General features: G+C 30.4%; 7 protein-coding genes and 1 long non-coding RNA gene across 11 annotated transcripts in view; 3 read left to right on the top strand and 5 right to left on the bottom strand.

Moving 5' to 3' along the window:
- The first annotated feature begins 8,899 nt into the window (after window positions 1-8,899).
- On the top strand, window positions 8,900-36,481 carry LOC129908258 (uncharacterized). The gene is made up of 3 exons (XM_055984634.1): window positions 8,900-9,188; window positions 9,246-9,445; window positions 35,375-36,481. Exons 1-3 carry the CDS (start codon window positions 8,900-8,902, stop codon window positions 36,479-36,481), a joined length of 1,596 nt encoding a protein of 531 aa, XP_055840609.1.
- LOC129911706 (uncharacterized) lies at window positions 25,956-26,502 on the top strand. Its single transcript, XR_008771688.1, has 3 exons — window positions 25,956-26,016; window positions 26,099-26,206; window positions 26,293-26,502. It is a non-coding gene; the product is annotated as an uncharacterized LOC129911706 (long non-coding RNA).
- Window positions 36,482-74,975: 38,494 nt separating the features above from the next.
- Window positions 74,976-87,800, top strand: LOC129911778 (uncharacterized). The gene is made up of 3 exons (XM_055989691.1): window positions 74,976-75,406; window positions 78,795-82,220; window positions 86,945-87,800. Exons 1-3 carry the CDS (start codon window positions 75,401-75,403, stop codon window positions 87,182-87,184), a joined length of 3,672 nt encoding a protein of 1,223 aa, XP_055845666.1. The 5' UTR covers window positions 74,976-75,400; the 3' UTR covers window positions 87,185-87,800.
- A 446-nt stretch (window positions 87,801-88,246) lies between these two features.
- LOC129910637 (uncharacterized) lies at window positions 88,247-89,167 on the bottom strand. The gene has a single exon (XM_055988082.1). The coding sequence runs from the start codon at window positions 89,064-89,066 to the stop codon at window positions 88,332-88,334; it is 735 nt and encodes a 244-aa protein (XP_055844057.1). The 5' UTR covers window positions 89,067-89,167; the 3' UTR covers window positions 88,247-88,331.
- A 2,791-nt stretch (window positions 89,168-91,958) lies between these two features.
- On the bottom strand, window positions 91,959-97,986 carry LOC129908441 (40S ribosomal protein S4). Its single transcript, XM_055984906.1, has 5 exons — window positions 97,859-97,986; window positions 97,318-97,576; window positions 97,158-97,255; window positions 93,280-93,451; window positions 91,959-92,228 (listed from the first exon to the last, which is right to left on the bottom strand). The coding sequence occupies exons 1-5, from the start codon at window positions 97,859-97,861 to the stop codon at window positions 91,975-91,977; spliced, it is 786 nt and encodes a 261-aa protein (XP_055840881.1). The 5' UTR covers window positions 97,862-97,986; the 3' UTR covers window positions 91,959-91,974.
- A 6,684-nt stretch (window positions 97,987-104,670) lies between these two features.
- LOC129908440 (serine/arginine repetitive matrix protein 1) lies at window positions 104,671-116,891 on the bottom strand. The gene is made up of 4 exons (XM_055984905.1): window positions 116,399-116,891; window positions 107,799-109,015; window positions 107,289-107,738; window positions 104,671-107,225 (listed from the first exon to the last, which is right to left on the bottom strand). The coding sequence occupies exons 1-4, from the start codon at window positions 116,408-116,410 to the stop codon at window positions 105,302-105,304; spliced, it is 3,603 nt and encodes a 1,200-aa protein (XP_055840880.1). The 5' UTR covers window positions 116,411-116,891; the 3' UTR covers window positions 104,671-105,301.
- Window positions 116,892-120,766: 3,875 nt separating this feature from the next.
- On the bottom strand, window positions 120,767-127,592 carry LOC129908442 (uncharacterized). Of its 3 annotated transcripts, none has more exons than XM_055984907.1 (5): window positions 127,367-127,592; window positions 126,965-127,140; window positions 126,571-126,726; window positions 122,479-122,656; window positions 120,767-121,246 (listed from the first exon to the last, which is right to left on the bottom strand). In XM_055984907.1, exons 2-5 carry the CDS (start codon window positions 126,978-126,980, stop codon window positions 121,063-121,065), a joined length of 534 nt encoding a protein of 177 aa, XP_055840882.1. In that variant the 5' UTR covers window positions 126,981-127,140; window positions 127,367-127,592; the 3' UTR covers window positions 120,767-121,062. The 3 variants fall into 3 exon arrangements, with proteins under 3 accessions (XP_055840882.1, XP_055840883.1, XP_055840884.1); XM_055984908.1 differs by having other exon boundaries at window positions 127,371-127,592; XM_055984909.1 differs by having other exon boundaries at window positions 120,769-121,246; window positions 126,571-126,731.
- Window positions 127,593-140,897: 13,305 nt separating this feature from the next.
- The window catches only part of LOC129909145 (nucleolar protein dao-5), a 12,653-nt gene continuing 9,371 nt past the window's right edge, over window positions 140,898-144,179 (bottom strand). Inside the window, exons 4-5 of one of the 2 annotated variants that reach the window (XM_055986127.1) lie at window positions 142,161-142,310; window positions 140,898-141,201 (exon numbers count right to left, since the gene is read on the bottom strand). In XM_055986127.1, the coding sequence (XP_055842102.1) occupies window positions 141,049-141,201; window positions 142,161-142,310 (303 nt within the window). In that variant the 3' untranslated portion in view covers window positions 140,898-141,048. Of the gene's footprint in view, window positions 141,202-141,296; window positions 141,845-142,160; window positions 142,311-144,179 lie in introns of those variants that run through there. The other variant, XM_055986125.1, reaches the window with a different exon arrangement.

Below are 144,179 nucleotides of genomic sequence, written 5' to 3'. Positions count from 1 at the left end.
TCGGGACATGCTCGGGACATCTTCGGGACATGCTCGGGACATCTTCGGGACATATTCGGGACATCTTCGGGACATCTTCGGGACATCTTCGGGACATCTTCGGGACATCTTCGGGACATGCTCGGGACATCTTCGGGTCATCTTCGGGACATCTTCGGGACATCTTCGGGACATCTTCGGGACATCTTCGGGACATGCTCGGGACATCTTCGGGACATCTTCGGGACATCTTCGGGACATCTTCGGGACATCTTCGGGACATGCTCGGGACATCATCGGGACATCTTCGGGACATCTTCGGGACATGCTCGGGACATCTTCGGGACATCTTCGGGTCATCTTCGGGACATGCTCGGGACATCTTCGGGACATCTACCCAATAGTGGTATAATCGGGTTTTTGGATTTTTTCAAAATTCCGAGAAAATCCAGTTTGAAAGTTCGGGTAAATTGTTTTTTTCGAAAAATCCCCGAACTTTTGAACGCTCCTGGAAGCTAAACCGCTTGAGAGAAATTTTTGGCAGTCATGCCAAATGGTAGCTTATGTCATGGGCTTACGCATTGCACATTGTCAGATTTTTAAAAAGCTCATCTTCCATGTTAAACCATCAAATCATGCCCATTTTTTCGGCATCGGGCTTAACTTTTTTTTTTAACCTTTAAGTTCTCCCAGTTTGAGAACCCGTGGGACATCTTCGGGACATCTTCGGGACATCTTCGGGACATCTTCGGGACATCTTCGGGACATCTTCGGGACATCTTCGGGACATGCTCGGGACATCTTCGGGACATCTTCGGGACATCTTAGGGACATCTTCGGGACATGCTCGGGACATCTTCGGGACATCTTCGGGACATCTTCGGGACATCTTCGGGACATCTTCGGGACATCTTCGGGACATCTTCGGGACATCTTCGAGACATCTTCGGGACATCTTCGGGACATCTTCGGGACATGCTCGGGACATCTTCGGGACATCTTCGGGACATGCTCGGGACATGCTCGGGACATCTTCGGGACATCTTCGGGACATCTTCGGGACATCTTCGGGACATCTTCGGGACATCTTCGGGACATCTTCGGGACATCTTCGGGACATCTTCGGGACATCTTCGGGACATCTTCGGGACATCTTCGGGACATCTTCGGGACATCTTCGGTACATGCTCGGGACATCTTCGGTACATCTTAGGGACATCTTCGGGACATCTTCGGGACATCTTCGGGACATCTTCGGGACATCTTCGAGACATCTTCGGCACATCTTCGGGACATCTTCGGGACATGCTTGGGACATGCTCGGGACATCTTCGGGACATCTTCGGGACATCTTCGGGATATGCCTGGGACATCTTCGGGACATGCTCGGGACATCTTCGGGACATCTTCGGGACATCTTCGGGACATCTTTGGGACATTTTCGGGACATCTTCAGGACATCTTCCGGACATGCTCGGGACATCCTCGGGACATGCTCGGGACATCTTCGGGACATCTTCGGGACATGCTCGGGACATCTTCGGGACATCTTCGGGACATGCTTGGGACATGCTCGGGACATCTTCGGGACATCTTCGGGACATTTTCGGGATATGCCTGGGACATCTTCGGGACATGCTCGGGACATCTTCGGGACATCTTCGGGACATCTTCGGGACATGCTCGGGACATCTTCGGGACATGCTCGGGACATCTTCGGGACATCTTCGGGACATGCTCGGGACATCTTCGGGACATGCTGGGGACATCTTCGGGACATGCTCGGGACATCTTCGGGACATGCTCGGGACATGCTCGGGACATGCTTGGGACATCTTCGGGACATCTTCGGGACATCTTCGGGACATCTTCGGGACATGCTCGGGACATCTTCGGGACATTCTCGGGACATCTTCGGGACATCTTCGGGACATGCTCGGGACATCTTCGGTACATCTTCGGGACATCTTCGGGACATCTTCGGGACATCTTCGGGACATGCTCGGGACATCTTCTGGACATCTTCGGGACATCTTCGGGACATGCTCGGGACATCTTCGGGACATGCTCGGGACATCTTCGGGACATGCTCGGGACATCTTCGGGACATGCTCGGGACATCTTCGGGACATCTTCGGGACATGCTGGGGACATCTTCGGGACATGCTCGGGACATCTTCGGGACATGCTCGGGACATGCTCGGGACATGCTTGGGACATCTTCGGGACATCTTCGGGACATCTTCGGGACATCTTCGGGACATCTTCGGGACATGCTCGGGACATCTTCGGGACATGCTCGGGACATCTTCGGGACATCTTCGGGACATGCTCGGGACATCTTCGGTACATCTTCGGGACATCTTCGGGACATCTTCGGGACATCTTCGGGACATGCTCGGGACATCTTCGGGACATCTTCGGGACATGCTCGGGACATCTTCGGTACATCTTCGGGACATCTTCGGGACATCTTCGGGACATCTTCGGGACATCTTCGGGACATGCTCGGGACATCTTCTGGACATCTTCGGGACATCTTCGGGACATGCTCGGGACATCTTCGGTACATCTTCGGGACATCTTCGGGACATCTTCGGGACATCTTCGGGACATGCACGGGACATCTTCTGGACATCTTCGGGACATCTTCGGGACATGCTTGGGACATCTTCGGGACATCTTCGGGACATCTTCGGGACATCTTCGGGACATGCTCGGGACATCTTCGGGACATGCTCGGGACATCTTCGGGACATCTTCGGGACATGTTGGGGCATCTTCGGTACATCTTCGGGACATCTTCGAGACATCTTCGGGACATCTTCGGGACATGCTCGGGACATCTTCTGGACATCTTCGGGACATGCTCGGGACATCTTCGGGACATCTTCGGGACATGCTCGGGACATCTTCAATCATCGGTTTCTAGTTTTTTATACTTTCTAATAAGACAATGTTAATTGATTCATAATAAAACTTATATTACATAACTGTTGACGCTTTTTACCGTATTAAAAATGATAAGAAGGCTCAGCACTAGACAAAAAAGGGGGATATCAAAAAAATATTGGGTATTGGGCCTAGCTACGACACTGCTTAAAACTAGAAAGTTTCTAAGAGACCTGAATGCTGAGTTATTTGCATCCAAACATATGTTTTTTTTTCATTAGGAGGCAAATATCAGCGGCAATGTACAAAATTTGGTTGATTATCAATGATTTAGTGCTTTTTCTTCTGGATCTTACTTTATAACCCTTCTACTTTTGAAGGATTTTATTGTTTGTCTCTTAACTTTGAAACGTTATTAAAACTGTAAGCCATTGCTTTAAAATTGATTTTAAATTATTTTGCTTAATAAAATCAATTTTTCCAGAACTGAAAAAGAAAATTTGAGATAATCAAAACGCTATACACAATGTTCAATTACATGATATCCTACCAATGAAAATTACAAAACAAAAATTAAACCACAACAAATTTAAATATAAACCTAACCTAATTACTAAATCAGTGACAACATACCCACAAAAACAAAGTGTGACCTTTTTAATCGATCCTTAGTACAGGGTATTCAAATTAATTCTTAATTCAAAAACACACCCAGAACACAACAGTTTCAGTTAATCATTAATGAACGTTAATAAAGAAATTTAAGGGTTTGGAGTCAAAATCCACATGACTGAAATGCCGGAAACCCGAAATGACAAATTTGCTCAAATTTTTCGGGATCCCATTTGGGATTTTGGGTTTTCAGGAATTTGGATTTTCTGTATTTTCTAGATTTCGTGTTTTCTGGAACCCGACAAATTTGCTCAAATTTGCTCAAATTATAAAAGATTTGAGCAAATTTGTCATTTCGGGATTCTACATTTTCGGTAATCTGTGTTTTCTAGATTTATAATTTTACAATTGTGCCCGTCTCCCGAAATTTTATTTAGAAAATTTTCCAGACATTGAGAAAAAGTCAAGATAAAAAGTTTTTGCCGGGTTAGGGTCGAAATCCCAAAAACCCAATCCAAAATCTGGTTTTCTGGATTTGGAAATTTAAGGATTTGGAGTCAAAATCCAGATAACTGAAATCCCGGAAACCGTAAAGTCTAAAATCCAGAAAACGCGAATTCCAGAAAATCCAAAATCCCAGAAGCCCATAATACAGAAAATCCAAATTTCTGAAAATCCAAAACCCAAATGGGATCCCGAAAAATTATAAAAAATTAAAAATTTCGGGATCCTGCATTTTCGTTATTCTGTGTTTTCTAGATTTATAATTTTGAATTTTCCACGTCTCCCGAAATTTAAATAAGAAAATTTTCGAGACACTAAGAATAAGATAAGATAAGAAGTTTTTGTCGGGTTGGAGTCAAAATTCCGAAACCCGAAAACCCAAAATCCCGAAAATCCAAAATCCAGAAAAACCGAAATCCAGAAATTCGGGATTATGAGTTTTCTGGATTAAAAATGTTTGGATTGTGTGAGTACGGTTTTGTCGAAGTAACGTTTGTCTCCCAAGAGTAACTACGGTAAATTTGTTTGATCTACAAATCTCTTAAGGGTATTTAGTTGCCGTATATTTAATTAAGTCACCCTGTATAATTTGTAATCAAAATAATTACAAAACAAAAAGAACAATCCCACATTACAAAGGAAAAAAAAGCCTCCCCTACAAGCGATTTTCATCACTCACTTAATTTGCACAGAGGCGAGGACTCTTTCACAGGGTTGAAACCACAAAATGTCTGCCGGATATGGGTTTAGTACTTAACACTTTAACACGAAATTGTTGCTACTGTTGCTGCTGTTGTTGACCCTTTAATTACATACATATTGAACATTTGACAGTCCATTTAATGACACAACTCGATGAAATGAGGAAAATGTATATCTTTTGATACGTATAAACCGGGACCACATTAAAAAAAAGAGAAGGGATGATAGGGAATGACGCTTAATTATTTTGTAATTGCTTATCTCTGGATAGCAATCAATCAGCAGCTTTTACACAAACTATCATCAAGTGGTGCAAGGAAATGCTTTCGTCGTTTTATATATATTTTTTTTTTTATTTTCTTCCTTTTTTCCATTTTGTTGGTTTCAAGTCCTTCATCGTCGTCGTCGTAGCTCGTAGTTCTCGTCGTCGTCAATCACTTTCTGTAATCGATAATTTTTCTTTGCGGTTGAGAGGTAAGTATCTTTGAAGAGAGTTTTAAATGGGGTTCTTTTTTGTGTGATGAATTGCAGAGTGAATTTTAATTCATCTTATATTTAATCTCATATTATATTGAATGGGTATTATGCAGAAAGATTAAAATGATTAAATTGAGAAAAAATCTATATAAATTTTTATTTATCGTTTTTTCCTTGCATCTTATAAGATGTCCATAAAAAGTAGGTCATGCCTTTTTTTGTATTTGAATTATGATGCAATTGAGTGCGGAGAGAAGGTTTTTACTTCAGCGACTCAAATCTGCGACTGAAACATGCGAATCAACTCTAAAACTAATTTCACTCAAATTTGTGACTCAAAATTTGTCACTCAAATCTAGTAATCATGCAAAATCTGCGATTTGAGCCACAGACTTATGTCATTTTCAATTGGTTTGGTTTGACATTTAAGTATATTTAGTGATTTTAGATTCAGTCGTTGATTTGAGACAAAGATTTGAATCGCAGATTTGATTGGAGTCTAAGATTTAATTCGTGGATTTGAGTGACAGATTTGAGTAACAGATTTGCGATTCATAGGTCTCAAGCTCATTTTTTTTACTACGTGAACGCCTGATTCGGCATGAGTACTTTTATCTTTCATAATTTTGCATCCTTAATGAGATTTTGGGGTCATACTTTCTCCTACTTGAAGTTCCAATTCGTCAAGAAACCTTTTTTATTTCATGAATTCGCATCTTTAAAGGCGTATTAAGGTCATATTATCTGCTTTATAAAATTCTAATTCGTCATGAAGCCTTTCTACTTTCATAAATGCGCATAAATTCGCATCATTTAAGAGGTCTTAAAGTCATACTTTGTGCTCCGTAAAGATCTTATTCGTCATGAAGGCTTTTTCTTATACAAATTCGCATCTTAAATTAGGTCTTAGGCTCATATTTTCTCCTTCGTGAAGGTCTGATTCGTCAAGGTCTGACTATTTCATAAAGTCGAATTTTAAAAGAGGTCTTAAACTCATATTTTTTACTACGAAAATATCTGATTCGTTATGAAGACATTTTTATTTCATAAATTAACATCTTTACACAGCTTTTAAAGTCATAATTTTTGCTACTTGAAAGCCTGATTCATAATGAAGACTTTTTTTCTTCTTTCTTTCATAAATTCGGATCTTAAAAGAGGTCTTACGTTTATACTTTTTGCTACGTGAATTTCTTGTGGGATCGGGTCAAAATTCTGCTTTTCAAAATACTGCCAGCATTATACTTGAACAAAAAAATTCTGCCAATTCTTTTTTTTATATATATAAGAAAGATACACCTCATCAATGTAATTCAACATTTGTACTTTCCTAAATTTTTTTGTTTAAGTGTCGCAAATATTTTTTCAAATGCATAGACTGACTTTCTTTCAAATAAAATCTATAACTTATTGGAACCGATGTTGTTTGATACAAGATATTCCTTTTCTTATTAAAATTTTTGAATAGCTATTCATCTTTATTTGACAAATTAAAAAATTTTAAATTATTTTCGGAAATGTTTAGTATTAAAAACCTTTTCTTAATATTTTCAAATTTATTCATTAATGAAACAAAAATTAATATGCATTCAAAGAATGACAAATTATTTAGGTAAGTAATCAAACAAGCAGATTATTTTTTCAAGAAGATAATTTTACAGAATTTTGTAAAAAATTAAAAAAGGATTTGGAAAACGACCCCACCATTTTCTTATTCATTATGAAGACTTTCTACTTTCATAAATTCGCATCATTTAGAAGGTCTTAAAGTCATACTTTCTGCTCCGTGAAGTCCTTATTCGTCATGAAGACTTTTTTCTTCCATAAAGTTGAATCTTAAAAGAGGTCTAAAGCTCATATTTTTTTCTACAAGAAGGCCTAATTCGTCATGAAGACTTTTTCCTTTTATATAATCACATCTTAAAAGTCTTAAGAACATGAATGCCTGATTGATCGAAACTTTTTTAAAAATTGTCTTTTTGATAGAAAAATAGTTTCCTAATAGTTTATTTATTTCTGTTCAAGTCCTGTTTTTTTACAATTCAGTAGCTACTATTTTTTTGATTGTGTTTGAAAAATACTTTTTGTAATTTGTTTTTATTTTGCGAATAAATTAAAAAATGAATAACTACTGAGTATTAGAATAAAACGCCTTCAGTTTCTTATTTTTCAAACTAGATTAGACCATTTTTACTTGCATTCGTAAAAAAAAAGTTGGGATAACATTTTTCCATGACTTTACGAAGATAGAGAATGTCAAAAAAGTGGGTCCCGGAAGTCCGTCTGTTTGTCTTTAAAAGAAGCTACAGCCTAAACGGATTATTGTCAAATTTTGGTATGTAGCGTTGTTTGGCGATTTTGGAGATTTTTGAAATCAATTTTTTTGGACCAAAACTAACTGTAAAGTTGAAATTTTTCGAAAACAGCTAAAACGATTTTGTAAAAAAAATTCAAATGTAAGTTTCAATACAAGGACCATCTATGAATGAACATTAGCATTAATATAATTTTAATATTAAACAAAAATAAAATTCTGAAAAAATTAATTTTTGGATTTAAGAAAAAAAAAATGGAAAATTTAATTTTGAAATATCAAATTTTCGAAATTTTGGTTTTAGATGTTGATTAGTGATTTCTACAAAATGGCATACCAATTTTATTTTACAACTTTTTTTTGCAAAAAAATCATTTATAAAAAATTATTTTTTTTTTAAACGGCTCTAACGATTTAAAATTTTTTTTTTTTTCTAAAAATACATCTTAATGTTTTATTAAGAAATGAATGAATTTGCATACTTAATTTGGAGGGCAATTTGATTTCAGATGTTGTTTTATTATTTTGAAAAAAGATAATTTACTAAATCTCTATATAAAAAGTATTAAAAATTCAAGCAACTTGAACCCTAAGAGCAAGGATTTTATTTGTTTTTGAGTTGCCGGTTTGAATCATTTTTTATTTGTTGCTTTCATTAGGTATTAACTAACAAAATAGTTTTTTATTTGTGGAAAGTCGCAGATTTTATTCCTGAATTTGAACCAAGAAAATAGTCTTTAATTTTGCAGAGCTTGCAAATAGCGTCTATAACAAAATTCAAGTCTTTTTTGACTTTAATGTATCTATTTGTTTAAATTTATTTTAAACACTTTTCAACACTAACTGCTTACACAAACTCAACACAATTTTACAATTCGAGTAGTAAACAATGTACGAAATTTAATCAATTAATCAAAAAACATAACAAAGATTAGTCAAATATTTTTTTAACTACCCATAAATCTTACACGCTACTAAAAGGCAAGACATTGAATGCAACACATCACATAACTTTGAAACTCCTCATTTAAATAAAATCACTGATGCATTTCTGATATTCAAACAAAGTTTGCATTAAAAATGTTACCAAATCTATCTTATAATTGTTTCTTCATAAGAAGAACCCAAAAAAAAGGTGGTATCTTGTCATGCTTCAGTTGTTTAATGAATTCTAAACTAAACAAAAAAAATAAATAGACTTTTGATTCTTTTGATAGACTTTGTATAAAGTCAATGATTGATTATCGAGGTAAGCTAATTTAGCCATTCAAATATTGGCTAATAGCTTTAACCATGCCTGAATAGCTAACAAAAGTTCAGTGTCTTGAGAATTTCTTAACATTTTTGGTATAAAACTTTGAGGAAAACACAAAGTTAGTATCAGTTGATTACATTTATTCAAACAAGTTAGCCAAAAAAATGACTTCCTCACTTAGTATTATCATTCTTTGTTTGGTTGGAGCTGTTAGAGCAGGATATCATCATGGAGGCACTAGTTATTCAGTTTTGACCAAACATGAAATTCCTCATCATCATCCAGTGCATCATTTACCACCTGTTTTGGCATTAGGACATGGACCAATCATCAAGCACGAACATCATGAACCATCACATTATCCAAAATATAGTTTTGATTATGGTGTAAAGGATGCTCATACCGGAGATCAAAAGAGTCAATGGGAACATCGTGATGGAGATCATGTTAAGGGTAGGTCTTTTAATTGAATAATAATGAGGTTTTACTTAAATTTGTATCGATTTTTAGGTGGATATACTCTTAAAGAAGCAGATGGTACTACTCGAGTTGTTGAATATACAGCTGATGATCATTCAGGATTTAATGCGATTGTTAAGAATATTGGGCATGCTCATCATCCTGTTGTGCATCATGATGTTAGTGGACATCATAGTGGAGGTTATGATCATGGACATGCTAGTAGTTATGTTAATGTTAAACAACACTCATAAGCTCATAAAGTTGGCAGTAATCATGGATCAATGGCTTTCTATTTAACCAAATATTTTAATTTTTAAGTTAAGTTTAAAAATAATATTTTTTATATGCATGATCAAATAAATGAGAAAATGATAAATTGTTGTGTTTTTTTTAATGGAAATTTACAAAGAGATGAGAACCATAGAGTTTGTGTTTCAGAAATGTGTTTAAATTCAAAATCAGAATTATTCAAAATTATAAAAAAAAAAAACATTTATATATTTTCAAAAACAAAGTTGAGAAAAAATAATTTTTGGATTTTTAAAAAAAATTTGAAAGTTTTTTTTTTTGAAAAATCAAATTTTCGAAAACGGGACATTGAATTTTTTTGAAACTTTGGTTTAAAATTTTGATTAGTTATTTCTACAATATGGCATACCAATTTTATTTTAAAACTTTTTTTCCAAAAAATCATTTATAAAAAAATTAATTTTTTAAAAAAACGGCTCTAACGATTTTGAAATTTTTTTTTCCGAAAATACATCTTAATAAAACTAATGAAATTGCATACTTGTTTTGAAGGGCAATTTGATTTCAGATGCTGTTTTATTATTTTGAAAAACGATTTTTATGTTTTTTTTTATTTGTGTTTTTATAAACCTACAATAATTACATTTACTAAATTTCTATATATAAAGTCCTAAAAATTCTATCAACTTCAACCCTAAGAGCAAGTTCGTGCGACCCAGTCGTGTATTTTATTTCTAAAGCTTCATATAATGTATGTATCAAAAATCAAACCTTTTTCGTCAAAATTATGTCATTTATTTCAAATAAAAATTGAAAAAAATGATAAAAAGTATTTAATATTTAATTTAAAAATAATAACAGAAAAATGTATTATGTGTATTTTCACCATGAAAATCGAACAATTTAAAAAAAACATAAAATTGGTTTTCAACATTTTCTTAATACAGTAGTCCCTCGATAATGTGAACTAATTAAAACAAGGCGTTTTCAGATTTTAGAGGGATTCACATTACTGGAACTTTTTCCAATTCTCATTAAACTGATTAAAACAATATTTATAAGCAATGAATGTAGCACAAAATATTTTTTTGAACCTAAGTTTAAGCATTTATTGAAAAAAATGTCAAAGATAAATGAAAAAAATGAAAAAAAAAATTAATTACGAAAGCACTCCATTTCAAAACTTCAAAAAAAAATCATCGCATTCAATATTTCTAAGGATTCATCTAGAATTCTAGACCAATAACAGTTGTCCATTATCCAGGATTATAAAAAATATTGCGAGCACGAACAAGAAAAAAACACACAAACTTTTACAAAAGAAATTCACATTACAGAGTCTAAAAATATTCATAGTTCACATTATAGAGATGACAATGAAAATTTTTGGCGATTCACATTTTAGAGAAATTCGCATTATCGGTAATTCACATTATCGAGGGACTACTGTATTTTGAAAAATTTCAGTTCAAAAACTGTTAAAATCATAAACAAAACATTTCCAATAGAGCAATCGCCACGACAAACCGAATATAAGTTGAACTAGAATTTTGCTCATATTTGAATACTCTCATTTCGCATTCAAATGGACTATACTGAATGGGACAATGTCTGGAGCCCATTACTACGAACTGTTATATCTTTAAATATTACCTTAACCTCTTAAAGAACACAAGAAGTCTGGCACTACTTAGGTTAAATTTCGATGGAACACTACAAAATGTTAAAAATAAAATTACCCATCCGCCACAGTGACCGTTTAAAAAATTCGTTACCACTGTAACAAAAAACTGAAACTGAATTGTTGAAATGTTTCCATTCATTATTTTACTGACACTTAGAAATATTTTTTTAATTGATAAGAGAAATTAAGTTTATCACATGACATGATGTGTCAAAATTTTCTTCTAAACCAGATTCAGAGTGCGAAGTTATTTTGTTCATAAAACAAGTAAAGACAATTAATAGTTACATTCCTTATTTCTTAACACTCTAAAGACTCTTTTAAACTTGATTTTTTTTTTTTAACAAAACAAAAAGTAAAATCTGTATCAGTAGGTTCCATTTCAATAACCAATGCCTTAATTAAAACTTTATGATGCTACAAACTTAAATTACTACGCCAACTTTACAACCTGAATATTGTAAAACTTTTCTTTTTTTTCCTTTCTTTTGTTACAGATAGGGTATGTTAACCACTCAATATTCACTTAAAATGCCACTAAATGATTGATTATTACTAAAACATGTCTCATATATCCAGTAATTATAAATCAAATTTGCTTTTTTAGCAAAAAAAAATCCAATTATAAATGTTTTGCGAATAATTTCCTTTTCTTTTCAATTAAACACCAAACCGCCAACATTACACAGGTATTTTGTGAAGAAGTTATAACTATGAAACACGAACAACACTTAAAGATGTCAATTTGTTAAAGAAAAAATAAAAAAATAGTATATTTATACAATGTTACATCCCCCCAATATCGTAAATCTCTCATCAAGGTAACTATCTACTTTCAATTTTTTGTAACATGCTCACTTTCAATGTCAAAGTTATTTAATGTTTTTTTTTTTATTTTGCTTTTCTTTGACTTGGTTTTAGTATAAGGTACCTCTTTAGTGTTATTGGCAAAGATACTCTTCCATTTGTATATTTTAAAAGTCTTGGTCGTCAATCTCCAGTATAGTTATAGAGTATTAAGAAACACGCAATGCAACCGCAATTATGCAGTTGGCAGTTGTTTGCAGTGACCAGTGGCGAATCATCCAAATGGGAAAATAGTTGAAAAACTTAAGGCGGCTTTTTGCGATCTAGTTTAGTAATTTTCCAAGTTAACAAAAGTTATAAATTTACCAAAACTTCAATTATGACAATCTATCGAAATTTCTTAAATCAGGATTGACCCTTTTTAAATCAAGATGATTTCGTACTAAATTATAAAACATTTGTATAAAAAAGCTATGAAGTTAAAGTTATTTTAAATTGCTAATCCGACCCTGGTAGTTCCCGTTGAAAATCTTCTTTCGAGTGCACTGATGTGATCGGTGTTGCGGAAAAACTTGTCTTTAAGCTTTTCATTTCACGCTGTTTTATCAGTTTAGTATCTATTCAACTTGGATACATGGGTGGAACTTCTATAGTACGGAAAAAGGCGCTAAGTTTTTTATTAAAAAATTTGTGTGTCAGTGATAAATAAAATGAAAGGTATGTACTTGACCAATTTACCAAATTAAGTGTATCAAAAAATAAAATTTGCAATTAGGTGACTTTGGTAAAAAGATTTTAAAATCTCGATTTAGAAAAATGCATTTGATATTAAAAATTACAAAAAAAAATTAATGCAAATTTAAAAATATGTATATTTAAAAAAACATCAATGCATTAAATTTCTGCATTAAAAAAATGCAAATAAAAAAATGTAGCAAAAATATTGCAAGGAAAAATACATACCTATTTAACAAAAAAAAAGTAATGTATCGTAATCGTTATTTTTATTAAATATCTACAAAAATTTCTGAAGTAAAAAAAATCAATGCAAGAAATTTGCCATTAAATATTTAAATCTTTAAATTACTTAAAATAAACAAAATTTTAAGAAATTCGACGAGTATTAGAAAATAAATTGCACGACTGGGGTCGCACGTACTTGCTCTTATGCTTAAAGTAACTATATAGTTAAAGCTTTTCATTCAAGAAATTTAAAATTTGATATTTTGAAGAAATTTCATAAGTAGTATAAAAAAATTAAATCTGTTTTTATAATTAATTAAACTCCGTTTTAAATTATCTTTAAAAAAAAATAAAAAATATGCCATTTTATTTCTTGTATAAAAAGGTATTTTTAGAAAAAAATTTTCGAAAATTGTAGGAGCCGTTTTTTAAAAAAATAATTTTTTATATATAAAAATTTTTTAACATTTTTCAAAAAAAAAAGTTGGTATGCCATTTTGAAGAAATAATTAATTTACACATAAAAACTAAATTTCAAAATTTTTCATTGATTCGTTTTCAAAAAATTGATTTTTCAAAAAAAAATTTTGAAATATTTTTAAAAAACCAAAAATGCGTTTTTTGAAAATTTTCTAAAATTTTAATATTATCTTTACTTACACTTTTTTGTATAAAAATTTTCATTTAAATCGGGTTAATGTTGTACGAGATATTCAGAAACGAAAAAAACCGTTCTATGACAGGTACCGTTAATAACGGTACAAAAAATATTTTTTTTATTTAAAAAGTTGGCTATTATGTGTAGTACTACACACAAAAATTTTAATCAAAATCGTTAGAGCCGTTTTTGAAAAAAAATTAACTTTTCTATTTCCGTTATATGGCAGGTACCGTTAGTTTTGGTCATAAAAAAAAAAATTTCAATTTTCCCTCTAGGGAATCACCAAAAACTGCTAACCACCAAGTTTGAAGAAAATCACTTCACTCGTTTAGGCTGCAGCTCCAGATAGAGACAGACAGACAGACAGACAGACAGACAGAATGGCCGGACCCACTTTTTTGGCATTCTCCATCATCGTAATGTCATGTAAAATTGTTATCTCGAGATCGATTTTTTTTTTACGAATCCTAAACTTGCCCTATAGTACCTATATCGCAAGTAAAAATATATTACATATACATTTGGCATTTTTTTTAACAGAATTGTTTTTATTTGCAATAACATTTTTTATGAATGCATACAAATGTTTATTTTATTTGCAACAAATATTTTTTTAAATTTGTAATGTAAAGTAAAAGCATTTAAGAAAAATAATTGTAAATGTTTTAAAAAAAGTTTATAAAAAAAATTAAAGTTAAAAAGAAATTATATTTAATTTTGTAAAATTCTTAACAAATTTTTAAAAATAAATTCTCTAACCTATTTTTTAACAAAATGCAGGATTGAATAACCTAAAGTGTTTCAAATTATAGGTTTTTTTATATTTAATAAAAAAAAAACACTCTTTAGAACTTGGCACCCTTTTCTTAATTTTTTTTTTTAATGATCAATTTCAACGTGTGCAAACTAAATTTTTTATAATCTTTTTTTTTCTAAAATCTTAAATGATTTTTTTTAAGCTTTGTTTTTTTTTTTGGTATTGGTTTATGATTTCTTAAGAAATTTTTACTTTTGAAAAATATTGGAAAATTTGTATTTGCTCAGAAACTGTAATAGCTATAATGTTAAAGTATTTGGTGATTTGAATTTATACTGTCACTTCTATATTTGTAAATGATATTCCGAGCGTTTGAGAACACCGATGATGTTAACAAAATTTAAGACTATTTCTAATAATATAATCTTAACTGATAAACTTCAAATTAAACTAAAATTTGCTCTCAGAAATTTAGGCTGACAGGACCATTTGAATGGACCTTCTTAGAAGTTTGTATTAGAAATTATTTTAATAGAAGATTTAAAATGCATTTAGCTGATTTATTTTTTGGCACCCAGTTTTTTTGCAAACTTTTCTCAAGTCGTTTTTGAAATATAATGAGTTTTACTGATAATTCAAATTCTAGCATTTATATCTTTCATAGAAATTGCTTGCTAGTTGTAACATTTTACTCTACAGAAAAAAAACAGATACAAAAAGCTTAAAAATTCTAGACAACTTTATATAATAAATATATAATAATTTATTTTATTGCTAACGTTTCATTTATTTTAGCGCCCTTAAACTCTTTTTTATAGTAAAACCGACTCTGGAACTATGTACAATGTACATGTTTGGTTGTTAAAAGTAAAAAGTGCAAGTTACACATTTTATCGTTTGAAAGAAATGCATCGTTGTTATGTTGTTGGTTCGCTTGAATCTCCGCAACACACACTCCTACCATCATCACCAAAAAAAAACAAAAAATAACCACCCAATGCCAGATTAACCGGATAAATAGAAAATATAGAAAACCGGCATTGCTGCTGCGGTGACCGCTCAATGGAAACTATATGATCATCTTAAATCCAAACCGACAGCACAGGAAAATCGTCTTTTAATATAAAGGAGCATCGGAATAAGACAATCCATTTACTATAAATAGAGGCGCTTTGGTCAGCGTCAAATCTAATTGCTAAGTTGTCCTTGAAATGTGAACATAGACCATAAGATATAGTGAATATTTGATAAACAACAAAGAGACAGTGACTTAAACGAAATTAAAAAAGATATCTTTTTGATATCGTTTTAAGACATACGACAGTGAAATTACATACGGAACCGAGAGAGAAAAAAATACATAAAGGACTACCTTTGCTTTGTTTTTATAAAATAGAGCAATCACAAAAGGACTACCTTTTCCAACAGAGATAATGTTATTTTTTGTAAGTTTCGTGTGCTTTCATTTGTGTTACTTGATGTTTATTAATAGTGAAAGAGAAAGCAACCAATATGAAAACTTTCTTTTCACTTTCCCAAGGATACTCTCACTTTTTTTTATACCACAAAAATGTTTACAAATATTGTAATGATTTTTTAAGTGACCATAAACTAAATTGTGTGCGTGAGGTTAAAGACATTAATAAGTATTAGGACAAATTGAGAAGAAAAAGTGAAGCTAAGAACCTATCTTACAAGCACAGTGCATATGGCTTATGTGATACTAATATTTTTAAGAATTGTGAAGACTATACAATAAAATTATTTTCTTAAGTTATTATTTGAAGGCTACAATTACGACCAATAAAAACGATTTTTTACATCTATCAAGAATCTGGAAATTTTCAAAAACTCTTAAAGTCTTTCTAAATCACAATATTAAAAAATTTCAAGTGAAACTTTTGAAATTGATTGGATCCCATAAAACAAGGGACGATAGGACAGAAACAGAAAGCCCATTTGTTTGATACCCTTTTGAAATTTTGAAAATTGGATGCTAATTTGCTCAAAAATAAAGACCAAGAAAGTTTACGAAAAAAAACAAATTCACAGAAAATTTTCCAAGCACTTTTATGTTTTTTGCCACAAAAATTATTAAAAAAAGCTGGGCCTTTTTGAGTTTTTTTTTTTTTGTTATTGGAAGAAGAGTTTCCAACATAAATTTATTCGTAAATTATTCGTATTCACAAAAAACAAAAATAGAATTATCAAAGCTAGGAAAAAAATCCTTCTTCAAGTAAATTTGGGACAAAAACACACTTCTAATACATTTTGGAACAATCCAAACCACACACGAGAAGCACATACGCTATAACGAAGGCAATTTTTACAATATGACAATACTTGTCATATTGAGCAAGTAAAAATTCAATAATTTAAAAATTTTTGACTGATGAATAAAACTCAATGAAGTTCCTGCTAGGGTATCATTTATTAAGACCTTTGACCTTTGATTTTTTTATAATATACCGATTAACATGAAACGCGTTTTTTGGAGATTCTCCAGAGCGATTTTTGCAATATATTTCTTGTGACAAAAAATAATTGTATAACAATTTTGGAAAAGATAAAGTTTCTCAAAAACGGCTCTAGCAGTTTTAATGATAAAATGACGGCGTCATTCTTGATAATTGCAAACTTTTTTTTATCGGAAAACCAACATACTCCTAAATTTTTTATCCGATCGGGATGAAATTTGGTGTGTAACTAAACAATGCTACTTTGCATTGCAGAAAGTAGGATTTTTTCGTTAAAACAGAATTTAATGAATAAATGCCCCTTTTTTTATACGAATTTTTTTTCGAAAACTTTCAAACGAATGCCATTTCTATAAAAATCAACAAATCAAAAAAGTCCTACGTTCTTCACTGGTTTTGGGTGTCTACCTAAAGCAAAATGTTGGTTTTTTGTTCTAATTAAGAATTGCGATCTGCTGATCGCTAGTGGGAAAAAGGAGTTTGATATGATCTAGATACGGGTAATTTTGTCATCAAACAATTTTAAATTAGTCTCTTCTGTAACCTGTTCACTAGGCTGGGTCACAAATGTATGGAGACATTTTTTTTCTGATTTTTTTACGGGCACAGTGATGAAAAGGTGCCAAACTGTGAATAGAACAATAATATAAAGTTTGGTTATAATCAGACTTTATCTTCTGCCTCCGGTTGCCCAGCCAAGTTCTCTATGAACTTTGGTCCTAAACCCTTAGGAAAAAACTCAGGCCTTTTTCGAATCATTCTAACTTTTGTTTCAATAATGTCAAACATTTCAAACTCGTTTTATTTGTTAACATAGTCCAAATCAAGCTCCTCAAAAACTTTCAGCTAAGTAGGATTAGTAGTTTCTAAGAAAAAGGCCTTCAAAAATCGCAAAAAGAGTAGCTGATTTACTCACTAACACACTAACTAACAGCCCTATTCTGGCAAACCTCACAAGTCACAAAAACCTCACAAGGCGATCATAACTCGATTTTGTGAGGATTTATTTCTCACAAACTTCTTACTAGCAAAAATCCAACTTGTGAGTTGTGACCTCCTTCAGAGCAGATCACAAATTCGAAAGTTTTTGTGACGCGAAAACCTCACAAAATCAAATTCAGCTCACCTTGTGAGGTTCTCATAACTTGTGAGGTTTGCCAGAATAGGGCTATAACATATGATAAAAATTATGGCAAACTTCTAGTTTTCATAGAAACTTGTTATGGTCATGGATGTTGAAGTACATACAAAGAAAAAAATCGAAAAATTGAGATTTTACATTCAGGGGGCGTGGTAACCGCCCATTTTATTTGATTTAATATCAATTTATTATTAAAAAGTATACTTCTGAATACCCTAGAATCTTGAAACTTGGTAGAATTGTAGTTAATGCAAAGAAAACATATTCAAACTAACGATTTTCTACCTTGGAGGCGTGGTATCCCCTTAAAAATAATAAAAGAAAGATATAATGTTTCATAAATTAATTGACAAGTCTTAGAAAAATGTAGTTTTGGTTTTTTTTTTAATTTCTCAAAATCGACAAAACATTTTTGCATCCGGTTTTCTGTTTTTGCTTACAAACAAATAAGAGCATTGAATTTTGAAAACTTAAATAGTACTTAATCACATAAAATTTTGAAAAAAAAATTAGTTCGCAAATTAAAAAAAAAAATTTTAAAATTTTGATTTTGAAAATTAATTTTTCAAAAACTATTTTATAAAACAGCTTTATTTGAAAGCAAAATAAAAAAGAGATTTTGGGCTTGACAAAAAGGTATAACATGTTGTTGTAGGTATAACCGTTGATTTTTAATAATATTTTTTCTTAATTAAATCATTTTTTTTAGAAAATTGCCCCTCCTGACTAAACGGGGGCGAATATTAACCCCCTCCAATACGATTTTTTTCTTGTTCCGACCCATCCTACACGTTTAACCTTTTTGGCACATCCTCCTGAATTAGCTTGTATAAGAAATGAGACAATAATAAATTAAGCAAAGCATGTGTGGTTTTTAGGCAAAAATCTGCTTTTTCAAAAATGAAACCACAATCCGGAGACACTTACACAGAGAAAAATAGACCACATAAAATAGAACAAAAACAATAAGATTTCTCTATGGTTTTCATCCAAGAAGGAAACCTTATTAAAACAATCGGGTTTTCCTTATTGTTTTAAAATCTGCAAAAAAATAAAAAAAAACATGACCAGGCTGGGAATCGAACTGGAGACTTCAAATCATTAGTCGCCACCCTTACCACCTGAACCAACTTGCCATGAAAATATTGATCGCGATTTTTGTTCTAGTGCTAAGTTGCAAAAAAAATCAACTTTTCAGTCAAATTTTAATAAGATTTTCTCTATAAAAATAATAAGAAATCTCCTTAAAAAAACCTTATTAATCGTTGATTTTAATAAGATTTCCTTATGAAATGTATGGACGGCAAAACAATATGGCAATCTGTTAGTTTTTAGCGGGTCATATTTTTTTCTGTGTAGGCTTAAAATAATGAAATGCAATTTTACTTATAAGCTAACCGAACCATTTAGCACCTTTTGATCGCTGAGCCTTTTTGAAAATCAAAAAAATTGTATTTTGACCCACCCACATAAAGCTTGAAAAGCCTCATAATACAGTCAAATAAGGAGAAAAAAGGGGTAAATCTCGGAATGAATGTTAGTAGAAATTTTTTTTGCTCAATATCTTCCTTTTGCCATTCTATAACATATCTCAAAAGTCTAGAAAAATCTCATGTCCGCTTGTCGCGATTTCAAGGTCAAATCGCGAAATGGAGATTTTCAAAAGTAGCAAAAATAGGCTATGGTATTATATACACATATGATACATGATTTCAAGGTATTTTTTAATGCTGATTCCAAAAAATCTAAAATCAAGACAATCTGACGTCTCTGGAAAAAGTTAAACCTATTTTTCATCTGTCAACTCATATTATTATAACAGTTGCAAACTTACTGCCGAAAAACCCTTAAAAGTTATGGTAGATGAACCAAATTTTGCATGAAGATTTTAGAATCCATCATTATTAAAAATCAAAACAATCCCTTACAAAAAATATATATACCTACGAAATAATGGTACTTTTTGAAGGAAGGGCAAATTTTAGGATATGCACCAATTTTTTAAAATCTGCACCTTATTTTCAAACCAAGAAAATTAGGACTTGTGGACATGAGATTTTTTAGATTTTTGAGGGTAGTTAAAGAATTTCCAAACAAAGATTAAAATGAAAAAATTAGCCTATTTGCACTTATTCCTAAGATGAACAAGAATCTTCTTTAGTGCATATCCTAAAATTTGCCCCTCCATCAAAAAATACCATTATTTCGTAGGTATTATATTTTTTGTAATGAATTGTTTTGATTTTTAATAATGATGGATTCTTAAATCTTCATGCAAAATTTGGTTCATCTACCATAACTTTTAAAAGTTTTTCGGCAGTAAGTTTGCAACTGTTATAATAATATGAGTTGACAGATGAAAAACAGGTATAACTTTTTCCAGAGACGTCAGATTGTCTTGATTTTAGTTTTTTTGCAATCAGCATTAAAAAATACCTTGAAATCATGTATCATATGTGTATATAATATTATAGCCTATTTTTGCTAATTTTGAAAATCTCCATTTCGCGATTTGACCTTATAATCGCGACAAGCGGACATGAGATTTTTCTAGACTTTTGAGATATGTTATAGAATGGCAAAAGGAAGATATTGAGAAAAAAAAATTTCTACTAACATTCATTCCGAGATTTACCCCTTTTTTCTCCTTATTTTACTGTATTATTATGTTTTTTTTTTTTTAATCAAAGATGAATTACCTACTAGTATTTCCACGTAAAGAGCATAAAGAAAATTTTAGAAAATCATAAAAGCCTTTTTTGAAAAAAATAAAAACAAAAATTTCATATGAGAATTAATTTTTCTATATACTCGTACCTAGCATGCAAGATGCAACTCACAACCCAAGGATGTTATGACGAAGGCCACTTTGTTGCTCTTCTCCGCCAATGTTATGACAATTAACCTAAAACCAAATTAATTTAAATATGGAAAACAGCTTTTTTTTTATTATGATTTAATCTTTTTTCAGAGTTGATACTCTTTGCATTCTATAACTCCAAGAAAAATCTATATATCTGAGTCATAATTAAAATTAATTAAACTAAGAAAAATAATCTTAATATAGTTTGCTTTAGGCACACGATCATGCACCTAAATTAATGATAAACATACACCACTACTACTACTTGTTGATAGACATATTTTTGTAAAAATATTAACTTCAATTAACTTCTAGTCACCTTTAAAGAATTTTGCATTAAAAAAAAAAAACCAAAAAAAAAACAAAATTCAAAACACTTAGCACTTTTAAACTTTTGTGCTATTATGTAAATTTTGTGCAACTCGCAGTCTACCTTTTCTGTCACAAGACATTTATTATACAGCTCTGCTCCTTTTTACTGCGAACTCAACTTAAAAATATGTGAAAGGTATTGACTAAAGGATAAGTCATTGGTACTTCAGCACGAAAGATTTACGATCGACTTCAACACAAGTAGTATATTCAAACTTATATATCGTTTTGGGTTGTCTCCAAATGAAAAAAAAAAGTAGTTAAATTGAAATAAAAATTCACGCAAATCACACATTCTAGCGTTGTACAATTTAATTAATATAAACATGCTGTACTACAAATCTCAGCTGCTCCAGAGACCGCACTCGGCTGCGTAAACGCATTTAGCACTATAGATAGATCAAGAGCTGAGCTGGAGAGCTTGAAAATCACCCATATGCAATACTCAATAAGCTCGTTCTGTCCTAGTACCCTGAGATGTATCGTCCACCAACCAAAACCAAACCAAACCAACATCTGGGCGCAAAGACCAAACTGGAAACAAATTACACGTCGGATCTTTGATCATTTACGAGTATCACTTAGGAGTCCCCAGCCGCGGCTTCTGGTTTTACTCTTTCAGCTTTTAAACCAATTTAACGACACAATTTCTTTGATTTTTTTTGCAAACTTTTTTTTTGTTATTATTTTTGTATAAGATTGATATATTTGTATGCTTTGGTAGCAAAATGCAAGGTAACCGATATATTGACAGCGAGTGGTTATGAAATAAATTGTCATCTGATTTTGAATGTCCAATTGAAAAAAACGTTCGCATTTGGGCTTGGACATGCCTATAAAGTATTTAGAGTTTATAAGTGCTTTGAGCCAGGCTTTACAGTCTTGGCAACTGTGTAACTAGTTTTTTTTTTGCATGTTTTAGAGTTGTAGGAGAGAATTAAACAAGGTAAAGCCTAGCTCCTGGCAAAAGACACACACAATCTACATAGCGAGTTGTGTTAAAATAATGTTCAAAAAGCAAGGAAGTGAACGCAATCCACTTTTTTATTACGATCATTTATCAAAAAAGGAATCATGAAATAATAACATATGAATGAATATAACATGCGTATGCGTATGAAATTATTATTTGCCATAATAATTCGTTATCCTTATAAGCATTTTAAGTTCATTTTGAATTCGAGTTAAAGAAAATACAAGGTAGAGTAGTTTATTGCTTTTGTTTTTTAATATTTTATGCATGCTTTTTAGGACTCAAAGAAAAGATTATTTTATAAGACAATTCATAAATTTAGTGATATTGTTTTCCTATAAACGCCTGCAAATAAATGATCACGAACTGAAAAAAAATTTTACGTCTTTAACGTATAAAATTGACAAAACCTTTAAATCGTTCTATGAAACCTAAATTTTTTTAATAGTAGTTAAAGTGTAGATTTTTTTTGTTTTTAATTTTTTTTTTGTCTTCAATTAAAAATTGGTTTAGTACAATAGTAATCACATAAACACAACCACATTAACAAGAAAAAAAAATGCAACATGTCTTTGACCGTTTAAGGTAAGGCAATGCGAGGTGTGAATAATTGCTAATCGTTAATTTATAATTTAAATTTCAAGCATTTCGAAATTTTATAGGTTTTAAGCGTTTCAAGGAATTTCCAATATAATTGATCACTGAAAAAAAAAAGAATTTCTTTTCACTCGGCCCATACACTGAGGAAAAAAACTACTTATAACAAACGAAAACGAAGTTTATTTTACTTTTTTCGAGATGATTTTGGGTCAAAGACCATAATTTTAAAATCCAAAAGCATAGTTAAATGAACGTTATTTTAACTCTGTTATTTTCAACGTTGATCATATTACAATGTACGTTTCAATTTTCCTTCCTCAGTGCTCAGTGTATTAAAGGTCACTTCTCTTATTATTTTAACCGAAGAACATAGTTTGAATTTTTCTGTTCGTTTTCGTATTTTAGAACAATTTTACAGAATATAGAAATTTGACAAAAACTAATTTCGGCAGGTCAAAATCCTAAGTTCAAAATCATGTTTTTCAAAGTTCTGCCTTTTAATTAGGTTTTTACTTTTACTTTCTATTGGAAAAGTTTATGATTCGTAAATAAAATGGAACTCTAGATAGTAATCAGACAAAGCATAACGATGATAGAGAATGCGAAAAAAGTGGCTCCCGCAATCTGTCTGTCTGCCTTTCCGTCTGTCTGTCCATTTGTCTTTATCATAGCCGTAGCTAGGATTTCATTTCGGGGGGGGTTACCTCAGACCAAACAAATTTTATTTTTAGGAATCACAAAACTTTTTTATTATCTATATGTAACTGCAGTTGATTCTTGATTCCGCTGAAGCAAATGGTCATTAGAACTGTGTCAGAGCGAAAAACTTGCAAATATCCTTTTTAATTATTTTTTAGGACAGCAATTCATAGAAGAATTTAAGAATGTACCGAATATAAAATGGCCGAATATTCGGCGGCATCTCTAGTTAAAATTGGTACAAGGAGTGATAAGTTGTTTGATAGAAAATTTTTTTGAAGAAATAAATTTGAATCATTATTAGGGTTTATATATAAAAGCATTGAAAAATGAAATTTTTCTCCCACTGAAATTTTGTAGCAAAAAATAGATATATTCTATTATATCTATTTTTTTCTAAATTAAATCGGGAATACTTAAAAATAAAAATTTTAAATAATCCAAGTTGTTTGGCATGAGCTAATTTTCTAATTTGAAACAATTTGATAAATAGAAAGCTAAAAATATAACGAAAAATTTTACATAGGTACTCTCTGAAATAAAAGGATAAGATTTCGGAAAGACTTAAATAGATTTAACGGTAATATTTCAAAAACTAGATGTGATCGAATATTTTTGTCTTCGGATTCGAGTTCAGCAACCCTTTGAAAAAGTATAGTTTAGCCTCGACACCAAAAACCATGTAGATTAGACTGGGCCAAAAAAATAAAATATTTTTTTTTTTTAAGTTACTTCGAAAATCTTGTTCAGGATGATGAAAAATTTAATTCTCTACAAAAAAGGTCTCTTAAAAAATCAATTTTTAAATCTTCAGAACTCAATTTAGGGAAAACTACTATGAGACCTTTTTTGTAGAGAATTAAATTTCCTATAAGAATCTGTCGTGGTTTTATTTTTCTATTCACTTATTTGCTCATCACAAAATTCCAAAGTGAAACAGTCAAATTGAAAAAACACTTCGATTTAAAAAGCTTAATTACTCGAATACGGCTCTTTTGACGAAAATTTTCAATCAGATCTTTTTTGTAGGAAATTTAATTTTATATAAGAAAAAATGAACAGAAAATTTTTTTACTTTGATCGTCTAGCAGTTCTGTTGTAACACATCATATCATGTATAAAAATAAAAAACACCGATGATAGACCTCTTAACATTATTTTTAACGGCTCAAATTTTCACCAAATTTTTTTTTCATCATCCTGAACAAGATTTTCGAAGTAACTTTAAAAAAAAAAAATATTTTATTTTTTTGGCCCAGTCTAATGTAGATAAATACTTGTGTTATTTAAAGGGTTCTTAAAAGAACATTTTAAGGTGTTTACATAGTGCTTTAGGAAATGATAAAAGAGGTAAAAACTAGTTTTTTGAAAAATCCCTTACCAAACGTTGTAATGGATCACAAAATTGTTGTTTTTCCTTATAAAAACAGCTTTTTTAACGATACGAAATTGGTAGAGACTTTTAAGGAGATTTTCAGATAGGTAATTAAATTACTAAAATACACAAACAAACCATTTAGTACTGCAAATATTAGACTTGTAGGTATTTGTTTATACTATATCTTTTGATTTTCTGAAAAAAAATTTCGGGGGGGGGGGTTAAACCCCTTAAATACTGCTATGGTCTTTATCTATCTTGATGTATACAGCCTAAACTACTAAAGTGATTGACTTCAAACTTGGTAGTTATGAGTTTTAAAAAATTTTCCAACGTCGAAATTGAAATTTCATTTTTAGGACCAAAAATAATGTTACTTGCCATTTTATGATGAAAATAGAAAAGATTTTTTTGTTCAAAAACGGCTCTAACGTTTTTAATTTAAAAAATGACAGTTATTTGGTGTATAAAGTGCTACTTTGTATATAGCTACTTTTTATCATAAAAGTAAGTTTTGGATTTTTTAAATTATTTTATGGCGTTTTCGATTGGCAGTCCGGAAGCGTCCGGAATCATTCTGAAAAAATTTTATTCATACAAAACTGTCAGTTTTGTGCGAATAAAACGCTTTCAGAATGATTCCGGACGCTTCCGGACTGCCAATCGAAAACGCCATTAATTTATTTTTTTTTTTTTTTTTTTGAAAATTAAATTTTTAAATTTTTATCATAAAAGTAAGTTTTGGATTTTTTAAAGTATTTTAATTTATTTTTTTTTTTTTTGAAAATTAACAGATCAATAATTTTACTTGAAATTTTGTTTGAATTTATGAAAAATAATTTCTTCAAAATGGTATACCAAATACATATGTATTTTTTTTTTTTTTAAATTTTTAAAAAATTTTTAGATACCTATAAAAAATTCTAAAAATCTTTTGTTATATAAAAATCAAATCTCATATTGAAAAGGTTTTTTCGTCAACTTTTTTTAACTGACTTCCAAGAAGGAGGAAGCATTCAATTCGACTGTATGTATTTTTTTTATGTTTGTTATCTCATAACATTGAACTGAGTGAAGCAATTTTGATAATTCTTTTCGTATTGGAAAGCTGATGTATGTGTGTAGTATGATAAAATTAATTTACGAAATTTATAAAAAGCTTTAAAATTCTAAGAAACTTTAACCATAAGAGCAAGTACGTGCGACCCAGACGTGCATTATATTTTTTTCTTTATTTAATACCTATTATTTTATTTTTTTTTGTTATTTTTTCTTAGACTCGGCCACATTGCTGCACCCTTAAATTAATCACAGTATTGGTATATATTCTGCACTGCAAATTTTCACAAGCCGAAGAAGAACTACAAGAATATGCTCCCAAATACGTAAGTTGAAATTTATATTATATAATAAAAAAAAAAAAATTTTTTATATTTTTTCAATACTCAAAATAAAATAAATTTCTTCTTAGATATTAATAAGTAATATATCCTAACTACACCTTTTGGATTTTGAGTTTTCACGATTTTGGGTTGTCTGGATTTTGATTTCCGGGATTATGAGCTTTCGGGATTTGGGTATATATGTTTTTTTGAATTTCAGATTTTCGGGACTTCTAACCAAAATTTAATTGAAACAAATTTCCTATTAATCCGATTCGGTAGCTGGTACTACAAAACATTATGCTGTTTATGCTTAAAATAGACATTATAGAGAAGAATCAAGTTTTCAACTCATTTGAATTCAGAACACATGATGGGAACATAAATTTTCGATACATTTCCACCTAAATGACCAATTAAAAAAATGTTAACTTGAATTTTCAAGAACAAGTGAATGCAGTGCGTAAATATAGCTTTTGGGTCTTTTGGTTTTTTTCACGTTTCATTCTTTTGAACTTTTATTCAGGGCAAATATCGATAACAGCTGAATAAAATTTAAATGTTAAATTTTAATCCAAAGGATCATAGCTATAGAATAGAACTTTTTACATCTTAAGTGACTTTTTGTTTTTAAGCTGTCCCACGTCAATTAAAAACAAAAAAAATAAAACTTGCATTTTAATTTGTTGGCGCCTACAATTATGTTCAACAGCAATTCATTGCACGTTTTATTTGAGAGTGCAATATGATTTATATTCCAACTTTGCCATATCGATAGAATTTACATTGATACATTAGCATTTGCCGCCACAACACGCTCTCGCTCAGCCAGTTAGCCCCAAATCCCGGCATTATTATAAATTTCAAAAAAAAAAATCTCTTGATTTATTCTTGTTCTATTGGGAGAGTGGAGTTCTATTATACTCGTATACGCAACAAATTATCATTTTTGCGACTGACTATGTGACTTAGCCAACGAAAAAAAATCACACAAATTACGAATTTGTTCTCGTCAAACAATTGTGGGCCAAAATTAACTTACACACAACCCGCAGGCCTGATAGAATGGACGTAACCCGCCCGGGGCAGTATTCAACTAGATACCTATAAATGGACCTACCCAGAAAAACGCATTTTCAAAATTTTACTCAATCAATAAATCTCTGATTTTGGTTTTGCACGATTAAGGCGGTGGTGTCTGTAGATTGCGAGCTCTTTGATATATGCAACCTTGGCAGATCGAGATTTCGATTACTATTGTTAGTTTAAGTTGCATGTAATGAGTCACTTTTGTTGGCAATGCAACAAGACAAGCTTTTCAACAATGTCGTTGATCAGAGACTAGATCGTAAAGTCGTTAATTAACAGCTCATACAGAAAAGAAAAGAATCATTTATCGAAGTAAACTGATCAACAAACAAATAAAAGTAAAACAAAAAAAAACAAAATTGATCGACACAGATCCGAATCGCGAAATCCAAGCCCTCGCACAATCTATTTTAATTAATCGGCTTATCAATATCGGATAAATCAATTTTCGTCGCTTACAGCGATCGGTCAAGTCTGTGCGGTGCCGAAACGTGCACCTGACAAGCGACAATTATTCAGAGCTAATAGCCATCAAGCACTTTGAATTTTTTCGACTTTTCAATTTCGGTGACTTGAGACTGATACAATTGCTGTCCAGTTGGCGGTGGCGGTATTCTGCAGCCGCGCACAAACAAATGAACGTAAAAATCCGTCGTTTGAACGACATTAGACAGGTCGATAGAATCGTGATGAATATTTTGCTTGCGATTAAAAACGCATTTTAGATTCTTTTAGATGTGTTTTTTTTTTTTGTTCATTAATTAGTTTAGTAGATTGGTTATTTGAGATTTATTGTAGACAGCAACAAAATATTGGTCAGTCAAATTGTTTTATGGTGGCAAAAGTTTTGTTGATTGTAAATAGTTCTCGTAAAATAGATCTTTTGACCTTCTAAAGAATTGATGTAATTTAGTACTTTATGGGCAAAAAAAAAAGATTGAAAATTAATCAATCTCTTTGATCTATAACTAAAATAGAATTTAAGTTTAATTGAAATTTAATTATTTTTAAGAAGGTTTTAGATTAACACAGCAAAAAATAAACTGGATCAAACCTACAATGGTCGGAAAAAGTATTTTGATAAAATGAATATTTTTCTAAATGATGAGAATAATCTGTAACGGTTAAAAATAAAATTAGAAAGTTGACAGTTATTTATTAAGTATATTATGGTAAATCTCATGATGGTCAATGTCAGTCATATAGTTGGTAATATGCTTCTAGGCTGCATTTTTTGTATAAAAAGTACTAATTTTTGAGATAAAAAATTATTTTGACAAACGTTCTTTTTCAACGTTGGTAAGGTAAGGTAATACATTTTACGTGTTTCAAGCACGTATACAACTGACAGACTTGTTAAGGCCCCGATTTGTACAAAATTGGGCAAAACGGCGGAACTTCACATTGAAATTAGTGCATCTTCTGTTGCAAGTCATAATTTCTGTGCGTCTGTTAAAAAATCTGTGGAGAACTGAATTCATCGCGGGAAACTAAAAATTACCAAATATACAAACACAAAAATATAATTATATTATTCAAAATTTAATACAAACGGACAAAAAATGAAAAAAATGCACTTACAAAAATTGAAGCATTTTGAAGAATTCACTTTATCGCGGATTGACTCCAAAAAGTCTGAATTTGGAAATGCCATTCTTTCATCAAAAACTTTGTAAGCAAAAATACCCTTTGCATTGAGCTCAAAGAAGACAATTTTACCATGTTTATGGGAAGATAATACAGTATTTATCTCATAAAAAAAAATTCGAAAAAAAATTGAATTCTCAAAGGGACATATTGGTATGCTTCTTTCATTCAAAAACAAAGTTTTATGGACCACATTCTCACAAATTTCTATCTCAATGATCCGTGAAACGAAAAGGAACTGTTGAAGCTCCGTAAAAATTTGGTCAAGTTTATTCCAGAAGCGAAAAGCACAACAACATGTCCCTTTGAGAATTCAATTTTTTTTCGAATATTTTTAATTATGAGATAAATACTGTATTATCTTCCCATAAACATGGTAAAATTGTCTTCTTTGAGCTCAATGCAAAGGGTACTTTTGCTTACAAAGTTTTTGATGAAAGAATGGCATTTCCAAATTCAGACTTTTTGGAGTCAATCCGCGATAAAGTGAATTCTTCAAAATGCTTCAATTTTTGTAAGTGCATTTTTTTTAAATTTTTGTCCGTTTGTGGTAAATTTTGAATAATATAATTATATTTTTGTGTTTGTATATTTGGTAATTTTTAGTTTCCCGCGATGAATTCAGTTCTCCACAGATTTTTTAACAGACGCACAGAAATTATGACTTGCAACAGAAGATGCACTAATTTCAATGTTAAGTTCCGCCGTTTTGCCCAATTTTGTACAAATCGGGGCCTTAACAAGTCTGTCAGTTGTATACGTGCTTGAAACACGTAAAATGCATTACCTTACCTTACCAACGTTGAAAAAGAACGTTTGTCAAAATAATTTTTTCTCTCAAAAATTAGTACTTTTTATACAAAAAATGCAGCCTAGAACCATATTACCAACTATATGACTGACATTGACCATCATGAGATTTACCATAATATACTTAATAAATAACCGTCAACTTTCTTATTTTATGTTTAACCGTTACAGATTATTCTCATCAGTTAGAAAGCTGTTCATTTTGTCAAAATACTTTTTCCGACTGTTGTATGTGTGTTTTGATGGATTTTTGTGAAAGTTTTTTAAAAACTTGAACAAATTTTTCATAAAATATAACTTTTTGAAATTTCGATATATCGATTTCAGAAAAACAATCATAAGTGTAAAGTCGAAAAAATTATTTCCGGTGAAATGCAAACGATACAAGCTTAGTGAGAAAAAAATTAAAAAATTAACGCTGAACGCAATGAAGTTCGCAAATAAAATTTAAAAAAAAAAAATCATACAAATAGGTAAAAAAATATAAATTTATGTTTTTTTATGATAGATAATACTATAACTGTTATTGCTATTATTCTTGTTAAGTTCTATTTGTTATGACTTTTTGTTCAATTTAGGTTTCTGTGAACAGAGAATTTTGAAGAGTTTTTTTAATTTTTCTCTTTTATTTTTTGGGTTTTTCTGTATTTTCGGAATTCTAGGTTTTTCTGGATTCCAGAAACAAACATCAGTTTGTTTCTAGCAGCTCTAGTTTTTTAAATCATTCATACATGAAAAGGTATAGAAATTCATACAATTTTTTTTTTAATAAGAAAATTTTTTTTAGTTTTTATTTTACTTTCTGAACCGAAATACATTAGTATTCGAAATAAATTTTTCCAGCTAAACTTTAAAAACGCTTGTAATAATAAAATATAAAAAAAAAATAGTTTGAAACTACCCCCAAAATATGAAAAATGAACCCAAATGCATTAGGTTCTGAAAAATGTTAAGAAACATTTAAAATAAGCATTAATAAGCAAAATGTGAAAAACTAAAATATTTCAAAAAATAGAAATAAATGAATGTGATTTTTAGGTTCACTGACCCCAAATACATTAAGTTTAATATAAATTTTTCTGGAAATTTTTAATAAACGCTCAAAATAGAAAATCTTAAAAATTTGTATGAATATTCGCCCAAATATATATATTTCAAAAACTAGAGCTTCTAAAAAAAAACCAATATGATTTTTGAGTTTACTGAAAAAATTTAAATATTAAATTAAAATTATATATAAATCTTTCTGGAAAATTTTAAAAAGTTGAAAATTGTTGGCGAGGATAATTTAACGTGATTCTAGCTGCTTTTGACAAACCAATTTTATACCATTTTTTGTTTTATTTAAGATACTAAAAGAGTGGGGTGTATTATGTATAAAAAAAATTTCATCAAAAAAAGCAAAAAAAAAACATATAATTTTATGTTCTCACGCTATTGAATCATTTTTTTTTTTAGACAACCTTATAACCTTATATTATGTAAAAGCTTATAATTTCACCTTTCATTTGACGTTTCAATCTTATTTCTGCGATGCCTAGAAAAAAAGTTAAAATTTTTTTAAGGCAACCATGTCGAAATTCCAAACTGAGATTACGGTAACATCATCAGGATGCTCAGTAAAGTTAAATCAAATTTGTATTTGCTTTAGATCAAAAGATAGAACCTGTTAAATAATAAAACTTTATTTTACCGTTATCTCAAAATTGTGACTACAAAATTGATTGAAATTTTGCACAGATATAGTCCTGTTTATTATCTATCCACAATATAGATTGGACTTATTTATCTGTTGAAGAAAAAAAATATGAATATAAAAATAAAAACTTGTTTATCGCGTTATTCGGTCAAAAACCATTTTAAAATACCAATTTTTTGCACATGTATGCGCCTAGTCATAGACTACATGTTCTATAAGCTTGAGATTTTTTGAATGCTACAAAAATTTAAAAAAAAAAATAAAAACTCACAAAAAATACCCCAAAATAAGTAGGTGTTTTTCAAAAATTTATATTTCGAAACGCAGAGACTTAAAAAAAAATACGTATCAGACCCCCAACTTTTTTTTGTATTATCTTTTGAATGACGTTTTTCAAATTGTCAAAAAAAAATTCCCCTACCTATAATCACTACTTTGTCAAGGTCTACCTAATGTTTTAGTTCTAGAAAACTATTAATAGCTTGGTTTTGAAATTTTTTAGAATTTTTTCAATACCATTGTCAGTCTTTCAATAAATGTATCTATTGATTGAAAAAAAATTTAACTCTTTACATTTTCGCGTTTAGGAAATAGCCAATTTTTTGAAATTTTGTTTTATCCCTGTTTACCCTATTAAAAGATGAAATTTTTTAAAATCCTTCAAATATATTCAACTTTAGGTTATTATCTTTCAAATAAGCTATAGAAGATGTTTGTATCTCTAATAGATTATTTTTAATTTTTAATTGAAATTTTTGCCGCACTGCGAAAGTGCGAGAGTAGAACGCTAGAAAATGGCGTCATTTTTTTGTGGTGGCTGCCATGGTTCATCGATTTATAAGACGTTATCACGTCAAAAAAATTTTACATTAAATGTTTTGTGTTGTGAACTGCCATTAGAAAATATTATTTAACTGTTTTTGATTTTTAAAAAATGAAGCAAAAAAATTAATAAAATTGTTTGTTTCCCTTTAACGTCAGTAACAAACATCTTTCAATTATAAAAAAAAAAACAAAGTTATTTTAAAACGATAGCTACATAAATCGTTTCTCAGCAATAAAATATTGCTCTCGTTAACATGATTGATGATAATTTGTTCACTAAATTTAAGACAGAAAGCAGCAACTTAATCACAACTATTGAATATAGCTAACTTTCATTTAAAAGTTAAAAACAAAATAACTCTGCAACAAGTTGATTTCCTTGATTTCCTCAATTGAACGATTCCACAAGAAGTGTTTTTGAATGTTTTTTGATGAAAAAGTTTTTTGATCGTCGGCAACTCAAAACCCATAACCATTTCAAACGTTTTTGATTCTGAAAGGATTTTCGAACAAAATCTTAAAATTAAAAAATGAGTACTTCTCGGCATAAAATTGTTCTCAGCAACAAGTTCATTCAAATTTTTGTTTTATTTTTGCGGAAAAATTAGAGAACAAGAAAAGTCTTAAGAATTAACTCTAGTAAATTTAAACTTTATACTTTAGAATTATTTATACATTTTGAATTCCTTGCGATTTGAATCTTTTTTCGACAAAACTACGTCTTTAGTTGAATTTTTGTATTAGATGAACGGTACAACTAGAAAAGATCACAAGTAGCCGACTCATACATAAAGTCGTGATATACCTACAAAACTAAACTTGCTTACAATTTTGCTTTCATGTCGCGGGTCAATCATTGAAAAAAACCGATCAATGGCCATAAAAGCTTAGTTGAAACAAAAAAAAAAACACACAACACGATGATTGTTCCCTAAGCGCTACCAAAAATTAAATTCAGCCTTTCATGTAAAAGCAAAAAAAAAAATACCCAGATTCAAATTACATTTATATAAAAGCCCCATGCTGCTTATCTCCATCTTAATTCAATTTCAGAGTCTTGCATTTATTTGGTATAGGAATATGGAGTTACATTTGGTAACACACACAACATATTATCTTTTATGCATTCTAAATTTTGTGGAAAACAAAAAAAAAAATAAGGCGTTATCGCCAAGTGAGTGAAAGGAACTTCTCAGAGTGCGTACACGCAAATGCACCATACTACTTCGTTTGAATCGACTCCAGCTTTGGGTTAGTGTACGGTAACGACGACGTCAACCTGACTGTATGGTTGCTGAACGACATGGTAACAGCAAAAATCTACGACGACGACGACCCATAATATCATTGAACCGATTTTGGAACAAGTTCCATGCGAATAGAAAAAAAAAAATCTAACAAAAAAATCAAATTTTCCGTCACCTTTGGTTAATAACATGCGAGTAAACTGCACACGACTCCCATCATGACCGTACCATGCCGCCGCCATTCATGTTGCAGGTACGTAGGTGTGGGCACAGTACTGGGCTTGCCAAAATATCAACTGAACTGTGATCTAACTTAGATTTATTAACTTCTTAGAGGCAAAACTCTAAAAAAAAAAAATGAGCCCATTTTTTTCTTGATTTTCTCTTTTTTTTGTCTTTGAAATGTATCTAAACTACCATAGATACATGTGTATAAGTATTTTTTATAAATAGATTCAAAAACTCCCAACTTATTTATGGTCTCTTTTTCGATGGTCGGTTGATCTTTTTTTTTTCTATTTTTTTGGTTATCATTAGAAACAATCTATCAAAAAATCCCGCTGCGAATCGATCTGGAACGATATTGATTCGCTTCAAATGCGTGAAAAATGTATGGCAACATTGCTCTGCAGGATATTGCATAAACGACACACAAAACGATGCTGTGAGCTTGGACATTTTCTTTCAAATTATAAATCAGCCCAATGAAAATGAATATAAACTCAAATAAACTTATATGCGTGTGTTTAAAGAGATTTAACATTTAAGGCTTGTGTTTTCATAAGTCGACATCATGATTGTGGTAGTGTTTTTTTACAAGTAGGTATTTAAGTTTAAGAAGTTCTTAGATTTATTTTTAGATCATACCCCAAGCAACAATTTGCTACCTCAGTAGCCAAATTACCGCGGTAAAAATATTTCTTAAAATCACCGCGGTTATAAAATGACTATAAATTGGTTATTTTGTAACTGTGGGTAATTTTTCGGTAAAAATTAACCCAAAGTTCATTTCTGGTAATTTTGTATGTTTTTTACTCGGTATTTTAAAACCCTAGGTTCTACATGGGTTTTAAATCAGGTCTATTTTTCCCAATAATTAACTTTTTTTCAATTTTGTGGTTAATTTATAACCAATTCTAACCAATTCTGAAGTGCAAAACTAGCTTTAAAATAACTGAATTTATAAGTTAAAAATAAACCAGTTTTGAAATTGATAATCTTACTTTGTTGACTAAAAAATTACAAATTTTATTACTAATGAAAAAATGGTTATAAAAAAGCTTATTTTATTGGTAATAATGCAACCAAATTTGTTGTGTATGTGAAATCGGTCTTATAATAACTTGTTTCATTACTGGTTCCTATGTAACCAATTTAATTTCGGATAAGAAATCGGTTTCGAATTCACTTGTTTTACTGGTTTTTATTATACTTATTTTATTTAAAATGTAAAATTGGTAATAAAAAAGCTCAATTGTATGGTAAAAATGTTTTCTTTTTTATTTAAGTTTAAAAACTACTGTTTTTTAACTCAATGTTTTATTTTTTTCATTATAAATTAAACCGTTTAAAACCAAGTTGTTAGCAATTATTTTATTATATAAAGATTATATCAAAAACTTTTTGATAGAAAAAGGCAAGAGTGATAGAAAAGGCCGAGTGTTTTTTTTTATAAGCTATTTTTTCTTAATTTTTTGTATCGATAGGCATTCAAATGGTTTCACACCTCAATTGTTTCAGAAACAAAAATAACAATTTTCAAACACTTTTTCTTTATATTTTTTAAGATTTTTACCACTACCTTATTTATTAATCAAACAAAGTTCTATAACAACATGCTTCTTTCAATTTCAGGATCATCCAGGATACGCATTTAGCTATGGTGTGAAAGACCTTCACACAGGTGATGTCAAATCCCAATGGGAGTCTCGAGAAGGTGATACGATCAAGGGTCACTACAGTGTCCTGGAGCCTGATGGATCAATAAGAACCGTTGACTATACAGCTGATTCTAAAAATGGATTCAATGCAGTCGTAAAAACAGTTGGAGCGAATTCACATCCCATCACAGATTCACCACATTCAGAAGCTGGAAAAAATGATGACACTTCTCAATCAAAAATCAATCATTACAGCAAGGACCAGGAACATATAGTTCTTAGTTCTGATTTAAGTCCAGTTAAGAAACCTTTAGAAGATCTCACACATTCTCATCCCAAGGTTCCCAGTCTAGTTGAATTACGTCCACAAGCTAGAATAAAGCAAATTCCAATGGAACTTGCAATGCAAGAAATGCATGATAAACTAAAGTCCTCCCGAGATGAATATCATCCAACTGTTGAAAATGAATACGGTTTTCAACCTAAAACAGTGCCATATGATATTGATGAAACTGAATGGAAAGCAATGGCAAGTAGTGGTGATTCATTGACACAGAAAAAATACTATCCAAGTCAACAAAATTTCGATCAAAATTTACAAATTGAAGAACAATTACCACCAAAACCAAAGAAACGTCCTGAATTGCAATTACCTAAAAAACCACAAAATGAAGTTCTTCATACGAATTTTATATCATCAAAACCAACTGTTTTGAGGACTTATCATCATGGAGAACATATTAAAAATAATTACAATAATAATAATGGTGGTATTGTGAAAAAAGGAGTTTATACAACACCAGGTTTGAAACATTATTCAACATATCCGAAACAATACAACAGTAAACATAGACCACAAAATGATTATGCTAATTATTTTCAACGAAAACCGAAAAATTTTAGAAATAAAAAACAACCTGATCCTGAAGGTCCGGTTATGTTTCCATCGGGTGAAGATGAACAGATGGCTGCTTCAGCTAGATTAGTACAGTCGATGATAAAGAAGGATAATAAAAAGCATATGGCGCCGATGTATGCGAGACATAATGCAGATAGTTTTAAGAGGGGTATATTCCTTTAAGATTCTCAACTTTTTTTCGTGTTTTGTGTAGATGTTTCTACTTTTTTTTTACTATCAATTCTTCTTATTTATTATTTTGTTAATTAAGTTTTCTTTTTTATTTAATAAACATAGATCGAATAAAAAATTAGTTATTACAAATTACTACAGTTTCACGGAAGTAATACATACGGACTTCATTTTTCAATTCGCCGTTTAAAGGGGCAAAAAAAGTTAAAAAGAAGAACACATATTTTGTTAGAATGTATGTAGCTCTTTAAATTGTTTTGATTTGATTACTTTAAATTTAAAACTTTAACGGTCACTGTGGTGTATACGTACTATTTTTCAACCTATTAATTTTTTTTCTATCGCTGACCAATAATGAAACAAGAGTTCACTGGTCCTTAAAATTACTGACTTCATCTTTCGTTTTATAGGTATATACTTATCACACCTTGAGACGGATAGTGTAAGAAAATCATACACATTGAAACAGATGAATTTAGAACCGAAACTTCTTCTCTATAGCGGCGAGTTTTGCAGATATGGCCATGCCATTTGATACGAATATGGAATTTCACCTTGCGAACCCGAATATCACTCAAATTCAAAATTGACGCTTTTTGAGTTGTGACACTCTCCGGCTCAAAGTTCGATATATTTATCAGTCCCAATCATAAATTATTTTGTGAAATATTTAAGAATAAAATTAATTTAACCAATAAACAATATGGAATTACAGCCCTCAACCATATGGACTAAGAATTATTACTTTCGAAAAAAAACGAAAGTTGATAAATAGGTAAACGAAAAATTAGTTCACACAATTTTCATTTTTCGAAAAAAAAATATATATGTAATTTTAATGCTCTCAGGAGAAAACTAGGAAAAGATATGCATCTGTGGCGTTTGGTACAAACATGATGATTGCATTAAAAAAAAGCAATTTATGACTACAAAAACATAATTTTTCCATCAAAAACTGAACGCCGATTTCTGTAATAATGCGAGGAACGATATGGAATTATGGAAATACAAACAAGAGATTAACATTTTTCTCATTGTTTAGAACTAAATGAGTAAAGCTAAAATTGTTATTTAATCTTGTAAAATTTTGATTGGATAGGTATAGATATACATATATGGTTTTGTTTTTGTGAGAAGATCGCAAAAACGTTGAAATAGAAAAAAAAAACAAAAGTACACTTATGTAAGTTTGGGGGACATAATTGAAATTAACTTCTTATTTGTCCAACTAATATTGCATCAACGTATCGATATTCTCTTATTTATGTTTCCATAATTCCATATCGTTCCTCGCAATTGTTGCCAACCCAAAAATCACATGTCATAGCTTAACATAACTTTAGAATTCGTAACTCTAGTTTTTCGTAACTTCGGTTTTGCGTAACTTTGACCGCCGTAACTCTGTCGCGCTTATCTCTGTTATTCGTAACTCCGTTATCATTTCTTTCAAAACCTCTTAATCAAGGTTTTAATACATATAATATAAATATTTTAGAGCCTTAAATGAAACAAAAAAACCATTTTGGCATGCTTATACCAAAACAATCCTAGCATCAAGTTCGAAATTGGTGAACAAAAAGATCTATAGGAGGCAGTTTTTCAGAGCAAAGCTAATCAATTTGGATAAACTCAACATTGGTTCTAAAAAAGTTATAAAACTAAAGTAAACTTAATAGCGCTTTTCAGTTCAGGAAAAACGTATCCTCGATTTGTTAAAATCGTTTCATATCTCTGTGAATAAAATTTATGAATTTCAGTGGTGTAACATTCGTTTGGATACGGAATCTATGATATTCACATAATGTCTAATATATTCTATCGTTTAATCTCATGCACCATTAAATAATAACAAAAAAAATAGTAGAAGTGAAAACCGAGAAAACTAACAAATTGCGACATATTATCAAAAATTGATTCAGTTTTACAAAAATCTGCAAAAAAATTAAAAAAGGGTTTGAAAATGTTAAAAATCTCACATTTTTCTAAACCCCTTTTATTATTTTGTAAATTTTGTAAGATCATCCTTTCACTTAGTACATATTTGAGCAAGAATAGTACAGCTTAACAAATTTTTTTGTTAGTCCCTTAATAATTCCTAGTTAAAATTTACTGTCAATTATTTTAATTTTCATTTTTATTTGATAAACTAAAAAATTTAAAATTTAAATTACAAAAAGGTTTTAAATGTTTAATATTTTGGAAAAATAATAAATAATCCAGTCAAATAAGGGTTTAACCTCGGAATGAATGTTAGTAGAAATTTTTTTTGCTCAATATCTTCCTTTTGCCATTCTATAACATATCTCAAAAGTCTAGAAAAATCTCATGTCCGCTTGTCGCGATTTCAAGGTCAAATCGCGAAATGGAGATTTTCAAAATTAGCAAAAATAGGCTATGGTATTATATACACATATGATACATGATTTCAAGGTATTTTTTAATGCTGATACCAAAAAATCAAGGCAATCTGACGTTTCTGAAAAAAGTTATACTTGTTTTTCATCTGTCAACCTATATTATTATAACCCTTGCTAACTTACTACCAAAAAAACCCTTAAAAGTTATGGTAGCGGAACCAAATTTTGCATGAAGGTTTTTATGTCCATTATCATTAAGAATCAAAACAATGCAATGCAAAAAACATTCATGTCTACAAAATGGTAATTTTTGAAAAAAAAGGGGATATTTTGGGATATGCACTAAAAAACATACTGGTACAATCTTGAAATTAGTGCTAATAGGCTAATTTTTTTGTTTCTATGTTTGTTTGGATATTTTATAACTTATGTCAAAAATCTAAAAAAATCTCATGTCCGCAAGTCCTAATTTAAATCAGCATTAAAAAATACCTTGGAATCATGTATCATATGTGTATATGTATAATCCCATGGTCTATTTTTGCTAATTTTGAAAACCCCATTTCGCGCTTTGACCTTGAAAATCGCGATTTGAGGACATGAAATTTTTTTAGACTTTTGAGGTATGTTATAGAATGCCAAAACGAAGGTATTGAGCAAAAAAAAATTTCTATTAGCATTCATTCCGAGATTTACAAATTTTTTCACCTTATTTTTTATTTAAAATAAATTTTATTTATTTTAAATGTTTAATATTTTCAAAAAATAATACAAAATTTACTAATTTTTCAAATAAAAATGAATATTCCAAATCAAAAACAAGTCCTGGGATAGAACTAAAGTCGAATTACATTACTGATTTGTATTTTTGCTTAGTAAGTGCATATCGAGAAAAAAAAAGAAAACAGAATTTCCAGAATTTTTGGGTTCAAATATATGCTGTCAGGATTTTGAAAAGCAGAATTTTGAATGGCAGAATAGAAAAACTGCGCAATCTTGAAAAAAAAAACTGATTTTTCCTTTAAAAGATCAGAATTTTGTCCCGAATTTTGAAAAATGTACCTCAACTTGATTTTATGTGGCATGTTTGAGAACAATGTTTCTGTTAAAGCCAAAATTTGGGAAAAAAAAGAAAAATTATTTTGATAATAATGAAAAATAAATATGAAAATACTCGTAATTTTGGGATTCAGAATTGTGAAAACTAGAAGCCGTTACAAAATTTTGAAATGCAGGATTCTGAAAATTGATTAAAAGTACAAAAGGCTGTCAAATATTATTAATAAATATAAAAATTTAGTAGTATGGATTCAAGAGAAGAAAATTGATTTGGATTTATTTAAAAATTATGAAATCTTTTATTTTATTTGTAAGTATTACTTTTACGACTGTAAAAATGCAGTCAGCTCCTTACAAAATGTAATGTATACTAAATTTAGAAGTTAATTTTTTATGAAACGTGGTTTTTTATGCCTAATGCAATCTGAAAGTTTATGATATGACTAATATAGTGTAAAGCTTACTTTAAAAGATAAATAATGTATCTAAAACAACACATAAACATTTTTCTCTCATATAAAAATAACTTTGAAAAAAAAACTTTCATAGCTTCATATAATCTATTTTTGTAAGTTCTTAAGATTATGTTGTGCGGGCCATGGTAGCTTATTTAATCTCGTTTGTTTTTTAATTAGAGTTAAAAACCACATGACTTGTTATAATTATGCTCAATATTTATAAAATATCAATGCTTAGCAAAGCCCATAAAAACACCATATATATATATAAGTTTTAAAAACACAAGGCTCTCAAAGTAGAACTTAACCATGACATTAAAAAAAATCCATAGTCTATAAAAAGAAAATACATACAAAAACCAACAACAACAAACTCATGAAAGCCCGCCTTTATTTATATCTATTTACAGAAAAAATAATTGAACTTGTCAGCAAGCCTTTTTTATAATTGGTATCTCTTTGGCTAAACCACCATTTGATGAAATACTCAATCAAATTGCTTTTTAACTTGCCATTAACTGTTGGTAATATATTGACACTTAATAAAAAAGAAAAAGAGCAAGCACACAAATCCACATGGCTGGACATGGACAATAATAATCAAATCTCTTTCCAATACCATAAGTTTAAGTATGGATCAGTTGAGTATACACTGTGAATTGCTGGTGTCTGCCCACAACGCCCATTTTCATCAGATCAATGATATTATAGCTAATTTAATGTCTTTATTGATAGAAAAATGCCTTTGGGGGAAAATTCATTCAAGCGGAAAACTTTATAAAGTATATAGGTTTTCTTGTGTGATACTGTATACAAAATATGACAAGACTTAAGGGGTGTTTCTTGGAGTGTGATGATAGATCACACTTAATGTCTGGTCAGGTAATACGATCCTTAACAGTTTGATTTGTTTTCTTAACCATAAGGTAAACTATCGAAATTGGAAAAAAATTAATATTTTGTAGAAATTAAAAACAAAAAAAAAGTAAATAGTGTTAACCAGTAATATTTTTGTAATGCAAATTAAAAAAAAAATATTTATTGCAAATAAAAAAATTGCATAAAAAAAATATTTATTGCAATTGAAAAAAAATTGAGTTAAAAAAAAAGTATTGCAGCTGAAAAAAATTTGCGTTAAAAAAACATATTTATTGCAAAAAAAAATATTCTGGATTAAAAAAAAAATGTTATTGCCAATGAAAAATATCTGCAATAAAATTAAAACTTATATTGCAAATAAAAATATTTTCATTTCAAAAAAAAATTTCATTGCAAATTAAAAAATTCTCTGCATTGCATTAATTTTTTTTTTTTATATATTCGCGGAATTTCTTAAAATGTTGGCTATTTGGCTGTATAGTTAATATTCAATATCATAGTTAAAATAGCTAATTTATGGTCATATAGCCAAAATTTAAAGAAATTCCGTTAATAGCTTTTCAAAAATAAAATGCACGATTGAGTAGAAAAAAATTCAAAATCGTTATAGCCCTTTTTAAAAAAAAACTAATTTTTTTGTTAAACATTTTTTTTGAAAAAAAATTTTTTTTAATAAAGTTGGTATACCATTTTGTACCAATTTAATCCACACATAAAACTTAAATTTCATATCAATGTCCAGCTATCGAATATTCGATTTTTCAAAAAAAAAATTCAAAGTTTTTTTTTTTAATCCAAAATTTTATTTTAAAAATTTTATTTTTGAATTATATAAAAAGTATATAAGGGCTTTTGTTTAAAAATTTCGTTCAAATTAAGCAATTCGTTTGGAATAAAATCAGATGTAAAAAAAAAAAACAGTTCGAAAAAAACTTTGTTTCGAATAAAGAAAAAATTGCATACAAAAAAATATTTATTGCAATTGGAAAAAATTTGCACCATGAAAAAAATTTTTTTTGCAAATAAAAATATTTTGCATTAAAAAAACTGTTATTGCAACTAAAAAATATTTTAAATAAAAATATTTTTTATTAAAAAAAAATTGCATTGTAAATTAAAAAAATGTCTGCATTGCATTAAAAGTGCATTAAATTATTTTATTTAATGTTCGCGCAGTTTCTAAAAATTTTGGCTTTTTGAACGTACACTATGATGTTCAATATTATAGTTAAAATAGCTTATTTATGATCAAGTAGCCAAAATTTTAAGGCATTCGGCGAATATTTAAAAAAAAATATTTAATGAACACATTTTGAGATGAATTTTTTTTCAATGTAGAATTTTTTTGATTTGCAATAAGTTTAAGTTAAAAATTTTGTTTAGTGCAAAATACGTATATTTTTATTTAACTTTTATTTATTAAATGTCAATAATTTATTTCTTATTTTAAAAAATTCCAAAGTTTAAAATTATCTATCAAACATTTAAATGTAACAAAATAATATTTTCATAAGTTTAAAAAAATTTTTTGTCATAGTGTAAAAAGTTTTTAATATCAAATTCAAAAGATTTAATAAATTACCCCTGATGAAGTCGAGAAATTACGACGAAACGTAGGGAAAAAAGTATGAAATAAAGGTTTTGATAGCATATAGAAGAAAGTTACCAAAAAAAGCCCGATTCAACATAAAGAGTAAAATATTTTTCAATTGCAATACATTTTTGTTTAGTTGCAATAAATAATTTTTTTAATGCAATTTTGTTCAGTTTCAATAATTTTTTTTTAATTTCAAATAAATTTATTTTTTAATTGATATTTTTACAACTCTGAGTGTAACCACGAAACAGGAGTTTTTTAGGGAATTCAGAAACGAACACAAAACAAATAAAATGGCTCAAAAAAAGGAAAGTTTTTAAAGTTTTAAATTATTTTCTAAATAAAATTCATTAATTTTAATATTAAATAAATTATAAATTAATTCTACTTGCTCTAACCTTCTGCTATCCTCGTGGGCTCAGTTTTATTTTTATTTATTCCCAGGCCTCACCTTCTCATATTGGTCGTGTATAATATTTCTTATTATGCCTCATATTTTATTGGTCACAAACAATAAAAAAAAAATCTATTTGATCTCACCCACTCTTTTTTGAGAGCAAAATATTTCGTCAAGCCAACAATTAGGAATATTTAAACGGACAGGCCAAAATTTATTACACATTCATCCTGTTTGACAACTTCCCTTAGATGGAAAATTAATGTTAAAAATGAAATATATCAGAGCTTGCAAGCTTATATAGTTCTTATACCGCATAGAAGTGAGCTGACAGAGAGTGAATATTTTAACCGGATCTTCTGGCTTGTTGTATAGAAGTGAAAATGAATAATTGTGAATCACCATGTTGGCAAATTTGATTCCCACATGTTGATAGTTGATGCAATATCGTTTGGCTATATTATAAACAAACAAACAGCACTTGTGGACGGCAATATTTTTTTTTGTAGGTCGCCATGAATAAAAATCGCCCCACCCAACCCCAAAGAATTATTTTGTGTATAGGCTCATAGGCATCATATAGGCACATATTATATTCTATCTGGGGTTTGTCCTCAAAGTCGAAGTCATGCATTGGCAATAGATACGATTTTACGTATTTTTTTTTTTTTTTTTTGTGGACAAGAATGTAAGTGCGTGTCAGTATTTGGGTTTTACCTCTCAATTTTTCAAAACTTAAATATCTTGAGCTGGTTGCGGTGCTGTTTGCTGTGTAGATACTGCTACAAGAACCGTGGGAGAAATATAAATTTTTTTCATCATAAATTATTAAGTGAACGACTTTTTTTAATTGACTGTCGGTCGTAGGTATAAAATTGCGATTTGTGTGCAATTTACGAACGGTGACATTATTACAGTATAAATGGAAAAATATGCAAAGAAAGAAGTGAGTCAATGCCAATAGATAGTTTATATCTTTCAGCACAAAAATAATACAAAAAAACAAGCCGCATAAGTGATTTTTTTTTTATTTTATTTTTTTTTTTTTTTTCAAATTAAGTTATTACGACGATCAAATGTTCTTGAATTCAAATAGACTGAATGTGATAAGAAACGTGTTAAATTAACATGTAATTTTCACCTCTTTAGTAAGAAATTCAGTGTTAAGTGTTCTCATACACAGGTTCCAATTTTTTTAAGTTTTTTTTTTCTACACAAGCAATATTAATTAATTGTCATCTAGATTTGATTAATTGGTTAACGAGAGTCAAACAGGCAATCTATATTAGTCACCTATGCAATTCACCTATGCTCCTAAGTAAGAACTTTACCGGTGTTGGTTTCGGTTACTATTTATACAATGTTCGTATAAAAAGATACATAAATCAAGTTGGTCAGTTTATTAAAAATCGAGCGACTTGAACGTTCGTTCCAAGTATGCTATAAGTAAATAGGGAGACTAAGAAATACAAAAAAAAAATTTTTTAAATTAACACAAATTTTACAAAATTGGTCCGAAAAACCTTCAGAAAATTTGTTAATTCAATGAATGAAATTTTATTGTTATTAATCAAATTTTAAAATCAAGTGCCTTAAAAAAAATTGAACAAGAAAGCTTTTTCCGTAAACAAAAGTTAAATAGCACCTTTAAAAAAATAAACAAAACTTTGTAAGGTCTGATTATATTTTAAAGTACATAAATTAGGCTGGCGTTACTACCCTAGGCTAAAAATGTACTTTAAAATATGTACATTTTTGATAAAATAAACTTAGTAAATAAAGTCATAAATAAATAGACTGCATTTTTAATATTGGTTAAAGCCTTAAAAACAAATACACTAAGAAAAATGTAGGGGTACAAAATATTTCCAACTTCTTAATGACACTATAACACTTTAATGACACTATAAAATGCTTGTTTTTAAAATTTAAAAAAAAAACCATTATTCTAGTTTTCAAAAAGTTAAAAATATTATTAGTAGATTAACTAAAGCAAATTATTAGGGAACCCGGCCGAACAGCTCTAATTTTGACGATTTTTTTTTTTTTTTTCAAACTTACTTTAAAGTCTATAGATTAAAAATTGCCGATCTTGCCGTATTGTTTTTTAAAATTAAAATTAAATTTCTTTTGAACAAAACCTTTTTTTTGCATAAATTTCGTAAAACAAATGATAGCAAAAGATTCTCTAGGTAATTTAAGGACAAAAAATATAAGGGAGTAAGGGAAAATCTTCCATCGTTTAAGCGATAAATGCAATTTTCTCACAATCTGACTTCAAACACAAAAAAAAATATTTTTAAAACAACCTAAAATATTTTAAAATACATTTTTAAAAAGCCAGAAGCTCATTCTTATCTCTTAAATTTAAATCCACTAAATTTAAAAAAAAGTGTTATTAAAAAAATTTAAAATGATTTTTTTCCAAACATTTTCTAATAAAATATGAATTTATTTAAAAAAAAATTTTTGGCCATAAATATTATCAGTTGAATTTCGAAGCAGAAAAGGTAATATATATCACACTTTTGAAAAAAAAAAAATAAAAATTACTTCAATTTCAGAGGGTTTTTTTTTAAACTGAATTTTTGCATTGATTTTCTCAAAGATTTTGGCAAATAAGAACTTTTGCTTTTTAACTTTCAACAATAAGGGCTATTGAATTAATAAAAATAACTTTATATTTAAATGTTGAACTTTAAAAAAAAAAATAAGTTAAATTTTTTTTCAAAACTTCTATTAAAAAAAGTTCTTCAAAAATAAAATACTTTTTAATTTTTTTCATAAACTGTAATACATATTGACATTTCCTTTGATAATTTAAATCATAATAAATGTGGCCTAAAAAATTTGAAAAATAAATGCATTTTATATTACGAGAAAGTTTTAAAAACGACATGTTAAAATTTTGTCAATAATTTTTTTTTTGTTTTTCAAAAATCTGAGTTCAATTACCATTCTTTCAAAAGCCCTTCATTCAATTAACTTAATTTTAATTTTACAAATGTGACTTAGCTTCTAGCTTTTTAAAAATGTATATTTAGATATTTTAGGTGTTGCCGTTGTGTTCAAATATTTTTTATTGTGTTTTAAGTCAATTAATAAGAAAATTGCATCTATCGCTTGGACGATAGAAGATTGTCCCTCACTCCAATATATTTTTTTTCCTTGAATTTCCTAGACAATCTTTAGGCATCAATTAATTTATGAAAGGACCATGGGCATTTTGGGCCCACTTACAACATTGCTCAACAGTGATGAAACGCATATCAAATGAAAGGTCTTGAAGAGTACTTTAATTTATTATATGAGGGTAAAGTCGAAATCGAGCGCAAAAGTGGTGTTTTTGAACATTTTATAAAATAGTACTTAAAATGAAAAAAAAATATATTAAAAAAAAAGTGGCAACACTAACTATAAAGTGTTTCACCTTTTTCAAAAGCTAGACATCCCACCTTTAATCTAGTATTCAAATAAAGTTATTTCTATTATTAGTTTTCGAAAAAAATGATTTATTAATAAAAAATTGTAAAAAATAAGGTAAAATCAAAATATTTAGTACTACTTTTTTTTCACTTTTTGTGAAATAAAGCTCTAAAATGACTTTTTTGATTCACTGCAATATCAATTAATCAAACACTGAAAACCGAATAGTTTTATCTCTTCTAGTTTTTGAGAAAATCGAAAATTACTAAAACTTCATATTTTTCCATACGATTTTTTATGCTGAGTATTTACGCTTACTTATCTAGAAGTTAACGAAAGAAGAATCACAACAAAAACATTACTGTTAAAAAAGGAGCCAAGTTCTCCCATGTTAAAATTATGCTGGCACAAAAAGTACTGAGATGTAAAAGTGTACCAAGTTCTAAAGTTTGGGTTCAAATTCGTATCAATAAAATTTTGATTGTTCTCTTGACAATTTTTCTTTTAATTACCGATTTTTAAAGTTATTTCAAAAATTGCCAAGTAAACAATCAAAATTTTATTGATACGAATTTGAACCCAAACTTTAGAACTTGGTACACTTTTACATCTCAGTACTTTTTGTGCCAGCATAATTTTAACATAGGAGAACTTGGCTCCTTTTTTAACAGTAATGTTTTTGTTGTGATTTCACTACTTTTTGCAAGGTATGGCTGTAGAATTAAAAATCTCTATATTTGATGAAAATTCAGTGAAAATGGGCGGTTGCCACGCCCCCTGGCTGAAAGTCTCAAACTTTAAATTTTTTTGTTTGTATAAACTACCATCCCAACCATTCTACCAAATTTCAAGATTCTACGATAATCAGAAATGCTCTATTATATTTGATGAAAATTCAGCGGAAATGGGCGGTTTCCACGCCCCCTGGCTGAAATTCTCAAATTTTAAATTTTTTCCTTTGTATAAACTACCATTTCTACCATTCTACCAAATTTCAAGATTCTACGATAATCAGAAGTGCTTTATTATATTTAATGAAAATTCAGCGGAAATGGGCGACTGCCACGCCCCCTGGCTGAAATTCTCAAATTTTAAATTTTTTCCTTTGTACAAACTACCACCTCTACCATTCTACCAAATTTCAAGATTCTACGATAATCAGAAGTGCTCTATAATATTTGATGATAATTCAGCGGAAATGGGCGGATGCCACGCCCCCTGAATTGAAAATCTCAAATTTTCGATTTTTCCCTTTGTATACACCACAAGCCCTATCACCGTGCAAAATTTCAAGTTTCTACGTTAACGGGAAGTTCTCCATAATTTTGATGATCTGTCAGTGAGTGAGTGAGTGAGTGAGTGAGTGAGTGAGTGAGTGAGTGAGTGAGTGAGTGAGTGAGTGAGTGAGTGAGTGAGTGAGTGAGTGAGTGAGTGAGTGAGTGAGTGAGTGAGTGAGTGAGTGAGTGAGTGAGTGAGTGAGTGAGTGAGTGAGTGAGTGAGTGAGTGAGTGAGTGAGTGAGTGAGTGAGTGAGTGAGTGAGTGAGTGAGTGAGTGAGTGAGTGAGTGAGTGAGTGAGTGAGTGAGTGAGTGAGTGAGTGAGTGAGTGAGTGAGTGAGTGAGTGAGTGAGTGAGTGAGTGAGTGAGTGAGTGAGTGAGTGAGTGAGTGAGTGAGTGAGTGAGTGAGTGAGTGAGTGAGTGAGTGAGTGAGTGAGTGAGTGAGTGAGTGAGTGAGTGAGTGAGTGAGTGAGTGAGTCAGTCAGTCAGTCAGTCAGTCAGTCAGTCAGTCAGTTACGGTTTTTGCGATTTTTGAAGCCCTATATCTCAGAAACTACTCATCGTAAAAGGCTTAAATTTTGTGAGGAGTTTGGTTTTGACAAGTTCAATAAATGTAGCGAGTTTTAAATTTCTAGCATCTTTGGTGTGGAAGTTAGAGGTGGGTCGAAAATGGCCTGAGTTGTTTCCTGTAAATAAGGGTGTAGTGCCAAAGTTGCTAGAGAACTTGGCTGGGCACTACCGTGCCCCTTGATATATTAAGTTTGAATAAGTGACACCGAAGTCTTCTATTTTGTTCAATTATTCAATCTGTGAAAATAGACCCAATCCAAATACTTACGGTGATAAAATCAATGGCATATGGTTTGTTCTAGTGCCAGTATCAATAATATCGTTTCTCGTTACTTTCGTATGTTTCGTATTTTTAGTATATTTGGAGCTTTTAGTTTTGTTATGGTACAATGTACGTTTGGTAGGTACTTAAAATATTTTATTTTATTTTATTTTATTTAGTTATTTTTGCATAGTTTAGACTAGAATTATAATGGAATGAAAACAGTAAAACACAGCCCATATTTCTTAAATATCTTGAGGACAACGAATAGGACAGGTATATTGTAAATCATTGATCAATATACTATACATACATTGAAAAAAAGAACAAAAACATCCATAGCCCAGGGAAATTAGTAATTTAAATCGCATTTTTCGCGGGACAAAATTTCTTTCATGGAATGTGTTCGGGTGGTTATCCTTATCATAAAAGTCAATTTGTTGGGAAAATTGGAGATTGGGAACAGCCGCCATCTTGGAAAAGAGATTGGTATCGTTTTTATTGAATAGCTCCATTGTTATTCATTTTAACAGAAAATGACAAAGGTAGGACTTATTAACAATAAAATTATCTAAACAATGATGTACAAAACAATTCCGTGAGTTGATTAAATAAAATTTTATAGTTGGTCAAAGTGCGGGTTTGTATCGCAAGGTTGGGACAAAATGACATTTTTTCATATATCTGACGAACTTTTGATTTGTTTGGATAATTCTTCAAGAATGAATTGTAGTACTTATAATTACCTATAAAATGAGCCCACAATCGTTATTGTAACCATCGTATTGTTCAAGTAATCTAACTCCGAAACTCTCCATGTACTAGTCAAAAGTGAGAAAAAAGCTAGTTTTTTGCTAGTAGGCCGAGAAAATTTTGGGAGTAGAGGTATAACCAAAATATAAGTACGCAGTTTTGCTGCCATACTCGTGTTAATGTCGATTTCAAAGGTCTGACAACTGTAATTTTGGGCTTTATACGGTTTTTGGGGGGTTAAATAACCTAAGTTTTCCAGTTAACGTGAATGGGCTAAATTTATACTATTTGAAATTATAAATATACAAGCTGATGCTCTATTATTTTTCCTAAATCTGGACACCTCAATCTTGGCTATGGGGTTAATAGAACTCACGATATAAGCTTTTTTAACTAACCATATCAGGCTTTTCAATTCAAATAAACAAACAAAAATCTAAACAAAAAAAGCTTCTAAAACATAATCGTATAAACGGCTTATATATAGTTCTATTGGCCACATCCTCAAGATTGGGGTGTTCAGATTTAGGAAAAATAATAGAGCATCAGCTTGTATATTTATAATTTCAAATAGTATAAATTTAGCCCATTCACATTAACTGGAAAACTTACGTTATTTAACCCCCCAAAAACCGTATAAAGCACAAAATTAGAGTTGTCAGACTTTTGAAATCGACATTAACACGCGTATGGCTGCAAAACTGCGTACTTATATTTTGGTTATACCTCTACTCCCAAAATTTTCTCGACCTACTAGCAAAAAAACAGCTTTTTTCTTACTTTTGACTAGTACATGGAGAGATTTGGAGTTAGATTACTTCTACAATACGATGGTGACAATAACGATTGTGGGCTCATTTTATAGGTAATTATAAGTACTACAATTCATTCATGAAGAATTATCCAAACAAATCAAAAGTTCGTCAGATATATGAAAAAATGTCATTTTATCCCAACCTTGCGATACAAACCCGCACTTTGACTAACTATAAAATTTTATTTAATCAACTCACGGAATTGTTTTGTACATCATTGTTTAGATAATTTTATTGTTAATAAGTCCTACCTTTGTCATTTTCTGTTAAAATGAATAACAATGGAGCTATTCAATAAAAACGATACCAATCTCTTTTCCAAGATGGCGGCTGTTCCCAACCTCCAATTTTCCCAACAAATTGACTTTTATGATAAGGACAACCACCCGAACACATTCCATGAAAAAAATTTTGTCCCGCGAAAAATGCGATTTCATGCCCATATTTTGACTAATTTCCCTGAGCTACCAATATAATATTTAAAACATATTTTTTTAAACATTTATGTAGGTAAATAAAAATCAAAAACACTTACTTTAAGAATTTGGTAATTCGTTTTGTTAAACTTTTTTTTTTAATGTTGTTTATGTTCTAAAAAGTGTAGGATATTTTTTTATTCGATTAACGACATTGTTTTGAAAATAACATTTCGTTACTCTTTACTGATGTGAATATCCGCATCTTAGTAACGAATACATACAATTTGTTACAGCTCTAGTCTGGATAACTGTAATTTTATTTGCTATAAACAAAACGTTGATATCGGTTACGAGTTGGTCCATGATCTTTCAATTGTGTTCTTTTTTTAAATTCTTTTAATTGTAATTAAAGTAAGACGAATTAGTAGGTGTACTTAATATAAAAAATAATTAGTATATATGAAAAAAATATTAGAAAAAATCAGCAATGGCAGAAAATCGTTGCATTATGTGTTTGCGTTCACGTGCTTTGCGGAGTAGGCGCCATGTTTTAGCAAATGATCTTCCTGCAAGTCGACCAGAGTTTGTTCAATATGCTAATGAGAATGCGTTAACCGAGGTACGTACGTTCATTTGTTTATTATTGGCATTTATATGTCTGAATAATAGAAAAGAAGTAAAAACAAAAGAGTTTTAAAAGAAATATTAAGCATAGCTTTATTAATAAAATAATCGTTAGTTATGCTACGATTCGATAGGTGGTGCTTTAGTCAAGGAAACTAACAGATATTTAGCAACTATTAAACAATAAATATATAAATATTTGTATAGTTATGAGCTATACATATCTAGATGCTGTTATGTTTAAATAAAAAGACTCATTTCATAGGTGTACATAACTGATTGTTTTCAAATTGATAAATCTTGTTTTATTTGCTGCACTTGATTTGAACTTGCCATAAAATGCAACAAGAGATTTTATCACCGTAAGTATTTGGATCGGGTCTATTTTCACAGATTGAATAATTGAACAAAATAGAAGACTTCGGTGTCACTTATTCAAACTTAATATATTCTTCTTTCGTTAACTTCTAGATAAGTAAGCGTAAATACTCAGCATAAAAAATCGTATGGAAAAATATGAAGTTTTAGTAATTTTCGATTTTCTCAAAAACTAGAAGAGATAAAACTATTCGGTTTTCAGTGTTTGATTAATTGATATTGCAGTGAATTAAAAAAGTCATTTTAGAGCTTTATTTCACAAAAAGTGAAAAAAAAGTAGTACTAAATATTTTGATTTTACCTTATTTTTTACAATTTTTTATTAATAAATCATTTTTTTCGAAAACTAATAATAGAAATAACTTTATTTTAATACTAGATTAAAGGTGGGATGTCTAGCTTTTGAAAAAGGTGAAACACTTTATAGTTAGTGTTGCCACTTTTTTTTAATATATTTTTTTTTTCATTTTAAGTACTATTTTATAAAATGGTCAAAAACACCACTTTTGCGCTCGATTTCGACTTTACCCCCATATAATAAATTAAAGTACTCTTCAAGACCTTTCATTTGATATGCGTTTCATCACTGTTGAGCAATGTTGAAAATGGGCCCAAAGTCCATACAAAAGTGCCCATGGTCCTTTAAGAAAAAATTTTTGTTCACAAAAATCTTCAATTAAATTTAAAAAATCAAAACGGCAACACCGGCAATTTTTCATCTATAGACCTTAAAGTATTTTTAATTACCGACGTTTGGAAAAAAAGATCATCAAAATCTAAGCTGTTAGGCCGGATTCCCTAATATTGCCAATTTTTGAGCTTTAGTTACTCCACTATATGTTTTTAGTTTTTATGGTGCACCGACAGGGAATTTTTTTTTTGAGGTAAGCTATTATTTAGATTCAAAATTTGTATGTATAGCCTTAATAACTAGTTTCTAAAATTTTTACATGAATTTTTTTTAACTTTTAACGAGGTTTTAGTAAAAAAGCACTACTGTATTCAAACATGAAAAAATATATAAAAACAAAATGCACGACTGGGTCGCACGTATTTAATCTTAGGTTCAAGTTACTTAGAATGTTGAAACTTTTTATAAACTTCGGTAAAGAATAATTTCAATTTAATTTTATTATTATTTATTATTTTATAAAAAAAAATGTAAAAAAAAAGTTGATTTTTAATTTAAGAAAACACCTTTTTAAAGTTTCTTAATCTCCAAATTAAGTATTCTATTTAATTTCAAACAAAGAATTTTTTTAAATTTTAAAAGTTTTTGAAATATTTCAAAAAATATTGATAATGCTTTTTATAGGGGGAAACCGACGAAGTTACGAATACCAGAGTAACGGGCGACAGAGTTACGAGCGTCAAAGTTACGCGAAACCGAAGTTACGAAAAACTAGAGTTACGAATTCTAAAGTTATGTTAAGCTATGACATGTGATTTTTGGGTTGGCAACAATTGCTAGGAACGATATGGAATTATGGAAATACAAACAAGAGATTAACATTTTTCTCATTGGTCAGAACTAAATGAGTAAAGCGAAAATGGATGTTATTTAATCTTGTAAAATTTTGATTGGATAGGTCATCCTTATTGCAATTGTCAGGTATTAATTGATGATAAATACTGAAATTCGTTGTCTTTTTAAACTTAATTATTAAATTTTAATATACATCAACTATAGTTGACAGTAGCAATTGGGGTGACAATCTTCTAACGAACCAAAAAAAAAAAAAAAAAAACATAAAATTCTGATAGTTGGGCATTATATTGGGTATATTAGAATTCTGTTTATTAGGTGGGGTTTTTGTTTGATTTTTAACTTATCCTGTGTCAAGTAAATAAACACGGAATGGGGTTGTTTTTTGCATAAAAAGATTAAACCACACCCATTTTCGTTAAAATCTATTAAAATAACCAATGAGAATCGATATTCTCTTATTTATGTTTCCATAATTCCATATCGTTCCTCGCAATTGTTGCCAACCCAAAAATCACATGTCATAGCTTAACATAACTTTAGAATTCGTAACTCTAGTTTTTCGTAACTTCGGTTTCGCGTAACTTTGACGGCCGTAACTCTGTCGCGCGTAACTCTGTTATTCGTAACTCCGTTACCATTTCTTTTATAGGAATTATTTTGATTGACTTTAAATTTTCTATGATCGTCTTCTCGTTAAAAGTCTTAATTTAAAATATACTTTCATATTTGTTTAAATAATACGTTAATCTTAGGTATTATCCAAGTTATTTAAGTTATCTCGACTTGTTTATCGCCTTCAATTAAAAAAAAAAAAAAGATCAGAAGAAAAAAAATCCTGTTACCAAAACACCTAATACTCACATAAAAGGAACTGCACACTATTTTTTAAAGTCTAAAAAAGTAACCGAATCAATTACTGTGATCAATTATTATGAACAAATCAAATTTGTTTCAAGCTATTCGAGTTAAAAGGCAAGACATGGATAGGACAGCTTCATTATATTATATTTCTTGGCTCCAACACCTCAAGTGATTTAACATTTAGCCGCCTCGAGTTTATTTTTAATCTAGGTGACTGGGGCACAAAACATCAATTTTCCTTTTATATCTAACTGACTCCGATTCGAGCTTATGTCTTCCGTGATTTATAGATTTTAATTACGTTTTGGGAATTAAACCCATAATCACAAACAAAAATACCTTTTTACAGGCTTGTGGCTCTATTCAATTATTTGATAGATACTTTCACTTACAGAGTTTGATTGCACTACATTTTTTGAAATCCCCTAGAGTAAATTGTTTAACAGGGACCATCTCAAATTGAGACTCCTAGTTAAATTGGTATACGATGTTTAAAATTCAACGTAAATACGATTACGTGCAAATGTTATGCTCTTTTTTGTTGGAGTTGAAATGTTATGATATTGTTTTGACATGTTCGATATAAAATATTAGTAGGAAATAACTTAGATATAATGATTCACCGTCACTTTTATGGTGAGATCACTTCATTCACAGGAAATGACAGAGATTTTAATTGATGTAAAAGATTTTTTAAGAGATTTTAATAGTTTTTTATTTTCTGGTTGAATTTCACTTTGGTGAGTGTGCAGATGTTATTTGGTCAAAACCAAAATGTAAATACTAACTCTATAAATTTTGTTCATTGTTCATTCATAAAGTGCGTACCTAAGCTGGATGTTGTTTTGTGAGTTATAACATTTTTTTGGCTTAAAAATCTTTAGCAAGTTGAATATTCCTTGTTTGAAGTAAAAAAATAACAGCAACACTTCAGATAGTGAGCTAGCTATTCGTGCACTTTACATCTTTGGAAGTACAGAACATATACAAACAATTTTAATATATTTAGCCACTTTGAACTTGCTCTGAAGGATAGCTAAAAGAATTTTTCTGAATTGCGCATGTTTTCTTGCATTTCAAGGTACAAGTATTGAAATATCCTAATGTGATACATGGTATTAAGTTATTTTTTTGAATTTATTTTAAGAAATTTTTTTCGCCATAAATATTATCAGTTGAATTCCGAAAAGGAAAAAGTAATATATACCTATATTGCAGTTTTTTGATAAAAACTGAATTTTTGCATTGAAATAATTGATTTTCTCAAAGACTTTAGGAAATAAGAACTTTAAACTTTTGCTATTTAACTTTCAACAATAAGTGCTATTGAATGAAGAACAAATAACTTTATATTTACTTTTAGATTTTTTACTTTTTAATTTTTTTTCATAAACTGTAATACACATTGACATTTCCTTTTATAATTTCAAATCATAGAAATTTGTGGCCAAATATTTTTAAAAATAAATGCATTTTATATTACGAAAAAGATTTAAAAAGGACATATTAAAATTTTTTCAATAATTTTTTTTTTTTCAAATATGAGTTTAATTAGGTAACATTTTTTCAAAAACCCTTTACTCAGTTTACTTAATTTTAATTTTACAAAATGAATAAGTTTCTAGCTTTTTAAAAATGTATATTTAAATATTGTAGGTGTTGCCGTTGTGTTCAAATTTTTTTTTTGTGTTTGAAGTAAATTACATTTTACATTACGATGGAAGATTGTCCTTCACTCCTATATAGTTGTTTCTTTTAATTGCCTAGACAATCTTTTGGGATTAGTAAATTTATGAAATTTAAGCAAAATTTTTGAAAAAAAAAAATTTTGTTCACAAAAATCTTCAATTAAATTTAAAAAATTAAAACGGCAACAGCGGCAATTTTAAATCTATAGACTTTAAGTACAAATTTTTAATTACCAACGTTTGAAAAAAAAGATCATCAAAATCAGAGTTTTTCGGCCGGGTTCCCTTATATTGCCATATTTTGAGCTTTAGTTGCTACACTAATAGTATATAATTTATTATTGATTTTGATTCTCACATTATTTATTAATAACATTTTATAAAATCTTTAAAATGTATACATTTTCTATTTTCAAGGAGTTAACTGGAATATTTAGACTATTCTTCTTTAAGGAAAAGTCTGTACATAAAAGTGCTAGTAAATTTTTACTTGATATTCAAATTATTGAATTCGTGAAGTGAATTCATACAATTTTGTTTGTTTTCAATTTTCAAATGATTTTTTTTTCGAAAAATATATGAGGAGAGTATATTCACGAGTGAAAGAGATTCCTGTACATTTAGCACGTAAACTACTTCACGTCGTCGCACAGTGGGACGACCCATAGCAATAAATAAAAAAATCGAATATTATTGCGGTACTTTTGAGTGATTGGTATGTCATCCCAAATATATTTAGGTTCTAACTGCATCAAAATTATTTGCGTTGTCTAATTAGTGCAAAAGTTATAGAGTGCTAAACATTGTCTAGTTTAATTTTTTTTTTGGTGGTGAAAAATCAGGTTGTAATTTGTCTTACTCCCAATATTTTTTGTGCGCTAAAAAATTAATTTAATAATGTATAATAAAACTCATCAAGGTACATGAATTAATATTTAACTATAAAATTTTTTTTTGTTTTGTTGAGTTTTGTTTTTATTAGTGTATTTCCAAGTGTTGGTAGAAAAAAATTTTTTTTGACTTTGAGTAAGATTTTCTTTTTTACACCTAAAAGGCTCTCTGGGGTTTTTATGGTTTTATACTCAGGAAAGTGTCCTCTAAAGGAATCAAGAAAAAAATCTTGCCCCAATTTGCCCCAAGTACTTATAATCGCGTTTTTTAGGTTCGACCCCCTATATCAAAAATGGCCAAAATTTAAAAACTTCATGGTATAAAAAGAGAAGGTATGATCATTAGAAAAAACTCAGTATTGAGAACTGTCAAAACTTATGGCTACTTAAGGTTTTGACAGCCCAGCCCATTGAAATTGTTGTTGTAAACAAATTTGTCTTGGAAATTGTTGTTGCCAAATGCCAAACGTCAAAACCTTATTACCCCATTTTGTAAGATGGCGGCTCTAATGATCATACCTTGTCTTTTTATACCATGTAAAAACTTGGCTGGATAGTGCGAAAACAGACGATTTGATGGGTTCTGTTTGAAAATTCAACAACTTCTTGGCTTAGAGGAGTCAACAGGAGATGTAGAAGCTCAAATACAGGAAGTAACTAAATGTTATTGCCTCAAAGTAAAGTTCAAGATGGAGCAGTCTTCTAGAAGACTCAATCGGTTCATGAGCGCTAACGAATAATGGCTGAATTCTAATCTGAATATAACTAAAGCTATACATGATTGTGTAAGTGATAACATCAATCTAAAACAGAAAAATGCTCTTTAAACCAACATTATTTATAACATTTTACCATTTTAATCAAAAATGATGGGATCAAATTCTATAAAAATGCAAAAATTCTTAGCAGTTGTCAAATTTCCGGTCAAAAAGTTCACATATATCAAATTATGATCGAGATATATACCAATATTCATCAAAAAATTATATCGATCTTAGTTTTCCACTAGAATTTAACCCGGACGACTTAAGTTATACCTCCGAAATCGACAATGAATAAAAAGTTTTGTTTCTTTATTTTGTTATTTTCTTATTTGTTTGAATATTCAAATTATAGTGTTTTATTATCTATACTATTATTAGTTCTATTTTACATAAATTAAAATTATTTAAAAGAAAAGAAAAAATAATAATAATAAGAAAATCCTAAAAAAAAAGTTCGCTGCTCAACTCTTTTAATTAATTAAAAATGAATTTCCTGGCTAAAACGTTTCCATTTATCTGGTTTTCATGTTTTATTCATAGATTTAGGTGTAAATAGACGTCTTAATGCAACTTTGCATAGTTTCAGTCACTAAAACACAAGATATTAGATATGCCTATTTTTCCATACATTCGTCCCACTGTGCGTCGTGAAGCAAAAGTCTCCAATTTTTTTTTTTCAATCACGAAAGTTCACAAGAACGTTCACAGGTGACCAACAAAAAATGTATTGATTCACTTCAGGACTTGCTTCACCAAGTATGTACTATAGGCTTTAAATTCTCTACAACTTCTGCTTAACAACTTTTCTGTTTTGTTATAAACACAAAACTTATTTATCAATATTTTTTCTTAAAAAATACCTCTTTTGTACTAAATGTAGCAACTGAAAACAAAATTTTTTTTAAATTTTATTTCTTCAAATCTTTTCAACAAAATCTTGAATTTTAAATGCTTAGTGAGTATGTTATAGCCTTGTGGTTCAAGAGAGAGTTTGTACCTTTAAGCCGTGCATTTATTATTTTACAGTTGCGAAAGGAGTATTTTTTAACAAAAAAGTATTAATAACTTTTGTATTTTTTTAATTTTTTGAACTGTTACTTTTTTTAATATTCAGAATATCAAAAAAGTGTTCTTAACATAAAAGTCGGAATTTACATAAAAGTAGGATTAATGTCGAAATATTTAATAAAAACTAAAATCCAAAATTGCGGCTAAAAGGTGAATTTCACAAGTGTAAAACAAAGAGCCATGATTTTCAGCCAATTCTCTATGCTCTTTGGAATTAGAAAAAAAATAGGGGTGCTACTGACTGCTGGTTCCAATTATAAATGCACAGGAATAATTTGTATACATATATACGTACTGCTGTCAAGGCAAATGATGGAAGTACTATTTTAAATGAATTGTCGAATTGATTTTATTGTATTAGGTATGTATATCAAAATTTCTTGCAAATCACCCTGTTCTTACAGTTAAGAGATTTCAAATAAAAAAAAATAACCTAAAAATTCTAAGGAACTTTAACTAGTCCAACTTGTGTACATGCGATCTAGTTCACTAATTTTTCTTGAAATCATAAAAAAAATATGTATGGTCACCGTTTTTAAGAATTTCATCTTATCCCAAATAAGGCAAAGAGTATGTCAAATTATCACGCAATATGGCTTCCGTACATTCGAATAAGACCAGTTAGTATAAAGTGACAAATTTGTGTGTGTCTCAAAGCGAAAGGAACAACAATTACCTTTTAAAAAGCAATGTAATAACTCGGCCTTAAATTCTGCACATTAAATGCAATTAAAAATCCGAAGAGAGATAAAAAGAATAAAACAATTTGACAAGCCTGAAAGATATTCCAATGTACTACAGTACACAAGTTACATCAGTTTGAAATCGAAATGGTAACAGAAAACCTTATGACCTCGTCAATAAAGTGCAGATTGTGATGGTCAGTGATCGCTCTGGTGATTTTAGTATACAAACATACGATAAATTTATTCGAAGACGAGGCGGGACGAAACGGACATTTCAAGTAGGTATATATTTATATTGGAAGCCATGCCAGAAGTACGAGATATCTTTTAAATTTTGACACCGATATAGTTGGTACCTTCGAAATGCGTGTCCACAATACTACAACCATACAAAGTTAAACCCAGCGAGGTATGTTATTAACCTAACCACAAGAAGAACAACTCTTGGCTTGGTCAGTGCAGGCAGGCAGAGCCAGAGAATTCGGTTAGTTTTTCTTGATTTAATTTTGTTGTTGTTGTTGTTGTTATTTGTTTTATACTTACTGGCTTTTTGAGGACACCTCACTGCAGCACACTGGGCCAGGTTTGTGCGAATAAAGTTGTCGCCACAAGATCGGGTTTATGAGATATATACTACTCTCGTGCGAGTTAAAGTGATTTTGCAACGAAAGTGAAAGGTGAGAGAAGGAATATCCACCCCGAAGGTTTTGAGATTGTTATAATTTGTTGTTGTTATTGTTGGTATCTTTAGATACGTTTTTATTGGTTACTTGAAGCCAAAATCGACCTACATTTTGCTCGTGTTCACGGCTTTATACGCACACGTCGCACCCCTCTTGTCTGCCATCGAAACTATACACACTATTGAAATGGAAAAAAGGAATCGAATCTGGGAGTGCGAATATATGGCGAGTTAAATGAACTCACCATGGAGATACCTGAATTATCTTTTATATTGAGCTAAATTATACCGAACGTTAATTGAACGAGAAGTAGGTATGCCTGCTTGATTTTATTGATACTGGTAAGCAAGTCACATGGACTTAAATGCCTAATTTACTAACATGCGTAGGCATGGTGTTTGTTGCTGCGCGTATAGCTGCGTTAAAGTTAGTATGAAAAAAAAAAAAAAAGATGTAAGTCACATACGCATATGCATTCAGTAGATGCGAGCGATTGTGTAATAAGTTATTGTGTTTTTTTTTTTCAGTTTTATGCAATTTTAAATGGACCAAATTGGAAATAGTTGCACAATATTTTGTTAGATTATTTCTTAGATACTTATTTGAATTAATATAAAACAGGTAAGCACTTTGAATCTATTCTTTTAAACTACATAATAAACTGCATTATAACAAATTCGACTGAATTTTGTGATCATTTTTTCTAAGAGAATAACTGATCATTTTTCAATATTTTCAATATGGCTCAAAAACTAAGTAAGTTTTATTCAGGGGAAAAGTAACTACTTAAAACAAGGATACATTCTTTACTTCTGGTATTTTTAATATTATTTCTGGTATATTAAACTATAATATTTTTAAATTTACCAGGTAAGTAAAAAGTTATACCTGCGGTTAATTTCTTTCTGTGCACTGTTGAAGGAACAATTTAAAAACAAATTTTTTTAAACTACATAATTTTTAATGAGCACTAATTGTTTCATGATACCTACATTAGAATTTTTTAATTTTAGTTTTTTTTCTTTTTGATTGCTTCTTAGAAACATTCTTTACAGTAAAAGTACTTTATTGGACCTCCTCTTGCTTTTATTACAGCTGCACATCATCGAGAAAATGATCTAGAGAGGTTCTTGCACGTGTTGTGTTCCAGATGTCGGATATGTAAATTTTGTATGTCTTCATTTGACACTGGGGCACTTCTTCGCTACCTTAAATTTCATAACTGAGATATTCTCAATTAAATCACACCTTCAGTTTTCAGGGGCAATTTGCATTCAGAGCTCAATAATTCCATTGGTTATCCTTGCACAAGAATCATCTCATTTCGAATATGCAGTTCAAACTTCGATTAATCTGAAAAAATTACTCTCATATTACTTTTCAACTCACTTTTTTTAGAAATTTCACGTGTTTTCAAATTGTTACAGACACGAAATATTGGTTTATATATGTATATATATAGTTTTTTTAATACATTTTTGCGGTTCGTTTTTGATACGAGCTAAAACCACTTCTATTTTATAAATATATTGAGTTTTATAAAGTATTTGAAACAATTTTTACTTCCCAGTCTAATAAAAAACCATAGCTCTCATGAATTCCAAGAACTATGCCCGAAAACAGTAATAAAATGTGTGAGCAGAGAATTTCGAATGGGACTGTATCTATATTTTGAATATTGTTACGCATACACCCCAGTGACCCAAACTTATAAATTTTAGTGGTGCATTTCTTTTACTTTATATTTATATAAATCAAATGTCAAAACAATTAAATTATTATTTTTTTCCCATTGCAATTTTTGAAATAAAAACCCGAAATCAGTTGCCCAATCTCGCAAGAGGGAATTTCTCTGTGTACACGAAAAAACGTGTAAATTGCCTTACCCGACAAACAATTTTGGTTCTATAAAGCTTTACAGATGCAATTGTTGCTTCTGTAAAGCATTATAGAAGCAAAATTGTTAGTAGGGTAAGAACAAGGCAGAGAAAAACTCACACAGAAAAACTCACTCTTGCGGAATTGGGCCCCAGATTTTTAAGAAAGACGTACATATGTATAAATTTTCAAAAATCTCCAAAAAATATTTATATTTGTCTTTTATATCAAAAAATTAATGAAAAAAAAAATAGTGAAATAGTAGTCAGATTCGCTTCAAATCTCAAGTGTGACGAAAAAAGTTTTTCAAATAAAATGAAAAATAACTAAGCTAAGCTCCACAAAAATATAATAATCTCATGAAATAGGGTAATAAGGAACTAAGATGTTCACGGGTTTTTATTGCAGGAATCGTTCAATGGGTTATAAAAGAAGATAAAACCGTGGAGTGCTATTAAATGAGAAAGTGACAACTGAAGATAGGGGTGCAAAAGCCCCCTTTTTGGTTTTTTTAATATATCTCGTAAACAAAGCAAAATTTTGAGATATTGCAATTAACACATTTTGTAGAGAATTAAATTTCCTATAACAATAATGTTTTTTTAAAATCGATAAAAAAAATTTCCCAAAACAGTCGAAACAAACATTAAAAAAAAAAATTTTTTAGTTTTTTTTACTTTTTTGGTTGTGTCTCTTATTTGGGCTCAGATAGGCTCTAATAAAAGATAGAAGATTAAATTTTCTTTAAAATGCTGGTCTTATTAAATTTTTTCATTGAAAATTAACCGAAGTATGGCCATTTGAAACTATCTTATTTTCGCAGATTCAGTTATTCTCAAGTAAAAAAGAAACATTTGAGGGGAAATTACGATAACCCAGCAACCAAGAATAAATAGCGGTTTTCTGTAGAAGGGTTAAATACAATCATTTTTTACTATGGGAGAGGGTGTCTACCTCTCCCCGTTTAGGCGGGAGGGGCAATTTTCTAAAAAAAAATACTTAAAATCAAAAAAAAATTATTAAAAAACAACGGCAACACTTACAGTTATGAACAATACTTTTTTCGAAAGCTAAAATTATACACTTAATTTAAATTTTAAAATTAATTTATTTAAACCGACTATTTCGAAATAAATGATTTCAAAGTCAAAATTTTAGAAAAAAAAGTTTAAAAAACACGTTACTATTTTAGTAAAGACTGTGAATTTCAATACGAAGTTTTTTCGGTAAAGTAAACAGCCTCAATTGATTTCTTATCAAACACTGAAAATAATTATGTTCCTATGCCTTCTTGTTTTCCTAGAAAATTGAGAAATAGAAAAACTACTTTCTTTACCAGACTCACTCAGTTATTTTGAAAATAAAATTGATTGAAATAACCTTACTTAAAAATTTAAATTAAGAGTGTACCTATAATTTTAGCTTTTAGGGCCAATTTATTGAGCCTCCATTAAATTTTGAAATTTATCGCTTTAGTTAACGGCCTCGTTAAACTATTGTCGCCTTTAAGTATACATCATTAAAAATTCTTTTAATTCACTCTTCTTTAGTTAAAGTTCTTACTTTTAAGGGAAACTTTAAATTTAAAACTCTGTTAAAAATATCCAAGGGATTTTTTTATTTTGTTTGAAAAATAATCTGTCAAAAGCTACAATTTTGTCAAATCAAATAGATTTGAATTGGAAGAAAAAACAAAAAACTATGACCCGTAAGTATTTTGCAGCTGAAAACGCCAGAAAATGCAAGAGATTAATGATATACCAGTGGTAACCAAAGAATGCTACAACCTACAATTGAAACCATGAGAAGAAGAAGGAGTTAAGTGAAATTTTTAATTTTTTCCATCGGTGTCAATATAACAACTTAAATTTAAGTGTTATCGGCATTCATCTCGTGTCATTGGTTTAGAAGTAAGCTTTATATCTCTTCTTCTCATGGCTTCAATTGCAATGTTATGTATGTATTATGCAGCATCTCAAAAATGATTAGTTTTGAAGTGGAGAATATAATCTAGTAGATCTAGTATTATCTGTGCGAAGTAGACAAGAAATGCATTAATTTCTTTGAATTTTGTTCTTTTTTATGGTACAAATGCATGTGTGTATACCTACAAAAAATTCTAGTCTGGACTTTTTTCATAATTGTGATGTTTTTTTAATAATTCTTTAGCTCATTTGACATTTTTCAAATAAAATAATAATTCAAATAAAAAAAATAAATGAAATGACATTTGACACTAATGGAGAGTGAATAAATAGAAATTCTGTTTAAAACCTCCATTAGCTCTAAAAATCCCTCTTAAAAGGTCGAATTTGGTGTTTTAACTAAAACTACTTTTAAGTTTAATGCTCAATGTTTTAATGTTTGTGCCACATGAAATTCTTAACATTTTATGTCTTAGGTTCGACTCTTTCAAATACCAAAAAATATTGAAGGCAATTAAATTTTAAAAGTTTATCTTTCATTTTTGGCCTTATTGTATATATATGTACATTATGTCATTTTTCTTAAAATAGCCAACAATAACGAAAGACTCAAATTTATAATTAAATGTACTCAAACAATGTAGGGCTAATCAAAAGTTTAAAACAAAACTGCAATCGAATAATGCAATAAGTAACATTTTCAATCTGTTTCCCTCCCATCAATTTTATTTCCCTGGTCAAACGAAGATCCAACTTTGCTTACAATCAAATAAATTGAGAACGAAAAATTCGTATCATTATGATGAACATCATTATTCTACTAAATACTAAATAATAAAGGTCATTGCATTAGACTTTTGGTAAAATCATCTCATCACCTTATTCACCAAAGTCCAAACCCAGAATAGGTGCAATCATTTGTACCGAAACTTGTTAAACAATGCCTAATCAATTTTTAAATGGGCGGCAAATCAAACAAACAAAAAATTAGATAGTAAATATTTTGAACAATATGCTATTTGGTTGTTCTAAAAATGGCCATTCAATAAGTTCACATCATTTGAAAGACGATTTTATCGCAATTTAAGTTTGAGTTAACACGAATAAGTTTATTTGTTAATAAAATAAATAAAAAAAAAAAAAATATTACAACAGGAGTGCCACCTCTCCGATTGGCAAAACTAAAATAAAGTTGTATCTCCACAAAAGGAACACATCACGTTGCTGTTGTGATTCCCACATGAGTCAGGCATATTGGCTGGCAGTGCCAAGCCAATGTAAGACCTTGATTTAACCAGGGATATGCATCAGAAGTCTCGCTTCGGATCGGACACTCTATGGCGAATCGAAACAACCTCTACAATGCGTGTAATATGTCAATTTCTTTAATTTTCGAGAGTTATGATGCATATTTTTGTGCATGGAGGTCAAATGAACGAAAAAAAAAAAAACATCTTGATAAAATGCGTGCGAGTGTATCATTTTGCCATCACTATATTCCTTGTGGTTTCAATAATACCTTGCTTTACTTTTTGGAAGCATATGCATGTTGCATGCCCTTCAATGCGTCCATCCGTCACCATCAATGGATACCATTCTCCACGCTATACGGCCCAGGATCAATTACACGCAATGGAATTCTCTTTTGAGTTCCCAAGATTGAGGGGATATTTTTTCCCAACCGTTACAGTCTGATTCCTGACTTTGTTTTTGTTGTTTTGTTTGGTTGTAGGTGGTATACTCGTGATGGAGTATGGCAAAAAGGTAAATGCGATTATCGTGAGTTGATTAATTGCACCCAGGCGATATGGTGATTGTATGTCGTTAATCTAAACTTATGTATTAACCATTATGACTAAGAAGTCTATAAAATGGGCGTAGGTATCAATGAATATTATGCTTTATTATTGAATTTGGCATTTTAATCAATGGGAGTTAAGAAATTCTGAAAGAGAAAGTTAATTTCGAGGGGAAAATAAGAGGAAGGATATTTTTAAAGGTATTTATCGTTAAAATATTGAAATATTGGTATTTGATTTCAAATTCTTTTCATCATCAAGGGAATAAGGTTAAAGCCAAACATCTTACAAAATACATAAATCTAAGAAAATTCTGAATAAAAGGACGAACCTGAAGTTTTTCCATCGTGTTAACATTCATTTTCGAGACAAACGAATTCATAATTCATGTCTAAAAATATAACATAAAGCATGCAAAAATAACTATGATTCGCATTCCATAAATCAAAATAAAAAGAGAAAATAATATATTTTAATGTAGATGTGAGTATATCATAATCAAAATGTAGGTATCCTTGAATTTATTGCAGCATTTTCTTTTGAGTATATTTCATGAATTTAACTCATCTTCAAAACAAACAAATGATCAGATGAGGTATACTTTTTGTTGTTGTTTCGGAAAATTTATATGGAATGAAAAGAGAATGAATTAAACGAAACTTATATATTTATCCTCGAAATTCCATTCCAAATCATTTATTAAGGTTGTTCGATTCCAAAGAGCAATGACATGACGAGGTAGGTACATATTTAATGGTAAATTTTGTTGTTTATAGTTGTAGTAATTATATGTATGTAGTAAATGTGGTGACCATCTGGAATATTTTCTAAAAAAACGTTTATTTTTGCCTTCCTTTTAATTTCTGTTTTTTTTTCTTTTAATTACTGATGTACAAAAAAATAAAATGCACGACTGGGGTCGCACGTACTTGCTCTTGCAGTTCAAAGCAATTTTATGTTAGTCTACTTGTAGATTTTAAAAGCTGGCACTAAAATAAAACAAAATTGATATTTGGGGAAGAGCCGACATTTAGGGCAAAATTTTTTTTTGTTATTTGACTTTTTTGAGAAAAAATAAAAATGCAGTTTTATTGCCACATTACGTATACAAAGTTTAATCAAAATCGTTAGAGCCGTTTTCGAGAAATTCGCAATATCGTATTTTTTTGTATGGGTGGTATACGTTCTAAACGATATATAAAAAATCAAAAAAAAATCAACTTTCAGAATTCTATAAAAATCATCTGTACCAAATTTGAAGAAAATCCGTCCACCCGTTTAGGCTGTGGAAATGTGTACAAATGGACGCACAACCGCACAGACGCACGGACGGAATTGCGAGACCCACTTTTTCGGAATTCTCCATCATCGTAATGTTGGTTTTGATTAAAACCTCAACCTGGAACTTTCCCATTTTACAACAGGCCAATAAAGCAAACCTGCAAGAACTTTTTTTTGTTTTAATTTCTTTGCCTTCCAAATTTTGGGTAGGTAGTTACTTTAAAAAAACAGGCCTAAGAATTTGTTAAGAATTGTTAGCTGATTACAAAAAAAAAAAAAAACAAAAAAAGTCGGTAGCAAGAACTCTGTAAGGTGATTTTAATAAACTTGAGTGTGCTGAATTCAAAACAGCTTACAGATATTTTCCATCACGTATAAAGTCCCAAAAACTAATTTTAAATGAAATGTTTTTTGACATTTGATCTTAAAATATTATTTTTCCGTAATAATTTGCTATTTTTTCAACCGAATCAGGAGTTGAAAACTGAAATTTACTTCAAAATCTGCTTCAAAAACTATATTATGTTACCTTAACCACCAAGATTTTGAGATATTATACCTTTCTATACCAAATATCTTTTTGAAAAAAATAATTTTGAAAATAAAAATAAACGTATATTTAAGACGATAAAATATGGCTTTTGAATATTGCATATGTAGTTTTGCGAAAAAAAATTTAACGGTGATGAAATTCAACGCCAAAAGTACCACAAAAACGCGTTTTTGACCTGTTAATATTTAAATATTTCGAAAACTTGACGTGCCAGTGAAATTTTGACTTCAGATTCGGAATCAGCACACAAAGTTCCTTTGGAAAAGTATGGTTTGGTTCAAGCTCCATTTTCGTTGCCGACCAGTGTTATTTGTTGCCGTACCTATATCTTTAATACAAAAACTTTTGTTCTACTAACAAACTATCCTATAATAGGGAGAAATTTAAATAAGCTGATATAAAAAATTGAGATGGAGAAATGGGATGACCAGCGAAAGTGTCGAGGGGGTGGGTCCAATACGGTATTATTATTCCTTGGACTACAAGGAACAGCAAAATGGAAAAAAATTCCTTTTTTTTTAATCTTTGAAACAACAGCAACAACTTGACGATTAAGATACTACCACCTGGGTTTTCGACTAGCAGTTCATGGTTGGCAATCCGATCATCAGACTCTTTATTTTTTTATTTTAGTTGAAAAACTTTTTCCGTCACACTTGAGATTTCAACCAGACCTAGCGAGTGTTCATGAAATTCCTGTCAAAAATGGTGAAGATTTCTTCAGATTTCACAAAAATCTGACTTTGTGATTTCAGAAATAGCAAAAATGTTGCGAAAGAAAATAAATATTACTTTGTTTTGCTATTAATTAAGATATTTAACTGATGTAAAAGAAATAAACCTTAAAAAATAAAAAAAGTTTTGCGTCAATGCGGTGTATGCGTAACATTATTAAATATTTTTATATCTTCTTCCACAGATTCTGTATGCATGCAAAATCTAATACCAATAAAATTCATTACAGGAAGGCACTTCATATTTGGAAAAATAAAAAAGCACAGTTCAATTTAAAAACTTTGTATTAAAGAATCACTGCTGAATAGATTGATCAGTGCTTCCATGAGCAAAAGAGAAGGTAAGAGGGTAAGTTAAATTAATTGTGAAAAGTAATAATTTATTGCACCCAATAACATACACTAATTTTACAATGTACCTTAGGCTGGGTCACAAATGTATGGAGAAATTTATTTTTGCTGATTTTTTTACGGGCACAGTAATGAAAAGGTGCCAAACTGTAAATAGAACAATAATATAAAGTTTGGTTACAATCAGACTTTATCTTCTGCCTCTGGTTGCCCAGCCAAGTTCTCTATGAACTTTGGTCCTACACCCTTAGGAAACAACTCAGGCCGTTTTCGAACCATTCTAACTTTTGTTTCAATAATGTCAAACATTTCAAACTCGTTTTAGTCCAAATCAAGATCCTCAAAAACTTTCAGCTACGTAGGATTAGTAGTTTCTGAGAAAAAGGCTTTCAAAAATCGCAAAAAGAGTAGCTGATTACTCACTAACATACTAACTAACAAATGATAAAAATTATGGCTAACTTCTAGTTTTCATAGAAACTTGTTATGGTCATGGAACTTGAAGTACCTACATACAAAGAAAAAAAATCGAAAAATTAAGATTTTACATTCAGGGGGCGTGGTAACCGCCCATTTTGGTAGAATTAATATCAATTATTAAAAAGTATACTTCTGAATACCCTAAAATCTTGAAACTTGGTAGAATTGTAGTTAATGCAAAGGAAACATATTCAAACTTCAGATTTTCTGCCTTGGAGGCGTGGTATCCCCTTAAAAATAATAAAAGAAGTATATAATGTTTCATAAATTAATTAACAAGTCTTAGAAAAATGTAGTTTTGGTTTTTTTTTTTAATTTCTCAAAAACGACAAAACATTTTTGCATCCGGTTTTCTGTTTTTGCTTACAAGCAAATAAGAGCATTGAATTTTGAAAACCTAAAAAGTACTTAATCACATAAAATTTTGAAAAAAAAATTAGTTCGCAAAATAAAAAAAATTTTTTTCAAAATTTTGATTTTGAAAATTAATTTTTCAAAAATTGTTTTATAAAACAGCTTTATTTGAAAGCAAAATAAAAAAGAAAAATAACGGTTGATTTTTAATAATATTTCTTCCTAATTAAATCATTTTTTTAGAAAATTGCCCCTCTTGGCTAAACGGCCCCTCCTAAACGATTTTTCTTGTCCCGACGCAACCTACACGGTTAAGCTTTTTGGCACATCCTCTTGAATTAGATTGTATGTATAAGAAATGAGATAATAATAAATTAAGCAAAGCGTATGTGGTTTTAAGGCAAAAATCAGCTTTTTTCAAAAATGAAACCACAATCCGGAGGCACTTAGGCTTAAAATAATGAAATGAAATTTTGCTTATAAGCTAACCGAACCATTTAGCACCTTTTAATCGCTGAGCCTTTTTAAAAATCCAAAAAATTGTATTTTGACCCACCCTTATGTACATGTACCTACATACATGTACAAATATATCATCTTCAAGAATTAACCTTTAGTCTTAAGCAACAAGAGCAAGTTCGTTTAACCAAATTATGTTTTTTTTTTTTCTCTCTTAACAATAAAAATATAGGAACAAAGTCTGTATTATTAAAAATCAATTAAATGTGATTATGTGCATTGATTTGATAAATTACTTAATTGTCAATAAATTAAAAATTGTACAAGCACCCGTAATTATAAAATCCTTCTCTGCTATTTTAATTAGATTTGGTATTTAAATAGTATTGTTAAATAAGTTTTTATTACAAATTGTTTTACTTATCTTCATTTTGTGGCTTAGTTTCAAAAGAGTTGTTCTTTAAAGTCACAAAAATCAATTAATTAAAAATGGCAGGAAAAATGACGCACTTATTAAGGACACTTTCAAATTTTCCACAAACAAAAAAAGAACAAAACAACATAAAAACAACTGCAAACTGACATAACCAACAAAGTAATAACTTATTTGTTTTTTTTTTTTTTTCGAAATTTATTGTGTAATCCATAAGCCCGTAAGCCTACCGCATTTTTACTTGTTTATATTTTTTGTTTCTATTTTTATTTATTTTTACATGGATAACCAATACAATTTATCAAATGCAACTTATTCACATGAAATGTGACTTTAGTCACATATGACTTGTTGTTACCAATAATTTTTTTTTCCTTCCCATAACGCATATACTATACACATATTTAAAAATTATCATAAGAAAAAAATCAAAAAAAAAAAAAAAAAAAAAATCCGATGGTATATGGAAACCAACAAGATCACCAATAATAATAAAATCCAATTTTAATTTTCCAGTCTTCTAACAAATTTTATTTAATTGCTTTGGATATATCATAAATACACGCAATGCGTCTTAAATTCCACGATAGATAGCCGCAAGCTAAAAGACAAGTGATCAACCTCCTCCAAGCCCCACATTATAATATCCTGCTATAGTATAGTAGAGGTACTTTACCTCTACCTCTACCTATACTGTCATATAGCCATGCGAAAAATATTTTTTAAGCCGTAATTTTTGCTCTACTTGCATATATGCGCTAATCTTGCGACAATAAATGACAGGCTTGTTATAGGAATTTTACAAGAAGTATAAATAAAATAAGTTTCGCAACTTTGTATGAGTCTAAGAAAAACCATCAAAATTTTGAATATTTCCAATTCAAATATGACTGTTCGTTGAAAGGAATCATTTTCATATACAGAATTGTATCCACATTTGTATTCAATTCATAAACGTTCCCCAAGCATTATGAACAATAATGCTTAAGTGTAGAAAGTTTTCCACTCTAACACAGAGGGGTAGCACAGTGAAGAAAACTGTAACGCTTGCAGCGCTCGTAAGTTTAAGTCTAAACAACTGATTTCCCTTGCAATAGAGCTAGCTTTAGAAGTTTTTAGTTAAATCCAAAATAAATAAAATATAAATTTTTAAAACTTTTTTTTTAACATTATTATTATGTTAAATTAAAAAAAAAAATAATATTTTTTTTAGAAAAAGATTGCATTAAAAAAATCATAGCAATCCGAACTGTTTCTGCGTTTCAAAAAAAATGTATTGCAAATAAAAGCAAACTGAATTGAAAATAAAACTCTTAATACAAATAAAAATATTTTCAAATAAAGACAAATTCTATTGCAAATAAAAATTTTTACATTAGCTTCAATATTATACTTAAAATAGAAAATGTATCATAATAATTAAAATTATAAGAAATTCGATGAATATTAGAAAAAAAAATATTTAATCCACACATTTTCCATTAATTTTAATTCATTGCAACAATTTTTCATTTATAAACAATTTTGTTCCAACTAAAAATATTTTTATTTGCAGGAAAAATTTCATTTTTAATGCAAAATATTTCTGTCGGCAATAAATACTATTATTTATTTTTTACAACCAAAATGAAGGTTTGTCATACTGAATCGCGTCAATAAAATTGGTTTTAATGTTTAAACCTTTCCCTGCGTATCTACTACATATGATTTTCTTATCGGTATTCCTTTTAATAAATAATTCAAAGCCATTAAAGGATTTTTTGAAGTGAAAACTTCTTTAGTATCGTAGTGATTTGAAACAAGATGAAACGAAAAAGCGAAACGAAAAATCAATTGATCATAACTTTTTTGTTTTAATAGATATATGAATGAAATTTATACAGTAGATAGGTAATTAATAATAAATTATGATTGTGCAAAATTTAAATTAATTTCAAATTCAAAATTCTGAGATAACGTGTGTTTTCTAAACACGTTATATCTTTTGATCTAGAGCACATAACAAATTTATTTAACTTTAATATGCATACTGATAATATTACCTTTCATTTAATATATCACACATAACGGTACGTGCTCTACAATTTATATAATCTTTAATTGAAAAACTTGAAAAATACCTCAGAACATTTGTTGCCGATGACCAGCCAGCAGTAGAGGATGTACCTTTCTTTCTTTTTTTTGTAGGCATGGTAGAAATATGATTGAAACGTCATATAAAAGGTGAAATAATAATGATATAAAATTTTGTATAGCTTGTCTTTTAAAAAATTGATTTAATGGCGTTAGAAGAGAAAAAAGATTGATTGTTTTGCTTTTTTTATGAAAACTAATTGGGTTAAAAAAATTCTAGCTCTTTTTGTAGATGTTGTATAGACATGGTCGATATAAATATTTTGTAGAGTTTCACTTCAACCACGTGTGAATTGCACACATGATTTTTTTAAATATCAATCTTATAGAGTAAATAACGGTCACTGTGGCGTATACGTACTGTTTTTTTTTTATTTATTGAATAGCATATACGACAGTTTTAATACTTTAGCAATGAGCTAGATATTTAAAAGAGCATCTGTAGGCCTATTTGGTGCCAAAGTTAGGACACATTCATAGGATTTGCTGAAACGAATCTCATAGGGAGATTGGTTAAAATTTTAATTAATGCCTCCAAGAAAGCTAGAATGTATTAATTCAAAAAAAAAGTAAAGGAATTTTTAAATTTAACTTATCATGGTTTTCCCTTTTCGTATACATACTTACCTACTTTTGTAATATACATTTTGTACTTTTTTAGTTTCGGGCAGTTTTAAATCAAGTTCCGTATATTCCTTCGAAATATGTAGGTTATGAAATGAAAAAAACACCTTTCAGTTCTTAATCTAAAATCTTTTAATTCTTGGTAAGACATTGTTGGGGCTATCGGCCGTATTCTGCTATTCGATTCACGTGAAAGTCTAAAATAAGAACCGTTTAAATGGGCGTTTAAATTAAACTTAAACAATTTTTTTTCTTTAAAATTTCTAAAACAGACGGAAACAACGTTTTGCTCTAGAAATTAAGCGTTTTTTCAAAGCCATGTTGACGTGGTAAAGGAAGGAAATCTTTCAATTCACGTTAATCGAATAGCAGAATACGGGTGTATATATTTGGCGCCGGGTACAAAGGGGTTAAGTCAAAAAAGGTAATTTGGATTAAAATTGAATTGAAGTTTCAATTATTTTGAAAAAGTAATGATGCAGAGAAATCATCTATAAGATCTTTTTTAATATCCATATGCTGTTGACCAGAAAATGAACTTTCTACAAAATTGGGTTGATTTAACACTTTAGAACCATTTAATCTTCAAAAATAAACTTGTTCCAAAAAAATATTTGTTTACATTGATAGAAAAGTTTAATTAATAAAAGAAAGTTGGAAATATCAATTTGATTAATAACCAAATGTGAGAATTCTTTTTGAGCTAATATAATACTGTAGAAAAATGGCTTTTCGTTTTCTGTCTTTCTCTTATAACGCCTTGGGATCAATTTTAGTATGTATTTAAAAAGGAGTTAAGTCAACTTATGCCCTTAGTACCACACAATTTCAAACATTTTTGACTTAAATACTTTGTACCGAATCATTTCTAACGGAAGGAGATACGCTAGAAATATGGCGATAGGACCAAACGAAAGAGAAAAAAAACTGACTAAAGTCCAACCCCTTTGGCAGCAGAGATATACCCACTCATGAAAAATGCACCTCGGAAAAAAATTGTAGAGTCTCTTCCATTAATTTAAACTAATTACACGCTCACAGGAATGGTTGGGTTATACCAGTTAAAAAAGAAATTGTTAAAAGTCCTTTTCAATTCTACAATAAAAAATTTACTCAAGGTCAAATGTATAGATGATATTAGTTTCTTGCATAATATTAAATATATTAATTTTAAGTCGAAAAAAAGGTTTATTTCAATAACAAATACATAATTGAATTACATACTAGAATTTGGTGAATTTCACCTTCGTCCTTATAGCCACAGCCTAAGCCAAATCAGCCTGCAGCAATGTATACATAATATTGCTCCCAGTATACATCACGACATTCATATGTGCACGCACAAACCAACGATATACTAACTAATTTCAATATGGTAATAATTTAATTTTTTTTTTTGTAGGCCTTTTAGATACGAGATCTGTGCAACATCAACAACAGCAACGGCAACAAACTACTTAGAAGCCAAAAGAGAACACAAGAAAAAGGAACGCACAGCAGATTTTTGAACACCTTTTTTAACTTTATAGATACAATTTTTCGGCTGCGGCTACGCGTGAAGTGCAAATGCGATACTTTTTTTTCTGATATGCTAAGTAAAAGCATTTAACGCATGCATGCAGTTTGCACCAAATAATGGAGCCAATGGATCACCTGGGCACAAGTAATACAATTTTTCGTCCGTCGTCGGTCGTCGTTTCGTTGAGTATATCTGAGAGCGTTTTTTTTTTTTTATTTCGCATTTACTCATTTTGCGTTTAAGATGTTTGGCTTTGGCATGATGAAGGTGGGGCTGCTGGGTGCACTGCAGTTTGATGCATTAAGACACTGCTGCAACCTGAGAAAAATAAAACCCCAACGACAAGTCTTAAAGTCAAAAATCCATCTATATAGGCCGTACGATCTCACAGTGGTTCTTCGCTGCAACAGCAGCGGCGGCAGCGATAATATGCTGCTGCTGATGCTGATGCTGTAGTCAACAGTGGTAGATCATTTATAGTTTTTTATTTTTTTTTTTATTTTTTTAGGTCGTTTTATGATTTGCCAGAGCAGCAGTGGCTGCACCGCCGCCGCCGAAAACGGGGCAACATTTCATACATTTACTCGATATTGGTTTCGATTGACCGTATATAAACGACTATAGGGCTAGGCCGGCCATCAGTATCTCGTGGTGCTCTACTTTTGGTGGAGCTCGATTTTTGAATTATAAACTCTGCCTACCTGTTTTTTTATTAGTGCAGTTGCGTGGCTTGATAGCCAAACGATATTATAAAACGACGACAGCGATTTAAAAATAAAAATAAAACATCATTGACGCACGATAAAGGATTACTATTTACTCTCGGTTTCGTTTCGCAATTATTACGTAATCTATAAGTGTATTTCTGGAAAAGTGTGATCATAGTAAAATAAAAAATATAAAAAAGGATAAACGAGGATAAGAGTTTATTGCCTTTCGTAGACTTACCGTTTGTGTGTGTGCGTGTGTGTTAAACGTAGAGTGTGAAAATGAAGGTGAGTCAATAAGGACAATTATATCAAACGGGAATAATGTTTTGAACAAAAAATGACAATACCAGCAAATGTTACTTCATAATTTGTTGATTTCTGTTTTTGTGAAATTAAAAATTTTCAATGGAATATGGACACATTTCAAATACAATGGACTATATTATTAATGCAGTGCAATATTCAATGCAAAACAGGATAACGTTCTACGATCTATTTTATGAAAAAGCTTACAAATTGCTTGAAACTCGTGCTTTTTGAAACTCAAATACAATAAATTAGTAAAATTAAACAATGAGTTACAAAAAAAAAATGTGATGAGAAACAATTTGAAACATTTAAACCGAACATTTATTGACTGTAATTATGCGTTAATGGTATTTTCAATAATATTAATTTTCAAAAACAAACAAACGGATGTCCCGTTAATTGGATTCCGAAAAAAAAAAACACTTTAAATTAGAAAAAAAAAATTAGCCTGCGTTATTACGTTATTTGGTCGTAGGAACTTTCAGAAAGAAATTTAAAATAAACCCTGACAAATTTGAATTTTGATTTAATGCAAAGAAACAGAAAAATGCATTACTGATATTCCGTTCTTAAAGTAGGCACTTGGAATGTATTTATTTGTATCCTTTTGGAAAATAATATATTTTTTTCTTGCCTAAACTAAAAGAGTAACTAATGATAGTTAGATTTTTTTTTGAGGAATTTCATACAAATATGTAAAAAAAAATACAAAATTATATCCTTCTAAACAAGATCTGCCATTTAGTTTCTTGTAATAACAAAGACTTTTATAAAAACAATTCAAAATCGTTGGAGTGGTTTTTCAAAAAAATATTTTTATACATATTCCTACCTATACAAATTTTATAAATTTTTTAACAAAAAAGATACTTTAACAAAATACTTAATTGACGCAGTTTCAAACCATTAACATGGGTCCGTTTTCAAAAGATTTGATTTTTCGAAAAAAAATTAAACTTTTTTTTAAAAAATCCAAAAATGTGTTTTTCAAAAAACGCTTTCAAATAAAAATTCTCTTTGAAATCGGTTAAATCGTTTACGCATAAGTCAAAAGTAAAGAAAACGGTTCTCTGACAGGTACCATTAATAAAGGTTTAATATATTTTTTTCACTTTTAAAGCACGACCTTGGTTCTTACAATATACAATGGACTAAAAAGCTAAAAAAGAAACCATTACAAAATTTTTTTTCTTAGTTTTGGCGTGTTTATGATTATTATACACATTATTATACACATAAACAAAAACAAAAAAACGGTTTCTGTTTCGAGAATAAGTATGAGTTTCTTAGCTGGCAAGTAATTTTTTGGCCCTAAAAATATGTATCATTAATTTTGTCTCTCCCAAAATCTCATAACTTCCAAATTTAAAAAAAAATCGCTTCAGTAGTTTAGGCTGTAATTTAGGATAAAAACAGACTGACAGAATTGCGAAACCCAGCTATCGCATTCTCTATCATCGTAATATCATACCACATTGTTATCTCGAGTTCGATTTTTTAACGAACCCAAAACTTGCCTTTTAAAAAAATGTCATTGGTTAAGCTCTCGATAAGACATTCAACGATGGCCAAAAAATATCAAATTTTTCGTAAAACCACTTTCTCGCTTTTTTTCCAAAATATTAATTCTTAATTTAAAAAAAGGATCAAAATCGTTTAAGTAATTTTCGAGAAAAGTATAATCATTCGAAATCGTTGAATGGGAGCTACCCACTCTTTAGAACAGATAAAAGGGCAAACCGTGGAAATTACAAAAAAAAAAGTCTGTTTCAAATTTGAAGCGAATTTAATGACCAACTGACGTTTAGTTCTGGTTTTTTTTTTAGAAAATTTCAAAAAAGAAACAAAAATATTACAAAAACGATAGCTGATCGAAAATTTATGAATTTGAAATCGAGATTAACATATCAAAATAAATGTGGCAAACCTATTAATTTAAATTAAAGATAGAAAAGAAAAATTAAGAATATTGAACTAAACTAAAAAAAAAAAAAAAACCGTACAAAATTATTAAGTTTAAAAAGATTACATTACGCAAAAAAATATTGCTTCAAAAACAGGAAATATATTACGGCAACCAATTGAAATTGCCGAAAGATTCCGAAAAATTTCGAAAAACATGTTTCTTTCTTTATTTTCGAATTATGTGAGAAATAAACCTTTTTTCCAAAAACAAAATTTAAGAAGAATCTGATCTGAATACAAATCTTAAGTTGTCCAACAAAATTTTATATTGCAATAATGAGAATATATTGACAGATTCCAAAAAAAATACTGTTTTTGAATGAGAAATACATAATTTGATTTTTTTTTAATAAAAAAAGGTAAAAAGATGTTAAATTTGTTTTTATAATTACTTAAACACTAAAGATTTTGACCAAAGAACCAAGGAAACCATTTGATTTCTCATAAAAAAAATGAAAATCGCTACAGCCGATTTGTTTGTTAATTTTTATATGTATACAATTCTAAAAGCATTAAAAAATCGGCACTTAAAATGTTATGTTTTCAAAAAATTGATTTTTCAAAAAAAAAATTTTCTAATAATTTTCATAATAAAATAGTCCTCTGGTTTGGAAAAAAATTGTATTTAAGAATATTTTTAACATATATTTTATGAGTACATATTTCAAAGTTGGGTATGACAAAAAAATATAGAATTTTCAAAATCGGTTTTAAACAGTTAACAAAAATCAAAAATTGCTGAAAATTTGACGAAGCTAGATTTTTTTCAATAAATGAAGGTCCAAAACACAGTTTTTTGGCCCTTCCTAAGCATACCGTTTTGTAATAATTGCACTCTACAAAGAAAGATAATTTGTTACCCCTTTTTGCCACACAATGTAAAAGTGGTTAAACTATCCTTTATAAGAGAATTATTTCTTTAATTTTCATTTAAAAAAATAATTTTACACAATTGAACTATTTTTATGAAGATAACTTTAATATAACTTTTTTAATTGACTTCAGAAAATATATTTTTTTCGATTCAGAATAACAGAGAACACAAATAGAAGATTATTTTATCGAATATTTTATCTGATATGCCATTAACGAGAAAATTACAAATCAAAATAAAGAAGTACCATTGATAAAAATTTATTAAAAAAGACATATGTAAATGATACCAAACGATAAATCTATCTTACAAAATTATTTTTAGTTTTTTTTTCATTCAAAACGTAAAAGAAATTTAGTCCTTTAATAAAATAAAAAAAAAACTCCAAATTTGACTCAAACCACTTAAGTTTTTTGTTGATATGAAGCACGAGTTAAAAATAGATAACCAACCATATATTCCAAGAAAATAAAACCAATTTTATATTTTACATTGTTTTTTATTTAAATTTCTTTCTTTGCACAGAAATTCATCACACTTCTATGCGTTCTCAGCTTAAATCTAGCCAGTTCCACAGAACTTCCCCCACAACTACCACCCTGCGTACATGCCGGCTACTCGTATCCAGCTCCAGAAGTAAAATTTTCCGTTGGACCAGCGATTAGTTCACTCAAACTAACGCCTGCAGTTTCAACTTATTCCGAAGGTGGTAGCATTAAATACGCTTCAGTTGGTGAGTCTGGAAGTAGTTATGAATCATCCGAAGGATATTCTGGCTACTCATCTGGTGGAGCTGTCAAAATTGAAGGTCTCTTACCAGGAGTAAAACAATCATCATATCAACCAGCTGTAACCTATGCTAAAGCTGATAGTATAAGTTATGCAGATCAATCGCCAGCTTCAAAATATGCCGGAATTAACCCATCGGGTATAGCTGTTTCGAATTATGTTGCACCAGCTATAAGTAAGCAAATTTACACAGCTCCAGCAATATCGAAAATTTCCACAGGTCCAGCTTATATTGCTCCTGCTTTAACTAAGATAGCTACTGGACCTGCTTATCTTCCACCAGCAGCAGGTATCACATACTCTCAGCCTGCTGTTGCTAAAGTAGCTTATGCAGCTCCAGCGATATCGAAATACTCATCTGCAGGAGATTTATCTTCGTATATCTCGAGCCAGGGATCAGTTCAAAAAATTGCCACCTATTCAACTCCTGGTTACTCATATTCTCAAGCCACTCCAGCAGTTGCCAAAGTAGCAACTTACTCATCCCCAGCTATTTCGTATGGCCCAAGTTTGGCAAAGGTTGCAACTTACACTTCACCCGGTTACTCATTCGGAAGTACCTCTCCAGGGGTCTCAAAAATAGCAACTTATTCCTCACCCGGTTATTCCTATTCCCAAACTGGACCAGCAATTTCAAAGGTTGCTACTTATTCATCACCAGGCTATTCCTATTCTTCACCAGGTGTTGGAAAAATAGCTTATTCATCCGCCGGCGATGTTTCACACCAGTACATTTCAGGAGGATCGAAGTTGGCTGTTTCAGCTTATGCACCAGCAGTCTCGTACTCTGCACCAGCTGTCTTAAAGGCTTCCAGCTATTCAAGCCCAGTTTCATATGCAGCGCAGCCTATTGTTACAAAATATGCTCAACCATCATATTCTTACGCTCCAGCAGTCTCTTCTTCATACTTATCCGGAGGCTCCAAAATTGCCTACGCTGCCCCAGCTGTTGCAAAAATTGCATCCCCCGCCATATCCTACTCCTCAGGTGGAGCAGTATCCAGTCAATACATATCAGCACCAGCTAAAATTGCCACCTATTCTGCCCCAGCTGTAACAAAAATAGCTTCATATGCTTCACCATCCATAGCTTATTCAACAGGTTCAGGACATGCAACTTCAAGCCAATATATATCAGCACCAGCTAAAGTTGCATATGCTGCACCAGCTGTAAGTAAAATTGCCTATGCAGCTCCAGCAATTTCGGCACAATATGTTCCTGCACCTGTGGCAAAAGTGTCTTACGCTGCTCCATCATTAGGTTATTCTTCCGGACATGCAGTTTCTTCACAATATATATCTGCACCTTCTAAAATTGGTTTAACTGCCCCAGGTTCTTATTCAGTATCTGCACCAGTTTTGACAGCTGGACATGCAGCGGCAGCTCAATACATTTCTTCGCCAGCTAAAATAGCTTATGCAGCTCCAGCTGTAGCAAAAATAGCTACTCCAGTCATTTCTACACAATATGTCTCAGCACCAGCTAAAATTGGTTATGCTGCACCTGCTTTAGGAGTCTCTTCCGGACATGCAGTTTCCTCCCAATACATATCGGCCCCTTCAAAAATTGGATATGCTGCACCTGGATTAGCTAAAATAGCAACTTATTCTGCTCCATCAATATCATCATACTCATCCGGTGGACATGCAACATCTTCTCAATATATATCTGCACCAGCTAAAGTAGCCTACGCCCAAGCCCCAGCTGTTGCAAAAATTGCTTCATATGCTGCACCAGCAATTACAACTCAATATTTATCACCTGGACCTAAAATTGGTTATGCTACTGGTCCAGCTTTAGCAAAGGTTGCATACTCTTCTGCACCGGCAGTTTCATCGCAGTACATTTCAGCACCAGCCAAAGTTGCCTATGCTGCACCAGCTGTTGCCAAGGTTGCATCTTATGCAGTTCCAGCAGTCACAAAGTTAGCGCCATATGCTGCACCTTCGGTATCTTATTCATCCGGCCATGCAGTCTCTTCACAATACATATCTGCCCCAGCTAAAGTTGGATATAGTGCGCCAGCAGTTGCTTATGGTGCACCAGCAGTTGCATATGCTGCTGCCCCAGCAGTTGCTAAAATTTCAGCAGCTCCACTAGTCTCAACTCAATATGTGTCATCGGCTGGCCATTCAGCTTCCTATTCAGCTGGAGCGCTTGGAAAGATAGCAACTTATTCATCGGCACCTGCTGTATCATCGCAGTACATTTCTGCACCTTTGAGATCGCAGGCTTATGGAGGACCAGCTTTGGGTAAAATTGCAACTTATTCTTCCCCGGCAATATCGGCTTATTCGACAGGTCCGGCTGTTGCGAAGATAGCTACATATTCATCACCTGGTATAGCTTCGTACTCAACTGGACCAGCTGTGTCTAAAATAGCCACATATTCGTCACCTGGAATTGCATCCTATTCAACAGGCCCTATTGTTTCGAAAGTTGTTACACCAGGTCTGGCTTCATACTCAACTGGAATTTCTAAAGGAGGTGCTGGTATTGGAATAATTCAGTCTGGAGGTGTAATCTCCAAATCAGCTGGATATGCTATTTCAACTGGACATGGTATTGCAGGTTCTATTGGTACTCTTGCTGGACCAGCTATTGCTTATCAATCAGGAATTGGATTAGGAAAAGCAGTCAGTGGCTATAGTGGTTCTGGTTCTGTTTCATATCACGGAAGTGGCGGTATAGGCAAATTAGTATCACCAGGTATTGCAGTTGGTAAAATTGCAACATACTCAACGGGCCCTGGTATTGGTGGTATACATGGTGGTGGTATTGGCCTTGGGCTAGCTGGTGGTGTTGTGGGAAAATATGGTGCAATTAGTTTGGGACATTCTTCTGTTTCACCATCAATAACATATCATGGTGCATTAGCTCAAGCAGCTGGACAAAGTGGTAAAGGACTGGGACATGCTTTAGGAGTAGGTGGACTAGGTGTTGGTGCATTGAAAGTTGGTGCATTAGGTGTTGGTGCTTTAGGAATTGGTGCACATGGAGTTGGCGGTGAACATGGAGCTGATGCTTATGGTCGGCCATTCTTTAGATATGCTTTGGGAGCACCTGCCGTTGCTTCGTATGCTGCTGCACCAGCTGCATATGTGAAAGCAGTTCCAACTGCTGTTGTTAAGCCAGTAACGTCCAAACACTTAGAATATTACGTGAGTACATAACCTTACTTTATTTTGTTTTATATTAAACTCTTAATTGGTAAATATTTAATAAATAGGTAAGCCGTATTTTTGTAGTAACCCATTATTTAGCTGAGTAAGTCATTAATAACACGGTGCGACACTGAAAATACACCCGAGGCACGGGTTAGAATTAAGTTAGAGACTTGAAACATGGGGAATATTTTTTTTAGTTTATTTCCAACCATATAAGATCCTAGGAGCATTTATTATTTTAAAATAACGAACACCCTATTGTGCACCTTGCAATTCACATCATGAAAAGCCACATTTTCTATTTACGAAAAAGTAGCATAGATTCCGCAGTTTTGGTCAAATTCAATCAAAAAAATACGCCAATTTGTGCCTAAATGTACATTCTTTCAGAACATAACCTTACTTTATTTTTTTGTTTGTTTTATTTTGCAAAAAAAAATGGGTAAAGTTGAAAAAATTGGGAAAAAAATCACTTTTTCAAGATTTGTGGGATAAAAACCTACACTTAATTTGTTTAAACAATAGACTTATATACATCATTCAAAAGGTCTGGAAATCTTCTTTCCAAAAACATATAACATATTGAGAGTTGTTAGAAAAATTACTGAAATATTAATAGATTACATCGTAAGGTCTGTAAAAATGGTTTTTTGTAAATAAAAAAAAATGGAGGGTTCCAAAAATATAACAAAAATATTTTTATGCATTATTCGACCATACGAACAGCCTAAACTATGTTATTTCTCGGGTGTATTTTTTTTTTTTTTATTTTGTAGCACAGTGTAATGTTTGTAATCAACATCAAATGACTACATTTATTTATTTTTAAATCCCTTATTGTTAAGGGATCAAAAATGTATAAGTTTAAAAAAAAAACTTTCTCTAAAAACACAAATCGAATATTGTATGAACCTTAGCAATCATTTGTTGTTCTTAACCGTGCAAAATTCAAGTGAGTGAGTACTGCGAGTTACCACAAGAACACGGCTATAATAAAATTTGTATGAGTATTATCAAAAAATTAATTGGGATCGGAATACCAGTCATAATTTTTTGTTAGAATCTTTTTTATGGTTCAAAAGAAGAAATAGAATTTTTTGTATATCACCTAAAATATGAGTTTTTGTAAAATATCGTAAAAATCGTTTTCTATAATATAGTCTAATTAATTTCTTAATTCGTATAATATTTGCCCATTATTTCTATTGAAATTTTCTGAAGATTTTTGTATGGCTTTTTACTTTCTGGTACTGAATATACCTACCCTCAATTCTTACACCTCATATTTCGATATTTTCGAATCTGAAATCTTTTTGCCAAATCCGATATCCGGATTTTTTAATGTTTTGTAAAGAGTTTGATGTTTTGACTCCGATATCATATTCCTGTAAAGAATACCGTGAATGAGAGCGAAACAGGCTTAATTTTCCTAATTTTTGTATAATATTTTTCAAAATGATAACAGTTGAAGTTCTCAAAACAGTTAGGGATTCCAAATTTTAAAGCTGTCACAACCGTTCCTGACCTTGCCTTGAAAATAAAAAAATAATCCTTGTTTTAAGAAACCAAAATGAGCTATTTAAGAGTTTTCGTAAGTTCGTATGTACGAAAAATTTTAAATTGTTCTTTTATGGTAAATCTCCTGAGAACCAATTTATTTATTTAAACTGGTAAACTTTGTGTTGCGTTTGAAAGTTATTGCTCAGTGAATGTCTTAAGTTTTGAACTTTTACTGTCAAATAGCAAAACAAAATATCAATTTTTCAGCTGTTGATAATTTTAGCCTTGACTTGTTTTTGTGATACTTTAAAGATATTAACATTGCAACTTGAACTTAAAACCTATAAGTCTAATGCTTTTCAAAATATTTTTTTTTTTTAATTTCTCAAATTCTTTGAAAAAGAATATTTTTTTTAATATCAAGTTTGATACAAGTCCTCGTATCTCAGTCAGTTTCATATCGTTTCATCTCTGTATTTAAGGTTTTTCCTTTTAATTTTTTTTTTTAATTTATTCATGAAAAGAAGAGATTCTTGTTTGGCCTCATTTGAAAAATGTTTTTATTTTTCAATATGAAATTATTTCAGATGATTTACCAAAAAATCATTTATTTTTATAGAATGATGACCTTGAACTTTTTGGATAGCCTTGAATTTTTAAATTTTAAAAGATGTTTAGCGGAAAAAAACGCTTCAAATGTCTTTTTAGAATGTTAACTTCCTTTTTTACATTATACATTGTTCGATATACTGAAAGAATTTGATTTTATTGAAATAATGTTTTCACGGTTTAAGTTTTTCAATATTTAAATAGACGCCGCAAAAAAATAAATAAGAAGAGGAATCAAATTGACCTTATTGATTTTTTACTTGCGATATAGGTACTATAGGGCAAGTTTATGATTCGTAAAAAAAATCGAACTCGAGATAACAATTTTACATGACATTACGATTATGGAGAATGCCAAAAAAGTGGGTCCGGCAATTCTGTCTGTCTGTCTGTCTGTCTCTATCTGGAGCTGCAGCCTAAACGAGTGAAGTGATTTTCTTCAAACTTGGTAGTTAGCAGTTTTTGGTGATTCCCTAGAGGGGAAATTGAAATTTTTTTTTTTTTACCAAAACTAACGGTACCTGCCATATAACGGAAATAGAAAAGGTAATTTTTTTCAAAAACGGCTCTAACGATTTTGAGTAAAATTTTTGTGTGTAGTACTACACATAAGGGCCAACTTTTTAAATAAAAAAAATATTTTTTGTACCGTTATTAACGGTACCTGTCATAGAACGGTTTTTTTCGTTTCTGAATATCTCGTACAAAATTAACCCGATTTAAATGAAAATTTTTATACAAAAGTGTGTAAGTAAAGATAATATTAAAATTTTAGAAAATTTTCAAAAAACGCATTTTTGGTTTTTTTAAAAATATTTCAAAATTTTTTTTTGAAAAATCAATTTTTTGAAAACGGATCAATGAAAAATTTTGAAATTTAGTTATTATGTGTAAATTAATTATTTCTTCAAAATGGCATACCAACTTTTTTTTTGAAAAATGTTAAAAAAATTTTATATATAAAAAATTATTTTTTTAAAAAACGGCTCCTTCAATTTTCAAAATTTTTTTTCTAAAAATACCTTTTTATACGAGAAATAAAATGGCATATTTGTTTTTTTTTTTTAAGATATTTTAAAACGGAGTTTTATTAATTATAAAAACAGATTTAATTTTTTTATACTACTTTTGAAATTTCTTCAAAATATCAAATTTTAAATTTCTTGAATAAAAAGCTTTAACATTATAGTTACTTTAAGCATAAGAGCAAGTACGTGCGACTCCAGTCGTGCAATTTATTTTTGTATGTTTTCGAGATATTTTAGAGAAAAAAAATAACGTTACACATTTTTTTTTATTTCTGTATTAGGTTAACCATATCTTGTTAAACTATCTTGTAAAACTAATTATGAAATGAAATGTAGCTAAGCTACCCAAAATCCTGACAAGGTGTTAAAAATAGCACAAAAGTGCCTAAATGAAGAGATTTGACAAGTTATAATGGCAACTTTTTTTAACAAATATTTATTTTACATGATAACGTGTTATACATCGATAAACGCTCGATGTATGCATGCAAAATCGATACGAAATACGATTCCTTTGAGATTATTGTCAAAATAAGGTTTGCAAGTCAGGTCTTTTGTTTAAAAATGATCTAATTGATGAATATTATGCACCTTTTGGATCTTGTCGATATTTTGTTTTTTTTTTAGATTTTAGATTTAGATTTATTCAAACAAAAAGTATATGGGAATATATTTTGGTTTGAAATTTAACACTGTTAAAATTAAGGTAAATGATCTGTCCTTGAGATTAATTAAACATTACCATCACTTTGGATTAAAAAGTTGAACGATTTGTATTTTGCAGCAGAAGTCCAGGGTTCGAATCCCAAAACTAAAGCACAATACTTTTTTTACATTTATGTTTTTTTGCTTTCAAAAATAATTTTTAAACCTAACAATCAGTTTTTGATAGCGATAATTGAATCTTGGACAAATACCTTATTTGTAATAATAATATTTCAAATAAAATTAATCCGACCCTGCTAGACAAAAAACACACTTGATTTCTATCTAATATACATACTTATTTAATATACATACGTATGTAACTGCACCTCGTTTTAGTCACACATTTTTGATCCATATACAAATAATCTTACTTCCGTTTGAACAGCATATTGATTTGAATATTTCAAGGAAAGCTTCACGATTGCTTGATAAAATATCAGGGAGAACTGATCTAATTTATAAGGCAATATGCAAACAAGGTGAACATTGCCATTAATTTTATTGATCTGTAAAAAAGTAAAAAAAAAAAAAAACATTCAAATTAGATCACCAAACTCATGTTTTTATTCTTAATGTAGCTTTGATTTTAAGTAAACTATTAGCAGCTACGAGTGTATGCATGTGTTATTACTTATACATAAGTAAACAGAAGGTGTGTAGTTGTTGTAACATATCTTTTAATCAATTTAATTCAGTCTTTTACTCAATAATATGGTGTTTAAAACCCATATTTGGTAAAATTGTTCAAAATTTCTATGAAAATAACAATTTTTTTTTTTTTCTTTAATGAATTAATCAATGATTTATTTAAGGATATCGACCAATAATCTCATTATAGACATCAATTTAATAATTTTTTAATATTTTATTTAGAATGATCATGCAAGATATGCATTTGAATATGGTGTAAACGATCCCACAACCGGAGATATCAAACATCAAAAAGAAGAACGTGATGGTGATGTTGTGAAAGGTGAATACTCTTTAGTGGAACCGGATGGAAATGTTCGCACAGTCAAATATTATGCCGATTGGGAAACTGGATTCCATGCTGAAGTAATAAATAGCCGAGATGCGAAAGTTATTGCCAAACGGAATACGAGAAAATCTTAAATTTTAGCAAAAAAAAAAAATTAAAAAAATGTTTTTATTTTGTTTTTTATTTTCGATGTATTAACTTAAAAAATACAAAATTATTAGTTTTTTCTTTTTTTTTTTAATAAAACATACATACATAATTATTTATGTTTTGAAAAAAAAAAGAAAAGATTTCATATCCAATGGAGAGATATTTTTAAAGAAAAACAAACAAAAAATACTCGTAGAATAATTTTCACAATCTCATGTCCGCTTTTTTGTCACCAGCTTTTTATTTTTTTTATATACAATAATTACATCATCGTGAATGCTCATAAAAATATTTGTAATGAAATGTAAATAATATTTATTTAAACAAAAAAAGAAAAAAAATGCAAACAAAAAAAAAGAACAACTACGAAAAAAAATTTGCAACCTTGTTATTAGTAATTAAAAAAAATAAGAACAAATTAAATGTTAACCCAACGCGATATGGGAGCATTATGTTAGATATTTATCGAATGTGTAAAACTTTTGCAACAAAAACATTTTGAACAAAAAAAAAAAAGATATTTTTTATTTGTTAATATTAATATATTTTTTTTAAATTGTGATAGAAGTGTCTTACGTCATAATTTTGTAAATGAAAAATCGCGACACAATAAATTAAAAAATGTAAAAGAAATTTATTATGATTTTATAGTGTTTTTTATTGCTTTATAACTGGCTCGAAAGACGTTGTCCTTTCAGCATTTTTTTTTTTCAATTTTTTTTTTACGTTTATATTCTACGCAATTAAAACAGGAGCAAGGCAGTGTGCTTGGCCGTCAATTTTTACAAAATATTAAAACAAGAAACCTTAAGGCTCAAAAAACTCTAATTACCATAATGTTGATCAATTAGATCATTTAAACAAAAGAGCTGACCTACGAACCTTATTTTACAATATTCTCAAATTAATATTTACACAGCAAAAAAAGTAATTAAAATTGAGGAAATACAACCATCATACAGAGAAAACGAAAATGTTAAACCAAGATGTCAAACCACAGCCATGGAAACCTATTTTGAAAAATTCCAAAATGAAAACACGAACAATTTCTTATTTTTTATCTTTATTGCAGTTTATTTAGTTCTTTTTTTCTAATAATAAAAAAATTCATCAAGAAATGTTCCAATTAATTTATAGAATAGCCTTTTGTCTCAAGACTGTCCAAACTTCACACATCGAACGAATCTTCATACACTCACACTCGCCCACACGTTTAGGTTTTATTTTGGGATGAGTGCACTCCGAGTAGCTTGGATAAGGACTTCGAACAATCTGGCAGTTGGCTGGCTCTCGAACTAATTTACACCTAATATCCGAACGAACACCACGACATCCTGGAAGTTTGATCTTGACACAGTTCTTATTTTGTTTTAAATCCTTTTGTCTCGAACAGGGTGCCAATTCTAACTTGCTTGTGTCCATGCATTTTGCAGTGTCTGGTCTTTCCTTTCTTGCTCTGCGCTCAAGAGGAGGATACTGATCCTTAGGGAATTCACATGTTATAACTGGCTTGACAAGACGTGCCGGGCACTCAATCCAAGTCTGTTGATATTCACGCTTTGCTTTATCGGAAGGCTTGTAATACAAGGCATCAAAACCAATTTGAGGACATGTAGCAGCAGAAGGTTCACATTTTGGATTTTCCCACATAGATTTGAATTCTTCCTTTTTGGGGGCCTTTCGTGGTGGCATTTCATGTTTATTGTCATCACAGGAAGTATTCATAATTTTTCCTTTTGGACATTTTGTTTTATCTTCAAAACATCCGCTTGCATAACGATTGCTAGCTATAAAATTCTTGACTAGATTTTTTAGCAAAAATACACGATTGCAATTTGGAGTTGAATTTATGATTAATTGATTCATTTTAATTTAGAATTTTGTAGATATTATTTTTTTTTTGCAAAAATATAAAAATTTTAAATTTTTTTTTAAGCCAACCTTTTAGTTGGAAAATTTAAGCCTGAATGAAAATAATTTAACAGGAAACTGAAGTCGAATATGATTTTTTTATTTTTTTTTTTAGATTTAAAATTTTTTTGTCGCAAGGTAAAATATAGTAAAGTAGCTACAAGGACAAAAATAATGTTGGTTTTCTCTTGTTAGGTGTATGGTAAGTAATTTTTAAACAAATTGGTATTACTTTCTTTGCTGTATGAATATTCATTTGAGAATATTGTTAAATAAAGTTTTTAAGTCAGCTCTTTTGTTTAAATGAAGAAATTTACTATTTTGTACACAAAACAATATAATTTAACTCTGTTTATGGTTTATAATCTGTCCTTGAGATTGAGATTAATTCAAGTCATTTTATTACATCGATCGATTTGAACTATACCCCTTGCACAAAAATACACAACAACGGAATTGAACCTTGTATTCCAGTTGTTATAAATAACAATAAAAAGCCATATTTAGAGTTGATTAATTCGATTCATTTGTGTGCATTTAGCTTGCAGTAACCGATAAATATGACTCAATAACCTCATTCAATTCAAAATTGGATCTAGATATCAATCCACTTTTTCTCAAATGCAATGTCATTCTAAATCAAACATAATGACGTACTTGTTTTTATGTGATATGTGCCAGGCTATAAAAATATATAAATGCAATCAATTTTTTGATAAAACATAAAAAAATAAAATATTAATATTACAACCAATAAATCTGATGAAGAACATAATTTGTTTCTATTTTTTTTTTTTTAAGTTGACCGATTTCAACGGAAATATAAAAATTGTTATATACCTACCTACAATTAGTCAAATAATTTTTGAAGTACATAATAACGTCTTGGTATTTCTTAGTTTGCTAATTTACCGTTTGCTTAGATTGAGACACATAGAACCTATTTTGACGAACTTCAACGTTTCAAACGTGTTTACGTTCTTTCTTCGACTCTAAAAATTGGAAAAAGAATCTAAAAAAAATCCCATAAATACAAAAATCTAATTCTTACAGTACGCTATCTATTTAATTTTAAGAAATTTTTTAAAATTTTCGGTTTTGGTTTTGGATGATTTTTTTTATATTTTCAAATTTCGAAGATTTAAAACGTCTTTTTCAAGACTTTGAATCTAGAATTTTGAAATATTTGAATTTAACTTTTACCCTGTAGTGGGTTCCGGGCGAAAAATTAGTCACGTCCCAAAAACCTCTCCTATTTTGAACTATTTTGCAGGTAATTCGTGGTAACACAAGCAGCTCTTTTCTCACTCAAGTTTTGGTGAAGAGCAAGAAACCAACTAAGCGAAAAATGCTAATTCCCTTTGGATGAAACTCGTAATAGCTTTTAAATTCCGAGTGAACAAAAATATTTCGGGTGGAAAAATTTCCATGTGAAACTCCCAATAGCGCTGATTCCTTTTTTTATAAACTTAAACATTGGAAGATGTTTTTATAAAAACCGTTTGAAGAACTGTGAGCAAGTAAGATGCCATTATTTAAGATGACACTGTGCCATGATACATCTTTTTTTCATTTCAGTATAATCGGTTCTATCCGTCGGAGCGGAAATGTGTACGATTTTTTACAAATCCTAGAGTTTTTACTTATTGGAAGCACACTTCGAAGCATGATTCGTATGAAATCGGAATATATTTCGCTCCAACGGATACCTCAATAGGGCCGAAAAAAATTTTAAAACTACATTTAACTGTCTCTGTCCCGTTTTAAAAGAATTTCGAGCTCATTATTTTGGAGTTCAGTCATTGGATTTAGAGGAAACCCTTAAAATCCTAAATGGATCTTGTGGCTGGAATGTACTTTATAATTTCACTGAAATAGCACTGAAAAATGTATACAATATGTTAAGATATTTAAGATATCACTCTGGTAGACGGCTTCGGCCAAACCAAAAGACAAAAATCAGCCCTATTCTATTATTCACAAAGAACAAAGACTTAAATGTAATGCACTTGCAATCATTTTTTAAAATCAAATATGAAATACATCCTGGTTACGTACTTTCGTACACCCACATATTTACAACGAAACGTGAGCTTCTATAACAAATTCCTTTTATAATCTAAGCTAAGAAATACCTGTGATTTTAGACTTCCACTGTATAGAACAGCTGCAACACAAAACAACCCGCTATATAAAGGTATTCAACTTTTTAATAGCCTTTCTATTAACTTAGAAAACTGAACGAAACTTAAATAAATTTACTTGACGTTCACGAGAACGTCGACTGTAAAAATAAAATGCACTACTGGTTCACACTAACTTGCTTTTGCAGTTCAAACTTAAAAGTACCTTTATATAACCCACCACTTAAGAGGTACGGAAAGAGTCGACGTCAGTGATTTAAAAAAAAACGTAAATACCATATTTACGTATTGTTTGAGAAAAACTAAAACCGCAGTTTTTTTTTTTCATTTTTTATGGCAACATTACGCACATATCGAGCCCTTCCCGCCAAATTATCGTATTTATGGCTGAATTCGTATCTTTTCTTTCCATACAAAAAGTTATGGTGCAAAAGCAGTGATGCGTCTATGAATTGCAATACGACATGGAGTTCCCTAAACCGTTTGACTGAGTCGAATGTTTGACTATAATATGGCCCTTCAACAAAAGCAAGCACGTGATAACCTCTTGCTATTGACAATCACATCTTCAGTTCCAAGTTCCAATTGCAAAACTATTCACAAACCAACTTAAAATATAGAATCTTACAAAAGAAATACAGAAGTAAAAGTAATTTTTTTTTTTTTGTTTCTTATATTTTCATGTAAAATACATCATTTCTTAAAAAAAAAGTAGTTCTTTAATGAGTCTTAGCGGCCAATCGCTTGTCACGCTCCTCAGAAATGCTCAATTTCACACCCTTGCCCTTTGGCAGCGAAACGTATGGCTTGTTGCCCTTGCCAATGATGAAAACGTTTGTCAATCTGGTGGCAAACACATGACCCTGTGTATCCTTAACGTGGACAATATCGAAAGAACCTGGATGTCTTTCACGGTTGACGACTGTGCCGACACGTCCCAAATTTCTACCTCCAGTAATCATGCACAAGTTTCCTAAAAAAGAAGAAAAATATAAAAAATTAATAAAAAAAAAAGATTCGAGGGGTAAAAATAATCATGAAAAAATTTAAGAAATCTGTAATGAACGTAAAAAAATGTTACTGATTCTGCCACAAAACTCAAGACATTCAAAGCTGAAACACAATCACGCTTTAGGGCGTCGCTTCGTTGCGTTACGTTGAGAAATCCTCAAAGCGCGCTTCTGTCACTTTGACTTTGAACAGCTGATTGCAACATAAAATCTGCTGTCAAATAAAAAAAAACACAGTCACTCACAAAATTATTGGGCCAAGTCTTTATCTTGATTTAATTGTGGAAAAATGAAAAAGGATATTAATGTGTTTAAAAAATTCATAGAAATTTGTTTATTCTTTAATCCTATAGTTATAAAAACAAAACCAATCAAAATATATTGTTTTTAACAATAAAACTCAGTCTAAAACATCATTAAATTTTTTTTGTTTTTAATACGTAAATTGTTTTCATTTAAAATATCTCGATGTCGTTTTTTTGTGCAAAATCTATATAGAGAAATTAAAAAACACACATAGTTTTGCAATAATTTTTTTTTTTTTATTCACATTTGGCGCAATAATAATGTGGGTGACTGTAACTATGTCTGTTAAATGTCAGAAAGCGAGCAAAAGTTCAGTCTGGTTGAACTTTTGCTCGCTTTCTTACGTTTCCTTACGTTTGTCAAAAAAAGCGTACGTAAGAAAAGCGTCATTGTGTGAGGATACACAGATTTCCTATAGTTGAACTTTTCGCAGTTGTCAAAATCGACGGCAAAGCGTGATTGTGTTTCAGCTTTCAGAGACCGTCGAAACAAAAATTTTAATCTAGCTTGATTTTGGGCCACAAAACGATGGAAGACATTACTGCGGTTTAATTGACAAGCTGAGAATTCAAATAGAATTTAAATTGTAATAAACGTAAAATGTTACTGATTCTGTCACAAAAATTCCTTTTGAACCACATCATAAGAGAATTACATTGAATATGGTCTTCGACGACCCAAATTTAAACACTTTAAAAATCTACTTACCGGAATCAAACTTGATGTAGTCAGTGACTTTGCCGTTGGCAATGTCAACTTGAACGGTGTCGTTGGCCTTGATCAATGGATCAGGGTAACGGATGGTCCTGCCGTCGTGTGTGACCAAGAAAGGAACTCCCTTGGAGCCGAGTTGGGTCTTGCGAACCTTGCACAGCTTGTACTGTAAAAGAAAAAATAAAATCAAATTAAAAAAGATGCCACAAAAAATAGTCACAAAATAGTCGCATCTTGGCGGGGTAGTTTTGTTATTGAACGTAAATGTTACTGGTTTTGCCACAAAAATCAAAACAACCAGTGACCGTCGAAACAAAGTTTAGTCTGGGCTTACTTTTGAACCATGTCATTACTTCGGTTTCATTAATGGTCTTCGAAAAGCCTAAAATCTTGAAATAGGGTGTTTTCATAAACGTCTGTCTAATTTAGGCCTGCGTTAGACGTGTTCATAAATTCAGATCTGCGATCGTACTAACTTACTCTCGAAGAAATTAATTTGGCTCTTGATTGGGAAGAAGAAAACAAAAATATGTTTCTTTTTTATACTTTCCAAAAATTTGGATTTTAATGACAGAAAACTTCTAAATCGTGTTTTTGCATGTGATGAGTTTAAATTGAAATTTTTGGTATAAGAGTGGCTCTAAAAAATGTTATCTTTTACAGTTTCTAGTGGAATTCCAAAAAAAATCAACGTGGATAATATTTAGACCAAATTATCCAGGAAAATAAAAAATTGCCATTAGGGTGGTTAAAATTTTTTTTTTTTAGTTTATTGAAAAGAAAATTGATTTTTACTATACAGAGAAAGTTTTATAAAACATATTTTTTGAAATATAATTTAAAATCGGGTATTTTCGCATAAGAGCACTAAGAAAAATGCTATTTTGCATTTACTCTTGGAATTCAACCAAAATCGATTTAATTAGTTTAATATGAATTTAATATTACTATAATAAAAAACGCACTTAAAAAACTTTCTGTGCAGTAAAACTAATTTTTTTCAACACCCTAACTAAAAATGTTTTTTCCCATCGATAATTTGTTTCAAACGTGAACCACGCGGTTTTTTTTATTCCACTATTAAAAGTGAAGAAAGTATGTATGCATTTTTTTTTTGCGCCACCCTAATGTATCATGGTTTACAAATGTTCTGTTTTAAAAACAATATGTAGGTATTTCTGTGAAATGAAAAAAGAAATATTTTTTGCTCAACCCACTCATTTCGGGACAGTGATATTAAAATCGTATCACATTTTTAAGCATTTTGTCAAGCTTTAATGTGCAATAGTATTAAATTAATATCAATTTTCTATGTAGGTTGAAACCAATGTCCTCAAGAAAAAAAAATGTTTGTGGTATTAATTTAATACCATTGCACATTAAGGCCGTGTGCGAATTGCGTTGATTAAATTTTGACGTTTGTTTAAATAAAGGGATCACATTTACTTTTTTGCTGTGCGAATTGGTTTAAAAAATGTGTTAAATGGGACTTTTTTTTGGCACTACTTTGATTAAAATTCCATCTAGATAAAACAAAATTACCCTCAAAAATGGTTTTTCTTATATTTAATTAATTAATTTTTATAACAAAACCCATCTGAAATTATATAAAGTTAAATATTCTAGTATTAATATGTTAGAAACTCTCAATTTCACATACTTTTTTATTTTTATCGATAATTTTCAACTTCATTAAGATCAAAAAGACATTTTTTATTCAGCCTTCGAACACTTTTCACCAGCTGCCAACAAAATATAAAAAATAAAAAACAAACCAATTCGTACATTTTCAAGATGAATAATAATTTGAGGAAGTACCTACTTTGTATTAATACTTTTACATTTCTTAAAAAATCAACGCATTATAATAAAATTAATTTCAAATCTATCTTGATCTTTCTATATTGAGAAACGTCAAATTTTAACCACTAATGTCAAATTTTACCCTGCTCAAATTTTAACCAACATTTTAACGCAATTCGCACACGGACTAAGGCTTGAAAAAATGCAAAAAAAAAAAAGGTGGTACGGTTTACTTACCACTGCCCAGGGGCCACATTCTCTAAAAAAAACGAAACGAAAACGATCATTCGTTTTTGAAAAACGAAAGAAAATGTGCGACAGATTCAGAACAAATTCTTTCGTTTTTCAGGTTACATGAAGCAAACCGTTCGCACACACGAAAACGTTTGTTCGTTTACGCGATACAGAGTTTCACGTGGAAATTTTTCCGCCCGAAATACATATTTCGTTCGCCACAAAAATTTAAGTGAGAAAAGAGATGTCGACTAACATAATTCAGCCCTATTGTGAGTTTCACGTGAAAAAGATTCCAACCGGAAAAATTGAATTTCACTTTTCCCCTATTGTGAGTTCCGGGCGAAAAGTTGTTCATGTTTGGACATCTCCCTTTATTTTCAACATTTTTTTTCTTTTCTTAAATTTTGGTGCCGAACAAGAAACTAATTTAGCGGAAAAAATGAAAATTCCCTTCGGGCGAAACTCATGATAGCTTTTAAAATTCCGGACAGAAAACATTCAATAGACGATATTTAACTTTAAAGGAAAAGGTAATTATTAAAAAATATATATTTTTAGATGACAGTTTCCTCAAGTCAGTAAAAATTCATTGTGAGTTTGATTGAAAAAAAAGAAAATATTTTGACAAGTCAAGATTTTACTCTACTCAATTGAATGCTTAAGTTGAGAAAAATCTTAACATGAGTAACGACTATGACTTTCGCCCTAAATCGCTTACCGCAATGTGAATACAAAAATTAAAAAAAAAAAAAATCAATAAATATTTGGAGTTTTCTGGCTTATTTGAAGACCTAGGCTAAAATAAATAAATGAGAATAAATAAGAGACAATGCCCTTACTCCAAATATGCAAAAAAAAAACTGTATGTAGTAAATGTAGCTGATGTAGTTGATGTAGCTTGTCGAGAAACAGGCCCCAGGATGATTGAACTCGGGCGACCAACTAACTACTACATTTTTTAACCGATCAGGCTAAAATTTATGTAGCTTAACAATACTATTCCCCAGTGAAGTACGTAGGATTTTTTTTTTTTTGAAATATTAAAATATGATTTTAGGGTGCTTTTTCACCAAATTCTGGGGGTACATTCTATAAAAAACGAAACGAAAACGATCGTTCGTTTTTGAAAAACGAAAGAAAATTTGCGACAGATACAGAACAAATTCTTTCGTTTTTCAAGTTGTATGAATCAAACCTTTCGCACACACGAAAACGTTTGTTCGTTTTCGCCATACAGAATCTCACCCCTGTTTTTGCAATAAATTAATTGTTTCAAACTAATGCCATTTCTTTAAAAATCAATCAATCAAAAAAAATCCTTCTTCACCAGGGAAAAGTATTTCACCCGATCGGTTGAAAAATGAAGAGTAAGTCGCCCGATGAAGTTTTCAATCATCCTGGACTACGCCGTCATTTTATCATTAAAAAATTTCATATTAGCCTATTCTGTTACTTATTGATATACTTAATTAAACTATACAAACTCCAAAAAGAAAATAATGTTTCTCCTTTGTTTTATATTCTAATGAAAATGACACTCGATTTCGTGCCTACAAGGTGTTATTACCCCTTAATGCAACAAAGCAGAAAGACGATTGTACTAACGCAGATTTCCAACGTTTATGAACATTCCCATATTCGCATATTGGCGGGAGTAATTTTGTAATTGAACGTAAATGTTACTGGTTTTGTCACAAAAAATCAAGACAACCAGTGACCGTCGAAACAAAGCTTATTCTTGGCTTACTTTTGAACCATGTCATTACTTCGGTTTCATTAATGGTCTTCGAAAAGCCTAAAATTGTTTTTTGTTTCAGAAAATACACACTCACCTTAGCTTCCTCGGCGGAGATACGGTGAATGGTGAAACGTCCCTTGACATCATAGACCAAACGGAAGTATTCGCCAGTCTTTTCAATGGTGATGACATCTACAAAAACAAAGATCAATTAGATTGGTTGTTCCATAAGACAATTCAAGACAAAAACTTACCCATGAATCCAGCTGGGAAAGTTGGGTCGGTACGAACTTTGCCGTCAACCTTAATCAAACGCTGCATAACAATTTTGGTAACTTCAGAGCCGGTAAGGGCGTACTTTAGACGATTTCTCAAGAAGATCATCAAGGGCAGGGATTCCCTAAGTTTGTGTGGGCCAGTTGATGGACGAGGAGCAAAAACTCCTCCCAATTTGTCCAACATCCATGCCTTTGGTGCTGCTAAACGCTTCAAATGTTTTTTGGGTCCTCGCGCCTATTATAAAATAAATAGTTTAAGTAATTTGCACTTATTTGCACTTTCATTCATAAAACATTTATTCGTTTTCATCTCTTTTTTTATTGAATTGGGGCCCGGCACACACAAAACAAAAATGTCTTTTTTTTGCAGTCAAATAAACACTTTATTAAAGAAATATATCCATTCAACGAAACATTATAATCTTGACTTTGATTTAGTTTATAATTGAATTAAATAAATTAACGATAATAACACGATGAAAACGAATTTTTTACACAAAATTGAGAAACTACTCACCATCTTGCAAGAGAATTAAAAAAGGAAAGGAAGATGGCCGGATGTTGTAGTGTGGAAAGAATTTTGACAGTTCGGGAAAATCAGTTCAGTGGGTGCATTTTCGGAACTCTTTTAATAGAGGCGAGCGCCGTCTAGCGGTGAATTGACACTTGGCATCACGGCACCTAGTGGATAGCGACGGAACCCCGAAAGTTATATAGATTATTTTCGGATTTGCCGCTCAATGTAATTTCCATAAGAAAAAAATAAAAAAGACCTCGAAAAACATTTATTTTACGAATTAATTTTATATGTACGAGTATCAATTTTATGATTGCAAAATGATAATAATATGTGTTTATATCTAAATCAGGTTTAAAATATATCAAAAAGTATAATAATACCTGTGTAATTTGTATTTAAAAAGTGCAAGCGAATCGCCTGAAAACAACAAAAAATACTATAAAAAATATAAAAATTATTAAATTATTCTTTTATTTGTTTCACTTTTTCACAAATAATAGTAGGTAAGCATTTTTTTTTATTTTCAACAATCTTGAAAGAAAATTAAACCAAAATAGTTTCTATATTTTTTGTAGTATTTGTTGTTGTTTTCCTGCGATTTGCTTCTCTTTTTGGAGACAAATTAAATAGGAATTATTATTCTTTTTGATATATTTTAAACCTGATTTAGATATAAACACATATTATTATCATTTTACAATCATAAAATTGATACTCGTTCATATAAAATTAATTCGTAAAATAAATGTCTTTCGAGGTCTTTTTTGTTTTTTTCTTATGGAAACTACATTGAACTGCAAATCGAAAAAAAAATCTATATCATTTTCGGGTTGTCGCTACAAGTGGTAGATGGCGTGGAAAGCTATTTCCCAAGTCACAATTGGCGATTGGAGGATATACTACTAGCGCCGTAGTGGTCAAAAATTGTAACCAAATATACAGGACGGAAGGAACTAGCGCCACCTAGCCTTCACAAATTGGAAACAGTTTTGTTTACGTCAAGCTGTCAGGCCATTTTTTTTTTCTTGTAAACAAACACTCATCCTTCGCATTTCAAAAAAAAATTTCTTTTAGGGTTTATTGTTTTGTAAGAATTCATATGTAATACAATTAAATACATAAAAAGGAATATAAATATAAAATGCTTGAAAAAGTAGTTCATACAATTTAAACAAGTATGTAGTGTGGTGTTTACATAAATGTAATTTTTATTAAGTTTATTCGTTCAGTCGGTCGTTGTCGTCCGGAGTCGTTTGTGTCGGTCGCGTCTCGATTAAATTTTGGTGTGGTGTATAAGTACACGAGTTTTCTCGAAAAACACCATTGCTGTTGGCATAGTTTTTTTTTTACAAATCAGAAATAATGGCTGATGGTAATAAGCCGTAATTCAAACAACGCATCAATATTAGAAACAGACATTGAGAGCTTTTTGAAAATATGCATTCCGATAAGTCTGACAATGATGCAGGAGGCAATGGACCAGCTTCTTGTGGAGGATGAGATGGAGCAGGAGGTGATAATCTGTTAATCACAAGTCAGGAGAACCAAACCAGATTCCACAACCAGATTCCGCTGGAGCAGGTATGAGGTGAGTTTCGCTTTTAACTTTAATCGTTAACATATTCCCTTTAAAATTATTTTTTTCTATCAAGATAGTGCTAAACCACAGTACACATAATAAGGTAATATATTCCGAACGTTGTCAAAATTTGTTTGTCAAAAATGGGCACCAATCTGTCAGGTCGGCCTATAATTTTTATATTTCAATCGCAGTAAACAGGAAATTTGTTTTTGTTTTAATTTATAAAATGTCATTTAAAAATATTATAAATTGAAAAATAACAAATTTTCTTCCTGTTTCATCGCGGAAAATGGTAAATAATTGTTTAAAAATTTGTGGTGTGCGTGGTTTATCGGTTTTTGTGCGTTTTTCGTCGGTATTTTAAACAATTAAGAATTCGGTAGCTGACATTGGTCGCCAAAGTGTCATGTTTTGACAATCTGGCGACCAATGTCAGTTCGGAATATATTACCTTTTTATGTGACTGTGGTGCTAAACAACATCAACAGCAACAAAAAGTTCTTGTGCAAGACATCGAACAGATTCAACAGTTCTTGGGGAGTGTTGGAGTATTGCAGACCAGCGATGGCCTTAGATGGAGCGACACTTCAAATGATTGGAGACAACAATCAAATGGTGACTGTAAAACAAAGACGGAGATCATGTTCTTGGTGACCTCGGTGTTCAAATTACCATGTCCGTTTCATATACCTACTACTGATGAACAGCCCGTTGATTCAATGGAATGGATATTGAAGGTACCGTCTTTGCAACGACAGCTGTTGGTGAAACAGCGTTAGAAGTCATCTGATTTGACAAATTCATACTGTTTTGATATCTAAAATTTAAAAAGTAGCGATTTTTTTTCATTGGAATTCGTTGTAGATCGAACTTTTGGTTCTTTTTAATTCTACATAGATTAGAGGAAAACTTTCAAATTGTATAGTTTAAGTTCTTTATTGTTACGGTGATTCAGTTTTTAATTATTTAAATATACATAAAATTCATTGTGAATACATTTAATTTGATTTTTATTTGAACTGATTTTTGAGTAAATTTATTGAATAATTATAAGAATTTAAATTGTGTTTTTTTTGCATACAAAATGTCTATAAATTATGTAGGCGATAAAAATATTCGAGCTCTGAATATCAGCTCGGGTAACCTTATGCTGGTGTTTCTTGAATTTGGACTCGATATGTTGTTGAATAAGTTTCTAGAGAAAAATAATTGAAACTGATTAGAAGAATTTTCATTAAATAACAAAAACTACAATAAAAACCTGATCATATTCCAACTGAGACATGCGAGAAAACTTCACTGGCGTCAGTTATATTAGTCGTTATATTTGAAAGTGGTATAAGTCACATTTTGCTTCCTTTAGCCTGGTACGCTGCTCGCGCTAAATTTTAGCTCCCATACAAATTATCGAAAATTTTTAGTCGAGATAAAATGGATCCCATACAAGTTATCGATAACTTGTATGGGAATTTTACCTCGGCTAAAATTTAGCGCGAGCAGCGTACCAGGCTTTTCCAAAAAAATTTCAATTTATTGAATCAAAAACAACTATTTAGCGGAATTTAATGTTCAAATATAAAAACGAATAATTAGCCCATCTACGGGATACAGTGGCAGATTTGATGCAACACTGATTTGATGCAACACCATTGGGTTTAAATGGCTATCTACCTGAGAAGATGTTTCACAGAGAACAACTTTTAAATTTATTTGATTGTCATTTGCGTTTCCAGTTGCTTGCGGAGCCAGCTTCAGGAACTTTTTTTTCAAAAATGTGTAAATGAGTGACCCAGTCTCTTCATCTCCAAAATCAGTAAAGAAACACCAATGGATTTAATTTGGTCAACTTCGTTCGAACGCACTCGATGCCAACATTCTGCTATGCAGATCAAGAACATCTGTTTGCAAGCCGAAGAAACGGGGTGGTTCTACTCAGTCAATTCTCAGATAATTCCTCTGCTGATCCTGTTGCTGGTAATGCAACTGCTGTTGTGGACGAGATCCATGGGATTGGTTTTATTGTTGAGTAGAATGAAATGTTGATCCTGCTTCTGTTCTTGTTCTGGTCTGTTGTTGTTTTTGTGGTTTGCCGACACCCGTTGGTACCTATATTTTTTTGATTGTTGTCCTTTTTGGTGTTCAACTTTTTTTTGTTCTTTTGGTGATTGTTTTCTGCCAAGCGACCTACACAAAGACTTCGAGGGTGTCAAACACAACATGGACGACGATCGACGACGGTAACAAGGACAATCTTCAGAATATACTTTCTTTCACATTTATGTAAATAATACGACACTACTTAGGTACATTTGATTTGTTTGAACACCTTTTTCTTAATTTTGTATATTTATGTTACTTTTTATGTATGTAAATTTTTTAAATTAAATTTTGCACAATAAAATCGCGAACGAAAAACGAAACCAATGAGATGCGAAAGAAAAATGTTTTGTTTACAAAAAAATGTCAGATGACTTGACAGCTGGGACGTGTGTTGTCATTTCCCACAGCAAGGTGGCGCTGGTTCCTTCCGTCCTGTTTATTTAGTTGCAAATGTTGACCACCGGTAGCGCATTTCAACTTTTCCAATCCCCAATAGAAATGAAGAAGAATTTTTATTGTTTTAAGGTGAGAACAAAATGAATTCAAGGCAAAGATAATAGTTAAGGGGTTAACTGCATCGGACACTTTTTGCAAAAATACGTATGTATAACATATTTTTGGGTTCAATATTTTTTTTTTTGTGTAGTTTTTGGGGAGATTTCTTACCCTTTTAAAAAAAGACGATTTTTATATTTTTGTCTTTTTGGACAAAAACATAAAATCTGTCAAAAAAGTTGGCTAAAGTACCTGAAAACACTTTTGGAACAAAATATTCTGATACTTTTTTAACGTCAAAAAAAATAAAAAAAAAAACAAAACCAATTGAGAAATAAATAAAAAAACGAAAACGGGTGAACACAAAATACAAAAATTTGTATTATTATTAATATGGATTCACTGCTTGCTTCACAAGTATGTACTAGACTTTAAGGTAACTACAATGACCACTTTTTGCAAAAAGTGGGAAATTTACAAGTAAATCTTTATAGAGCAATTTGTTTGTAAAAAAAAAAAAGTATGCAGATTGTTTTTTAGACCAAAAAATAAGATTTTTGCATCATTCGTTTTAATTTTTTAGTCTGAAAAGCTATACAAAAATGAGTTTGAAAATTTTCACTTTTGTATTTTTTCACTTTTTGGGTTGATATAGTTAATAGTCTGTTTTCACTACAGCAAATGAGGTCAGTTCATATTTCAAATTTAATTATTTTTCTATACATTTTGACATTCGAAATCAGAAAATTAGCAAAATTAGCTAATTTTTGGGCTGTATTTCAAACAGGCTATAAGACTTTTGGTGTATTCATGCAACGGTATTAAATCTGGGTAAACAAAATGGTAAACGTGTTAAACAAACTGTCAAATCCATACAAAGTTTTGAAACATCTACCATAGGTACTTTACCAGATTTATCCAGAGTTTACATCGGTAGTTTGTTTTCTTATTTTGTGCGACAAGAACAAATAAAGAAAACCAGAGAAAAAGCTCTTGCTTTTGACAGATCTCAGGTTTCTGTCCAAAGAAATTTTTCGGGCTCTGACATATTCGAAACTCCCCCTCGTAAGCTCTCTTTTTGTACTTTTTGAAGTTATACTTTAGAGTATAAAAAAATTGCTTTTAAAAAAGGGATTAACAAGTGGCACCGAGTGCTTCTAATTGTAAAACATTTCGGCTATGGTATAATCTAATAAGTGAATTCTGTGAGTGAGAAAAAAACTTCCTTCGCTTGTAGATGTTACAGTGCACACGCACTTTCTTTTGAATTGTGCTTCCTTTTTTCCTCAAAATAATATTGCACCCATGCTCAAAGCAGCAGTAATTTAACTTTAACTTTAGAAACAACATAAAAATTGATGATCCTTCAGTTCTGACAGTTGGAAGCAATTTCGAAGTTTTTCAAATCCATCGAAATATAGAACATGCAATTTCATTTCACGTGAAATTGAGAAGTGATTTCAATTCACGAAAAATCATATTTTTATTTTCAACTGCTCATTTAGTATATGTCACAATTAAACACACACACAAACACGTCAGTTTTAAGTTTAGCGCGGTCTCCGTACTAAGATTTAAGGCATCAATTTCATAAAGCAGGAGAAGACTGAGACTGATAGATAGTTACATATACAAAAAATGCTTGATTCACAGTGAGTTCTATCGTAAATAAAAATTTCTCTGGGAATTCTTCTCTTGTTTCACGCATGAGAACGAAAATAATCATGAAAAATTTCCCTCGAAATTTATTGGTATCGGTAATTTTCTAGAGGAATTTAAGTGTCATTTCATGAGTTATTTCTTCTTTGGAAGTAGAAGTAGATTCAGATATTCCAGATAGGGCCCAATAAATTACTGAATGCGTTCGTTAAAATTTACTACTTGTCGAAGCTAATTTGGTCCAAATGATGTAGAAATTATCTCATTTCAAATTCGTATGTGTAAATATCTTCGACTTCATACAAATAAATTCTTCAAAGACTGCTTCCGACAGGTAAAAACTCTCCGATCCGATTCGTATGAAAATGGACAAAATTTTCGCTCCGACGAATACCTCGCTTGAAATTCATCGAAATAATGTAGAACACCCATCTTCACTTTTCACATGTCAATTCACAAAAGGTCAAATTCTTATGTCTCGTAGAAATTAGGAACAGTTTATTGCTATTGTAAACGATGATAATTTTGTCAACGATAGAGAATCTTATATCAATCAATTTTGAAAATTTAAACTCACGGTCACTGTGGCGTATGTGGAACATTTTTCTCTCCAATACAATTTTCAATGGTTAATACAATATTTTCTATAAATTAAATGAATTGACCTCTTCTAAATGTAAAATTGCAAAATTTCGGTAAATGGTTTGAAAGAAGAGCACTCAAATAAGAAAATTTTGAAAATTTCATTCTTCTCAATTCCGTTTTTTTTTCAATATTTAAGCAAAGGAACCCTTTTACCTGAAATACATTTTCCAAAGAATTCATTCAGAAAACATTTGGGTGGTTTTATCTCGGAGCTAGATAGTAAAGAAAACCTGTGTTCCCAGAATAAAATAGTCTGCACTTAAAAAAATTTGCTTTTTAATCTGAAAAAGAATTAACAAATTTTCCTAAAATCCAAGAACAAGAACACTTTCTGGATTGATTTTATTATTTCATTCAAATTAAACTCTTTTTACTATAATAATTTTTACACAAATTTATTGAAATGTTTTTATATTTCATGTGTGTACTTATGTTTATATTATTATATATTTTTTTTTTGTTTATTCTGTATTATTTAATTTATGAATAGTCCTTAGTGTCTTAAATGTCCTCTTCGTTATTCAATAAGATAATTTATAATAATTTATAAAATTGTAAAGTGCTACTATATCTCAAAAACGAAAAAGGGTGTAATTATTAAAAAAGAAGAAAAAAAAAAAACATCAACATACGCAAAAAGTCGTCTACTACACCAAACTTAAAGTAAACTATATAAAATGTTACTTTATTTCTGTTTTGATTGCTTTCTTATTTATTGGAGAAAATCGTAATCGGATTGGAGAGGAGGTTGTTGTAATTAATAGAGCCTCAGTTAAAAAGCCATAAAATAATGATGGTTTACTAACAGCAAAAAGGAATGACAATCTAAAACAAGAAAAAAAAAGCGCAATGCAGAACACGAACGATTCTAAAATATCTTAACGGCAGAATGCTTCTCTGATGATTGAAATTTAGGCCCAAAATCTAAAGCAGTCTAAAATCGGATGTGTTTGTTTAGTCTAGTCAATTTTTTTCATCGATTTCAGAGCTCTTTCGCGAAGTTGTTTTTCCAGATCCTCGTTTACAACAGCTGGTCCATCGTCGTCGCTGCTCGAACTACTATCAGCCTTTTTGCTCTTCCTCTTGTGTTTCTTATGTTTCTTGCTTTTTTTGCTGTGTTTTTTGTGTTTCTTATGTTTCTTTTTCTTGGATTCGGCTTCTGAATATGAAGAACTGTCACTATCTGAGTCACGTCGAGACTTCTTACCCTTCTTTCGTTTCTTTTTGGGTTGATCTGAGTCAGAAGAATCATCGTTACCGGTTGTTATAGGTTTTTGTGGAGGTTTTTTGGATAAAGAAACAGTTCGTTTACGCGAAGCTGTTCGATCGGTGTTTTTGTTTGCAGGACGATCATCGTCATCGGAGTCGGAATCGGATTTCTTGGGTTTTTCTTTCTTCTCCGGCAGACGCAAACGTTTGCTATTGTCTGCTTGTTCTCTATTCTCCGTTGATACTTTTCGCTTTTGGGCTTCTACAGGTTTTTCCGGTTTGCGTTCGATTTCGATTTCTTTTCGTAATTTAGCTGCCGGTGGGGGCAACTTGGACTGCTTTTCGTTCTCACTTTTGTCATCAGATGATGATGACCGTCCGCGACGAGTTTTTTGAACTTTACGTTCTTCTTGCTCTTGTTCACTGTCATCACTGTCAGAACTATCCGAAGAGCTAGATTCGGTGCTAGGTTTGTTCTTTTTGGGAACAACTTTTGCAGGAACAGCAGCCGCAACAGGTTGTTTTTGAGCGGCAGCTGGTTTTTCTTTGCCTTTCTCACGTTCGTGAGGTTTGAGGAATGGGGACGGGGTCCTTGATAAACTTGTACTATATTTATCTCGAGGAACAGGTTTTCGAGATGGAATCGGTACAGTTTTAATTTGTTCGACAACAACTGGCGGAAGTGGGCGCTCGACTTCGGTTTTCTCTTTAGCTCGGAAATTATTCTCTTTTTTCTCTTTGAAAGGCTCCAAATGCTTATGGAGATGATGATCGGCCGAACGATCAATACTGCGTTCCTTTCGAACTGGACTAGGTTTTCGATCGAATCCAGATTTGACTTTCTTTTCAGGACTACTCTTTCGCTCTGAGCTGCTGCTAGATTTTCTTGACATTTTCCTCTCATGCCGAACAGGTTTTCTTACAGGGCTGTCTGGTTTTTCTACACTCCTTTGCCGAACTGGAGGGGCGCGATCGATTTCAGTATCCCAATTTGGACTGATTGATCGATCGACTCGCTGCTTGTGCGGTGGCGGTGCAGGTTCCCATCTTTCCTCATTTCGCACTGGCAATGGCTTAGACATTTGCCGTGGTATGGAACGACGGAAACTGCCACGTCTTGCTGGCGATATTGGTCGGCTTTCGCGAGACGGCATACGCGGCATTGGCGATGGAAGTCTATCGCGTGATCCTGGTCGACCATCACGTAGCGAACGTGGAGGAGAGGAACGTCTGTCTCGCGACATACGCCCTGGTGGTGGTGAAGGACGGCGGGGAGACATTCTCATTGGGGACATTCGCCGTCGATCTCTTGATGCATTCATGGGCGAAATTCGTCGATCACGCGATGCTCTCATCATTGGAGAGCGACGTTCACGTGATCTTCGCTGCATTGGCAAAGGTGAGGGGCGACGTGGAGGTGGTGAAATCTTCCTATCACGGAATGGTGAAGATCGTCGGTCACGCATGGGAGGTGAGAACTTACGATCACGTGATTGCCGTCTCATTGGGGATCTACGATCAAATGGAGACCTTCGTGGGGATCGACGTGGAGACATGTTGCGACGCATACGATCACGACTCATACTTCGACGACGATTTCCACCTAGGCCACGACCACCACGTCCTCCCCCACCACGACCGCGGTTATTTGGTGATCGACGCCTATTCATAAATCTGGAAGAAAAATAGTAGTTTTAAAAGATTAATATAACGTCTCTGAAAAGTTCATTTATGTACCTTCTTGGCGACCTTGAACGCCTCATTGGTGATCTGGAACGGTTTCTTGATCTGGATCGTATGCGTGAGCGGGATCGCCGACGTGAACGCGATCGTTGACGCATCGGTGATCGTGACCGATTCCGTCCGCCACCTCCTCCTCCGCCTCGAGGTGGACTACGGCCCCGTGGCGATCTACGTCCTTGATCAAAGCGTCGCATTTCCTGTCTTCTTGGTGGAGCTTTGTCCAATGAGCTGCTCGATGATGATTCTCGATTATTTCTGTATTGCCGTTTCTTCTGTACGCTATTTTGATTTTTGCGAATTTCAAAGTCATCTTTTCCATTTGCTGGAGATAGTGACAAACTTGTCTCAGAACGTGAACGTCGTGGTTTTTTACGGCCAGCCGATGAAGCTGACGATGACGACGAGGAACTTGACGATCGAGATTTTCCCTTTTTAGCTACAGATCTAGAAAATATTTAAATGAAATTAAAAATTGAATTTAATATGATTTTTGTATTGAATTACCTTGATCTGGAGCGTCTTTTGTTTACATCAGGTTTTCGGCTTCTAGATTTAGCCGATGAATGTGAATCAGAACTCTTCGAACGACTTTTGTCATTTCGTTTAGGTGCACTTGCTAAATCCAAAAGCTTAGCTTGGACTTTGGTCAATTTCTTTGATCCATCTGCATCGTGTCCATTCACTGAGGTGTCAGTTGGTTTCGGAGAAGCCGAAACTTCCTTCCTCTTAACCGGTGACTTAGATTTAGATTTCTTATCTGGTGCCCGATAATCAGTTCGTGAACTGGCTCTTTTAGGTCTTGACACTGAACGAGAACGTCTTCGGCTTGGTGACTTACCACGTGGTGGTGGCTTACGATCCCTTGAACGGCTGCGACGTCTTCTTTCTGGTGATCGATGGCGTGATCTTGAACGCCTTCTATCCCTCGATGAGTCCCAACGTCTGGCCGATCTTTCTCTGGATGACTTCTTTGGCGATCTATTTCTTGACTTTGGACGCGGAGACCTGGCTCGATCTCTGGTCGTCGGTGACTTAGAACGATCTTTGACTTTTTCTGCAGCCGTGGAAGATGAAGATGCCTTCCCAGCACCACTAGAATCGACAGTTGTATCTTTTGAATTACTACCTCCAACATTATTTGCTTCAGGCGACTTAGATCTAGATTTAGCAGCTTTCAAGTGTGACCTAACCTGTTCAATCGCACTATGATTATGGGGCAAATTTGAAGACAACTCATTCGAACGTTCTCGTCGTCGACTATCGCTGAAATCTCGTTCTCTTTCACCCGAACGATCACGTTTCGATGAAGATGAATTGCCATGTGACGACTCCTCTTCACGTTTTAGTATTTCTTCTTTTTTCTGATTAATAAATTCAGCTGGTATTCCACTCTCACTTTCTTGGGCCGATAGTAGCAATGCCCAAAGTTCTTCCATAAATTGCCTAGCATTTCGTCCATTGAGAAATCCAGTCATATTAATTTGCATTTTCTTTGGACATGGGAATTTCTCCTCTTCCAATTGATTGTAAACAAACTCAACAACAACATCGTCTTCGATGTGTAGAATGTCAGTGATTTTCTTGCTTATCCATGGTCGGAGGACGTCCAATTTAACTTTAGACATATCGACCCGTTTGCTGAGGCAATCTCCAAACTTCATTTGCTTCATGAGTTTTTTTTCCTTGTCGCTAAAACGCGTGTCCTGCTGTTGATTAGTTCCCTAAAATACACAGAGGTAAAATTTTATAAATACACACAAAATGATATAATTTTGTTTACAGAAAAATCATCAATTAAACTTAGAATACACGAAATTATATAAATTCTTTGAAAAGCATGCTTTTTGAAAATGTTACCCTTTTGTTGAACATGAAATTTTATACCATATTACCTAAAGTTCCAGGTACTTTTTTAATTTGGCAGTCATTTTAATACCTTCTGATCGATCCAATGTGCATTTGATTTTGATGGGAATGCAATCATGTTGGAAATGATGTATATGATGAGGGCAATGTTGTTTTGTCCATTTTGTTGTTGGATTCCTTAGTTATAGTTGATAGTTATGTGAAGTTTTCATTGAAGTGATGGTAAAAATAGCTTAAGCAGATGATCGCATGATGATGTTGAGGTGTAAAAGGTGATCCGTTTTTTTTTAGTTTCTGAGTAGATTTGTTGTCTCCATATTGGTAATTTGTTAAGATCCTTGTTGGAGCATTCAAGCAAAAAGTTTGGCTAACTATTTGAAGAAAACAAACAATATATTACCTCTTTTCTTTTATTCTTCCTTCTACGAAGTCCCCAAAGATAGTTATAAAATAAAACCCTACACAATGCTAAGTAGTGAAAACGAGCCATAATCTTCCAAGTAGAGTCAGATTTCAATATGTTATATGACCTTCGGTTTGAAAAGGGAAACAACAACTTTCGCTGGCTTTAAAGTGATTTAAAGAATCTAACTAATATATAAGAAATGCAAAAATGCATGTTAGAAATACTTAAGGAACTGACCTTGAATGAATAAAAATCTTGAAAAACAAATTCAACGTAAGTAATAATTATTTTAAATAATTTTTTTTAAGTAACCCTATAAATTTTGAAGCAGAACTTGATCAAATTTAAGATGGACTTGGACATAACCCATTATTATTCCGAATCTCATATCAGAATGGTGTCCGCAATTTTTTGAGGTTTCGACTCGGAACCCCTTTTTTTTAATAATTAAAGCGTCTATTAAAGACTATAATTATCTTGATCAGCTTTATTACGCCTACTTTAACAATTTTGTTTTCTAAATCTATAATCTACATAATATCAACTTCGTTTAAAAGTTACAAAAGTGCACTTATAAGAAAAGTTAGCTGAACGCACTCATAAGAAAATGGAAAACAGCGTTTTTATTTTTTGAATAGAAAAAGAAAATAATAAGTTAATAAATTCTGTTTAATTTTGAAAGGAATTCGACTTCTGACTTTTTTTCCCCTAGATCATTCAACTGATTCTTCTTTCTTTAATTTGTTTTTACAGATTTATATACACCGATTTGGTTTTATGCTCAAATTCGCAAATTGATTAGAAAACGAATTTGCACGAAGGCAAAAGCAGAATTATAGATTTGTCGAACATTGGTACGGTACCATTGCGAAATAAGGTCATGGAGATCAAAAACCTAAGCAAATTAAAAGTACTATCTAAACTTTTCTAGTTACTTTAGACGACAGTGGAAGAAATATCTGTGACAAACATTAGTGAAGCATTTTTCGTTGAAACATAGAACTCGTCCTTTTTATTAAAAACTTGGTTTTTGCTTTATTAAGCTATTTTAAACATTGTTTTAACATTCATTATAAGTAATCAATAATTTAAAAATAAAAAAATATATAACAAAAAATACATTCTTTTATCTTTTTATTAAGTTTTTTTTTCACATGTATCTATTTTTAACAACATCAGAATTTAATTTTTAACAATATATTTAATGATTATTTTTAAGCCCAAAAAGACAAATATATTTAATCTATGTATATACATTTTGTGTTTGGGTTGCTTTGTACATTTCAGAGGGAAAGTTCCCCTTTCTTTATTAAAATTGATTATTTAATTTTCATAAAAAGTAAATTAGATTATAATTATTTATTTTGAATTTGGTGTATAATCACAGAATTGTAAAATTTTACGTTCTACGAAGTTGATGCTTGATAATCAGTATTATAGACTTTCTAAGGCAAATTAAAAAAAAAAAAAAAACAGCCAAACCCTAAAATATTTAACTTGATATATATCTTGATTCTAGTTTTTCAGTACATTTTATTTATGACGGAAGGGAATTTAATGAAGCAAGAGCATATAATCTAACATGAGTTTTTTTCATAATAATAGGTACAGACAACAATATCGCAAATTCATAGTCATATTTTAATTCAGAACTTACATATACTGGAATTTTAAGTTATAGCACAGGTGAGAAGCAGATCTTTGAAAATTAGCTTGAGGGTTAATCCAAATTGACAACGACTAACAATAACAGTATAAGCTTCAGTTTTTCTTAGAAGCAATAAAATCACAGCAGTTTTCAAATAATTAAATTCGAAATTAAAAAAAAAAACTTTTAAATGCAATAAATGACAGTAGTGCTTTGTTACCTTCAGTGAGAAACTCACAGAAAGCTGCGAAAAGAGTTTTCTGTAGCCATATATTCGTTAGATATACTCAACGAATCATATTTGTTATTGCCTGTGAAAATTATATTGCTGTGGAAGCCATACAAAATTCAATTGTATTGTCCAGAGGAAAAACGGCACATGTCCACTTTTAGTACAAAATAAACTAATGATAAGGTATTGTAGTATTCAAAGAGCATTATCTGATGGCTCTCATTCTTGTTAGAAAACATATGTAAGCTTTGCTAAAAAAATAAATATATGGTTGCCTTTAATACTAAGTTGTTTGGAGCACAATTTTAAATTACGATTTTCTAATGTGGAATGGAGTGGGAATGGCCTTGTGCTGGTTTCCCCCAAGACCCTTCAATTTTAATACTATTCCCTTTAAAATGTAATAAGTCAATCAAGTTCAAATAAAAACTAGGATTACCAGTATATCAAAGAAAAGATTGATTTGATTCAGATTGGGTGAAGTGACAGTATTTTGAAGAGAGTTTTAAATATTTATTTAATTCCAAGCTAGAAGTTGATTGCAGGCCAAACCAAAAATTTGGGTTTCGAATAGAAAATAATTGCTGTTACGTTATTTTAAGTACGTATATATATTAAACAAAACTTATTTACTGATTGAGAGAATTTTCTTAACATTTCTTTAATTTTTATTTGAATATGTATATTTGAAAGGAATATGTATGTACCTACTTTAGGTGCAATAGAGACAATAGTATTTTTTTTATAAGTTGGAATATTATATTTTTTTATAGAGGAATATTTTTTTACAGTTCTTTGCGTGGTTTCTTATCGTAACATAGTGTTTATTATTGACGAATCTATCTTCCAAAACATAAATATTTCAAACTAATACATAAATAATAAATTATTGGAAACGAAAATCCTCAATACTTAATTTCTTTAAAGCATTTTTTTTTTCTATTTTATGTTTTGCAATGAAGTAGAATCAATTTTATAAAATATGTCATCAATTTATGTATAAATCAAAGCTAATCATTTATTATTTATACTATTCTTTATTTGAAATTGAAACTAGATATATAAATAGAATTCTTTATTTTTCATTTCTTAAATTTATCTGATGTTGATGTTATTCCATATTTGAGTCCTTTTTTTTTGCTGTTGTCTTATGATAATTTTCTTTTGAATCAAATGTGAGATGTCGAAAATGTTTTTTTCTTTGTTCCTGGATGATATGTTGTGGTGTGATTAATTTATTATGCGGTGTCGATGATGTTTTCTATGATGAATTATTTAACTGAGGCGTTATTTTATTGTCCTTTGGTTTTGTTGAATTAAATCCAGCAAAATGTTTAAATGTGTAAATCAAATAGGAGCGTTTCCCATTGATTTGGAGATTGCATATTTTCCTTAATTATAGATGATTTATTTGCCAACAATGTGTATTTATTTAACACATAATGGTGGAAGAAGTACCTATACCTATTTATTAAAAATGTAATTTTTCCTGAAATATTAAAGCTTTAATTGTGTTTATATTTGACAGCCATGAAAACACTTTGCTGAAACATTATTGTAAAAGTTAATGGAAATACTTTTTTTTAATAAAAAAAATATATTTAAGCATTGCCAAAATTTGTAAATATAATTTTATACCTGTGAACTTACCTATTTTACGTTAAAATAAAAGTTTAGATTTTCAAATACTCAATTACAATTGAAAAAATGAACATAAAATGTGTTTTTTTGCTGATTCGTTTGTTATAAGTTTGTTTTGAGTTTTAAAGAGAGAATATGCTAGTTATGGTGGTGGTAGACCGAATAACTCAGGTTGAAAAATTTGGTAAGCTTTTTTTGTTTTTTTTTTGTTTAATTTTAAATTCGAAATAATTGAATTTTCATCAACATAGGTACTCGTAGGAAGACTGGAGGATTTTCCTAAAGTTTTTTTTGTTCCAATATACAAATTGCAACATTTAATAGAAGAAGCCAAATTCAAACAAAATATTTCAGTAGCCATCAGAATATCAAGACTAAACCAATAAAATAGATAAAGAAAACAATAAATAAGCTTTGTATTTAGAGAACTGAGATAAAAACAAGAACCAGACAACGAAAATAATTGCTTGGGATCAACGAACTGATAATGTTGATCAGAAAAAACGTGTATAAACCCACCATCAATCATTTTTTCGAGTTTGAGATTTGAATTTCAATTCCTTGCAAGAGGACATAACATGCACGACTGACCAAATGGTACAGTTATGTACAAAAAAATACTCCGTAAATCCAGCTGAATTTTACACGTACAAAAAAAAATGTTATTAATTGACTACAGGCATGTAACTATGTTGACTTGTGGTCGAGATCATATCGGAAAAGAAAAAGGTAACATTACGGACGTATTGGTTTTTACCAAGTCAAGTGAAAAAGTTTTTACCATAAATTGGTTATAAAAAAATCAGCTGCAAAGTCTGACATCTCAACCCAAGATGGCGCCACAAATACCAATACTTGCTTACTTACATTACAAACTTATTAACTACTACCATTATGATTTCTACAAGTTAGGGGTCGGTTATAGCGATTCCTGATGACAGTTTATTATCAAGGTAAATATATCAGTTGTAAGGTCCCCTTATCCTTACCCTCTTTTTTTCCTGATTGAAATACACACGAAACAGTTTTGCAGTGGAACAGAAAAAAAAAAAATTTAAACGCAACAGGGGAATAATTTGTTTCTGGTGGCACAAAAATGAATTTGCATCAGGAAAACAAATTGATAGAATTTAAGCAAAAACTAATAGATCCATTGTAAATTTTACTTTCCATACAAATTCTTTGAGTTATAAATAATCGATTTATGTATAAGATTTGTCATGAAAAAAAGGCATAAAATTGTATTGGGGCATTGCAAACTGAAAAGCTGACAATTTTAAGATATAAAAACAACTTGTGGGCATTTTGTTAAATGAGAAGCTTTTTTCAAAGTGGAGCTTCAAATTCAACTCAAAACTGAAATAGCTACTATACTCCGGATTCAAATAGACATTTACCAAAATTAAGTTCCAATTTTTATAAAAAAAAACAGTAAATAAGATGTATTAAATAGGACCATTATTGCGGATGAAAAAAAGAAATTGGAAAAGGAGACGGTGCACCGTGTCACAAGTTATTGGCTGTTATGACCAAATTCTTTGCCATAGATTTTGACACGCTTTTGTCCTATTGAGGTCTTTTTACAGGCCAAATATAAATAGGTACAATGAATGTTAACCCTTTACCGCACAGTGGCTCATATATGAGCCAAACCATAAAAAGCATTAATACTTTAAAGTTTAAAAAAAATCTAGTTTTGTTTATACTTTTCGAATTAAGTAATATAAGGCCCCTAAATATCATTAGAAAACGCCATCTATAATGATTTGGGCGAGCATAATAATTATCCGCTAAAGTGGCCGAACTGGTGATAGGCAGGACGGAGCATATTTGAAAAATTGAAAATTGAATAAAAAATATAAAACAATGAGTAAGAATTTTTAAAAAAATATGCCAATAAAGGATATAATGTGATTATTATTGCTAATATATTTTTTCTTACATTTATCAAGTTTTAGTCATTTGAAAGTGGCATTAAGTGAATGGATCATATATGAGCCACCGTGCAGAAATGTTTCTCTTCTGTTGGTCCATATATGAGCCATCATGCAACAAGGGAACAAATTCTCTTTTTTTCTTATTATCTATACCCGTTTTTTTTTACGTTTACGTGCGGAATGTTATAAATTTAATTTAAAATAGATTAAAAGGAATTTAAATCTATTTTATTGAAAGTCATACAGTTCCAGCTCGTAGTTTTTACGTATAATTAATTTTATTTAATTTTTTTTTGTTCGTTTTCTGCCGAAAAAAAAGGTTTCTTTTTTGAAAGAGCTTGCATTTTAAAGCCAATGTGTCACTATCTGAGTGAAATGTGATAAATGTAGACGCAGTTTGGAGCACTTTCAAAATTTAAAAGTGCAACAATACTGTAAAAGCGCTTAAAATTTAATTTGAAGCCGAAGTAAAAGTCGTCAGATTCAGGGGTTAAACAACACATGGAACAACACTTGACTCGAAATATATTTTATTAAGTTTCTTTCAATCAAAAAAGCTTTAAACAGGCTCCGAAAGGAAAATCTGCTTTCCACTAAAAAAAAAAATGCCAATAGTCTGAAAATATTTGCCTTCAAATGCCATAATCAGCAGATTATTTATTGCAAATAAAGACCTTTTTCATTTGGTGCACCTGCACTTGTTAGAGAAAGTTTGTTAAAAATGAATTGCCTAAGAACCTGCAAGATGCAACCAACACGTTAATTTATGTCCACACATCATTGAAATAACTAATTGGCCTACATAAGCAAATAAAATGCACCAAAAACCAATCCAAATGAATTTTCAAAAATCCAAAAATACACTTATTAAAAAACAATAAAAACAAAAGTGCCATGTGGACACAAACGCAGTATTTTTATGTGTATTCTTTCAATTCGATAAAAGTTTTCAAAGCATTTTTAGGCCAAAGACTTGCCAAGCTTTTCTTCAAAACTTAGATCAACCCTTTTGATGACATTTTTTATTCCTAGTCAAGTAAAAATAGTTTAAATGATTAATTTGGATCTCAAGAAACAAAAATGCGCGCTTAAAAATTTCCAAATACGTCACATGGTAATGGTACAAAGAGAAACGGGCTATATTTTCATTTTATCCAAAAACGATTTAAAAAAAAAAAAAATAAATAAAATAAAATAAGGAGGAAAAATGTCTACCATTTAAACCCAGGGATCTGAAAATTCATGCGCACTAAATTTTATTTTTTAACAAATTTTAGTAATTATGTAGCAATTGAACATTTTCAAGTTATTTTAGCATTTATTTATCTGCCGGTATTTTTTTAATTATTATTTTTTTCTCCAAATCAATCTTACCGTGAACATCATTGTGTTTTAGTAACTCTTCTCGGTGTCTCGCCAAATTAATAAAAAAATGTATTCTCTCCAACTCTGGTTTCACCAATAACGTAATAAGTATGAAATAAATTGAAATTATTTTCAATACTATTCCTCCATGATGGTGCAGAAAATATTTTTTATTTCTTCTCGGGGTGTTGAAATAAAAATGAAGAACAAATTTTACACGTCCTTTTTTTGATTTGACGACGAATCCTCTCTTATCGGTTTTTCGCAAGCTTTTTTTTCTAGTATGCTGGAAAAATTTTAGTTTTTCTTTAGTAAACTTTTTTCACTTTATTCTTTGCATTTGTTTAGATGAATTATTGTTTTTCATATACAATATTTATTGTAAATTATGTTTTAAGTATTTTTAAATGATAAAATTATAATTATAAATATTTTTTAGTCACTTTTTCGACACACCGATTTTTTATTTCATGCGGTCTACGGCAGTGCAAAATGGAGACGCGACGACAAACGGTTTGACGAAGAAAATCGACAAGGTTTCGTTGGGTTGCTTTTTTGTGATTTTAGCGCCATCTGGATGTTCACAGTAGAAGGAGTGTGTAACCAAGGTAAAGGTGTGAACAGAAGTTTTATGTGGGCAACGCATTTGGGTGCTACACCAACGACGACAAAAAACGGCACAGTCAACCTTTTTGTATGAAAAATGTTGAAAACCAGAATGTCAATGTTTAGGTGTAGAATTTTCGATGTTATTTCATTCAAAAACACTGCCTGTAACGTTTTTTTTTTTGTCGTCGATTGTCGTTGGTGTGACTGTGACAGGTTCAACTACAACAAGCACTATACAAAAATGGCACAAGGAAATCTTGAACGAAATTTATTTTTTTGTTCTTGCTTTAAAACTTATTGGGCACGTTCAGGAAATATTAGGGACTAAATATTTAGGTAACATCATTTTCTGAACGGAAATTTGAGTAAATTGACTAAATTAGTTTGGATACGCCATTATTGTCAAATTTCGAAATTTACTTGAGAATTTAAGATATCGCATGCCGCAGACACCAAATAATAATAAATAAATAGTATTAATTATAACCGATAATGCACTTTTTATTCATTTTCCATACAAATAAATTTAATTCTGCTACCATAATTCTGTTATTAAAACCAATTAGCTGTCATGTTGAAAAAAAAACTTTAATAATTATTTAGGGAAAAATTTGTTACCTTACTTTCCAGTCAGCTTTCCAATAAAATTACCTAAATTGGAAGGATTTTTTTTGACAGTTGACCAATCAGAGGCCGAGAAATTACCTAAATATTTAGTTACTAACGTTTCTGAACCTGCCCATTATCTGATGTTTTTTCTTCAATTTTTTTAATTGTATTTTTATTATTTTGATTTTGACATACCCGATGCTATTTTTTAGCTGTTGACTTTGGGTAGACTTAAGCCTTAACTACAATGACCTAAAAAGTGAAAAAGTGGGAAATTTATAAATGTAAACATTTTTTATTTCTTTTTAGCGTTATTTGTTTTTGGAAAAAAACTACAAAAATTGTTTTTTTAAACCAAACGGCCACTTTTTGCAAAAAGTGAACATTTTCAAACTCGTTTTGTGACAGTTTTTCTGACAACAAAATTAAAAATAATGGTACAGAAAGCTTATTTTTTAGTTTAAGGCTTAAATCTTTGGATTCAACTTTGTATCAGAGCCAAGATTTATACTATGTTTCCACCTACGCTAAATCCGAGATTTAGCTAAGTAGATTTAGAATAAATCTTGAGATTTATTTTTAATCTACTTCGCTTTATCTCAGATTTGGGTTCAGATACATTAAATCTAAGATGTTTACCTACTTTCAATCCGAGATTAAGAATACAACTCGAGATTTATGCTAAATCTACTTAGATAAATCTCGGATTTAGCGTAGGTGGAAACGTAGTATTAGTTCTCTAGGCTTGAGCAAAGAGAATTTTTACCAAAAACCGTGAAATTTTTGGCTTTATTATTAGTATCTAGTGCAAAATTAGCACTAGGGGTATTAATAAAACGGCGTTAACTCTGGGTAAACGCATGGTAAATGTGTCAAAAATTTGTATGGATTTGAGAGTTTGATTAGCTACCTTACCTTTTTAACGGGTTTACCTAGAGCTTACACCGTTGGATGAATACCTCTACTAACAATTTGGCTTCTATAATGCTTTACAGAAGCAACAATTGCATCTGTAAAGCTTAATAGAACAAAAATTGTTTGTCGGGACCAGAGATGGCAAAAATGCGATTTTTTTTGATTTTCTACATTTGTTACGTCTACTACATAAATGAGGTAGTAAACGTAGTTTAATGTAGTTAACGTAGTTAAATGTAACAGACGTAGCGCTAGACGTCAAAATGTAGTTTGAAATGCCAATTTTACCACTAAATTGTCAAAGTGGTATTCAAATCGAAATACATAGCTGTGATAGTGTGAATTTGAATAGAATATTTGAAACCAGATTGACTTGGGATGGTTTCTGTGAAAAGGTTTTACTTTACTAAACTTAATTCCACTATTTTTCACTTGTTAATATTTTTTTTTTTAATATTTTTGAAATTTAACGTTTTTTATGTAGTTATTACACGTAGAAAATGTATCTAGTAAATTAAACAAATCAAGCCAGTAGTTTATTCGATTAACTACGCGTAGTTAACCGAGTAGATTACCTGACGTAATCTACTCTGCCATCTCTGGTCGGGACCCCTACTATAACACTATGGTCAACAAAATTTAACTTTTTTTTCTCTTTTATTGCTCGAGATATCTTAAGTTTCAGTTAATTAAGCCAAAGAGAAACTAAACTTAATCAGAAAAATTCTATTAGCCTCCGTTCTTGAAATATTACCGTTATAAAAAAAACCTTTCTTTGCAATTTATAACGGTAATATTTCAAGAACGAAGGCTAATAGAATTTTTCTGATTGCATATTCGAGTTTAGCAACCCAAAAACCTTCAGAAAAGTATATTTTGGTTCTTGTGGCAAAAAAAGTTTAATTTGGTTGGCCTGTGTTGTTTCTGATTCAAAGACCGCTACTTAAATTTTAAATGTTTCGGGCAGTAAAAGAGATATCGGAAATATTTAAACATTTTTTGAAAGAATAAAACCAGTTCTTATAGGCACCGTTACAAATTAATTCATAATGAACTACCCCACATAAAAACATAGCCTCGAAAACAGCCAAAATGACGTATTTTGACATTTTCTAACGGTAATATTTCAAAAACGGAGGCCAATAACAATTTTTGGATTCAGATTCGAGTTCAGCACATCAAAAACTACTAGAAAAGTATATTTTGGTTGTTGTGGCAAAACCAGTGTAATTTAAGTCTGACCGCAGCCTTCAAGATTCATTAGAATATTTTTTTTTTGGGTCACCTTAGATGTCCAATGGATCAAAGCATTTTTAAAAATCGATTTTTTTAAAGGAAATTTTTGACATAAATAATGACTCAAAGAAAACTCTTTCGAGTCTTCGAAAATTTAAAAATTGTATGTGTAGTCTGATTCCTCTGCCGAAGATAAGAAAATATACTTTTTTCAAAAATCTATGGATAAGTTAAAAAGCATGATATTTTTTGTAACGATAACAGATTTCGACTATTTTTGTAACTTTTCAAGTTTTTGACTATAGCTTGAAAAGGAAGCAGAATTCGAAAATTTTAATGAAGCAACTTTTTGTAGAAAATTAAATTTCAAATCGATATTAATCCTTAGAAAAATTTCAAAAATATTGTAAAACAAAATGGGTCGCACGAACTTGCTCTTAGGATTAAAGTAGCTCAAATGTTTAGTTGTTTTTAAATAGAAGTTTAGAAAATGTACATACATATGTAGGGGAAGACCGTCCCTTTAGAGTTTGGTAGTCTTAAACACCAATAAAAAACGACTTTCAATTAAAACTAAGTTTGTATTTATTTTTATACAAAGTGTTTCAAAATATAAATGTAAGGTTGTGCACGTAGGTACAACTTTATCATTTTATTTTGTATAAATAATTGAAAGAAATGGTTATCGATTTTATTTATTTTTTATTAAAATATTATGAAGCAACAACATAATTTTCTTTTTAAATTATCTTATGCTAAAGAAAAGTCATTTGTATTTTTTTTACATAACTACTTACAATACAAATGATTTTGCTTAGCTCAATATTATTTAATCATATTAAGAATATTTAAACAATAAATACGATTTTGTTTTTTGTTCTTATTCTAATATACATTTCTAATTATTTTTAATTAATATTTTTTGTTTTGTTTTTCGATTTTTATTATCTTTACTTATTTTACATTGAAAGTAATAAAAGCTATTTGTTTTATTGCTAACGGCATACACTTTATGCCTTTAATTTTTTGTTTTCATTAAAATTCCATCCTAATTGATAAATTTAAATTTTCAGTCTTAATGACCGTTTGTATGACAGAGAAAATGTGACAGTGAGACATAATATGAATGTTGCATTTAAATTTTACACAAAATGCGCACTGGAATCGAAATCAGTTTGTCAATTTGGTGTTTTTGATTTTTTTTTTTTTTTTCTGATAAGCAAGAAATAAATATAATAATATGGACCTCTGTTTAATTTTAATTTTTAAACAAACAAATAAATTAAGCTTATGTCCTAAGAAAACTATGGTATCATATTTGGTTCTTGTGGTGCTCCCGTTGAGTATTTAGGTTTGCAAACACATCCACTTTCAACTAACACATAATCCTGACCTGTCAGTGTTACGGGACCCAGAGGAATCACTAAGAACAAATAGGGGACATACGTTTGTGTGCATTCTCCACGAACCACATCACATTCAGATGATCTGAAAGAGAGAGAGAAAAAAAATAAATATCAATAAAAAAAATAATTTTTCCGAAAAAAAATATCACTCATACGCCACAGTGTACATAATTTAAATTTAAACTAGCTCGTTTGAAAGCTCATGCATCTTTAAGCAGTTTTTTGAATAATTTTTGTTTGCATATTATTGATTAATTTATAATATAAAGCAATACTTTGATTGTCTTTCTTAATAAATAAATATATAAAAAATGAGGCAGACACAAAAATAAAAAGCAAGAAAAAAAATTAAAAATTAAAATTAATAAATCGTGATAAAAATCACTTTCTGTTATAAATGAAATTTAATTTCACTCTTCCCACTAATTATGATTATCATTTCCAAATTTTGTCACGATGTTTGAAAAACATGTTTTTAGTAAAATAAACAAGAACAAAAAATGAAAAGGGAAAACTTAGAGACATGAATAATAATAAAATTATTGTGATGATGTTATAAAAGAACACACAAAAAGATTCGCTTAATGCACCTGATGGAGAAAGCATTCAATGGCGGATGAGTTTTTTTTTCTAATCATAAAATAAAGAAACATAAAAGGTAGTCCAAGTAGAAAAGAAAAAAATTCTCATTAATAAATAAAACAAATAATGAGATATTGTTTCTAATAAAATTAATTAGTTTTGAAATTTCTGTGTTATTTTTTTACAAAAAAAAAAAATTGTAACAAGAAATGACAATACGGTTAATCTCAGTTCTCTTTAAGAATAAGTGTGAACTAAAAAAAATATATAAATTAAAAATGAATTCCATCGACAAGTAGGAACATAATAATTCATATGCTCGTACACTTATAAAAGAAAACAAAAAAAACGTACTAGTTTCTCTCCGATGCATGTGCTTTGCCTAGATAAATCAATCCTATATTTTCCTATTCAATACGTGACTTTGCATTAGCAAAATAGTAGACCGCAATCTTATAGATTAATGGCGCTTTTGTCACCGTTTGGATAGAGAAGAGAAGTAAGCCAAATTGCAGCACACAGCTTCAAAGACGCGTGTATCTCTCTCTGAAGGCAGGTGCTATTGACAAGTGCTTAACACGCTCTGCAGAATGTGAATGAAAGTGTGTGCACACAGTGTGTTGACCTTATTCAATTGACACGATTAACTTTCATCGGATGAAATGTGTTGTGATGGTATTTTTGTTTTGTATAGCTGAAATATTATAGATTTGTATTAAGATTAACACTTACTCGCATACTTCGAAGACAACTTGCTGCAAAAGATCTGGGAACTTTTGGACAATGGTAACTGGTTGACCTGATGTAAGACTTACACCGTACATTGGAGCTGTAGTGTTGTAGCGTGTTTTACATAGACGGGCTGGTGTACCCCTGCATTGTGATGATGGTGAATCGTTGATTGCTCGACCTAAAATATGAAAAAAAAAATAATTTTAGGTTCAGAAAAAAAAATTTTAATTTTCTTAATTCAACACTAATTGGCTAGTCAAATTTCTTATGGAATCCAAAAATTTTAAATAAAGCAAGTACATTTGACCCCGGTGTAGTGCATTTTATTTAAATTTAATTTCTAACAAGTTGAAATAAATACAATTATTTTTGATAATGCATCTGAAACAAATGCGTCCACCTATTTTATCCTTATAGGTGTTGTAGGTAAGGTTTAAGGTAGGTTAGCTTTTATGTTGCGTAGGTTAGATTAGCTTACCTTAATTAAAAATTAATTAAGGTAATGTTATATTAGGTTAGATTTAAAAAGATGATTAATCGAGTTGTAACCCCTTATTATAGTAAAAATTCTTTTCATTCATTATTTTTGTTTACGTCAGATTTTCTACAGAAGAATTTCACATGAACGTGATGGAAAAACAAGCCCATAGAAGATGAATCTAATAGAGACGATGACAACAGCCCCTCGTGATTGCTAAAATAAATTAACATTTAAAAAAGCTTCGTTACACAATATTCGATTTTAAAATTACTTAAATGAAAATGCATCCATTCATTATTTTTGAAACAGTAAATGGCAGGTAACATGAGTTACTAAATTAATGTAACACGAGTTACCTAAATATTTTCAAATTTGTATTCGAAAAATTGAACAAATGTTTGATTTTGTCACTAATTTTAAAAGGTTGTAATTTATTATGCATGGAATTTCCATTAAAAATAAATTAAGATTCTGAATTTAACAGAATATAATACTGTCGGACTCTTGTGTCCGATTAATGTAACGTGAGTTACCAACAGACTTTTATGTTTTTTCTTAGCAAATAATGCTAAAAATAAAAAAAATGTTTTACTCAATTATTGAAAATAAAAAATATGCTACATTCAGTATTTTCGTACAATTTTATATTTAAATTGACAAAAAAATATCTATTTTGTATTGGAAACTTTTCGGAATGTAACGTGAGTTACTATGGAATTGCCCGTATGGGAAATTTTCAAGCCCAATCTAATGAGGGAAAAAACTTAAAATCAACGAATACCAGACTTTGATTTAATAATAATTTTTCAGAATGATTTTGCGTTGAGGATAATAATTTTAAAAAGTAAAAAGTAGGACGACGTTAGTTTAAATCGGTATTTAATTATAAAACATCCTTAAAGCACAAAAAATAAAAATCGGCAGCTACCATAGGGATCTAACATACAAACTTGAGATATAAGATTAAGTTTGATAAACTGCAACTAAAGCTGAAGTCTATTAGTGAAGTCTATTAAATATTTTTTTAACTATTTTTTTAACTTGTTCCAAATTTAATTTAAAAATATTTCATGTACACTGAGGTAAAAAACAACTTAAAATCAACGAAAACCACGTTGATTCAACTATTTTTCGGAATGATTTTGCGTTGAAGACGAAAATTTTAAAATCAAAGTAGAACTTCGTTAGTTTAAAGTGGTTTACCGTTATAAAACATCTTTAAATCAAAGTTATTTCAACTTTAAACAAACATCAATTTATAAAAAAAAGGGCAGCCGCTGGGGATCGAACCTACAACTCTTGGGTTACTAGGCGAATGCTTTACCAACGTGCTATCTCACTGTTGAAAATTAGAGTGATAAAATGCAAGAAAAGCTGAAGTCCGACAAAAATAAAAAATTCTTACGTTGTTTCAATTTTATTTTGAAGAAGTTTCATGTTAATTTTCTCAACATTTAATCAACGTTGAACATTTTTCATTTTACGTTGTGTTTTTTCCCTCAGTGTAACTTTTTTTCAGAATTAAATCAAAGTCGACCATATTACATTTAACGATGGATTTTTTTCCTCAATGTACTTGTTTTTTTTTAAATGAGAAAGACAGTTTACAAGATCATCTTATCTTTATGACAAGGAACACTTTCGTGAGCGATTTGGGTAAGTGAAAACCAGGGGTCGAACTACGGCATACGTACGTTAACGTATTGACGCTTTATGTCTCTATCATTTTCTTCTAATTAAATAGAGAAAGCAATAGTCAAAACGTTAACGAACGCGTATGCCGTAGTTCGACCCCAGGGTTAAAACCTTGCTCCGATCGGAGTAAATTTGCTCCACTTTTGAGGGAAAAAAATAATCTACTCCAACGCTCCGATTTTTCAGGATTTACTCCACTTTTTCCACACAGAAAAATTGTTTGCTGAACTAACTAACTAACTTTGCTAACCATATTGGAATGTTTTAAATCGAAATTGTATTTGTTTTAGAATTGCAAACACATTTTTGAACCACCACTTGCATTAATGAGGCTAATAAAACAATATAATTTGGTCAAAGCTGAATTTATCACAAAATAGTTCTTTTTTATGAATTGAATTGAACTTTAATTTAAGACTTATAATTATTTATAAGTTTGAAAACAAACGGATTGGAGAGTGAGTGAACTGTATTTTACTTAATAAAATGATGGATAAAAGAGATTTGGATTGTTGTGTAATTTAACATGATTTTTTAGAAAATAAAAATGTAACTTGTAAAATTGTGTTTATTATGGTAAAGAAGCCTAATTATTTACTGAAATAATGGTTATTGAAAATGCACCTTATTTGTTCTGCTCATCAGGTCCTCTTTTTTTTTGCTCTCGTTTTAATTGCAGAATCATCTTAAAATATTGACATCCAAGATAAGTCCAAAATTTCACATGCATGTCATCAATAATGTGACACAACGTAAATTGATTAAGCGAAAGAAAGTGTCATTTAGCCAGATTTTGAAATCTGAAACTACCTACATAGATTGTTTGAAAACAGGTTTAGCCATGAAAATCATCATCATGTAACAAAATCCTGTATTTTACTGTGTGATTTGGATTTTTTTCAAATAGTTTACTTATGCTATGTTTACTGTTAAACTTTTTAATTGATTTTTTTTTTGTCTTCTCAAAAAAGAAAATTATAATGCAATTTATTTTACATATCATTCATTAGGTTCATTAGACTCTTAAAATATGCATTTATTTCATTTCATACTATTAAGTTTCACACCTGATCATTAAAGAAAAACTAGCAGACTTGTTCTCCGCCAACTTATAGTGATCATTTAAATAAACCGGATTCTATAGTGTCTATATAGTTCCTAATAAAATTTGTCACGCATATACGAAAAATGATGATGATAGATATAAAAACAAGCTTTTGAGTTGATTCAACTTTATAATCCCCATGGAAGAAAATTTGTTTTCTTTTTAGTTCGTATAATAAATTCTAGAAAGTGAAACTTGCCTACGGCCAAGACATCATCATCAACATCAGCTAACAATCAAAACCAGTCGGAAAGACATTTTGGCTAAAGCTTATACCATCATACATTTGTGCACCCTTACACCTGGGGACACTTTTTGTTTTAGTAATTGTTTCACTCTCTTTTAGAAACTACACAAATATGTGCAAAAAAAAAAATAATGACATGGATAACTAGCAGGTTTACCTTAACTACCTTTACCAAAAGTGAATTTGAATTTTTGGATAGAAATTGCAAATAAGAGAAAGCAATTACAAATTGACTTCATATAATATGTAGAAGAAGATTTTGTGGACATTTGGAGTACAGTGAACTGTGATATTATCATTGTTAATGTTAGTCACGTTTTTGGCTTAAAAACAGAAGAAGATTGGCAAACATAAATTTTCTTCCAAAAACACGTCCTTTGTTTGTCTATTTGATTTTGAGGTTATTTTATGATTGTAAATTGTTATATTATCTTAAAAAATGACATGAAGTTGTTATAGCGGATTCAAAATTGGAAGTGTTTCAACAGCAGTGAAATCGACTAATAGCTAAATTGCATATTTGTAAGAGATATTTTGTGTGTGTCAACAGAAATTTAAACATACCATATCGACCACTGGGAAGCTCGTCCTCATTATTAGCATGATCATAGGCTTTCAGGAGAGCACTTGTTGTAATTGCTGGATCAAGTGTAGTTGGCATTTTGTTTTGTCTTCCTCTTCTTGAATTTCCATTCCAGTTTGAAAATGTCCTCGCAACAGCTGCACTAAAAATATAATTAATTTATTAAATCTTGAGCAAAAAAGAAATTAATTTTTCGGGAATGAACTCTAATATGAAAATTTATTTCACTATTGAGGAAAGCTACGTTCACGTATAAAGTGGACTTAATTGCCATTTTATATGAGAGATTATTTAGCTTTTATGATTCAACTTCAAAATTATCATTGGCTCTTGAATTTAAAACAGCCTTAGTTTGAGATAAATACAAATAATTACCTAGGATACGGGGCATTGTTTGGTCCCACGCAGTTTGGTGAATCTCTTAGTGCATCACCTGATAAATATTTCAGTCCTGAAGGTCCACTACATTTTTCTTCGCTGGCATAATTTGACCAAATGGCTGCGTTGATAATTTGGGCATTGATAGTTATGAAGAATATTGCTGATATTGTCTGAAATATTCAAAAAATAGACCGGGTCGAGATGAATATTTCGGTTAAGGAATCAAGAAAGAAAATTTGTTGCAAATTTTAAAACTACAAATGTTCCTAAAAATGCGGAGCAACGCAAAGTTTTTCTAGATAAAAGGGTTTCCCACGTTGCCAAACATTTTGTTTGCCTTTTTTTTATCATATACATACGTCTTGAAGTTCAGCTAAAAGATTATTTTGTACTCACTCACTCAGTTTCGGCTCTATCTAATTCACCATCAACCACTTTTACTAAAAACGAGTTGGTACGAAATAAAATTTAAAAATTGCTTTTATCTTGAAGCGAAACGCTTGAAGACGATACGACACGAATTTTATAATTGTAATTGGTCTGAGTATTTTGAAATTTTATTTTTAAGTTCAACTCATCTTTAAAAATAAACTGTTTAGACCTAGTTTGTTTCAAAGTTTTAGAAGACTTATTAACGTCCAGAGAGCTAAAACCTATTTGAGTCTAATAACTGAAGTTTTTAAAGTAATGTTCTTAACCACCACAGTTTCTTCCCACACTAAAATAAAGGTTTAATCCCAAGATAGTTATTTGTCTGTTTACAGTCTCTAAAAAAGTACTTACTGGCACTTTCAAAATTGGTCTAATTTGTATAAATTCTATAAAACTGCGTTTTAGGACATCTTAATAGCTTCTGAAATCGTTCACACTTCCATCTAAGAATTTTTGTCGAACTCGAGATAACAATTTTACATGACATTACGATGATGGAGAATGCCAAAAAAGTGGGTCCGGCAATTCTGTCTGTCTGTCTGTCTGTCTGTGTGTCTGTCTCTATCTGGAGCTGCAGCCTAAACGAGTGAAGTGATTTTCTTCAAACTTGGTAGTTAGCAGTTTTTGGTGATTCCCTAGAGGGGAAATTGAAATTTTTTTTTTATGACCAAAACTAACGGTACCTGCCATATAACGGAAATAGAAAAGTTAATTTTTTTCAAAAACGGCTCTAACGATTTTGATTAAAATTTTTGTGTGTAGTACTACACATAAATGCCAACTTTTTAAATAAAAAAAATATTTTTTGTACCGTTATTAACGGTACCTGTCATAGAACGGTTTTTTTCGTTTCTGAATATCTCGTACAACATTAACCCGATTTAAATGAAAATTTTTATACAAAAGTGTGTAAGTAAAGATAATATTAAAATTTTAGAAAATTTTCAAAAAACGCATTTTTGGTTTTTTAAAAAATATTTCAAAATTTTTTTTTGAAAAATCAATTTTTTGAAAACGGATCAATGAAAAATTTTGAAATTTAGTTTTTATGTGTAAATTAATTATTTCTTCAATATGGCATACCAACTTTTTTTTTTTTAAATGTTAAAAAATTTTTATATATAAAAAACTATTTTTTTAAAAAACGGCTCCTACAATTTTCGAAAATTTTTTTCTAAAAATACCTTTTTATACGAGAAATAAAATGGCATATTTGTTTTTTTTTTTTTAAGATAATTTAAAACGGAGTTTAATTAATTATAAAAACAGATTTAATTTTTTTATACTAATGAAATTTCTTCAAAATATCAAATTTTAAATTTTTTGAATAAAAAGCTTTAACATTATAGTTACATTAAGCATAAGAGCAAGTACGTGCGACCCCAGTCGTGCAATTTATTATTCTTTGCTTTAATGTTAAAAGTAACATTTTTACCAAAAACATACATGTAACAAATTTGGCAGGAGGATATTTGATGAAACCACATTCAAAAGTGTTTTATCATATTATGATACTTAAACCACAACATAATCTTATCAATCTTTTCGAAATTCGCTGTACAGTTAGATATAAAAGGAGATTTCGAGGGATTTTGGATGTGTTATCGTGAATGAATCAATAAAATTCATGTCTGAAATTGTTAACAATTTGAACACTTCAAAGGAAAATGGGTAATTCTGTACGGAACGTGGACGTTTCGCGGCAAGGAATGGATTTATTATTTTTAGAGATAATTTTTAGTCTTACATATGTATTAGTGTTAGGGTGTGTCACTTTTGTATGGCCGAAAAAAAGTACTCTATTATTGCAATGTAATAGTGGTCAAAAGTTGTATTTGTTTCTATGGTTTAATAATATGTTAAAAAAGTATTATTATATCGTTCGTCTTTGGCTCGCTCAAATCGGTTGAAGTGGTTAAGAAAAAAACGATTTTATATGAAAAAATGATTTTTTTTTCCTTCGCTTATTATTTCGCAGCTTCTTTACTAATGGTTCAGTTTCAACAAATATAAGCTTAAAGGTTTTTTTCTTGGAATTATCTTTCACGACAAAGCCTAAAAATATTTAATATATATTTTTTTGTATCCAAGCGGCGCAGTTAAAAAAAAGTAAATTTCAAAAATCTCTTAAAATCCAAATTTCTTCCTATATTTTGAGCAAGCCAAAGATATTAATAAAAATAAAAATTGTAAACGCAGAATTTAATTTTAATAAGCAATGCAACCTTTAAAAGCTATTACACTTGAAAATTTCATAGTTTAGCATTTTGACACACCATAATATGTATGTGTAGAATTTTAACCTTGTGACGTACTTCACAAATGGAAGAGATGCATTTTTGCATTTAACACTTCTTATATACAATTGTCTAAATTTTATAACCTTTACGTGCATTTTAAGTGCAAAATATGATGATCTGTCATTTTCCCTGAGTCTGAAGACCTTTATCTTGAATACCCAACCAATAAAACCCAATATATGTAGTATAAACTTTTTTAACCGCAATATTGAGTCTATTTGGAGAATTTGGTCAAATTTTTGTTACTTTAGGCCCTGATTTTTCAATCGTCAGTTAGACTATCAGAAGAATAAATGTCAATATAAAAAAAAACCATTATTCCTAGGAATTGGCTGTTAAAAAATTGGCTCTAAATCGTATGAAAACACTCAAACATAATCTCAAAGTTATTGGTTTAAAAAAAACTAATATTTTGAGTTCTATTGGCCAGATATTTAAGACTGAGGTTTTCAGACTTCAAAAAACTGATAAACAAACATATGTATAATTATATTACATAAAATTTAAAATAAAAATATAAATCAAGTTATCCTTTGACATATCGCACGATGCATTAACAATACTAATATTACAATATCTTAGGTTCTTACAAATCTTTCATTTCATATCAATCATTAGAATGGCCGCTGAACGTCCGAAATGTATTAAAACACCCACTACCTTAATTTTTTTTCAGATTACCTATCTATACATACAAAAATATAAATGCATTAACGTATTCTTAAAAATGTTAAAAAAAAAAGAATAAAATCTCTTTACTACAAAACACTAGGGTCAAGTGCAATTTGTAATAAAAGCTAGTATAACCTATTTCATGCTTTATTACCTTTATAACCAACTATGTAGGCATAGGTACAGTCCGTTTACTTCAATTAATTAACTGCAATCAATATCAATTTAGCCATCAACCTAACCGTTTTTCCGCCACTTTTAATCAATTCATTTATATAAGCCAACATCTAACCGCATCTCTAGACTTCGTTCATACTACGTCCAACTTGTAAATCGCAACCGATAGTTTAATAGGAAATATACCCCTCTATTATACTGGCTGGTCAAGTTCACATAAACAGCGAGATTCTCATCGCACTCTCTGAAGAAACTCCAGATCCATAGCCAATATGCATTAGTGGTTGCAATGTAGGCCAAAGGTATAATAACGTTTTTCCGTTTATGACATCAACAACGTTCCAAGTGTAGATTTTCTATAGTTGTTGTTGTGTGAATTTGTGGTGGCCCGTTTTGTTTGCAGTTGCTCTTTTCTACCATTTCTACCATCCTTGTGTTGCATTGCACTTCATTTTTATATATGTGCAACACAAAAAACAACTCTAAAGCAACACATTATGGTAAAGAAAATTTAAAGACGATCTCAGAGCAGTCAGATCTCTCAGATGCAAGTAGAATGCGCCTCGTGCGGAATTTAAGTTGGCTGGCAGATATTTTTTTCAGACTCTTTTGTGTGAATTAATGAAGAACAAAAACAACAAAAAAAGAGAACAAGATTATAGCTTTCTGTTGATTCTTGAGTTTATGCTTGAGGCTTCGGCTGTATAGCTTCAGACTTTACAGAGTAATTCTCTGGTTGTGCGTTTCACTTAGAATGTTTAATGTGTGTGGAACATGGATACAGTTTTTATATGATTTTTGTTCCTCGAGAAGGTTATGGTTAAGGCAATAAACGAACTTGTAACCTGTTTATCTTGTTTAAGACGAACAAATGATGGTTCGTGGTTGTACCTATACGCAAAGAAATATAAAAAAAAAAAAAATATTGTTGGTTTTGTGGATTGGCCAACAAGTTCATCTTCGTATATTTTGCAAGTAAGACTAAAAAAATAGAAGAGAAAAATTGATCACGTTGATGACACAATGACAGAGTATCCAAAGGCAAAAATGTATTATATTCAATAAGAAAACTTTGAGGATAAGAGACACTTAAATTATTTTATGGCTAAATATGTAGAGTAGCTTTTTAAGGTCGGTAGACCTTTTATCTTTTGATTTTTTTTTTAAGATTTCTGCAAAACAATAAATCAAATTTGTGGCTGAAAACATAAAGATTGGACGATTAAACATAACGTTCTTTTATTTTCGTAAAAAATAAACAATTAAGACAAAGAAAATATTTAACCATCTTCAAAGACTATTTTTGTGCCAACTAATTTCTTGATGACATTCTTTTGCTTTGTTTCATTTCATTTTGTATATAAATTTAAATGAATCAATTAATTCCAATGTAAGCAATGGACTTTAGCTACCATTCCAAGATAAAGGCTTATGATAAACGTTTTGACTAGACATCAAAACTATAATTTTTTTTTTGATATATTGTTTTATTTTTTACAAATAACTTCTACATTTACCAAATTGCATTGCATAGAAATAAACTGTACTCTTCTTAAAGTTTTCACATATACCTGTTAACTACTTGAAGAATAAACTGATACTTCCGTCAGCAATGCACTTCAAAACATTATAATTAATTAGCACTTTTTTTTTGTCTTGTCTACCTGATATGTTCCGAAGATTGATGGATGTTTAAGTCTAAAAAGACACATGTAAGTGAATTTAAATGACTAAGCACTAAGAAGGAAAGACATTGAACCCTAGTAGCTATTTTTATACTCGTAATACATATACGGGGTGACAACACTGACAATTTTATATTGCTAATAAGACAAAGTGTTTACTTATGTCTCTGGTTGTTCATATACATAAAGAAGCTTAGAATAAATTGCTACAAATTTAAAAGTTACTTAACCATGACTACATAAGTTAATGGAGTAAAGATTTTTTTTATTTTTTTGTAACAATGTCCACAGATTGTTTTATTTTTTTTATTTAGGTGTGTATGAAATGATTATATAGTATAGAGAAAAATGTGAATTGGTTCTTATACTAAAAGAAATGCTTTTAACTCATTTGGATTAATAAATGCATTTGTGAAAGATTATCTTAATAGTCGACAATTAATATTAAACATTTAAGTTTAATATAAACTCTTATGTGTGACGCACAGATAAAAAATAATGTAAAGACAGGATTTTAAAGATAGTGTTATCATTGGCATGAGATGATTTCAAAGTAAATTTATTTTGACAGCTCTTTAAAAATCAGATTGAAGTTTTAATATAGGTATATGGATGCAAAAATAATACTTATTCAAATTTCGTTTAACCCAAATCAATTATTTATAATCATTTAAATAGAACAGAACAGTTTTCGTTTATTTTTGTGAGAACTATGCGAATTTGAACCCATTAACAGAAATGCCGATTTTTTTAGTATGTGATTCTTTAATAATATTCAAGAAGAACTTATTTTCTTCTAGTAGATCCAGCAACAAGTTATGAGGGGCAAGGCACAGTTCTACATTTGATCCGAGACCTTTCTGAATAATTGCTGCCATTGCCGTATTTTTTAATATTCTTCGTGAAAATTTTATAATAATATCCTTCGAATGTCATACTTAAATATATCATTGGTTTTTAATACCCCGCCTTACCCCCTCCTCCCTAAACCGAGAAGTTTTTGCTTCGCAAGTGTCAGCAAATAAACTGGAAATTTACCGCTGTTTTAGCCGTGGAAGAAAACTGCATTAATTGATTCAACCAAAAAAATCATAAAATATTCACCAAAACGAAAGAGCTGAGTTAAAAACTTTAAAATACTAAGACTTTTTGGTTTTGATGAAAATTTCGAATATTTTCTTATGAATCATAATCATTGTGGGTTGGGTGTAAGTACAATCATTGTACCTTCTCTGGTTATTGCAAATTTAAAATGGGTTCAAGACTGAAACATATCGAGTCCTTTTCACAAATTTATCGTAAGTGCGAAAAATCTTTATTTATGGACAGTATCAAAAATGATTATGAAAAATTTGTTATCTTAACTTTATCAACAATTGCTCAAGAGAAAAAAATATCAATACATAAAACTAAGAACAAAAAGTTCTTTTTTTTTTGTTAAAATATGTGTTCCATTTTTTTTTTAGTAAGTATTTAAACTTTATTGAAATCAAAAATTAATAGCCAAAGTATTTTAATTACATATTTCAGAAAAAAAATTGCATCTAGATCAACTTTATTAATTAAATTTTTGGGAATATTAAAATATTCTAATTTATTGTGTAAAGCACTTTTTATTACCCACCTTTAAACGGTCATAAAATGTGATCAATAGATCCACTACACGTGGAAAAACGATACTTTTTAAGATATCAAAACTATTTCGCTGGCCTTGGATTATTACATAAAATTATGGAAAATGTCCCATCTTCATCAATATTTTTTTTTTTAAACAAAAGGAATGAATAAGACAGCAAATCAAAATTTAATCTTCTTTTCGCATTTTTTTCCCCCAACTGTGTACATAGCCCATTTCTGATATCTTAAAACGGGATCTATTAAAACACATACAAAATACAAACGTTACTTATCACTCCAAAATTTGGCCTGTTAGTCTCCGCATTCCTTTCAATCTTGAAGGGCCATACAGACATTTTCATCAGTACAATTGTGCGTCTATATGAATGTCGAACGGAGAAAAAAAAATCGGAATATGTGACTGTCATATAAATTATTTCAGACTCGCTTGACAAACTAATGCACTTTCCTCTCTTTTGAATACCTTATTTTTTCAGTCATGGTTCTTAACTGACTCGAGAAAAAAAAAACTAATCAAAATGAATATTCTTCCTTCTCTTTATTCCAGCTTTTATTTTTTGTTGTTATTGTAAATATTCAACGTGTGTTCTCAGATGATTCAATATGATAATCAGAAAAAGTAGGTTAAACATATTCATGTGGACAATCCTACTTTTGGAGAATCAATTGAATATTGAGGTCACCTGTGGTAAATATATATTCCCTACTGCCGCTGGCTAGTTAAATTTGACTACAGTTTGCTTAGCCTTATGCGATTTAAATTGATATAATTTTCATATTTGGCTAAGAATCACCCACTTATTATAGTAAAAAAAATAAATAAAACAAAAACGAAAAGAACAAAGCTTTTTCTTTTCTGGAAATGGTTACGGTTGTAGTTGTCTAACGTAAAAACCAACCATTAGATACCAAATCAGTTTCCATTTTATTCTTATCTATCAGAGCAAGGAAAGTTAAAGAAAGAGAAGCATTTATTATATCTACCCACAATTAATTTTGAATTATCTCACACCGAAAATCTCATTAAAATTGGTCTTGTTTTACTGACGACCTAGATGTCTAACTATAAATTTTTGATTATATGCGACTATTTGAAGAAATTTGTCAAAGCATAGAGGTGGGAATGTGTAAAATTATGTGAGATTTTTAGATATGCTTGTTACCAGCAAGCACATAAGAAATTACGAATTCCATAAAGTATATTCTAACCAAAAGTATGACAGTGTGTGACCAGAACGGAATGTGTTCACATTATTCTTAAAGATTCGTGTCTGTTCCCCCTTTTTGCAAACAAATAATGCCTAGCTGCCTGAGAAAGTCGTTTTCGCTGAGAGACCATTGAATTGAATTTGTTGGTAGCGAAAGTGTTTTAAGGTATTTTTTGGTTAAACAAAAAAAAAAAAAAAAAAAAAAAAAAGAATATTGATGAGTAAACAAATTTCATTAGTCTTTTAATATAAATTTTATTAGTTTATGACAAAGGGCCGCGAGCTGAAAGACATAATCATAAGATTTACTACATAATTTTTTATAGTTTTTGAAAAAAATGTCGATTATAATAATTAAGAGCGAAACCGAAACTGAAGTAAAAGTTATGTGAAATGAAAAATGAAATTAAAAGACGACACAATATACTTTAATTAATCACTACTTCTTTTACTTGCGGTAATATTAGTTTTCATTCTATTAAACTGGTTGCCATTTGTAAGTTTTAAATTTGTTTAATGAGGCTTTCTAGAGATATAAGATAGAGCAACTCATGATCAAGTATGATCTAATAATTCAATTAGGTACATTTACTCAACAATGCCTAACACTTAATTAGGATTGATATTAATCACAGTTTTAGTCCTTCAGACTTGTGGAAAAACTTAGGCTGTTGATTCAAAAAATGAAACTACAAAGTATTCACTTAACGAAAGAGCTGAGGTAAGAACTTTAAAACATTAAAGCATTCAATATTTAAAATCATTTAAATATATTGAAAGATACATAAGCAAATTTTTAAAGCTTATAATGGTAAAAAACAAAAAATTAACCGGTTTATAAATAATAAAAAAAAAAAAAAAATATGCATGCTGTTTGTTTCTAATTAGTATTTTAATTGTATCCAATTCAATAGGTATTTTGTAATGTATATGTTATATGGTCAAACCCCTTAAACGACCGTTGAGTGAAAAAAACGACTATTTCTGAAACGGCAGAACTCTGATTTTGGATGCATAATACAACGCTTACAATGCAATATAGTTTCAGAAACTTGTAGTTTGGATTTGAAAATAATTTTTTTTTAAAATTGCATCAAAACAATTTAATGTCCTTCGTTTACAAAATGAGTATATTGACCTGTTTGACAAATTGTTTCGTTAAATTTCCACATTATTTACTGCTCGTTTGATTCCACCTATTAGCCTTGAAATTTCATGCAAGATGATTCAGCTGGTTTGCTCTTAATATGAAAGAAACCACACTATTCGTTTTTACCGTACGTATTTGTACGTTTATTCATACGTTCTTAACTTATTTACAAGCATTTTTCAGCACGCATAATTATTATTTGCCACTTTAAACAAAAGAGCTGAGCTGCGAACTTTATTATTTGTTAATTACTTTTATTCGCTATTTAAAATTATATTTCAGTGTATTAGAAAAGTCACTTAAACCAATAACAACTACGTGTATGTTTCGATAGTTTAATCCATTCTAATTGGGATAATAGAAATCTTAAGACTTACTTCATTTGGAGAATTAAATCACATTTGTTTCCCAAACAAACGTTTTCAAAAATACTTATTATTGCTTTGAATTATGTACATATATATTTCTATTCGAGGTTTTACAGTTTGAATCTTTAATACTTCACGAATTTACTTATAATAATTAATAAAAATCATTTTAAAGCCCAAAAAAATACTAAAAAATTGAACGTTTTTAAATTTAACGAATGCGGAAAGCAATATAGTGAGAGTGACGCATTATGTGAAAATTGAATCACTGCAAATTTCTTTTTTTCACAAAACTAAAACCTAAAATCAGAATTTAATCGACTTATTTTTATTGAATAGCTCATGAGACATGACTCAAGAGTATTTGTAAAAAATTATACTAAAAATAAGCTTGAAAAATGATAAAGATAATTATCATGTTCATAGTTTTGTAAAATGCAAAGAATATTTTTAAGGCGTAAAACGATTCATCTGATTGATATTTTAATAATTTCAAATTTTTTTCAAACTCTTTAGCTAAATTAATAATTGTGAGATCTTATTATTTATTTATTGTATTTTACTTATAATTGTAATTAGAATTATTTCCAACTTCTTTTTTTTTTCAATCTCTAAAAATACTTTCAAGCTACCTAACAACCTACAGAACGGACTTACTATATTTCAATCCAATTGAATATCTTAATATCTCGCAAATTATTCACAGCACATGGTAAAGTAGAAAGTGGATGCCACAAAATTGTTTAAGACTCATCCAGTCAAACATGTTGTCGTGGTTATAGTCTTTTATTACCTACAAAAATCAGTATTCCGCACGTCGAACACCTGTGTGTTCCTTCCGGGTCAAATTTATTAACACTCATACCCTACATACTCTCTTACAATATTTTGACCAAAAATTCAATGGATGGGAAAAGTGAAACAACCTTAAACCCACGCAAAATTAAATGTTTATTATAACAATATGTATGAGAAAAAAAAAAAAGACCATCACAATGATTTTTTAATGGGGTCACTTACTTTGGACGAACTCCATCTATAGCACCGGTATTCCATTTTTTGTTTTGTAGTTTAGATTATTGTTGATCCTATCAAGTGTATCTTTCTGAGTGTATTTAAGTTAAATTGGCACGATATGACCGCCTTTTTACAAGTTTTCGGATATAACCGTTAGACGTTAAGTTTGCATTTAAATTAAATTAAAATCTTACACGAATATAATATTCGTAAATTACAGAGTTATCAAAAGGATAATTAAAATTAGCACTTTAAACTATAAGATATTGTAACGAAACACCAAAATAATTTCTTTTTTAATACCAAACTCAAACTCAATTCAATGTGGGAATTTTTCCCGAGAAAAGAAATTTTCTTCTCGTTTTTGTATTCTCGTTCACACTTCTTATAATTTTGTTTGTTCTGTGTGTGCGTTTTCTTTTCTTTGATTTTACTTGATTTTATGACTTCTTTTTTGTGTTCTTCTTCACCTTGAAAGACGAACAGATAGATACTATATATAAAATAGAAATTTCTTTCTTTTAGAAGAGAACTCTGTGGGAGAATCGACAACACGGAGGACGTTCTTTTTCGTTACTACCGAACCAGTCAACTGCTTACCTTGGACTGGCGATCGCGGTAGCATCTACCTTTCCTTAACCGTCTTCTTGCTTGGCCCGGTCGGGTATATGGGTACACAACTTTGATTCGACTGTTTGGTAGAAGTAGAGAGGAGGTGCAAAGCTGGACGATACATCCATATGAACATCATTATCATTGGCATGAAACTATACAGCGATCAACATTATGATCTAGTACAGCGCGTCATCACGATTGGCCACGAAGCGATCTGCGCGAAGTGAAAGAATTCATTGAATGGTTTTAAAATTTATAGGTATTATAGTTCTTAAATAAATCTTTGGGCTGCGGCTAGAAAAATCAATGCCATGATACCTACTTATATTGGATGTCATGGTTTGTGGGCTTATTGTTTTAGACTTGTGTGTCAATTTTTACTTTGAACTACCAAATGTAATACCAAAATTCTTTTGTGGTAAAATCATAAGAGCTTTACCGTGTTCACTTTCTAACAGTCGGTGACTGTGAGAAATATATTGAATATATTTTTTCTATTGCATTTTTTTGTTATTAACTTTTCAACAAAATTTTTTTTTTAAACATAAAAACCAATAAATAATATTCTTTAGATTATAATATATAGTTCTTTTATTATTTGCAAGAAAATTTTCAATAAAAAATAAGCAATGCACGACTGGGTGGCAAGTCAAGAAGCATAATTTTAATATTTGTTATAACTGAGCTTTAAATAAAAATTATCTTAAACAACAAAAATAGCAATTTTTTTATTCTTAGCCCTTTGATTGTAATCTAAAAAACACATTTTCTTTTAAATTAAAGCTAATTCAGGTTTTCCCAAGCATCAAAAAATGTAGGTAATGGGTTTTCTGGCAAACTTAGAATATTTTTTTTGGCTATTATATTGTTTTATTAATAGGAAAAATATAATAAAACATTATTTTAATCACTTACTTTTCGAGTAAAATTAGCTAGAAAGTGAGTTCCGGGCGAAAAGTTTCTCACGTGCGGAAAATTTCCCGTATTTTGAGTTAATATTTGTTAGGTAGTTTACAGCTCTTTTCATACCTTCTTAAATTTTTGTGTCGAACAGGAAACTAGTTTTAGATGAAAATTTAAATTTCCTTCTGTTTGTTTTTTCGAGATTCATATCAAATTTTCGAATGAAATTCATCATAAGGCCGGCTATCATAAAATATCAAACTATGATACCTAACATGTATTTACTTTTCTGAAATTATCAGAAATTTAAAATAGATTTTAGAGTAGAGGAATTCATGATTTTTTAAAGGTATGTGTATACCTAAATGCTTTTTTTTTTTTAAATTAATTAATATTGAATGATGAGTGAAAATTCATACAATTATGTGTAAACGTCAAACCCGTAATGATGAAAACAAATTTTATGCATTTAGGACCATTTGCTGAAACGAAACTCAAATATTTAAGTAGAACATAAACTCCTATTCCCTTTTTCCTTGGCGTAAACGGTCACATAAGGTTTTATGTTGAACTTAAGTCCTAAAGTTTCTTTAGAACAAACGGCTTCTAAATAGTTGAAACTCGATTAACCGGGATAGTCGGGACCGTGCTCATTACGGATAATCGAAAATACCGGATAATAGAACTTTCTTTTCTCAAACAAAAATCAATATCCATCCAAGTTTTTATTAAAAAATGTAATAAACAGAACGAAGACAAACGTTAGGTACTCGGAAAGAGCAAAAAAACAGCACATACATATAACGTAACTTCCTTTTCCGTGTGCTGAATTAAATAAAAGAAATTTGTTCGGTTCTGTTTTATGTTACGGATAGTAGAGTTTATTACAAATAACAGAGTTTAAATAATAACATTGTCTCCATTGTTGAGAAAGAATATCAAATATTTTCATCACGGATAATAGAGCGTTCCGGTTAATCGAATCCCGGATAATAAGTTTAAACTGTAGTTTGTTTAAATTTTCATTTTATTAGGTTTTCTATAACTGAATTTTCAATTTCAATTTTAAACACCTTTGCAACACTTTGTGTTTTGTAATACTTGTCTTTTACTTTGCGCGTAAAATTATTTTAAAAAAGTTTTTTTTTCTCAAAAATACCACTCCATTAAAAACAAGACAATATGTGAGGTTGGTCATAATTCCAGAAATTTTGTTTTTTGAACTTATATGACAACAGAGTGAGCCCATTTTTTTAAGTTCTATTATACAATAAAACCCTAACGCAAAAAGTAAAAGGCGTTTTTTGTAAAATGATCATCGTGGAAATTATTTCGTTATCGTTCAAATGCGATTCAACTCGTTAATCTTTACAACTGCCATTTGCATATCGTTTGAATTTCGTCAATTTTGTAAAAAAAATCAAAATCCACCTAGATTGAAAGCTGAAATAAATAAATTCCAAAAAAAAAAACAACTTTTAATCCGTTGGGAAATTAGAAATTACATACTATATAGTCTGGCTTTTATTACTTCTATTATTTATAAAATATGTAAGCATGTTGTTTTTTGAAATACAGATAAAAGTATTTCTTAAAAAAAAAAATAAAATAAGAAAATCTATGTTGGTATATTAATCCTTTAGCAACTGACAATTTGTCAAATTTTCATTATGCTTTGCTTTAAAAAATCAGTTATGCACTTATCCTGCATAATAATTAACAACATAATAGGAATCTAAAATATAAGATTTAACTTTTGCTCTTTTTTTGTTGTAAACGCTTTCGTCAGTTTAATATTGAAGTCATTGTGAATTTATGTACAAACGCTAAATGCTCTACCCTTACTTGCTGAAGGTAGATTTAGGTTAAATTAGATAAATGATTAATATAGCTTAAAATCTAAGATGCTTATATTAGTCAAATTTAATAGAATTAACGCCCATATCGATCTGTCCACCGCGATAGCTACCCCTCTTTTTCTTTGTCTTTTCGTGTTTGAAGGATTTACCGCGAGTATGTTTAAGGTCTTTGTTGGCTCTATCACCCCAGGATCCAAAGGCGTTTTTCTAAAAGCAAAAATAAAGAGAAAAAGTTGTGATATTGGTTTTGGTAAAAGTTGTTATTTTAATATAAAAAAATAAAACTATTAATAATTACTCACCTATTAAATCATTCTTAATTTACATGAAACAACTAAAATTCGCAACTTTCTGCCTAATCGTCAAATGAAATCTTTTTATTTTGGGCGGGACTATCGAAACTTTTGTTGCCAAAGGATTTGTTAAAACCACCTCCACCACCGCCTCGGCCGCGTCCACCGTCAAAACCGCCTCGTCCACGGCCACCACCGCCACCACGTCCACGTCCTTCACCTCCAAATCCACCACGGCCGCGGCCACCTCCACGGTCACCACCACCGCGACCACGACCGCCGCCACCACCTCGTCCACCAAATCCACCACCGAATGATTTGCGGCCTTCACCACCTTCGCCGCCTCCTTCATTATTGCCATGTCCTCCAAATGATTTGCGGAAACCGCCACCATCACCTCCGCCTCCTCTGCCACCAAACTTCTTAAATCCGCCGTCACCACCTCCACGGCCTCTACCGCGATCGCCACCACGGTTTCCACCTCTAAATCCACCACCATTCTTATTCTTCCAGTCTTTGCCGTTATTACCTTCATTACCATTCTCATTTGCCTCATCCTTTTTATCATTTATCAAACGCGATATTTTCGAAAGTAATAATAAAGTTGCGAATTTTTTGTTGCATCACAGGAGTTTTGCGTTATGTTGAATAAAATATGAAAATATAAGAAAGGAATATTGAAACACAAATTAGCATTGAAATAAATACAAAGATAGATAAATAATAATAAATTTGGTGCGGTTTTATTTTTGTCAAGAAATGTGTTTACCAAAGATAAGTGCCCCTAATGAGGTAGTTTACAACACTATTTAAATGCTTATTTGTGCCTCAATTGACCTTTCACAGGAGTAAAAACTTTTTTGGGGCACTTACCTTAGCGTCAAATGAATTATCCATAACACGAGGATCTATTTCGACTTCTTCTGTTATAACACGACGGAATGGAGTGTTCTTCTTTGGACCACTCCCATTTAAATTGGGTTGATGCTTTTTAAAGTTCCCATTTGGAGTCGATGTTTCAGCCTAAATTTTGACATAATAGTATCCAATTTAAAATTAAGTTTAAAAATATGTATTTACAACAGGAAGAAATAACATATTGGATAATATTTGTGTGAATGAATGACTTTAGAATATTGGAAACCTTCTTCTAGTCCTAATAATCTTTCTTCAGACGAAGAAAAACCATGAGTTTTCTTTAGGCTTCACATGTTTAACTCTTTTGGATTTCTGAAGAAATTATTAGGACCATCCAAATTGACTGTGAGACATTAAATTACAGAAATATACTTTGTATGGAAACTCAAGAAGAAAGAACTGACATAAGCCAGGTTCATAAAGTTATACGAGTATAACATATGGATGGAGATTAGCTTTTACCTTGATAAAATGGTACAAATAATTCTACCTACTGTCAACATATTTATCAAAAGTATATTAACTTTAGAGAGTTTCGTTGTAATGTCGTGGAGCGTATAATCTGTTTGATGATATAATCATTGTTCAAGAAAAAACTGTGAACGTTTAAGTCGAGGAGACTGGAGTAAACGACCAACTTTTGGTGGTTACAATGTGAAAATGATAGTAAAATTTGTGAAAAAAGGGGAAAAACAAAACAAAATCAAAAATACAAATATGTATATATTATGTCGTTGTCAAAAATCAAAAAAATATCTCTTAACTTTCAAGCATCAAATTCACGCCGTTCAAAAAAAATAACCTAAATTCATATTTTCGTTTTTTTTTTTTTGAGATATTGCATTAGAAAGTGGTAATCAAATCCAAAAAAGGTTTAAAAAAAAATCGGGAGCATGAACTTTGTTGTGATTTAAATTGACTTTAGTGTGCATAACTTTTTAAAGATTTATTCCAAAACCAAGTTTTGTTAACCAGCCCCAGTTTGTTCACACTCGATTATCTTTTAATCAAGGATTACTCCAAGGAAGGCATTGATTAAAAGATAATCGAGAGATAAACAAACCGGCCCTAAGACTTTTAAATAACATAGTATATTTCTACATCTAAAGTCTTTGAGAAAAAAGTAAATTTTGAAAAAAGATAAACTTTTATCGATAAATTATAGTTTTTTGAGATTGTATTTAAGTAGTTTTGCAAAAAAAAAAAAATTAAAGGAGTTGTAATTCGACGTCAAAAGTACTCAAAAACCAAAAATTTGACCTGTTAATATTCAAGTATTTCTAAAATTTTGAAATTTTGACTTTGGATTTGGAACCAGCAGACAAAAATTCATTAGTTTGGTTGAATCTCTATTTTCTTTGCATTATTTTTCAGATTAAAGTATGGATGTTACGGCTAAGTAGATGCATTTTCCATAGAAAACATTGAGATATTTTTTGGTTATGTAAATGTCTACAATAGAAGTGTTTTCGTGACTTTTCAAAGTCTAGTCTTTTTTTTGCAAGTAAAAGTGAGTTAGAATTAATTCTTTGAAAAGTTTTAGCTTTAAACTTAGTTTATACGAGTGTAATTTAAAGTATGGAACATTACAAAAAGTGCTTTCAAATCAAATTGACCTTAGAGCCTTTTCGTAAAAAATGTTAGTATACCTACTTTTGATAGTAACTGCCGGGTGCGTCATGGTTCTTTAGCTGATTATTAAATATGCGGTTATCTTTATTTCGGCAAATGGCCCATTTGTAAGTGATGCAAATAGATGATTATATTTTTTTCGCATTTTTTATCAATCACAATGTGGGCAATTCGAAAGTTTTCTCTTTATACAACCCGGCGCAGTAGAGGTTTGCTGATGAGCATTATCAGTTTAAAATTTTAAAATTGTGCGCATACAACAATCGACCGACAAAAAAGTATAATGTGCTTCACAATTGCCTTTATTTAATCGACTGACTTTCAATCGCTATTTTAGTTTTT

Source organism: Episyrphus balteatus, chromosome 2 (assembly GCF_945859705.1).
Source record: "Episyrphus balteatus chromosome 2, idEpiBalt1.1, whole genome shotgun sequence".
In the NCBI taxonomy this organism is placed as follows: Eukaryota; Metazoa; Arthropoda; class Insecta; order Diptera; family Syrphidae; genus Episyrphus; species Episyrphus balteatus.
The sequence above is the reverse complement of the archived record's forward strand: the minus strand, read 5'-3'. Positions and strand labels throughout refer to the sequence as shown.

Coding starts and splice junctions, on each gene's coding strand:
- LOC129908258 (XM_055984634.1), top strand. CDS start 8,900: ATGACTTCCTCACTTAGTATTATCATTCTTTGTTTGGTTGGAGCTGTT. Junction 9,189..9,245: donor TGATGGAGATCATGTTAAGG/GTAGGTCTTTTA, acceptor ATCGATTTTTAG/GTGGATATACTCTTAAAGAA. Junction 9,446..35,374: donor TTAATGTTAAACAACACTCA/TAAGCTCATAAA, acceptor TTTCAATTTCAG/GATCATCCAGGATACGCATT.
- LOC129911778 (XM_055989691.1), top strand. Junction 82,221..86,944: donor CCAAACACTTAGAATATTAC/GTGAGTACATAA, acceptor TATTTTATTTAG/AATGATCATGCAAGATATGC.
- LOC129910637 (XM_055988082.1), bottom strand. CDS start 89,066: ATGAATCAATTAATCATAAATTCAACTCCAAATTGCAATCGTGTATTT.
- LOC129908441 (XM_055984906.1), bottom strand. Junction 97,256..97,317: donor TTTCCCAGCTGGATTCATGG/GTAAGTTTTTGT, acceptor TTGTTTTTGTAG/ATGTCATCACCATTGAAAAG. Junction 93,452..97,157: donor TCTCCGCCGAGGAAGCTAAG/GTGAGTGTGTAT, acceptor TTTCTTTTACAG/TACAAGCTGTGCAAGGTTCG.
- LOC129908440 (XM_055984905.1), bottom strand. Junction 107,739..107,798: donor AAAAGACGCTCCAGATCAAG/GTAATTCAATAC, acceptor AATATTTTCTAG/ATCTGTAGCTAAAAAGGGAA. Junction 107,226..107,288: donor CGTTCAAGGTCGCCAAGAAG/GTACATAAATGA, acceptor TTTTTCTTCCAG/ATTTATGAATAGGCGTCGAT.
- LOC129908442 (XM_055984907.1), bottom strand. Junction 122,657..126,570: donor GCTTCCCAGTGGTCGATATG/GTATGTTTAAAT, acceptor TTCATATTTTAG/GTCGAGCAATCAACGATTCA. Junction 121,247..122,478: donor GTTGTCTTCGAAGTATGCGA/GTAAGTGTTAAT, acceptor TCTCTCTTTCAG/ATCATCTGAATGTGATGTGG.